At 42.8% G+C, this 124,007-nt stretch overlaps 182 non-coding genes across 182 annotated transcripts; all 182 read right to left on the bottom strand.

Annotated features, from left to right (window-relative positions):
- Positions 1–20,998: 20,998 nt before the first annotated feature.
- Positions 20,999–21,070, bottom strand: TRNAT-UGU (transfer RNA threonine (anticodon UGU)). Its single transcript has one exon. It is a non-coding gene; the product is annotated as a tRNA-Thr (tRNA).
- A 347-nt stretch (positions 21,071–21,417) lies between these two features.
- Positions 21,418–21,489, bottom strand: TRNAI-UAU (transfer RNA isoleucine (anticodon UAU)). The gene has a single exon. It is a non-coding gene; the product is annotated as a tRNA-Ile (tRNA).
- Positions 21,490–25,101: 3,612 nt separating this feature from the next.
- TRNAT-CGU (transfer RNA threonine (anticodon CGU)) lies at positions 25,102–25,173 on the bottom strand. Its single transcript has one exon. It is a non-coding gene; the product is annotated as a tRNA-Thr (tRNA).
- A 381-nt stretch (positions 25,174–25,554) lies between these two features.
- On the bottom strand, positions 25,555–25,626 carry TRNAT-UGU (transfer RNA threonine (anticodon UGU)). The gene has a single exon. It is a non-coding gene; the product is annotated as a tRNA-Thr (tRNA).
- A 622-nt stretch (positions 25,627–26,248) lies between these two features.
- Positions 26,249–26,320, bottom strand: TRNAT-UGU (transfer RNA threonine (anticodon UGU)). Its single transcript has one exon. It is a non-coding gene; the product is annotated as a tRNA-Thr (tRNA).
- Positions 26,321–26,389: 69 nt separating this feature from the next.
- Positions 26,390–26,461, bottom strand: TRNAT-CGU (transfer RNA threonine (anticodon CGU)). Its single transcript has one exon. It is a non-coding gene; the product is annotated as a tRNA-Thr (tRNA).
- A 69-nt stretch (positions 26,462–26,530) lies between these two features.
- TRNAT-UGU (transfer RNA threonine (anticodon UGU)) lies at positions 26,531–26,602 on the bottom strand. Its single transcript has one exon. It is a non-coding gene; the product is annotated as a tRNA-Thr (tRNA).
- A 3,570-nt stretch (positions 26,603–30,172) lies between these two features.
- TRNAT-CGU (transfer RNA threonine (anticodon CGU)) lies at positions 30,173–30,244 on the bottom strand. The gene has a single exon. It is a non-coding gene; the product is annotated as a tRNA-Thr (tRNA).
- A 2,001-nt stretch (positions 30,245–32,245) lies between these two features.
- Positions 32,246–32,317, bottom strand: TRNAT-CGU (transfer RNA threonine (anticodon CGU)). The gene has a single exon. It is a non-coding gene; the product is annotated as a tRNA-Thr (tRNA).
- A 68-nt stretch (positions 32,318–32,385) lies between these two features.
- TRNAT-CGU (transfer RNA threonine (anticodon CGU)) lies at positions 32,386–32,457 on the bottom strand. The gene has a single exon. It is a non-coding gene; the product is annotated as a tRNA-Thr (tRNA).
- Positions 32,458–33,351: 894 nt separating this feature from the next.
- Positions 33,352–33,423, bottom strand: TRNAT-CGU (transfer RNA threonine (anticodon CGU)). Its single transcript has one exon. It is a non-coding gene; the product is annotated as a tRNA-Thr (tRNA).
- A 209-nt stretch (positions 33,424–33,632) lies between these two features.
- TRNAT-UGU (transfer RNA threonine (anticodon UGU)) lies at positions 33,633–33,704 on the bottom strand. Its single transcript has one exon. It is a non-coding gene; the product is annotated as a tRNA-Thr (tRNA).
- Positions 33,705–34,328: 624 nt separating this feature from the next.
- TRNAR-CCU (transfer RNA threonine (anticodon UGU)) lies at positions 34,329–34,400 on the bottom strand. Its single transcript has one exon. It is a non-coding gene; the product is annotated as a tRNA-Arg (tRNA).
- A 69-nt stretch (positions 34,401–34,469) lies between these two features.
- Positions 34,470–34,541, bottom strand: TRNAT-CGU (transfer RNA threonine (anticodon CGU)). Its single transcript has one exon. It is a non-coding gene; the product is annotated as a tRNA-Thr (tRNA).
- Positions 34,542–34,890: 349 nt separating this feature from the next.
- TRNAT-CGU (transfer RNA threonine (anticodon CGU)) lies at positions 34,891–34,962 on the bottom strand. The gene has a single exon. It is a non-coding gene; the product is annotated as a tRNA-Thr (tRNA).
- A 742-nt stretch (positions 34,963–35,704) lies between these two features.
- On the bottom strand, positions 35,705–35,776 carry TRNAT-CGU (transfer RNA threonine (anticodon CGU)). Its single transcript has one exon. It is a non-coding gene; the product is annotated as a tRNA-Thr (tRNA).
- A 69-nt stretch (positions 35,777–35,845) lies between these two features.
- On the bottom strand, positions 35,846–35,917 carry TRNAT-UGU (transfer RNA threonine (anticodon UGU)). The gene has a single exon. It is a non-coding gene; the product is annotated as a tRNA-Thr (tRNA).
- Positions 35,918–37,376: 1,459 nt separating this feature from the next.
- Positions 37,377–37,448, bottom strand: TRNAT-CGU (transfer RNA threonine (anticodon CGU)). Its single transcript has one exon. It is a non-coding gene; the product is annotated as a tRNA-Thr (tRNA).
- Positions 37,449–37,517: 69 nt separating this feature from the next.
- Positions 37,518–37,589, bottom strand: TRNAT-UGU (transfer RNA threonine (anticodon UGU)). The gene has a single exon. It is a non-coding gene; the product is annotated as a tRNA-Thr (tRNA).
- Positions 37,590–38,081: 492 nt separating this feature from the next.
- TRNAT-CGU (transfer RNA threonine (anticodon CGU)) lies at positions 38,082–38,153 on the bottom strand. The gene has a single exon. It is a non-coding gene; the product is annotated as a tRNA-Thr (tRNA).
- A 630-nt stretch (positions 38,154–38,783) lies between these two features.
- On the bottom strand, positions 38,784–38,855 carry TRNAT-CGU (transfer RNA threonine (anticodon CGU)). The gene has a single exon. It is a non-coding gene; the product is annotated as a tRNA-Thr (tRNA).
- A 69-nt stretch (positions 38,856–38,924) lies between these two features.
- TRNAT-UGU (transfer RNA threonine (anticodon UGU)) lies at positions 38,925–38,996 on the bottom strand. The gene has a single exon. It is a non-coding gene; the product is annotated as a tRNA-Thr (tRNA).
- Positions 38,997–39,065: 69 nt separating this feature from the next.
- TRNAT-CGU (transfer RNA threonine (anticodon CGU)) lies at positions 39,066–39,137 on the bottom strand. The gene has a single exon. It is a non-coding gene; the product is annotated as a tRNA-Thr (tRNA).
- A 772-nt stretch (positions 39,138–39,909) lies between these two features.
- On the bottom strand, positions 39,910–39,981 carry TRNAT-CGU (transfer RNA threonine (anticodon CGU)). The gene has a single exon. It is a non-coding gene; the product is annotated as a tRNA-Thr (tRNA).
- A 350-nt stretch (positions 39,982–40,331) lies between these two features.
- Positions 40,332–40,403, bottom strand: TRNAT-UGU (transfer RNA threonine (anticodon UGU)). Its single transcript has one exon. It is a non-coding gene; the product is annotated as a tRNA-Thr (tRNA).
- A 773-nt stretch (positions 40,404–41,176) lies between these two features.
- Positions 41,177–41,248, bottom strand: TRNAT-UGU (transfer RNA threonine (anticodon UGU)). Its single transcript has one exon. It is a non-coding gene; the product is annotated as a tRNA-Thr (tRNA).
- A 351-nt stretch (positions 41,249–41,599) lies between these two features.
- On the bottom strand, positions 41,600–41,671 carry TRNAT-CGU (transfer RNA threonine (anticodon CGU)). The gene has a single exon. It is a non-coding gene; the product is annotated as a tRNA-Thr (tRNA).
- A 209-nt stretch (positions 41,672–41,880) lies between these two features.
- Positions 41,881–41,952, bottom strand: TRNAT-CGU (transfer RNA threonine (anticodon CGU)). Its single transcript has one exon. It is a non-coding gene; the product is annotated as a tRNA-Thr (tRNA).
- Positions 41,953–42,022: 70 nt separating this feature from the next.
- TRNAT-UGU (transfer RNA threonine (anticodon UGU)) lies at positions 42,023–42,094 on the bottom strand. The gene has a single exon. It is a non-coding gene; the product is annotated as a tRNA-Thr (tRNA).
- Positions 42,095–42,163: 69 nt separating this feature from the next.
- TRNAT-CGU (transfer RNA threonine (anticodon CGU)) lies at positions 42,164–42,235 on the bottom strand. Its single transcript has one exon. It is a non-coding gene; the product is annotated as a tRNA-Thr (tRNA).
- Positions 42,236–43,570: 1,335 nt separating this feature from the next.
- Positions 43,571–43,642, bottom strand: TRNAT-CGU (transfer RNA threonine (anticodon CGU)). The gene has a single exon. It is a non-coding gene; the product is annotated as a tRNA-Thr (tRNA).
- Positions 43,643–44,415: 773 nt separating this feature from the next.
- On the bottom strand, positions 44,416–44,487 carry TRNAT-UGU (transfer RNA threonine (anticodon UGU)). The gene has a single exon. It is a non-coding gene; the product is annotated as a tRNA-Thr (tRNA).
- Positions 44,488–45,118: 631 nt separating this feature from the next.
- On the bottom strand, positions 45,119–45,190 carry TRNAT-CGU (transfer RNA threonine (anticodon CGU)). Its single transcript has one exon. It is a non-coding gene; the product is annotated as a tRNA-Thr (tRNA).
- A 492-nt stretch (positions 45,191–45,682) lies between these two features.
- TRNAT-UGU (transfer RNA threonine (anticodon UGU)) lies at positions 45,683–45,754 on the bottom strand. Its single transcript has one exon. It is a non-coding gene; the product is annotated as a tRNA-Thr (tRNA).
- A 351-nt stretch (positions 45,755–46,105) lies between these two features.
- On the bottom strand, positions 46,106–46,177 carry TRNAT-CGU (transfer RNA threonine (anticodon CGU)). The gene has a single exon. It is a non-coding gene; the product is annotated as a tRNA-Thr (tRNA).
- Positions 46,178–46,386: 209 nt separating this feature from the next.
- TRNAT-CGU (transfer RNA threonine (anticodon CGU)) lies at positions 46,387–46,458 on the bottom strand. Its single transcript has one exon. It is a non-coding gene; the product is annotated as a tRNA-Thr (tRNA).
- Positions 46,459–46,528: 70 nt separating this feature from the next.
- Positions 46,529–46,600, bottom strand: TRNAT-UGU (transfer RNA threonine (anticodon UGU)). Its single transcript has one exon. It is a non-coding gene; the product is annotated as a tRNA-Thr (tRNA).
- A 69-nt stretch (positions 46,601–46,669) lies between these two features.
- Positions 46,670–46,741, bottom strand: TRNAT-CGU (transfer RNA threonine (anticodon CGU)). Its single transcript has one exon. It is a non-coding gene; the product is annotated as a tRNA-Thr (tRNA).
- Positions 46,742–47,373: 632 nt separating this feature from the next.
- On the bottom strand, positions 47,374–47,445 carry TRNAT-UGU (transfer RNA threonine (anticodon UGU)). The gene has a single exon. It is a non-coding gene; the product is annotated as a tRNA-Thr (tRNA).
- A 631-nt stretch (positions 47,446–48,076) lies between these two features.
- Positions 48,077–48,148, bottom strand: TRNAT-CGU (transfer RNA threonine (anticodon CGU)). Its single transcript has one exon. It is a non-coding gene; the product is annotated as a tRNA-Thr (tRNA).
- A 631-nt stretch (positions 48,149–48,779) lies between these two features.
- Positions 48,780–48,851, bottom strand: TRNAT-UGU (transfer RNA threonine (anticodon UGU)). The gene has a single exon. It is a non-coding gene; the product is annotated as a tRNA-Thr (tRNA).
- Positions 48,852–48,921: 70 nt separating this feature from the next.
- On the bottom strand, positions 48,922–48,993 carry TRNAT-UGU (transfer RNA threonine (anticodon UGU)). Its single transcript has one exon. It is a non-coding gene; the product is annotated as a tRNA-Thr (tRNA).
- Positions 48,994–49,624: 631 nt separating this feature from the next.
- On the bottom strand, positions 49,625–49,696 carry TRNAT-CGU (transfer RNA threonine (anticodon CGU)). Its single transcript has one exon. It is a non-coding gene; the product is annotated as a tRNA-Thr (tRNA).
- Positions 49,697–50,751: 1,055 nt separating this feature from the next.
- Positions 50,752–50,823, bottom strand: TRNAT-UGU (transfer RNA threonine (anticodon UGU)). The gene has a single exon. It is a non-coding gene; the product is annotated as a tRNA-Thr (tRNA).
- A 209-nt stretch (positions 50,824–51,032) lies between these two features.
- Positions 51,033–51,104, bottom strand: TRNAT-CGU (transfer RNA threonine (anticodon CGU)). Its single transcript has one exon. It is a non-coding gene; the product is annotated as a tRNA-Thr (tRNA).
- Positions 51,105–51,736: 632 nt separating this feature from the next.
- On the bottom strand, positions 51,737–51,808 carry TRNAT-UGU (transfer RNA threonine (anticodon UGU)). The gene has a single exon. It is a non-coding gene; the product is annotated as a tRNA-Thr (tRNA).
- A 209-nt stretch (positions 51,809–52,017) lies between these two features.
- TRNAT-UGU (transfer RNA threonine (anticodon UGU)) lies at positions 52,018–52,089 on the bottom strand. Its single transcript has one exon. It is a non-coding gene; the product is annotated as a tRNA-Thr (tRNA).
- Positions 52,090–52,439: 350 nt separating this feature from the next.
- TRNAT-CGU (transfer RNA threonine (anticodon CGU)) lies at positions 52,440–52,511 on the bottom strand. Its single transcript has one exon. It is a non-coding gene; the product is annotated as a tRNA-Thr (tRNA).
- Positions 52,512–52,722: 211 nt separating this feature from the next.
- On the bottom strand, positions 52,723–52,794 carry TRNAT-UGU (transfer RNA threonine (anticodon CGU)). The gene has a single exon. It is a non-coding gene; the product is annotated as a tRNA-Thr (tRNA).
- A 69-nt stretch (positions 52,795–52,863) lies between these two features.
- On the bottom strand, positions 52,864–52,935 carry TRNAT-CGU (transfer RNA threonine (anticodon CGU)). The gene has a single exon. It is a non-coding gene; the product is annotated as a tRNA-Thr (tRNA).
- Positions 52,936–53,568: 633 nt separating this feature from the next.
- On the bottom strand, positions 53,569–53,640 carry TRNAT-CGU (transfer RNA threonine (anticodon CGU)). The gene has a single exon. It is a non-coding gene; the product is annotated as a tRNA-Thr (tRNA).
- A 1,216-nt stretch (positions 53,641–54,856) lies between these two features.
- On the bottom strand, positions 54,857–54,928 carry TRNAT-UGU (transfer RNA threonine (anticodon UGU)). Its single transcript has one exon. It is a non-coding gene; the product is annotated as a tRNA-Thr (tRNA).
- A 633-nt stretch (positions 54,929–55,561) lies between these two features.
- Positions 55,562–55,633, bottom strand: TRNAT-CGU (transfer RNA threonine (anticodon CGU)). Its single transcript has one exon. It is a non-coding gene; the product is annotated as a tRNA-Thr (tRNA).
- A 68-nt stretch (positions 55,634–55,701) lies between these two features.
- TRNAT-UGU (transfer RNA threonine (anticodon UGU)) lies at positions 55,702–55,773 on the bottom strand. The gene has a single exon. It is a non-coding gene; the product is annotated as a tRNA-Thr (tRNA).
- A 69-nt stretch (positions 55,774–55,842) lies between these two features.
- Positions 55,843–55,914, bottom strand: TRNAT-UGU (transfer RNA threonine (anticodon UGU)). The gene has a single exon. It is a non-coding gene; the product is annotated as a tRNA-Thr (tRNA).
- Positions 55,915–56,122: 208 nt separating this feature from the next.
- On the bottom strand, positions 56,123–56,194 carry TRNAT-CGU (transfer RNA threonine (anticodon CGU)). The gene has a single exon. It is a non-coding gene; the product is annotated as a tRNA-Thr (tRNA).
- A 211-nt stretch (positions 56,195–56,405) lies between these two features.
- Positions 56,406–56,477, bottom strand: TRNAT-UGU (transfer RNA threonine (anticodon UGU)). The gene has a single exon. It is a non-coding gene; the product is annotated as a tRNA-Thr (tRNA).
- Positions 56,478–56,546: 69 nt separating this feature from the next.
- TRNAT-CGU (transfer RNA threonine (anticodon CGU)) lies at positions 56,547–56,618 on the bottom strand. The gene has a single exon. It is a non-coding gene; the product is annotated as a tRNA-Thr (tRNA).
- A 995-nt stretch (positions 56,619–57,613) lies between these two features.
- TRNAT-CGU (transfer RNA threonine (anticodon CGU)) lies at positions 57,614–57,685 on the bottom strand. Its single transcript has one exon. It is a non-coding gene; the product is annotated as a tRNA-Thr (tRNA).
- A 1,753-nt stretch (positions 57,686–59,438) lies between these two features.
- On the bottom strand, positions 59,439–59,510 carry TRNAT-CGU (transfer RNA threonine (anticodon CGU)). The gene has a single exon. It is a non-coding gene; the product is annotated as a tRNA-Thr (tRNA).
- Positions 59,511–59,578: 68 nt separating this feature from the next.
- TRNAT-UGU (transfer RNA threonine (anticodon UGU)) lies at positions 59,579–59,650 on the bottom strand. The gene has a single exon. It is a non-coding gene; the product is annotated as a tRNA-Thr (tRNA).
- Positions 59,651–59,999: 349 nt separating this feature from the next.
- On the bottom strand, positions 60,000–60,071 carry TRNAT-CGU (transfer RNA threonine (anticodon CGU)). The gene has a single exon. It is a non-coding gene; the product is annotated as a tRNA-Thr (tRNA).
- Positions 60,072–60,422: 351 nt separating this feature from the next.
- On the bottom strand, positions 60,423–60,494 carry TRNAT-UGU (transfer RNA threonine (anticodon UGU)). The gene has a single exon. It is a non-coding gene; the product is annotated as a tRNA-Thr (tRNA).
- A 491-nt stretch (positions 60,495–60,985) lies between these two features.
- TRNAT-CGU (transfer RNA threonine (anticodon CGU)) lies at positions 60,986–61,057 on the bottom strand. The gene has a single exon. It is a non-coding gene; the product is annotated as a tRNA-Thr (tRNA).
- A 69-nt stretch (positions 61,058–61,126) lies between these two features.
- TRNAT-UGU (transfer RNA threonine (anticodon UGU)) lies at positions 61,127–61,198 on the bottom strand. The gene has a single exon. It is a non-coding gene; the product is annotated as a tRNA-Thr (tRNA).
- Positions 61,199–61,407: 209 nt separating this feature from the next.
- Positions 61,408–61,479, bottom strand: TRNAT-CGU (transfer RNA threonine (anticodon UGU)). Its single transcript has one exon. It is a non-coding gene; the product is annotated as a tRNA-Thr (tRNA).
- Positions 61,480–61,970: 491 nt separating this feature from the next.
- TRNAT-UGU (transfer RNA threonine (anticodon UGU)) lies at positions 61,971–62,042 on the bottom strand. Its single transcript has one exon. It is a non-coding gene; the product is annotated as a tRNA-Thr (tRNA).
- Positions 62,043–62,250: 208 nt separating this feature from the next.
- Positions 62,251–62,322, bottom strand: TRNAT-CGU (transfer RNA threonine (anticodon CGU)). Its single transcript has one exon. It is a non-coding gene; the product is annotated as a tRNA-Thr (tRNA).
- A 351-nt stretch (positions 62,323–62,673) lies between these two features.
- On the bottom strand, positions 62,674–62,745 carry TRNAT-UGU (transfer RNA threonine (anticodon CGU)). The gene has a single exon. It is a non-coding gene; the product is annotated as a tRNA-Thr (tRNA).
- A 69-nt stretch (positions 62,746–62,814) lies between these two features.
- Positions 62,815–62,886, bottom strand: TRNAT-CGU (transfer RNA threonine (anticodon UGU)). The gene has a single exon. It is a non-coding gene; the product is annotated as a tRNA-Thr (tRNA).
- Positions 62,887–63,133: 247 nt separating this feature from the next.
- Positions 63,134–63,205, bottom strand: TRNAT-CGU (transfer RNA threonine (anticodon CGU)). Its single transcript has one exon. It is a non-coding gene; the product is annotated as a tRNA-Thr (tRNA).
- Positions 63,206–63,274: 69 nt separating this feature from the next.
- On the bottom strand, positions 63,275–63,346 carry TRNAT-UGU (transfer RNA threonine (anticodon UGU)). Its single transcript has one exon. It is a non-coding gene; the product is annotated as a tRNA-Thr (tRNA).
- Positions 63,347–63,416: 70 nt separating this feature from the next.
- On the bottom strand, positions 63,417–63,488 carry TRNAT-UGU (transfer RNA threonine (anticodon UGU)). Its single transcript has one exon. It is a non-coding gene; the product is annotated as a tRNA-Thr (tRNA).
- A 488-nt stretch (positions 63,489–63,976) lies between these two features.
- Positions 63,977–64,048, bottom strand: TRNAT-CGU (transfer RNA threonine (anticodon CGU)). Its single transcript has one exon. It is a non-coding gene; the product is annotated as a tRNA-Thr (tRNA).
- A 655-nt stretch (positions 64,049–64,703) lies between these two features.
- On the bottom strand, positions 64,704–64,775 carry TRNAT-CGU (transfer RNA threonine (anticodon CGU)). The gene has a single exon. It is a non-coding gene; the product is annotated as a tRNA-Thr (tRNA).
- Positions 64,776–64,844: 69 nt separating this feature from the next.
- TRNAT-UGU (transfer RNA threonine (anticodon CGU)) lies at positions 64,845–64,916 on the bottom strand. Its single transcript has one exon. It is a non-coding gene; the product is annotated as a tRNA-Thr (tRNA).
- Positions 64,917–66,234: 1,318 nt separating this feature from the next.
- Positions 66,235–66,306, bottom strand: TRNAT-UGU (transfer RNA threonine (anticodon UGU)). Its single transcript has one exon. It is a non-coding gene; the product is annotated as a tRNA-Thr (tRNA).
- Positions 66,307–66,375: 69 nt separating this feature from the next.
- On the bottom strand, positions 66,376–66,447 carry TRNAT-CGU (transfer RNA threonine (anticodon UGU)). The gene has a single exon. It is a non-coding gene; the product is annotated as a tRNA-Thr (tRNA).
- A 491-nt stretch (positions 66,448–66,938) lies between these two features.
- On the bottom strand, positions 66,939–67,010 carry TRNAT-CGU (transfer RNA threonine (anticodon CGU)). Its single transcript has one exon. It is a non-coding gene; the product is annotated as a tRNA-Thr (tRNA).
- Positions 67,011–67,079: 69 nt separating this feature from the next.
- Positions 67,080–67,151, bottom strand: TRNAT-UGU (transfer RNA threonine (anticodon UGU)). Its single transcript has one exon. It is a non-coding gene; the product is annotated as a tRNA-Thr (tRNA).
- A 492-nt stretch (positions 67,152–67,643) lies between these two features.
- On the bottom strand, positions 67,644–67,715 carry TRNAT-CGU (transfer RNA threonine (anticodon CGU)). Its single transcript has one exon. It is a non-coding gene; the product is annotated as a tRNA-Thr (tRNA).
- Positions 67,716–68,147: 432 nt separating this feature from the next.
- Positions 68,148–68,219, bottom strand: TRNAT-CGU (transfer RNA threonine (anticodon CGU)). The gene has a single exon. It is a non-coding gene; the product is annotated as a tRNA-Thr (tRNA).
- Positions 68,220–68,288: 69 nt separating this feature from the next.
- TRNAT-UGU (transfer RNA threonine (anticodon UGU)) lies at positions 68,289–68,360 on the bottom strand. The gene has a single exon. It is a non-coding gene; the product is annotated as a tRNA-Thr (tRNA).
- Positions 68,361–69,273: 913 nt separating this feature from the next.
- Positions 69,274–69,345, bottom strand: TRNAT-CGU (transfer RNA threonine (anticodon CGU)). The gene has a single exon. It is a non-coding gene; the product is annotated as a tRNA-Thr (tRNA).
- A 350-nt stretch (positions 69,346–69,695) lies between these two features.
- Positions 69,696–69,767, bottom strand: TRNAT-UGU (transfer RNA threonine (anticodon CGU)). Its single transcript has one exon. It is a non-coding gene; the product is annotated as a tRNA-Thr (tRNA).
- Positions 69,768–69,836: 69 nt separating this feature from the next.
- Positions 69,837–69,908, bottom strand: TRNAT-UGU (transfer RNA threonine (anticodon UGU)). The gene has a single exon. It is a non-coding gene; the product is annotated as a tRNA-Thr (tRNA).
- A 632-nt stretch (positions 69,909–70,540) lies between these two features.
- On the bottom strand, positions 70,541–70,612 carry TRNAT-UGU (transfer RNA threonine (anticodon UGU)). Its single transcript has one exon. It is a non-coding gene; the product is annotated as a tRNA-Thr (tRNA).
- A 351-nt stretch (positions 70,613–70,963) lies between these two features.
- Positions 70,964–71,035, bottom strand: TRNAT-CGU (transfer RNA threonine (anticodon CGU)). The gene has a single exon. It is a non-coding gene; the product is annotated as a tRNA-Thr (tRNA).
- A 209-nt stretch (positions 71,036–71,244) lies between these two features.
- On the bottom strand, positions 71,245–71,316 carry TRNAT-CGU (transfer RNA threonine (anticodon CGU)). Its single transcript has one exon. It is a non-coding gene; the product is annotated as a tRNA-Thr (tRNA).
- A 914-nt stretch (positions 71,317–72,230) lies between these two features.
- Positions 72,231–72,302, bottom strand: TRNAT-UGU (transfer RNA threonine (anticodon UGU)). Its single transcript has one exon. It is a non-coding gene; the product is annotated as a tRNA-Thr (tRNA).
- A 631-nt stretch (positions 72,303–72,933) lies between these two features.
- TRNAT-CGU (transfer RNA threonine (anticodon CGU)) lies at positions 72,934–73,005 on the bottom strand. Its single transcript has one exon. It is a non-coding gene; the product is annotated as a tRNA-Thr (tRNA).
- A 69-nt stretch (positions 73,006–73,074) lies between these two features.
- TRNAT-UGU (transfer RNA threonine (anticodon UGU)) lies at positions 73,075–73,146 on the bottom strand. Its single transcript has one exon. It is a non-coding gene; the product is annotated as a tRNA-Thr (tRNA).
- Positions 73,147–73,636: 490 nt separating this feature from the next.
- On the bottom strand, positions 73,637–73,708 carry TRNAT-UGU (transfer RNA threonine (anticodon UGU)). The gene has a single exon. It is a non-coding gene; the product is annotated as a tRNA-Thr (tRNA).
- Positions 73,709–73,778: 70 nt separating this feature from the next.
- Positions 73,779–73,850, bottom strand: TRNAT-UGU (transfer RNA threonine (anticodon UGU)). The gene has a single exon. It is a non-coding gene; the product is annotated as a tRNA-Thr (tRNA).
- Positions 73,851–74,481: 631 nt separating this feature from the next.
- TRNAT-CGU (transfer RNA threonine (anticodon CGU)) lies at positions 74,482–74,553 on the bottom strand. Its single transcript has one exon. It is a non-coding gene; the product is annotated as a tRNA-Thr (tRNA).
- A 69-nt stretch (positions 74,554–74,622) lies between these two features.
- Positions 74,623–74,694, bottom strand: TRNAP-UGG (transfer RNA threonine (anticodon CGU)). The gene has a single exon. It is a non-coding gene; the product is annotated as a tRNA-Pro (tRNA).
- A 914-nt stretch (positions 74,695–75,608) lies between these two features.
- Positions 75,609–75,680, bottom strand: TRNAT-UGU (transfer RNA threonine (anticodon UGU)). Its single transcript has one exon. It is a non-coding gene; the product is annotated as a tRNA-Thr (tRNA).
- Positions 75,681–75,889: 209 nt separating this feature from the next.
- TRNAT-CGU (transfer RNA threonine (anticodon CGU)) lies at positions 75,890–75,961 on the bottom strand. The gene has a single exon. It is a non-coding gene; the product is annotated as a tRNA-Thr (tRNA).
- Positions 75,962–76,825: 864 nt separating this feature from the next.
- Positions 76,826–76,899, bottom strand: TRNAT-CGU (transfer RNA threonine (anticodon CGU)). Its single transcript has one exon. It is a non-coding gene; the product is annotated as a tRNA-Thr (tRNA).
- A 211-nt stretch (positions 76,900–77,110) lies between these two features.
- On the bottom strand, positions 77,111–77,182 carry TRNAT-UGU (transfer RNA threonine (anticodon UGU)). The gene has a single exon. It is a non-coding gene; the product is annotated as a tRNA-Thr (tRNA).
- A 69-nt stretch (positions 77,183–77,251) lies between these two features.
- TRNAT-CGU (transfer RNA threonine (anticodon CGU)) lies at positions 77,252–77,323 on the bottom strand. The gene has a single exon. It is a non-coding gene; the product is annotated as a tRNA-Thr (tRNA).
- Positions 77,324–77,947: 624 nt separating this feature from the next.
- On the bottom strand, positions 77,948–78,019 carry TRNAT-CGU (transfer RNA threonine (anticodon CGU)). Its single transcript has one exon. It is a non-coding gene; the product is annotated as a tRNA-Thr (tRNA).
- A 1,189-nt stretch (positions 78,020–79,208) lies between these two features.
- Positions 79,209–79,280, bottom strand: TRNAT-UGU (transfer RNA threonine (anticodon UGU)). The gene has a single exon. It is a non-coding gene; the product is annotated as a tRNA-Thr (tRNA).
- A 632-nt stretch (positions 79,281–79,912) lies between these two features.
- Positions 79,913–79,984, bottom strand: TRNAT-CGU (transfer RNA threonine (anticodon CGU)). The gene has a single exon. It is a non-coding gene; the product is annotated as a tRNA-Thr (tRNA).
- Positions 79,985–80,052: 68 nt separating this feature from the next.
- On the bottom strand, positions 80,053–80,124 carry TRNAT-UGU (transfer RNA threonine (anticodon UGU)). Its single transcript has one exon. It is a non-coding gene; the product is annotated as a tRNA-Thr (tRNA).
- Positions 80,125–80,473: 349 nt separating this feature from the next.
- TRNAT-CGU (transfer RNA threonine (anticodon CGU)) lies at positions 80,474–80,545 on the bottom strand. Its single transcript has one exon. It is a non-coding gene; the product is annotated as a tRNA-Thr (tRNA).
- A 351-nt stretch (positions 80,546–80,896) lies between these two features.
- On the bottom strand, positions 80,897–80,968 carry TRNAT-UGU (transfer RNA threonine (anticodon UGU)). Its single transcript has one exon. It is a non-coding gene; the product is annotated as a tRNA-Thr (tRNA).
- Positions 80,969–81,037: 69 nt separating this feature from the next.
- On the bottom strand, positions 81,038–81,109 carry TRNAT-CGU (transfer RNA threonine (anticodon UGU)). Its single transcript has one exon. It is a non-coding gene; the product is annotated as a tRNA-Thr (tRNA).
- Positions 81,110–81,600: 491 nt separating this feature from the next.
- On the bottom strand, positions 81,601–81,672 carry TRNAT-UGU (transfer RNA serine (anticodon UGA)). Its single transcript has one exon. It is a non-coding gene; the product is annotated as a tRNA-Thr (tRNA).
- Positions 81,673–82,022: 350 nt separating this feature from the next.
- On the bottom strand, positions 82,023–82,094 carry TRNAT-CGU (transfer RNA threonine (anticodon CGU)). The gene has a single exon. It is a non-coding gene; the product is annotated as a tRNA-Thr (tRNA).
- A 69-nt stretch (positions 82,095–82,163) lies between these two features.
- TRNAT-UGU (transfer RNA threonine (anticodon UGU)) lies at positions 82,164–82,235 on the bottom strand. The gene has a single exon. It is a non-coding gene; the product is annotated as a tRNA-Thr (tRNA).
- A 350-nt stretch (positions 82,236–82,585) lies between these two features.
- Positions 82,586–82,657, bottom strand: TRNAT-CGU (transfer RNA threonine (anticodon CGU)). Its single transcript has one exon. It is a non-coding gene; the product is annotated as a tRNA-Thr (tRNA).
- Positions 82,658–82,727: 70 nt separating this feature from the next.
- On the bottom strand, positions 82,728–82,799 carry TRNAT-UGU (transfer RNA threonine (anticodon UGU)). Its single transcript has one exon. It is a non-coding gene; the product is annotated as a tRNA-Thr (tRNA).
- Positions 82,800–82,868: 69 nt separating this feature from the next.
- Positions 82,869–82,940, bottom strand: TRNAT-CGU (transfer RNA threonine (anticodon CGU)). The gene has a single exon. It is a non-coding gene; the product is annotated as a tRNA-Thr (tRNA).
- Positions 82,941–83,290: 350 nt separating this feature from the next.
- TRNAT-UGU (transfer RNA threonine (anticodon UGU)) lies at positions 83,291–83,362 on the bottom strand. Its single transcript has one exon. It is a non-coding gene; the product is annotated as a tRNA-Thr (tRNA).
- Positions 83,363–83,571: 209 nt separating this feature from the next.
- TRNAT-UGU (transfer RNA threonine (anticodon UGU)) lies at positions 83,572–83,643 on the bottom strand. Its single transcript has one exon. It is a non-coding gene; the product is annotated as a tRNA-Thr (tRNA).
- Positions 83,644–83,712: 69 nt separating this feature from the next.
- On the bottom strand, positions 83,713–83,784 carry TRNAT-CGU (transfer RNA threonine (anticodon CGU)). Its single transcript has one exon. It is a non-coding gene; the product is annotated as a tRNA-Thr (tRNA).
- Positions 83,785–84,415: 631 nt separating this feature from the next.
- On the bottom strand, positions 84,416–84,487 carry TRNAT-UGU (transfer RNA threonine (anticodon CGU)). Its single transcript has one exon. It is a non-coding gene; the product is annotated as a tRNA-Thr (tRNA).
- Positions 84,488–84,874: 387 nt separating this feature from the next.
- Positions 84,875–84,946, bottom strand: TRNAT-CGU (transfer RNA threonine (anticodon CGU)). The gene has a single exon. It is a non-coding gene; the product is annotated as a tRNA-Thr (tRNA).
- A 211-nt stretch (positions 84,947–85,157) lies between these two features.
- TRNAT-UGU (transfer RNA threonine (anticodon UGU)) lies at positions 85,158–85,229 on the bottom strand. Its single transcript has one exon. It is a non-coding gene; the product is annotated as a tRNA-Thr (tRNA).
- A 628-nt stretch (positions 85,230–85,857) lies between these two features.
- On the bottom strand, positions 85,858–85,929 carry TRNAT-UGU (transfer RNA threonine (anticodon UGU)). Its single transcript has one exon. It is a non-coding gene; the product is annotated as a tRNA-Thr (tRNA).
- A 633-nt stretch (positions 85,930–86,562) lies between these two features.
- Positions 86,563–86,634, bottom strand: TRNAT-UGU (transfer RNA threonine (anticodon CGU)). The gene has a single exon. It is a non-coding gene; the product is annotated as a tRNA-Thr (tRNA).
- Positions 86,635–86,703: 69 nt separating this feature from the next.
- TRNAT-UGU (transfer RNA threonine (anticodon UGU)) lies at positions 86,704–86,775 on the bottom strand. The gene has a single exon. It is a non-coding gene; the product is annotated as a tRNA-Thr (tRNA).
- Positions 86,776–86,844: 69 nt separating this feature from the next.
- On the bottom strand, positions 86,845–86,916 carry TRNAT-UGU (transfer RNA threonine (anticodon UGU)). The gene has a single exon. It is a non-coding gene; the product is annotated as a tRNA-Thr (tRNA).
- Positions 86,917–86,985: 69 nt separating this feature from the next.
- TRNAT-UGU (transfer RNA threonine (anticodon UGU)) lies at positions 86,986–87,057 on the bottom strand. Its single transcript has one exon. It is a non-coding gene; the product is annotated as a tRNA-Thr (tRNA).
- A 209-nt stretch (positions 87,058–87,266) lies between these two features.
- On the bottom strand, positions 87,267–87,338 carry TRNAT-CGU (transfer RNA threonine (anticodon CGU)). Its single transcript has one exon. It is a non-coding gene; the product is annotated as a tRNA-Thr (tRNA).
- A 69-nt stretch (positions 87,339–87,407) lies between these two features.
- On the bottom strand, positions 87,408–87,479 carry TRNAT-CGU (transfer RNA threonine (anticodon CGU)). Its single transcript has one exon. It is a non-coding gene; the product is annotated as a tRNA-Thr (tRNA).
- A 209-nt stretch (positions 87,480–87,688) lies between these two features.
- Positions 87,689–87,760, bottom strand: TRNAT-CGU (transfer RNA threonine (anticodon CGU)). The gene has a single exon. It is a non-coding gene; the product is annotated as a tRNA-Thr (tRNA).
- A 70-nt stretch (positions 87,761–87,830) lies between these two features.
- Positions 87,831–87,902, bottom strand: TRNAT-UGU (transfer RNA threonine (anticodon CGU)). Its single transcript has one exon. It is a non-coding gene; the product is annotated as a tRNA-Thr (tRNA).
- Positions 87,903–88,111: 209 nt separating this feature from the next.
- On the bottom strand, positions 88,112–88,183 carry TRNAT-UGU (transfer RNA threonine (anticodon UGU)). Its single transcript has one exon. It is a non-coding gene; the product is annotated as a tRNA-Thr (tRNA).
- A 69-nt stretch (positions 88,184–88,252) lies between these two features.
- On the bottom strand, positions 88,253–88,324 carry TRNAT-CGU (transfer RNA threonine (anticodon CGU)). Its single transcript has one exon. It is a non-coding gene; the product is annotated as a tRNA-Thr (tRNA).
- A 351-nt stretch (positions 88,325–88,675) lies between these two features.
- On the bottom strand, positions 88,676–88,747 carry TRNAT-UGU (transfer RNA threonine (anticodon UGU)). The gene has a single exon. It is a non-coding gene; the product is annotated as a tRNA-Thr (tRNA).
- A 69-nt stretch (positions 88,748–88,816) lies between these two features.
- On the bottom strand, positions 88,817–88,888 carry TRNAT-CGU (transfer RNA threonine (anticodon CGU)). Its single transcript has one exon. It is a non-coding gene; the product is annotated as a tRNA-Thr (tRNA).
- A 70-nt stretch (positions 88,889–88,958) lies between these two features.
- Positions 88,959–89,030, bottom strand: TRNAT-UGU (transfer RNA threonine (anticodon UGU)). Its single transcript has one exon. It is a non-coding gene; the product is annotated as a tRNA-Thr (tRNA).
- A 387-nt stretch (positions 89,031–89,417) lies between these two features.
- TRNAT-CGU (transfer RNA threonine (anticodon CGU)) lies at positions 89,418–89,489 on the bottom strand. The gene has a single exon. It is a non-coding gene; the product is annotated as a tRNA-Thr (tRNA).
- A 69-nt stretch (positions 89,490–89,558) lies between these two features.
- Positions 89,559–89,630, bottom strand: TRNAT-UGU (transfer RNA threonine (anticodon UGU)). Its single transcript has one exon. It is a non-coding gene; the product is annotated as a tRNA-Thr (tRNA).
- A 70-nt stretch (positions 89,631–89,700) lies between these two features.
- TRNAT-UGU (transfer RNA threonine (anticodon UGU)) lies at positions 89,701–89,772 on the bottom strand. Its single transcript has one exon. It is a non-coding gene; the product is annotated as a tRNA-Thr (tRNA).
- A 209-nt stretch (positions 89,773–89,981) lies between these two features.
- On the bottom strand, positions 89,982–90,053 carry TRNAT-UGU (transfer RNA threonine (anticodon UGU)). The gene has a single exon. It is a non-coding gene; the product is annotated as a tRNA-Thr (tRNA).
- A 632-nt stretch (positions 90,054–90,685) lies between these two features.
- On the bottom strand, positions 90,686–90,757 carry TRNAT-CGU (transfer RNA threonine (anticodon CGU)). The gene has a single exon. It is a non-coding gene; the product is annotated as a tRNA-Thr (tRNA).
- A 350-nt stretch (positions 90,758–91,107) lies between these two features.
- Positions 91,108–91,179, bottom strand: TRNAT-UGU (transfer RNA threonine (anticodon UGU)). The gene has a single exon. It is a non-coding gene; the product is annotated as a tRNA-Thr (tRNA).
- A 1,455-nt stretch (positions 91,180–92,634) lies between these two features.
- Positions 92,635–92,706, bottom strand: TRNAT-CGU (transfer RNA threonine (anticodon CGU)). Its single transcript has one exon. It is a non-coding gene; the product is annotated as a tRNA-Thr (tRNA).
- Positions 92,707–92,915: 209 nt separating this feature from the next.
- Positions 92,916–92,987, bottom strand: TRNAT-UGU (transfer RNA threonine (anticodon UGU)). Its single transcript has one exon. It is a non-coding gene; the product is annotated as a tRNA-Thr (tRNA).
- Positions 92,988–93,195: 208 nt separating this feature from the next.
- Positions 93,196–93,267, bottom strand: TRNAT-CGU (transfer RNA threonine (anticodon CGU)). The gene has a single exon. It is a non-coding gene; the product is annotated as a tRNA-Thr (tRNA).
- Positions 93,268–93,477: 210 nt separating this feature from the next.
- Positions 93,478–93,549, bottom strand: TRNAT-UGU (transfer RNA threonine (anticodon UGU)). The gene has a single exon. It is a non-coding gene; the product is annotated as a tRNA-Thr (tRNA).
- Positions 93,550–93,899: 350 nt separating this feature from the next.
- On the bottom strand, positions 93,900–93,971 carry TRNAT-CGU (transfer RNA threonine (anticodon CGU)). Its single transcript has one exon. It is a non-coding gene; the product is annotated as a tRNA-Thr (tRNA).
- Positions 93,972–94,040: 69 nt separating this feature from the next.
- Positions 94,041–94,112, bottom strand: TRNAT-UGU (transfer RNA threonine (anticodon UGU)). The gene has a single exon. It is a non-coding gene; the product is annotated as a tRNA-Thr (tRNA).
- Positions 94,113–94,181: 69 nt separating this feature from the next.
- Positions 94,182–94,253, bottom strand: TRNAT-CGU (transfer RNA threonine (anticodon CGU)). The gene has a single exon. It is a non-coding gene; the product is annotated as a tRNA-Thr (tRNA).
- Positions 94,254–94,322: 69 nt separating this feature from the next.
- On the bottom strand, positions 94,323–94,394 carry TRNAT-UGU (transfer RNA threonine (anticodon UGU)). The gene has a single exon. It is a non-coding gene; the product is annotated as a tRNA-Thr (tRNA).
- Positions 94,395–94,744: 350 nt separating this feature from the next.
- On the bottom strand, positions 94,745–94,816 carry TRNAT-CGU (transfer RNA threonine (anticodon CGU)). The gene has a single exon. It is a non-coding gene; the product is annotated as a tRNA-Thr (tRNA).
- A 70-nt stretch (positions 94,817–94,886) lies between these two features.
- Positions 94,887–94,958, bottom strand: TRNAT-UGU (transfer RNA threonine (anticodon UGU)). Its single transcript has one exon. It is a non-coding gene; the product is annotated as a tRNA-Thr (tRNA).
- A 209-nt stretch (positions 94,959–95,167) lies between these two features.
- Positions 95,168–95,239, bottom strand: TRNAK-UUU (transfer RNA lysine (anticodon UUU)). Its single transcript has one exon. It is a non-coding gene; the product is annotated as a tRNA-Lys (tRNA).
- A 2,372-nt stretch (positions 95,240–97,611) lies between these two features.
- TRNAT-CGU (transfer RNA threonine (anticodon CGU)) lies at positions 97,612–97,683 on the bottom strand. Its single transcript has one exon. It is a non-coding gene; the product is annotated as a tRNA-Thr (tRNA).
- Positions 97,684–98,070: 387 nt separating this feature from the next.
- On the bottom strand, positions 98,071–98,142 carry TRNAT-CGU (transfer RNA threonine (anticodon CGU)). The gene has a single exon. It is a non-coding gene; the product is annotated as a tRNA-Thr (tRNA).
- A 351-nt stretch (positions 98,143–98,493) lies between these two features.
- On the bottom strand, positions 98,494–98,565 carry TRNAT-CGU (transfer RNA threonine (anticodon CGU)). Its single transcript has one exon. It is a non-coding gene; the product is annotated as a tRNA-Thr (tRNA).
- A 69-nt stretch (positions 98,566–98,634) lies between these two features.
- On the bottom strand, positions 98,635–98,706 carry TRNAT-UGU (transfer RNA threonine (anticodon UGU)). Its single transcript has one exon. It is a non-coding gene; the product is annotated as a tRNA-Thr (tRNA).
- Positions 98,707–98,775: 69 nt separating this feature from the next.
- TRNAT-AGU (transfer RNA threonine (anticodon AGU)) lies at positions 98,776–98,847 on the bottom strand. Its single transcript has one exon. It is a non-coding gene; the product is annotated as a tRNA-Thr (tRNA).
- A 69-nt stretch (positions 98,848–98,916) lies between these two features.
- TRNAT-UGU (transfer RNA threonine (anticodon UGU)) lies at positions 98,917–98,988 on the bottom strand. The gene has a single exon. It is a non-coding gene; the product is annotated as a tRNA-Thr (tRNA).
- A 769-nt stretch (positions 98,989–99,757) lies between these two features.
- Positions 99,758–99,829, bottom strand: TRNAT-UGU (transfer RNA threonine (anticodon UGU)). The gene has a single exon. It is a non-coding gene; the product is annotated as a tRNA-Thr (tRNA).
- A 492-nt stretch (positions 99,830–100,321) lies between these two features.
- On the bottom strand, positions 100,322–100,393 carry TRNAT-CGU (transfer RNA threonine (anticodon CGU)). The gene has a single exon. It is a non-coding gene; the product is annotated as a tRNA-Thr (tRNA).
- A 209-nt stretch (positions 100,394–100,602) lies between these two features.
- TRNAT-CGU (transfer RNA threonine (anticodon UGU)) lies at positions 100,603–100,674 on the bottom strand. Its single transcript has one exon. It is a non-coding gene; the product is annotated as a tRNA-Thr (tRNA).
- A 350-nt stretch (positions 100,675–101,024) lies between these two features.
- Positions 101,025–101,096, bottom strand: TRNAT-CGU (transfer RNA threonine (anticodon CGU)). Its single transcript has one exon. It is a non-coding gene; the product is annotated as a tRNA-Thr (tRNA).
- A 490-nt stretch (positions 101,097–101,586) lies between these two features.
- On the bottom strand, positions 101,587–101,658 carry TRNAT-UGU (transfer RNA threonine (anticodon UGU)). Its single transcript has one exon. It is a non-coding gene; the product is annotated as a tRNA-Thr (tRNA).
- Positions 101,659–101,727: 69 nt separating this feature from the next.
- On the bottom strand, positions 101,728–101,799 carry TRNAT-UGU (transfer RNA threonine (anticodon UGU)). The gene has a single exon. It is a non-coding gene; the product is annotated as a tRNA-Thr (tRNA).
- Positions 101,800–101,868: 69 nt separating this feature from the next.
- TRNAT-UGU (transfer RNA threonine (anticodon UGU)) lies at positions 101,869–101,940 on the bottom strand. The gene has a single exon. It is a non-coding gene; the product is annotated as a tRNA-Thr (tRNA).
- A 209-nt stretch (positions 101,941–102,149) lies between these two features.
- On the bottom strand, positions 102,150–102,221 carry TRNAT-UGU (transfer RNA threonine (anticodon UGU)). Its single transcript has one exon. It is a non-coding gene; the product is annotated as a tRNA-Thr (tRNA).
- Positions 102,222–102,431: 210 nt separating this feature from the next.
- On the bottom strand, positions 102,432–102,503 carry TRNAT-UGU (transfer RNA threonine (anticodon UGU)). The gene has a single exon. It is a non-coding gene; the product is annotated as a tRNA-Thr (tRNA).
- A 350-nt stretch (positions 102,504–102,853) lies between these two features.
- On the bottom strand, positions 102,854–102,925 carry TRNAT-UGU (transfer RNA threonine (anticodon UGU)). The gene has a single exon. It is a non-coding gene; the product is annotated as a tRNA-Thr (tRNA).
- A 350-nt stretch (positions 102,926–103,275) lies between these two features.
- Positions 103,276–103,347, bottom strand: TRNAT-UGU (transfer RNA threonine (anticodon UGU)). Its single transcript has one exon. It is a non-coding gene; the product is annotated as a tRNA-Thr (tRNA).
- Positions 103,348–103,838: 491 nt separating this feature from the next.
- TRNAT-CGU (transfer RNA threonine (anticodon CGU)) lies at positions 103,839–103,910 on the bottom strand. Its single transcript has one exon. It is a non-coding gene; the product is annotated as a tRNA-Thr (tRNA).
- Positions 103,911–104,157: 247 nt separating this feature from the next.
- Positions 104,158–104,229, bottom strand: TRNAT-CGU (transfer RNA threonine (anticodon CGU)). Its single transcript has one exon. It is a non-coding gene; the product is annotated as a tRNA-Thr (tRNA).
- A 69-nt stretch (positions 104,230–104,298) lies between these two features.
- TRNAT-UGU (transfer RNA threonine (anticodon UGU)) lies at positions 104,299–104,370 on the bottom strand. The gene has a single exon. It is a non-coding gene; the product is annotated as a tRNA-Thr (tRNA).
- Positions 104,371–104,440: 70 nt separating this feature from the next.
- On the bottom strand, positions 104,441–104,512 carry TRNAT-UGU (transfer RNA threonine (anticodon UGU)). Its single transcript has one exon. It is a non-coding gene; the product is annotated as a tRNA-Thr (tRNA).
- A 208-nt stretch (positions 104,513–104,720) lies between these two features.
- On the bottom strand, positions 104,721–104,792 carry TRNAT-CGU (transfer RNA threonine (anticodon CGU)). The gene has a single exon. It is a non-coding gene; the product is annotated as a tRNA-Thr (tRNA).
- Positions 104,793–105,283: 491 nt separating this feature from the next.
- TRNAT-CGU (transfer RNA threonine (anticodon CGU)) lies at positions 105,284–105,355 on the bottom strand. The gene has a single exon. It is a non-coding gene; the product is annotated as a tRNA-Thr (tRNA).
- A 96-nt stretch (positions 105,356–105,451) lies between these two features.
- Positions 105,452–105,523, bottom strand: TRNAT-CGU (transfer RNA threonine (anticodon CGU)). Its single transcript has one exon. It is a non-coding gene; the product is annotated as a tRNA-Thr (tRNA).
- Positions 105,524–105,592: 69 nt separating this feature from the next.
- TRNAT-UGU (transfer RNA alanine (anticodon CGC)) lies at positions 105,593–105,664 on the bottom strand. The gene has a single exon. It is a non-coding gene; the product is annotated as a tRNA-Thr (tRNA).
- Positions 105,665–105,734: 70 nt separating this feature from the next.
- Positions 105,735–105,806, bottom strand: TRNAT-UGU (transfer RNA threonine (anticodon UGU)). Its single transcript has one exon. It is a non-coding gene; the product is annotated as a tRNA-Thr (tRNA).
- Positions 105,807–106,015: 209 nt separating this feature from the next.
- On the bottom strand, positions 106,016–106,087 carry TRNAT-UGU (transfer RNA threonine (anticodon UGU)). Its single transcript has one exon. It is a non-coding gene; the product is annotated as a tRNA-Thr (tRNA).
- A 351-nt stretch (positions 106,088–106,438) lies between these two features.
- Positions 106,439–106,510, bottom strand: TRNAT-CGU (transfer RNA threonine (anticodon CGU)). The gene has a single exon. It is a non-coding gene; the product is annotated as a tRNA-Thr (tRNA).
- A 209-nt stretch (positions 106,511–106,719) lies between these two features.
- On the bottom strand, positions 106,720–106,791 carry TRNAT-CGU (transfer RNA threonine (anticodon CGU)). Its single transcript has one exon. It is a non-coding gene; the product is annotated as a tRNA-Thr (tRNA).
- A 209-nt stretch (positions 106,792–107,000) lies between these two features.
- On the bottom strand, positions 107,001–107,072 carry TRNAT-UGU (transfer RNA threonine (anticodon UGU)). The gene has a single exon. It is a non-coding gene; the product is annotated as a tRNA-Thr (tRNA).
- Positions 107,073–107,422: 350 nt separating this feature from the next.
- TRNAT-UGU (transfer RNA threonine (anticodon UGU)) lies at positions 107,423–107,494 on the bottom strand. Its single transcript has one exon. It is a non-coding gene; the product is annotated as a tRNA-Thr (tRNA).
- Positions 107,495–124,007: the final 16,513 nt, after the last annotated feature.

The raw sequence follows: 124,007 nt of genomic DNA, 5'->3' as shown, positions 1-124,007 counted from the left end.
AAGTTTATCTTCAGAACTCAACTTCTACAAACATAAAGACTGTACTTCACCTGCAACAACAAAATTTTGAAACTGAATCAAACCAAATTAAGAAAGTCTTATAAATTTTTTTTTGGCAATTAATCTCCATATCTACATCAAACTTGGACCTTGTTTTCAAACAATTTTATGTGTCACCCCTGGAGGAACTTTTGGGGGGGGGGGGAGGTCTGTACCGGGCGGTACACCTCCACGCCGCTAATTTAAAAAGTGCGCCAGTTGAAACTCCTCTGCTGGAGGAAGTCTGAACTTTATCTACGCTATTAATTCTTTACCTTCTCAGAAGATGTCACCACGTGGAAAATTTTGAGTTTTTGAACTGTGTCATTTTTGATGTGTTTTTGTTTCGCTTGAAGTAAGAAGTGTGAACCTTCTCTTCTAGAGGACACTACTGAAGATCAACAATAGTGCACCCTAGTGCGGAGTCAAAGAACTATTTTGTTGGAGAAATTTTTATTTCAAATGTTTGTTTCTTGTTAAATTTCTTTCTGTTATTGTTTAAGTTGGCTGTATACCCCTCTTTTCCCCTTGTTTTAGATTTATCCAATCCCGAATTTCTTTTAGTAATTTCCGACCAATCCGATGTATCTTCCCCCAACTTGGATATGTTTCTGTACCCTAGCCAATAAAGTAATTGTGGGCGGGTGTTTTCATTCCCCTAACGCCTAGAACCTTCCGCGAGAGGATATAAACTGCTGATTTTTGGGTCTCTGCGCCACTTCTGTTCCATCTTTCAGTGTGTAAAGTACATAGCAGGGGGCGGGAAGCGCCTCTTTCCTCGGCAGCGGTCAACAACAAGGTAATGGCCGATTAATAACTTCTTTCTTTGCTAGCTCAGCAGTTTAACTCTCGGGGCGGGTTCGAAGCGTTCCACCATGTAACCTTTTCCTAAATGTAACTACTCTTTTCATATATTCTCTTTTAAAGCTACATACTGGGATAGAGAGTGCTAACCCTCTCGAGCTCCCACTCATATTGTTTTGAGGTGAACTTATTTTTCTCAACCTATTCTTCGTTAACGTAAAACAAATTATTCTCTTTTTAAGTCACCTCTTTAGTATGGGATTAGCCCTTGTATTAACGGCCTAGTGCCAAGTAGGTCTTAATCAAAGTGTATTAGGAGTGCAAGTTCGCCTCATCTCAAATTGTTATTTTAGAGGTCATTTAATTAACCTCCTTTTCATTTAGTAGACCTCAGTAGATTGGGTATTTTACCCCTGTGTTTACGTCCGTTGAGGACAGCTTGAAGGTGGAGTTTGGTGTGGCCTGGGAGAGGCTTAAATTTGAGAGCGAGTGGCTCTTTTGAAAATTGAGTGTTGTATGCCTCGTGGAGGCTTTTCTGTGTAAATTGGAGCAAGGGCTCCTAGGCATGAATGGGGTTTTCTGCCCCTCTGTTGAAGCTTGTGTTCGGGGTAAAACTGAGCTGATTGCCCTAGCAGTGTTAAGTCAGGGCGCGAAGCCCAAATCCTGTAAATATTGTAACTACCCTTTTGGACTTGCTACTTTGTACCTGCCATGCTTGTTATTTCTTTGTTTTTTGAAAAGAAAATATAACCTTGTTAAATTTTAAATTAATTTTACTTTAGTAGCTTGAGACCTGTTCACCACCCCGCACCTTCTTTCACGCATAACTACCACAAAAACTCGGTAACAATTATTATTATTATTATTATTATTATTATTATTATTATTATTATTATTATTATTATTATTATTATTATTATTATTGTCCGACTCGTTGGCTGAATGGTCAGCGTACTGGCCTTCGGTTCAGAGGGTCCCGGGTTCGATTCCCGGCCGGGTCGGGGATTTTAACCTTCATTGGTTAATTCCAGTGGCTCGGGGGCTGGGTGTTTGTGCTGTCCTGAACATCCCTGCAAGTCACACACCACACATAACACTATCCTCCATCACAATAACACGCAGTTACCTACACATTGCAGATGCCGCCCAACCTCATCGGAGGGTCTGCCTTACAAGGGCTGCACTCGGCTAGAAATATCCACACGAAATTCAAATTATTTATTATTATTATTATTATTATTATTATTATTATTATTATTATTATTATTTTGAAATCCCTTTGTCAAACGTAGACTCGCATTCAACAATCGTACATCTGTCTTGACAATCAGCTCGCTCAGCACACTCCAGCAATCTGGATTTCTTTGCCGGCGCGAAAGAGAACTACCCCAGCGAAATTCAAGAAATAAATGACGATGATGATGCTTGTTGTTTAAAGGGGCCTAACATCGAGGTCATTGGCCCCTTCAAGAAATAAAAGAGATAATACAATCGCTTGAAAATAACAAATCCCCTGGAAAGAATGGCATAACCGCGGGGATGTTGAAAATAGGAGGAGGTGACCTCATAAGAAGAATTCATGCACTCCTAACAGAAATATTGCAAATTGAAATGATTCCGAAGGATTGGAAGAGTGCAATTGTCCATCCGTTGCATAAGAAAGATGATAGCACAGACCCCAACAACTGTTGAAGCCTATCTCTTTTGCCAGTTATCTACAAGATTCTATCTAAAGCTCTCTTAAACAGAGTTGAACAACAAGACCATTTGAAGGTGAGTACCAAGCAGGCTTCAGAAAAGGCAGATCGTGTGCTGATCATATTTGAAGTCCGAAGACGACATTAAGAATATGCGGAAGTGTCAACACATTTTAGCTAATTTCGTGGACTTTAAGAAAGCGTACGACTCTATTAAGAGACGAACTGTTTTTGACACCTCATAAGAACTCAGAGTAGACAGGAAGACAAGAGCACTAATCTGGCAGACTTTCACAGACACAACATCTAAAATGAAGTTTCTTGGTGAAATATCAGAGCCGTTTGAAGAACGTACCGGAGTTCGACATAGGAGATGGCTTTTCCCGGTTCTTTTTAAGTTAGTGTTAGGCAAAGGTATAAGCTTAGGGACTTGCCTGGCTTTTGTTGATGATCTAGCTATCATTACTAAGACTAGTGAAGAAACCAAGTATGGCACAGAGTAGTAACATGAGACAGCATCCAAATATCGTATGAGAAAATGTTATCGAAAATGTACATAAAAATATCAGGAGATCCCCGCTACAGAAGAAATATTGGCCATTTAATATGTCTTCAATCAACCACTCATTCACTACCAATCTGCATTTAGGACAGTCACCCAGGTGGCAGATTCTCTATCTGTTGATTTCCTAGCCTTTTCTTAAATGATTCCAAAGAAATTGGAAATTTATTGAACATCTCTCTTGGTAAGTTATTTTAACCCCTAACTCCTCTTCCTATAAACGAATGTTTGCCCCAATTTGTCCTCTTGAATTCCAGCTTTATTTTCATATTTGGATCTTTCATACTTTTAAAGACACCACTCAAACTTATTCGTCTACTGATGTCATTCCACGCGATCTCTCCATTGACAGTTCGGAACATAACACTTAGTCGAGCAGCTCGTCTCCTTTCAATCCCACGTTTTCCAGGGCCAAAATCTGCAACATTTTTGTAACGCTACTCTTTTGTCGGAAATCACCCAGAACAAATCGAGCTGCTTTTCTTTGGATTATTTTCCAGTTCTTGAATCCAGTAACCTAATCCTGGTGAGGGTCGCATTCACTGGAACCATACTTTAGTTGGGGTTTTACCAGAGTCTTATATACCCTCTCCTTTACATCCGTACTACAACCCCTAAATACCCTCATAACCATGTGCAGAGATCTGTACCCTTTATTTACAATCATCTTTATGTGATTACTCCAATCTCGGAGGAATCGTACTACAATCTGGAATGACAGTGAAGCCAATTTAGAAAGAGCCCCAAACAGGGCAAAACCTCGTATCCCACAATGCTTTTCCTATCAATTTTCCCTTAAGACTGGTCGCCTCCCATCCAGATATAGATATGCAGTCCATCAGAACAATTTTCGTTGTATTCGTTTTCCTATGCTGACGGGTGAACGAAAATGAACTCTAAAAATATTATACTATAGGAGTGCATAACTATGTCATGCAAAGATACTTTTCTGTGGTCCCCCTTTGTGGTGTAGTGGTTAGCGTGATAAGAGTCCACCCCCTGAGGCCCGAGTTCGATTCCCGAGTCTGCCACAAAATTTGAAAAGTGGTACGAGGGCTGAAACGGGGTCCACTCAGTCTCGGGAGGTCAACTGAGTAGAGATAGGTTCGATTCCTACCACAGCCATCCTAGAAGTGGTTTTCCGTGGTTTCCCACTTCTCCTCGAGGCAAATACGGGGATGATACCTAACTTAAGGCCACGGCCGCTTCCTTCCCTCTTCCTTGTCTATCCTTCCGAATTTTCCCATCTCTCTTCAAGGTCCCTGTTCAGTGTGGCAGGCGAGGCCGCCTGGGAGGATAAACAGATTAAGAAAGAAAGAAAGAAAGAAAGAAAGAAAGAAAGAAAGAAAGAAAGAAAGAAACACTCCTAGAGTGCGGTACAGTAAGGTTCAATGTCCGTTACACACTGGCATAGGAAAATGAACACAGTGAAATTGTTCGGATGGACTCCATATCCAATGTGGTTGGGAGGCGTGACAAGTCTTGAGGGAAATAATGGGTGGGATGAACATTGGGAAATACGAGGTTTTATTTTTTCAACGACGATATGGTTCCATTCATGTGAATGCCAAAAGCGTATTGATTAAAAGAACGAAAGGCGTGCACACAGCAAAGATAAGTATACTGATGCCGTACGTAGAAGGAACTGAAATTCTATGGTCATATCTGTAGAATTACAATAATAGATTTACTAAAAATCTGTTTAACATTATCTATTCAAAGAAGGCCAAGATCAACTGGTTGGAAGACGTTAAGTACGATTTACAATAAAAGAACGATACAGACGTTACCATAGAAAGTCGTAAAGCCTTTGGAATTCTGGTTGCAAAACATACGTTCGTGGAGGAAGCTAAAAAGGGCCACAGAGAAACAGTGGACATTAGAACGCAAGAAACAACATAGCGAATACATGAAGAGATTTTGGAGGAAGAAGAAGAAGTTAACCAGTCCAAACGCGCTTCTTAATTGGGCACAACGAAGAAAGAGAAAGAAAAGAAAAAAAGAAGGAAAGAAGGAAAATTGTAGCCTGGATTGTTATTTACCGGTTACCCGTTTTGCATTAAAAATAAAATCGCAAATAAAATAAAAGATGCGGATAGGATACTTAAAACTTAAAGGTCTAAATGACAACTACAGACAGGAATAGTGTGGAAAGCGGACTTGGACCCTATGAGGCTGTAAGATCGTAGGATGTTGTAAGGAAAAGAACGTACTCGCCCATACCCTTCGTATAAAATATAATTAGAAAAACAAAGAAAAGAACAGAAACCTATAGAAAACAGTTCGTGAAAAAGGAACAGAAATACAACTGCAACTTGAATCTTGAACAATAAACCGGATAGGATATAACAAACAATCTTCTGGATAGTCCATCATAGGACGACTACAAATTTTTCTTGCAATTTCTTTATACAGAGCTACTGGAGGCAAACTGACGGAAAATTAACACATTGCAACATTAAGGATAAAAGAAATTTTAAAACAAGAAAACCTCCAGACAAAAGGTGGCCTCGTGTAACACAGAGGCATAAATGAAATAGCCCAAACTAAGATCCGAGGTGATTTCCTGGCAGGATAAGAACATTTACATTTCGCGAAATTTAAGAAGAAAGGCCGAAACACAGGAAAGTTAAATTTAGAAAGGAAAAACAAAATCACATATTACAACATTTTAAGATAATTAAACGTGCTTACCTTAGGGTAGGTTGGCCCCGTAGGCCCGGACCGCGCGCACCGCGTGCCGACCTCTTCGAAGATCGAAAACGAAAGACGACAAGAAAACGGTAGCACACGCGTACCTCACATCATACCGGAAATCGTTCGATATCAAACCGCCAATCGGAAAACACCTCCATGTTAAACCAATTACAACACTTCTAATTACAACCAATTACAAAAAAACACTAACCTTATATGGGCATCAAGCAAACGACAAGCCATGAAGAAATTGCTGACGCAACAATTGAACCATCAATTTCTTACACGTATCGGTACAGGGAGTTCATTTTTAACTGGACCAAAATTTTAAAACATAAAATCAGCAAGACGACCAAATTATACAATCTTCAAGTTTTCTAGTTATCACTGGAATAACTGAACAATCAAATAAATATCTTAAATATCTTGAGGCATTTTTAAAAGGTTCTTTAACAGTCTTATCCAATAATCTTTTGGCCTAGAAAAAAAATTTTCTTTCAAAATAATTTTCGGATAGTCTTTACCTAGAAAAAAAAACAATTTCTCAAGATGCACAAAACATTTTCACCGAGAAAACAAAATAAAATTACAATTTCTTGATGTATAGAAAACCCTCTCGAGATCACCGTCCAATAGTTCGATTCATCCAGAATAAAAAACTTAAACATTTTCTTGCAGCTCAGGTACCATGTCACCCACAACGGGTTGCAAAAATTATCTATGATAAGACGGACTGTGATTATTAACCCTTTATAGGGCGGTGGAGATTATTTTTTTGTCATTTCTGGGCGCTGGGAGTTTATTTCCAATGTAGTGATGTGTGCTGCACTCTTGGGAATATCTGTGGAACTATTCTGATCTCATTGGAATCTTTAGTTCTTTGGAAAACATCTGAATAACGATATTGTGCCTGTGCAATGCCTGTTGTGAACAAGATTTATGAAGTGAAAGTAGTCTAAGAAATCAACATTTTATAAGTCTATATACTATTTCTACGTGACCTTTGTCGACTTACAGAAAGCTTTTGATCGAGTAGACTGGGAACAACTTTTCCTTACCATAAAAAAAGCAGGAATTGATTGGAAGGATAGACGCCTCATACTAAATTTATACAGAATGCAGAACACTGATTTAAAAATCAGTGGGACAAAGAAAAATGCCAAAATAAGAAGAGGAGTTAGGCAAGGATGTCGACTGTCTCCTTATCTCTTCAATATGTTCATCGAAGAAGCCATCGCAGTCATGATGGAGAAAACAGCGGGGATCAAAATTAATGGCAAACAAGTACACTCTATAAGATTTGCTGATGATATTGCCATACTAGCAGAAACAGGTAAAAGTATGCAGAGAATGATCAACATATTAGCAGAAACTTTAGGCAAATGAACCTCAAAATTAATACAAGGAAAACAAAAACCATGACAATATGTAAAGACAAGAAGACACCTGTAACACACTTAAAAATTGGCCCTGATAAAATAGAACAAGTGAAACAGTTTTGCTACCTAGGAACCCTGATCGCGAGTGATAATCGGAGCATATCAGAAGTCACGAAGCGGATAGCCATGACAAAGAGAGCATTCCAAGATAAAACGCATCTGCTGGCCAACAAACATATAGATATTCAAACTCGGAAGGCCTTTGCAAATACCTTTGTATGGAGCGTGTTTCTGTACGGTTGCGAAAGCTGGACATTAGGAATGCAAGAAAAGAAAAACTAGAGGCAATTGAAATGTGGATCTGGAGAAGAATGCAGAGGCTAAGTTGGACGGAAATGAAAAGCAATACCGAAGTCCTCAGAGAGATAAGAGAAGAACGGAGTCTGATAACCGAAATTGAAAAACGGAAAATAAAATTTATTGGTCACATTCTGCGGCATGAGGAGTTTCTTTGTAATATCACTGAAGGAAAAATTGCTGGAAAAAGAGGAAGAGGAAGACCCAGAGTGTCGTACTTCAAGAACCAGCTTCTGAGGATGAAGTGCACGACCTACGCTGAGTTGAAAAGACTGGCTCAAGATAGACAACTGTGGCTGCAGCGACAAGCCTTAGCCTTTAGAATATGATGATGATGATGATATACTACTTACATGAATTTTCTTTGTTTATTGTGCATTTTTCTCATTTGTTAAATGGCAGTTTTATGTACATCTGGTATACGTTGGGAGCACTATGATGTTAGTGTTTTCTTTCTGGTTAGATCAGAGGTAATATTATTAGTGAAGTAATTAAAAGTTGAGTTGTTTGTACAATAAGTGTAAAAGAAAGCTGAGTGATACATTGTGCGATAGGCTAGAAAATGATGGTGGGGTTATCAGCGTGATGGATACTTTGATAAGATAGGCACGAAATGACAAGGACATTGCAATAATTACTAATGTTGGTCCCTCACCAGCTCTGCTCCATTACCACTCGAGTTACCCATTTACCAGTGGCATTCACTACGAAGAAGCAATTGAAGCACTGCTTCACTACGCCGAAACAGCATTCAAATTAACTTCAAAAATCCTTTCAATTGAAGTAAAGATTGCTATTTTATCGTGTCTAGACCCTCAGGTATCCTCATATTTTTTATATCCTTCTTTCTTAATATGTTTACCCTCCAGGGTTGGTTTTCCCCACCTCTATCGAATCAAGCAGTGAGACTTTTGGTCAGGGGATAAAACTGAAAAGGAGAACCAGTACCTACCCCAGGTGGCCTCACTTGCTATGCCGAATAGGGGCCTTGCGGGAGGATGGGAAGACTGGACGGGGTAGACAATTATTTTTTTGTTATTATTAACAAATATATTGCAAGTGGGAAATATCCCGGTGGTAATGGTCACTTACACTAATGTAATAATAAAGTAAAGTTAACATAATTACCCAACAACAAACAAACAAACAAACAAACAGCAAGAGTACAAGAAAATCCATGGAGAGAAAATATTACAAGAATTACTACTAGTTTGTCCGACTCGTTGGCTGAATGGTCAGCGTACTGGCCTTCGGTTCAGAGGGTCCCGGGTTCGATTCCCGGCCGGGTCGGGGATTTTAACCTTCATTGGTTAATTCCAATGGCTCAGGCGCTGGGTGTTTGTGCTGTCCCCAACATTCCTGCAACTCACACACCACACATAACACTATCCTCCACCACAATAACACGCAGTTACCTACACATGGCAGATGCCGCCCATCCTTATCGGAGGTTCTGCCTTACAAGGGCTGCACCCGGCTAGAAATAGCCACACGAAATTAAAAAAATAATTAAACTACTATTTGAACATTCGAAATCCAGCATCATCGTAAACAAATTCGCGCACAACTTAAGTATTTCCAGTACTTAACACTACGAATTACAATACTATAGGTTGAACTTATTACTAGCTTAACACTACAAGTGATAATAAAGTCAAGTTAAAAACATAACTACCCAACAACTACAACAATTCGAGTACAAAAAGCAATTCCATGAAAAAAGAAATATTACAAGAAATACTAGGCTTACTAGTTTAACATTCTTAATCCAGCATAATATACAGTTTCATACACAACTTAATTATTTCCAATACTTAACACTGTGGCTTACAAAGCCATAGGTTGAGCTTACTACTAGCTTAACATTACAAATTAAAATAAAGTAAGGTTAAAACATAATTACCCAACAACAACAACAACAACAACAACAACAACAACTGGAGTACAACAAGCAATTCCACGAGAAAAAAATATTATAAGAAATAACAATAGTTTAACATTCTAAATCCAGCATCATTTCCAGGGCCTAACACTACGGCTTGCAGTACTATAGGTTGAGCTTACTACTAGCTTAACATTACAATGTTAATAAAGTAATGTTAAAAACATAACTACCGGGCGAGTTGGCCGTGCGCGTAGAGGCGCGAGGCTGTGAGTTTGCATCCGGGAGATAGTAGATTCGAATTCCACTATCGGCAGCCCTGAAAATGGTTTTCCGTGGTTTCCCATTTTCACACCAGGCAAATGCTGGGGCTGTACCTTAATTAAGGCCACGGCCGCTTCCTTCCAACTCCTAGGCCTTTCCTATCCCATCGTCGCCATAAGACCTATCTGTGTCGGTGCGACGTAAAGCCCCTAGCAAAAAAAGAAAAAAAAACATAACTACCCTACAAGAACAACAACAGCACAACAAGCAAATTCCTGGAAAGGAAATATTACAAGAAATACTACTAGTTTAAGTCTAAAATTCGAAATCCATCATCATCGTAAACAAATTCACACAAAACTTAAATATTTCCCAGTGCTTAACTCTACAGATTACAATACTACTAGCTTAACATTACAAGTGATAATAAAGTAAAGTTAAAAAACATTGGTAATTACCCAACAACAATAACAACTACAACAACATGAGTACAACAAGCAATTCCCTGAAAAGAGAATACCACAAGAAGAAACTACTAGTTTCACGATGTAAACCAAGCAGAAAATCACAAATTCAGTGTTCGTAATTTTCAAATTTTACTTTTCACTTTACACTAGCACTAATGGTCTTAAATGACTTGATACCGGAAGGGAATCTATCATAGACTGCTGCAGGTAATTTATTCCAATCACTCATGGTCCTGTTAACGAAGGAAAGCTTACCCACGTCCGTATGCTGGTTTCTGGCCCTAATTTTATGCTCATGATCATTTCTCGGTAAGTATGAGGAAGGTTCCCACCTATTCCTAATGCTACTCCAAGCAGCTCTTCCCGTATAGCGTTTATAAAGACCACACAGGCGAGCTCTAGTTCTTCTAGATTCAAGACTTTCCCAATTAATGGTATTCCTCCTATTCTGGGTTACGAAACGCATCGCTCTTCTTTGAACTTTCTCTAAGGAATTTATTAAACCCACCCTGTACGGATCCCAGCTAGCAGATCCATAGTCGAGAATAGGTCTTACCAATCATTTATAAGCTTTACTTTTGACACCAGAATCAGCTTTCTTGAGTCCGCATAAAAAATATAACGATCTCCAGGATTTCTTAACTACATTTTTCACTTGCTCTGATCAGTTCTAATATTTTTAATAGTAAAACCAAAGTACTTGCAACTATCAACTTCAACAACACTTTCTCCTCCAAGTTCGTAATCCCTCTTTCCTGTGATTTTCTTTTTACTGAAACAATTTCTTGCTTTTTCTGCTGTGGATTTTCACTCGATTTTCACGCGCCCATTTTTCAATCTATGTAAATCCTGCTGAAGCAATAGTTAGTCCTCCTCTGTCTTTATCTCCCGATATATGACGCAATCATCGGTAAAGTGGCGCACTTCCGATTTTATCGAATCAGGCATATCATTCATGAAAAGTATGAAAATAATTGGGCCGATAATGCTACCCTTTAGCCACACCAGACGTAACACTTATTGGAGAAGATAGCGTTTCTCCCAAGCGCACCCTCTGAATTCTTCCAGCGAAGTTCTCGTATCCATTTCACAACTCTGATGTCATTACCCGCACGCGCTAACTTGTTAAGTAGGATGTCATGCGGCACAAGATCGAATGCCTTAGCAAAATCAATTACTATTGCGTCAATCCTTGACCCACTGTCGAGCTTATCCGATATATCTTGGCATACGGAACAGAGCTGACTTTCGCGGGAGAAGCCTTTCCTAAAACCATGCTGCCCCTTAAATAACATTCCAGAAGAATTCCATTTTAACCTCAAATAATCTATTATTAATTGCTCCATTTGTTTGCATACGATTGACGTCAAACTTATCGATATGTGGTTATTCAAGTCACTATTGCCACCCCCTTTTGTGAATAGAAACTACAATGGCCGATTTCCAATCTTCTGGAACCTTCGAACTGTTCAGTGATATATTAAATATTCTTATTAAATACGGTAGGATCGCTTCACCCCCGAGTTTAAGTGCCTCTCCGTAAACAGAATTTGACCAAAAGATTTACCTCTTCTGATTGTGAGTTTAGAAATACCTTTACGCAATAATGAAGCTTTAATTTGGAAATAATTATTAGTTTTCAGAAAATTGTTCTTGAATAACTGTGCTGCCGGATTAAAAACCTTTCCGTAGTGCTTCCGCTTTATCTATATATGTTGTCGCCAATAAATTGCCTCCTATACAAAGAGAAGGAACTGACTTGTTCTCTCCCTTCAATCTTCGTATATATTTAAAAAAGGGTTCCAGGAATTCCGATTTTCATTTAGGATATTGTCAAGATATTTCTCTTCAGCCATTTTCTTTTCTGTTAGTAAAAGCTTCACCAAACGTCTATACTCCGCTTTGCACGCATCGTTATTATTTCTTCTGTTGAACGCTCTCCTAGTCTTACGTTTAAGCTTCCCAATAGTCGCAGTGTAGTACGGCGGATCTGAATTTTCCCTAATTATCCTTTTGGGAAAGAAATTATTCAGACCAATATTAGAATGGTTTTGAAGTTCTCCCAAATGTCGTCCATCCCCTTGCCCTCCTTCAACCAATTAGTATAGCACAACCTCAGATAGTTTTGAAAACTTACGGAGTCTCCCCTCGCGTAGCACCAAATAGTCTTAGAAATTCCCACATGCCTCACATTACAAGTTTCCCGAGAGAGATCGAATACCACTGCACTGTGGTCACTAATTCCCTGAATCACGTCACAAGATATAACTATGTCATCTGGTCTGACTAGAAAAACATCTAACAGTGCTCGTTTATGTGTGTTTGTCGTAACGACTTGGAAAAAGCCATTCTTCGACACTAATAAGTTAACAGCTTCCTTAGTTGATCCAGCCCAGTTTACTGACGTTAGATTTAGATCTCCTCCAATTATAGTTCCTTTCCCTTAGCTTATATTTGCACATGTTAATTCTGAAAGACGAGTGATCGTGTTTAAACCTGATTTCGGCGGGCGATAAGCTCCAATAATGACTATATTTTGTTTATTGGATGCATTATTTACCTCCACCCCAATTATTTCGCAGTCATCGAGAACACATTTTAACGTACAGCTTCGCTCTGACCTAACACAAATGAAAATTCCCCCTCCTTTAGACCCTCTACCCCTTCTAAACGTTAGAAATTTTGACCTGAATATTTCTGTATTATATATATTATCCGTTAACCAACTTTCCGTTCCCACAATTATATCAGGGTCACTCGAATCAACTAAGTATTCGAATTTTGCGATTTTATTACCAATACTTCCGCAGTTTACGTGCAACAATTTAAGAAACATACCCGATACGGTATTACTGCCTCTCACAATGCCCTGTTGGTGGCCCCGATGTCGTTGTAGCTGCATCGAATCTGCTCCCGTCGTAGATCGTCATTCGGCTGCCCGTTTTTACGCAGTCATCCGTTAGAGTGGAAAAGGACTCGGTAACACTCGAGAAGAGCTCACCAAGTCTCGCCACTCCTCGCTGGTTCAGATGAAGTTCATCCCAGCTGAAGTCCCTGTCGTCGATCCAACTGTTGCCGTCTACAAAGTGATCCGGAACATTCGGCAACCCACTGAAGATCTTCGTTCAATCGGCCGATCTTCTTCCATGATACATCTGGTCTCCTTAGCATACCACTAATTACAACATTTGCCTTCGGGAAACTCTTTCTTAGTCGAGTTCACTAGATCATAAATGTCCCCCATTATATATTCAGCCCGTTGTCTTTAGAAGTCATTAGTTCCTACGTGGAGAATTACTACTTCCTCATTCCCGCCGCATTCGTCCTCTACTTTACGGCATGCACATCACTTTCACTGACCTATTTTCCTATCCTATATGCCGCACAATAGAATCACCTATCACCACACAATTTACAGGTTTCATATTCTCGACAGATGAATGAGTGCCTTCGTTTCTTATATACACTTCCTGTAACTTCTTTTGTAGCTCTGCTATCATGAGATTCGCTTCATTTAATTCCCGTTGTAGTTCGTCAACTAGTCACATTCTCATTCATGAAACACTTGCTACATGCCATCATTTCCTTGTCAGTGTCCAGGGCCTGTAGCCTACCACACTTGAAATGAGACCACATTCCACACGTATCACACTTAGCACCAGATCTTAAGTTCCTCTTGCACCCCATACACTTCACGTTCACGTTCACTGCCTCTTCTGAAGCTGGTCGAACAGGGCCCGGGTTTAACTCTAAGCCTCCTATAACAAGTAATGTGGTAATGAGTGCCAAGGATACAAAACTCCTCGGGTAACTGCCTGCTGCAGGTCCGCATTCCAGCATGCACTCTGCAGCCCACTGCCTGCTTGATCATGTACCGATTGCTGCTCGCCAAGCTGATACGGAAATACCCATCGCTGCACAAACACGTCTGCTCCCTTCATCAGTCAACAAGCGACTAGACAAGGAAAATGGAAGGAAGCGGCCGTGACCTTAAGTTAGGTACCATCCCGGCATTTGCCTGGAGGAGATGTGGGAAACCACGGAAAACCACTTCCAAGATGGCTGAGGTTGGAATCAAAACCACCTCTACTCATTTGACCTCCCGAGGCTGAGTAGACCCGTTCCAGCCCTCGTACAACTTTTCAAATTTCGTGGCAGAGCCTGGAATCGAATCGGACTTCCTGCGGTGGCAGCTGATCACACTAACCACTACACCACAGAGGCGGACTAATAAGTTATCATCAGTTGAAATATTAAAACACCTGCCTCCCATGAATATTGAACTCATGACCCCCTGGTTTACGAGACCAAAGCTCTACCACTCTACTAAGAAGGTTGGTTAAAGCACACGGTTGTAGGAATTTCTCACTTAATGTCATCAGCTAAACCTTTAAAAAAACTTCTGCCTTCTGTAAGAATTGAACTCACGATCCCCGGTTTACGACACCACAGCTCTGACACTGAACTAAGAAGTCGGGCTAATGCACGCTGTTGTAAGCATTTCTCACCTTACATGTCACCATGAGTTGTGAAATGGCGTATGGCTTTTAGTGCCGGGATGTGTCCGAAGGGCTTCGCCGTGGTGCCATAGGTTAAGTGCGGTGCTGTTAGGTGGGATTCGAATCCCACTTGAGCCGGTGAATTTGTTCGCCTCTATGTTGTACTGGTTAGTCCGATTAGCTGCCACCCCCGGAGGCACGGGTTCAATTCCCGTCCCTGTCACGAAATTTGTAAAGTGGTACGAGGGCTGGAACGGGGTCCACTCAGCCTCGGCGATCAGCTGAGTAAAGGTGGGTTCCATCCCCACCTCAACCATCCTGGAAGTAGTTTTTCGTGGTTTCCAACTTCTCCTCCTGGCAAATGCCGGGACGGTACCGAATTTAAGGCCACGGCCGCTTCCTTCGCTCTTTCTTGTATTGAACCCTTGACTTACCATTCCATCGTTGGTCGGCCACAGCTGCTACAGTAGAGCAATATTGAACTCTTAAATCTTGGGGTCGTTGCGGGAATGTTTCAGTCACAATCTTAACCAAACGATGGGGTTCAGAAGAGAGCCTAACTACTTGAAATGAGGAGCATATATGTGCTTACTAACTTTTATTGAATTCTTAATTGCACAAAAAAATTTCATTTGTATAAATCCTTGGTCAAAAATTAATTATTAATTATAAAATGTTTCAAACGCAGTCACATTGCATAGCATATGCCATTTTCTTTTACAATATCGAAGAATTTTCTTCGGAGAAAGTAGGAATCTCATAAATTACTGGACAGCAAGACTGAAAAAGTGAAAAGAAAACCTGAAAAATCGGGCACCTATTAATCCAAACGATAACTGAGAATTAATCCACATGATCCGTGGAAAATCTGACCTTCAACAAGTAGAACGCCTGATTTACTCTTAATTAAGTCGAATACCCTTTCGGATACAGAACACCGGCCGAATGGACCCTTAATCGAACCAAATTGACTATCAGTTGCTTTGGATAGGTTGCGAAATATTATTGGAAAGCATGGTGTTGACTACAAGTTAACAGCAGCATTCACAATTGAAAACAAAATTCCACCATGTATTTGTCATTTCATGACACCCTTAAGTGATAAAATAATCCCGATGCTAACACGTACATCACCCAAACAGCTGTTCAGAAGGAACCAACAACGACACGATCCGCGAGGATCTTACGTTACGTCGTTCTGAAGGAACAACACTGCGAAATGCAGGAAACACTTATTCATCACGCATTTAGAAGAAATGCCAAACATTGAAGTTAATTAAAAAGTGGTAAATCACTTGAAAAATATTATTATAAAACCGACTTTCAGGTTATGAATGGTTACGTTACGTTTAATAAAATTAAAAGTCCACATAGTAAAATAAAACAACATTATAGAATTCTTTCCTATTTAACAATGACTACCATCACAGATCCATCTACTTATTGTTTGTTCCTACACACTATCTACAAAGTTATCAATTGATCAAACTCAACTACGTATAAAAATGAAAGAACAACAAAGATTGAAAATAAAATATATTACCGGCTGGCGAATCGAAACCGCATTCCTAACTCAAGTCTCACACACATACGCTGAGTGTCAGCACGCACATTGCCAAAGCAAAAACGGACGTCAGAACGACAAAACAATTAAGTCCGTAAAATAAAATAAAATAAAATACTGAAGTTCATTGAACTCAAACTCGCATGGCGAACTGCAGTAAATAGTCAATCTCCGCTAGCTCAGTACCCAATGTTGGACAACCCTCACCATTAGTGATTCCATAATCTTAGGTAAACACCTTCCAGCTGGTAAAGGACTGCACGCAAGCCTGGCATCAAATTACTGAACTAACACTCTTCACATTGCGGATACTACTGCAGACACTACCATCGCTCAAGTCACTTCGCAAAAACATCTAATCTAAGACTTGAGTATGTACAGCTGACATCCCAGACCTATCGTCGGGCCTACTTAGTGTCTACACACCGTAACACTAACCTCTATGTACACATACCTTCCTAATTCTATCGTTGAGCGTGAACTAGGACGTCTCATCATCAGTATACTCCTAGGATAATATGTGACGTCCTAAATCTATTGTCGAGCGGAAATTGGGTCGTATACGCTTCCTCTAGCATATCAGGCGAAATCGTAACTTCAAACAAACTCTGATATTTTTATCTGTAAATCTGGTCGAAACTAATAACACACAACGAAACAAATCTTGAGACAGAAAGAACGCAAGTCTTGAAAATGCAACAAGTCCCTATCTTGTTACTAAAAGGTGAAATATAAATATCGCGTGGCGAACAATCCACAACTCAAACACGATCTCAGCATGCTCAATGAAGTTTAGAAAAGAATAATGACTCCCAACACACGTCTGAAACTACTTGACTATCGCCCAACAATAATCATCACCATCGCAAAAATCCACACTGCAATTTTAGGGTGAAGCCCTCAAATCGCCTACCGTCATTTTTAAAATATCCATATCCATGACTATCCAGTGAAACGAAACCCAATGAATCTACACAGCCAAACATATCGCTTTAAAACGTCCAATATCTCATCCCACAAACGTTTCCGATTTAATGATAAATTACAGCCTTGTAATTTATGAACTTTACTGATTGGAAACTTGTCATTACAGTCAAACAACACCAACCGTGTATTCAAAATGCTCTTCTATACTTGAGGTCATATTATTCTAATATGCATTATACTGACTTTACGTAACTAGTCACTTGAATTTTACTACCAAGATTTACAATCTTCACCAGAATCGTTTTTCACTTGGGAACTTACTTGAAATTTACTGTGCCTCACACGATAATCATCTCGAACCAACCTTCTCCAGGTCTCAGTTTTCGGATTGTTAGCGGAATATACTACAGCCTGCCACATAAATCACACATTTTATATACAGCCTGTCTCAAAAATTCTTCGCTCTCGACAAATATAGCCTGTCTCAAAAATTCATTCTCATCGCCTTTTCATGGCGGTATTATATGAAATATCCAGGCTTTCTCTGCCTTCAACATTTATACATCTTTTATCTCCGCATATATAAATTCTTCGCTCTCAATCCATTTTCTTATATTTCAAGAATTTTTCAAACCTCAATCCTCTCGTGACAAAAAACTTTTATAAAATACACCTTTTTATTTTACTGTTACTACAACTTTCGGACCTCGAGAATACAACAACACACCGTGATTTTCAATATCATCAACGTACACGATGTCACAAAATTTTACTTCCCATGAATAAAACATAACTTTATCGAATTTCACTGGAATTTTCTAGACACCCGCAAACCTTGTGGAACATACTTCTTAAATCCACTTTTAACATAGGAAAATTTTACCCCGCGGTAAACATTATTATTATTATTATTATTATTATTATTATTATTATTATTATTATTATTATTATTATTATTATTATTATTATTATTCTTATTCTCATTCTTCTTCTTCTTCTTCTTCTTATTATTATTTCGACAAAAATTTCCTGAATTCCAACGATATTCGAAATTAAGACATTCGCTACGACTACGTTATCGTTAGCACCTTCCTAAATTTTCTCAATTCGGACAATATCTCAAAGAATATTAACACAATAATTAAACTTCGCATTTTATAGTTTCTTGACGTGAATTTTACAACACTAAAGATTTTCACACGCTGACCAGAAATATAATACCTTCGCCTGAACATTACAAAATATCAACCCAACACATTCAATGAAATTTGGTAGGGACAAACAATAATCTAACTACAACATTGATACAAAAATATTCAAAGACCTGTGATCGTAGCCATTGTCCTGGATTCTGGCTGCATCATGCCAGCAGACCTCGTTTATTTAGCTTTCCATAGCTATATTTGCCATCATCTTCTCATACATACAACTTAAATTACACAACACTTTCCAACGCACTTTCAAACGTTTAGCAGGCGACGAACACTCTGCTCAAATGACCACATCTACTGCGTTCACAAGACCGCTGCTTTCTTTCACCCTACTTAAAAGTCCAGGTGTTCCAACAGATACGAAACCAGACCCTGTAGCTCACATCCAGACTCTAACAAATATTATACGCACACACTGAATACAAAGAGAAACTCAATTACTTATTCACCCAAATATCTAAACGTTCAAAGTTCCCATTAGCGGCAGCTCAGAAAATTTCTATCATTTTCCATTCTAACAGAATATTTGAACCATAGGCACGAACATGTAATAAGTTATTTGGAGACCAAATTTTCACACTTTTCAGCTGACGAGTGACGCGGGCTCCGCTGCTCCAGTAACCAGACAGAGACTGTGTAATGTTCGAAGGGAGATTTCTTTTATACCCTATGGGGTGACGCTACTCACACCATGAAGCTTGATTGCACAATCTGCTAATTCCGCATTCAATAGACCAATTTTTTTGAAATTTGTTCCATAACTTCGGACAGACTTATGATTTATTACGGTGTTAATTTCATATTTTTGCAATACTCGCAACAGTCGAAATAAATTATTTCTGCCCGGGCGTTTCGCGGCTTTTCTTCATCCATCGACCTTGGCACGTGTCGCTAGTTCGGGAGCCGGGCGCAAATACTTCTCTAGGCTTAACTGCATTTATATATTTACCCTGGGGGTTCTGTCTTCCCATAGGGTTAAAGAATAATTTAGATTCTTTATTTCTGGATTTTCTGTGTTGCCAAAATCTCTCGTTACGAAGAATTCCTTGAATTTGAAAAATTGTTGAATACTCGAATTCCACCGAAGTGTCCCGGCGTTTCACGAGTTAGCAGCTTGCTTGACGCGGGGAGCTCGCTCCCACGAAACAGAGAGGCTCTTGAAATGCAAACATGGCTGCTCTCAAAAAAGTAGTTTGTAGCTGAAATAAATATTGGGAAAATAAAAAATAATTTTCTCATAGTAGAATTATGGGTTCAGTATATCCTTTCCAATCTTCCCATACCCCACCAAGGCCCTTGTTCAACATAGCAGATGAGTACCCTTGGGTGAGGTACTGATCACCCTTCCCAATTGCATCCCTGGACTCAATGTCTCACGCTCCAGAACACTGCCCTAGAGGCGGTAGGGTTGGGATCCCTCGCTGAGTCCGAGGGAAAACCCAACCCTGGAGGGTAAACGGATTAAGAAAGAAAGATGTGTCCGAAGACCACGGCTCCTCAGCTGCAGGTCTTTTGAATTGACACCCGTAGGCGATCTCCGTGTCATGATGAGTATGACATGATGATGAAGACGACAAACAAGCCCAGTCCCTGTGCCTGGGAAATGAAACATTTATGGTTAAGATTCCCGATCCTGTCGGAAGTCGAACCCGGGATCCATCATGAGATGAAATATTAAAACACCTACCTTCTGCCAGGATTGAAATCACGAACTCTTGTTTAGAAGACCTGTGTTCCACCACTAATGATAATATCGTTTTTTACGTCCTACTAACTACTTTACGGATTTTTGGAGGCACCGAGGTGTCGAAATTTAGTACCACAAGAGATCTCATACGCGGCAGTAAATCTACCGACACGAGACTGGCGTACTTGAGCACCTTCGATTACTGCCGAACTGTGCCAGGATCGAACCTGCCAAGTTAGGGTTAGAAAGCCAGCGTCTCAACCGTCTGTGCCACTCAGTCCGGCACTGAGCTAAGAAAGCTGATTAACGCACACTGTTGTAAGAATTTTAAAACTAATATAATATCGTCACCTTCTTAATCTGTTTACCCATTACGCTCGGTTTTCTCCTCGGACTCAACGAGGTATCCCACCTCTACCGCCTCAAGGGCAGTGCCCTGCAGCTTCAGACCCTGAGCCGGAAGCTACAACTGGGGAGGAAGACCAATACCTCACCCTGACGGCCTCACCTGCTATGCTGTACAGGGGCCTTGTGGGGGGATGGGAAGATTGGAAGGGATAGACAAAGAAGAGAGAAGGAAGCGGCCGTGGCTTCAAGTTAGGTACCATCCCGGCATTTGCCTGGAGGAGAATTGGGAAACCACGTAAAACAACTTCCAGGATAGCTGACGTGGGAATTGAACACACCTCAAGTCAGTTGACATCCCCAGACAGACTGGACCCCTTTGCAGCACTCGTACCACTTTTCAAATTTCGCGACAGACCGGGAATCGAACGCGGGTCTCCGGCTATGGCAGCTAATCAAGCTTACCACTACACCATAGAGGCGGATGTGTATTGGACTCACCACACCAGATTTACATGACCAGTGCTCTACCACTGACCTAATACGGCTGATTAATGCACACTTTTGTAAGCATTTCTCAAGTAATAAGTTACCATCAGATGAAATATAAAAACACATGCCCTTTGTGAGAATTGAACTCATGACCCCTGGTTTACAAGACCAGTGCTCTACCACTGAGCTAAGAAAGCTGGTCAAAGCATACAGTTGCAAGAATTTATCAACTAATAAGTTAAGTTATCATCAGATGAAATACTGGCCCTCTGTGAGGATTGAAGTCACGACCCCTGGTTTAAGAGACCTGTGCTCTACCACTGCGCTAAGAAGGCTGGTTAACGCACACTGTTGCAAGCATTTATCAACTAATAAGTTATCATCAGATAAAATATTAAAAGACTTGCCTTTCGCGAGGATTGAACTCACACCCCAGGTTTACAGGACCAGCGCTCTTACACTGACCTAAGCAGGCTGGGTAACGGGTACTGTTGCAAGCGTTTATCAACTAATAAGTTATCATCAGATGAAATATTGAAAGAGTTGCCTTCTGTGAGGATTGAACTCACGACCTCTGGTTTATAAGACCAGTGCTCTGCCACTGAGCTAATAAGGCTAATTAACCCGCATCTTTGTAAGCATTTCTCAACTAACAAGTTATCATCAGATGTAATATTAACACACGTGCCTTCCGTGAAGATTGAACTCACGACCCACGGTTTACAAGACTAGTGCTCTGCCACTGAGCTACGAAGGCTGGTTAAAGCATACTGTTGCAAGCATTTATCAACTAATAAGTTATCATCAGATAGAACATGAGAACACTTGGCTTCTGTGAGGATTGAACTCACGACCCCCCTGTTTACCCTCCAGGGTCGGTTTTTCCCTCGGACACAGCGAGGGATCCCACCTCTACCGCCTCAAGGGCAGTGTCCTGGAGCTTCAGACACTCGGTCGGGGATACAACTGGGGAGAATGACCAGTACCTCGCCCAGGCGGCCTCACCTGCTATTCTGAACAGGGGCCTTGTGGAGGGATGGGTAGATTGGAAGGGATAGGCAAGGAAGAGGGAAGGAAGCGGCCGTGGCCTTATGTTAGGTACCATCCCGGCATTCGCCTGGAGGAGAAGTGGGAAACCACGGAAAACCACTTCCAGGATGGCTGAGGTGGGAATAGAACCCACCTCTACTTAGTTGACCTCCCGAGGCTGAGTGAACCCCGTTCCAGCCCTCATACCACTTTCCAAATTTCGTGGCAGAGCCGGGAATCGAACCCGGGCCTCCGGGGGTGGCAGCTAATCACGCTAACCACTACACCACAGAGGCGGACTCATGTGGTGTTTACCCGGCAAAATTCATTAACTCTCATGCAGAGACGCCCAAATGAGTTCTGTTTATTCAGGCTGCCATCTAGTGGGCCTAGAGTAAAACGGAACGTCGAAATGGACGAGCAGACAGCTAGATGCCGTCAAATTGAAATGTCTGCACACGGTAGCTGAGGCCATACGATGATGATGATGATGATAAGTTAATAAATAATAACCCTCCAGGTTCGGCTTTTCCCTCGGACCCAGCCTCAAGGGCAGTGTCCTGGAGCTTCAGACTCTTGGCCGGGGGATACAACTGGGGAGTATGACCAGTACCTCGCCCAGGCGGCCTCACCTGCTATGGTGAACAGGGGCCTTGTAGGGGGATGGGAAGATTGGAAGGGATAGGCAAGGATGAGGGAAGGAAGCGGCCGTGGCCTTAAGTTAGGTACCATCCCGGCATTCGCCTGGAGATGAAGTGGGAAACCACGGAAAACCACTTCGAGGATGGCTGAGGTGGGAATCGAACCCACCTCTACTCAGTTGACCTCCCGAGGCTGAGTGGACCCCGTTCCAGCCCTCATACCACTTTTCAAATTTCGCGGCAGAGCCGGGAATCGAACCCGGACCTCCGGGGGTGGCAGCTAATCACGCTAACCACTACACCACAGAGGCGGCTTATTAACTTATTAGTTGATAAATGCTTGCAATAGCACCACTGAGCTCAGACGGCTGGCCACGGCGTATTGTTTCAGCATTTATCAACTAATAAGTTATCATCAGAAGAAATATTAAAACACTTGCCTTCGGCGAGGTTTGAACTCACGACCCCTGGTTAACGAGACCAGTGCAATACCTCTGAGCTAGGAAGGCTCGTTGACGAGCACTGTTGCAGCATTTATCAAATAATAAGTTATCATCGCATGAAATATAAAAACAGTTGCCTTTTGTGAGGATTGAACTCAGACCCCTGGTTTACAAAACAAGTGCTCTACCACTGAGCTAAGAACGCTGGTTGACGCGCGCTGTTGCACGCATTTATCAACGAATAACATATCATCAAGTGGAATATAAAACACTTGCCTTATCTTAGGATTGAACTCACGACCCGTTGTTTACAACACGAGTGCTCCACCACTGAGCTAAGATGGCTGGTTAACTCGCACTGTTCGGAGCATTCCGCTATTTCCGCTATTTGCTTTACGTCGCTCCGACACAGATAGGTCAAATGGCGACGATGGGATAGGAAAGGCCTACGAATTGGAAGGAAGCGGCCGTGGCCTTAATTAAGGTACAGCCCCGGCATTTGCCTGGTGTGAAAATGGGAAACCACGGAAAACCATCTTCAGGGCTGCCGACAGCGGGGCTCGACTGGATTCTGGCCGCAGTTAAGCGACTGCAGCTATCGAGCTCGGTTCGGAGCTTTTACCGACTAAGAAGTTATCTTCAGATGAAACATCATACATTTGCCTTCTGTGAAGATTGAACTCACGACCCCTGGTTTACAACACCTGGGGTCTACCACTAAGCTAAGAAGGATGTTTAACTCAAATTCTTGCAAGAATTTATCAACTAATAAACTAATAAATAATAACAATAAAATAATAATAATGATCGTATGGCCTCAGCTACCGTGGGCAGACATTCCAATTCACGTCATCTGGCTGTCTGCACGTCAATTTTGACGTTCCGATTTACTCCAGGCCCGCTAGACTGCAGATTGTACGAATTTTGTCGTGTAAACACCAAATGTGTCACCAGAGATCTTGTTCATGCCGACATCGTACGATATGGAGTGTCGAATGGACTTTTCTCCACCCTTCAAAAATCTGGCTACTCGTGCCATGTTTGAACCCGCCGTCTTGTGCTCGTGAGGTCGACACTCTACCACCGATCCACAGAAACAGGTGGACGAAATATCATCACATGAAATATTTACACACTTGCCTTTTGTGAGGCTTGAACTCATCACCCCATACTGTTGCAAACATTTATCAACTAATGTGATATCAGATGGAATATTAGAACACTTGCCTCCTGTGAGGATTGAACTCACGACCCACGGTTTACGCGTCCAGTGCTCCACCACTGAGCTAAGACGGCTGGTTACGACGTACTGTTGCAAGCATCAACTAATAATTTATCATCCAATGAAATACTAAACCACTTTCCTTCTGTGGAGATTGAACTAACGACCCCTTTGATTACAAGACCAGTGCTCCAACACTGAGCTTAGAACGCCTGTTAACTCGTACTGTTGCGAGCATTTATCAAGTAATATGCTCTTCTTCTTCTTCTTCTTAATCTGTTTACCCTCCAGGTTCGGTTTTTCCCTCGGACTCAGCGAGGGATCCCACCTCTACCGCCGCAAGGGCAGTGTCCTGGAGCTTCAGACTTTTGGGTCGGGAGATACAACTGGGGAGAATGACCATTACCTCGCCCAGGCGGCCTCACCTGCTATGCTGAACAGGGGCCTTGTGCAGGGAAGGAAGAGGGAAGGAAGCGGCCGTGGCCTTAAGTTAGGTACCATCCCGGCATTTGCCTGGAAGAGAAGTGGGAAACCACGGAAAACCACTTCCAGGATGGCTGAGGAGGGAATCGAATCCACCTCTACTCAGTTGACCTCCCGAGGCTTAGTGGACCACGTTCCAGCCCTCGTACCACTTTCCAAATTTCGTGGCAGAGCCGGGAATCGAACCCGGACCTCCGGGGGTGGCAGCTAATCACGCTAACCACTACACCACAGAGGCGGACAATAATATGATATTATCAGATGAAACATTAAAACGCGTGCCTTCGGTGAGGATTGAACTCACGACCCCTGGTTTACAAGACAAGTGCTCTACGACTGAGCTAAGATGGCTTACTGTTGCAGGCATTTATCAAATAATATGTTATCATCAGAAGAAATATTAAAACACCTGCCTTCTGTAAGGCTTGAACTCACGACCCCTGGTTTACGAGACGAGTGCTCTACCACTGAGCTAAGAAGGCTGGTGACGGCTTACTGTTGCACGCATTTATCAACTAATAATTTATCACCCCATGAAATATGAAACCACTACACCACAGAGGCGGACATATTCGAACACTTGCCTTCCGTGTGAACTGAACCCACGACCCCTGGTTCACGAGACCGGTGCTTTAGCATTGAGCTAAGAACGCTGGTTAACGCGGGCTGTTACAAGCTTTTGTCAACTAATAAGTGGACATCAGATGAAATATTAAAAAGTGTGCTTTCAGTGACGATTGAACTGACGACCCCTAGTTTACGAGAACAGTGCTCTACCGCTGAGTTACGAAGGCCGGTTACTGCATACTGTTGCAAGCATTTATCAACTTATAAGTTATCATCGCAAGAAATATTAAATCACGTGCCTTCTGTGAGGAATGAACTCACGACCCCTGGTTTACAAGACCAGTGCTCTACCACTGAGCTAAGAAGGCTGAATAACGCGCACTGTTGCAAGCATTATCAACTAATAAGTTATCATCAGAAGAAATTTTAAAACAGTCTGTGAGGTTTGAACCCACGACCCCTGGTTTACGAGACCAGTGCTCTGCCTCTGAGCTAAGAAGGCTGGTTATGGGGTACTGTAGCAAGCATTTAGCAAATTATGTTATCATCGCATGAAATATTAAATCACGTGCATTCTGTGAGGTTTAAACTCACGTCCCCTGGTTTACGAGACCACTTCCCTACCACTGAGCTAAGAACGCTGATTGCGCTGTACTGTTTGAAGCATTTATCAACTAATAATTTATCATCCCGTGAAATATTGAACAACATGCCTTCTGTGGAGATTAAACTCAGACCCCTTATTTACAGACATGTGCCCCAGCACTGAGCTAAGAAGGCCTGCTAACAAGTGCAGTTGCGAGCATTTATCAAGAAATATGTTATCAACAGATGAAATATTGAAACGCTTGCCTTCTGTGAGGATTGAACTCACGACACCTGCTTAACAAGACCAGTGCTCTACCACTGAGCTAAGAAGTCTGCTTGACCCGGACTGTTGCTGGCACTTATCAACAAATAAGTTATCATCAGAAGAAATGTTAAATCACTTGCCTTCTGTGAGGTTTGAACCCACGACCCCTGGTTTACAAGACCAGTGCTCCACCACTGAGCGAAGAAGGCTGGTTACGGGTTACTGTTGCAGGCATTTATGAAATTATAAGTTATCATCGCATGAAATACTAAATCACGTGCCTTCTGTGAGGATTGAACTCACGACCCCTGGTTTACGATACCAGTGCTCTATCGCCGAGCTAAGAAGGCTGGTTACTGCATACTGTTGCAAGCATTTATCAACCTATAAGCTTTCATCTCATGAAATATTAAATCACGTGCCTTCTGTGAGAATTGAACTCACGACCCCGGGTTTACAACACCAGTGCTCTACCATTGAGCTAAGAAGGCTGGTTAACGCGCACTCTTGTAAGCATTTATCAAGAAATAAGTTATTATCATAAGAAATATTAAAACACTTGCTTTGTGTGAGGTTTGATCCAACGACCCCTGTTTTAGGAGAACAGTGCTCTACCTCTGAGCTAAGTACGCTGATTGCGGTGCACTGTTTGAAGCATTTATCAACTAATAATTTTTCATCCCATGAAATATTAAACAACTTGCCTTCTGTGAGGATTGAACTCACGACACCTGCTTAACAAGACCAGTGCTCTACCACTGAGCTAAGAAGTCTGCTTGACCCGGACTGTTGCTGGCACTTATCAACAAATAAGTTATCATCTGATGAAATATTGAAACAGTTGCCATCAGTGAGCATTGAACTCACGACCCTGGTTTACAAGACCAGTGCTCCACCACTCAGCTAAGAAGGCTGGTTGACGCGTATTGTTGCAAGCATGTATCAACTAATAAGTCATCAGAAGATATATTAAAACACGTGCCTTCTGTGACGATTGAACTCACGAATCCTGGTTTCCCAGTCCAGTGCTCTATGACTGGAGTACGAAGGTCGCTTAGCTCCGACTGTTGCGAGCATTTATCTTGTAAAATTCATCATCAGATGAAGTACTGAAACGCTTGCCTACTGTGAGGATCCAACTCACGACCCCTGTTTTACGAGACCAGTGCTCTATAGCTGAGCTAATAAAGCCGGTTACTGCATACTGTTGCAAGCATTTATCTACTTATAAGTTATCATCGCAAGAAATATTAAATCACGTGCCTTCTGTGAGGATTGAACTCACGACCCCTGGTTTACAACAGCAGTGCTCTACCACTGAGCTATGAAGGCTGGTTAACGCGCACTGTTGCAAGCATATATCAACTAATAAGTTATCATCAGAAGAAATATTAAAATACTTGCCTTCTGTGAGGTATGAACACACGACCCCTGGTTTACGACACCAGTGCTCTGCCTCTGAGCTAAGAAGGCTGGTTAAGGGTTACTGTAGCAAGCATTTAGCAAATTATGTTATCATCGCATGAAATATTAAATCACGTGCCTTCTGTGAGGTTTAAACTCACGTCCCCTGGTTTACGGGACCACTTCCATACCACTGAGCTAAGAACGCTGATTGCGCTGTACTGTTTGAAGCATTTTTCAACTAATTATTTATCATCCCGTGAAATATTGAACAACTTGCCTTCTGTGGAGATTGAACTCACGACCCCTTATTTACAAGACATGTGCCCCAGCACTGAGCTAAGAAGGCCTGCTAACAAGTGTAGTTGCGAGCATTTACCAAGAAATATGTTATCATCAGATGAAATATTGAAACGCTTGCCTTCTGTGAGGATTGAACTCACGACACCTGCTTAACAAGACCAGTGCTCTACCACTGAGCTAAGAAGTCTGCTTGACCCGGACTGTTGCTGGCACTTATCAACAAATTAGCTATTATCATAAGAAATATTAAAACACTTGCCATCTGTGAGGCTTGAACCCACGACCCCTGGTTTACGAGACCTGTGCTCTGCCTCTGAACTAAGAAGGCTGGTTATGGCTGCTGATGCAGCATTTATCAAATACTAAGTTATCATCACATGAAATATTAAAACAGATGCCTTATGTGAGGATTGAACTCAGGACCCCTTATTTACAAGACATGTGCCCCAGCACTGAGCTAAGAAGGCCTGCTAACACGTGCAGTTGCGAGCATTTATCAAAAAATATGTTATCATCGCATGAAATATTAAATCACGTGCCTTCTGTGAGCATTGAACTCACGACCCCGGGTTTACAACACCAGTGCTCTACCACTGTGCTAAGAAGGCTTGTTGACGCGCACCGTAGCTGCCACTTATCAACAAATAAGTTATTATCATAAGAAATATTAAAGCACTTGCTTTCTGTGAGGTTTGATCCTAAGACCCCTGTTTTACGAGACCAGTGCTCTACCTCTGAGCTAAGTACGCTGATTGCGCTGTACTGTTTGAAGCATTTATCAACCAATAATTTTTCATCCCATGAAATATTAAACAACTTGCTTTCGGTGGAGATTGAACTCACGACCCCTTATTTACAAGACCAGTGTTCCAGCACTGAGCTAAGAAGGCGTGCTAACTCGTGCAGTTGCCAGCATTTATCAAGTAATATGCTATCATCTGATGAAATATTGGAACAGTTGCCATCGGTGAGTATTGAACTCACGACCCTGGTTTACAAGACCAGTGCTCCACCACTCAGCAAAGAAGGCTGGTTGACGCGTATTGTTGCAAGCATGTATCAACTAATAAGTCATCAGATGATATATTAAAACACGTGCCTTCTGTCAGGATTGAACTCACGAATCCTGGTTTCCAAGACCAGTGCTCTATGACTGGAGTACGAAGGTCGCTTAGCTCCGACTGTTGCGAGCATTTATCTTGTAAAATTCATCATTAGATTAAGTACTGACACGCTTGCCTTCTGTGAGTATCCAACTCACGACCCCTGTTTTACGAGACCAGTGCTCTACCGCTGAGCTAAGGAAGCTGGTTACAGCATACTGTTGCAAGCATTTATCAACCTATAAGTTATCACCGCATGAAATATTAAATCACGTGCCTTCTGTGAGGATTGAACTCACGACACCTGGTTTACAAGAACAGTGCTCTACCACTCAGCTAAAAATGCCGGTCTACGCGTGCTGTTGGAAGCATTTATGAACTAGTAACTTATCAGATGGAATACTAATTCACTTACCTTCTCTGAGGATTGAACTCATGACCCTCTGTTTAGAAAACCAGTGCTCTACCACTCAGCTACGAAGGCTGATTGATGCGTATTGTTGCAAGCATGTATCAAATAATAAGTTATCATCGTATGAAATATTAAATCACGTGCCTTCTGTGAGGTTTGAATCTACGACCCCCGGTGTATGAGGCCAGTGCTCTGCCTCTGAGTTAAGAAAGCTGGTTACGGCTTGCTGTTGCAGCATTTATCTAATACTAAGTTATCATCGCATGAAATATTAGAAAAGATGCCTTAGGTGAGGATTGTACTCACGACCCCTGGTTTACAAGACCAGTGCTTCAACACTGAGCTAAGAAGGCCTGCTAACTCGTGCAGTTGCGAGCATTTATCAAGTAATATGTTATCATCAGATGAAATATTGAAACAGTTGCCATTTTTGAGTATTGAACTCACGACCCCTGTTTTATAAGACCAGTGCTCCACCACTCAGCTAAAAAGGCTGGTTAACGCGTGCTGTTGGAAGCATTTATGAACCAATAACTTATCAGATGGAATACTAATTCACTTACTTTCTCTGAGGATTGAACTCATGATCCACTGTTTAGAACACCAGTGCTCTACCACTCAGCTACGAAGGCTGGTTGAAGCGTATTGTTGCAAGCATGTATCAGCTAATAAGTTATCAGATGATATATTAAAACACGTGCCTTCTGTGAGGATTGAACTCACGAATCCTGGTTTCCAAGACCAGTGCTCTATGACTGAAGTACGAAGGGTTCTTAGTACCGACTGTTGCGAGCATTTATCATGTAAAAAGCTTTCATCAGATGAAGTATTGAAACGTTTGCCTTCTGTGAGGATTGAACTTATGACCCCTGGTTTACGTGACCAGTGCTCTACCGCTGAGCTAAGAAGGCTGGGTGACGCGCACTGTTGCAAGCATTTATCAAATAATAAATTATCATCGCATGAAATATTAAATCACGTGCCTTCTGTGAGGTTTGAATCTACGACCCCGGTGTATGAGGCCTGTGCTCTGCCTCTGAGTTAAGAAGGCTGGTTATGGCTTGCTGTTGTAGCATTTATCTAATACTAAGTTATCATCATCATCATCTGTTTACCCTCCAGGTTCGGCTTTTCCCTCGGACCTCTACCGCCGCAAGGGCAGTGTCCTGGAGCTTCAGACTCTTGGTCGGGGGATACAACTGGGGAGAATGACCAGTACCTCGCCCAGGCGGCCTCACCTGCTATGCTGAACAGGGGCCTTGTGGAGGGATGGGAAGATTGGAAGGGATAGGCAAGAGAGAGGGAAGGAAGCGGGCGTGGCCTTAAGTTAGGTACCATCCCGGCATTCGCCTGGAGGAGAAGTGGGAAACCACGGAAAACCACTTCGAGGATGGCTGAGGTGGGAATCGAACCCACCTCTACTCAGTTGACCTCCCGAGGCTGAGTGGACCCCGTTCCAGCCCTCGTACCACTTTTCAAATTTTCGTGGCAGAGCCGGGAATCGAACCCGGACCTCCGGGGTTGGCAGCAAATCACGCTAACCACTACACCACAGAGGCGGACTAACTAATATGTTACCGGATGATATATTAAAACACGTGCCTTCTATGAGGATTGAACTCACGACCCGCAATTTTCAAGACCAGTGCTCTACCACTGAAGTTCGAAGAGTGCTTAACTCGGACTGTTGCAAGCATTTATCAACTAACGATATATCATCAGAAGAAAGATTAATACACTTGATTTCTGTGTGGTTTGAACACCTGACCCCCGGTTTACGAGACCAGAGCTATACCGCTTAGCTAAGAAGGCTGGTTACCGTATACTGTTGCAAGTATTTATCAAGTAAGATGATATTATCAGGTGGAATATTAGAACACTTGCCTTCGGTGGTGATTGAAATCACGACCCCTTATTTACAATACCAGTGTTCCAGCACTGAGCTAAGAAGGCCTGCTAACTCGTGCTGTTGCGAGCATTTAACAAGTAATATGTTATCATCATCATCATCATCATCAGTTTACCCTCCAGGTTCGGTTTTTCCCTCGGACTTAGCGAGGGATCCCACCTCTACCGCCTCAAGGGCAGTGTCCTGGAGCTTCAGACTTTTGGGTCGGGAGATACAACTGGGGAGAATGACCATTACCTCGCCCAGGCGGCCTCACCTGCTATGCTGAACAGGGGCCTTGTGCAGGGAAGGAAGAGGGAAGGAAGCGGCCGTGGCCTTAAGTTAGGTACCATCCCGGCATTTGCCTGGAGGAGAAGTGGGAAACCACGGAAAACCACTTCCAGGATGGCTGAGGGGGGAATCGAACCCACCTCTACTCAGTTGACCTCCCGAGGCTGAGTGGACCCCGTTCCAGCCCTCGTACCACTTTTCAAATTTCGTGGCAGAGCCGGGAATCGAACCCGGGCGTTGCAGCTAATCACGCTAACCACTACACCACAGAGGCGGACTAATATGTTATCATCAGATGAATTACTGAAACATTTGCCATCTGTGCGTATTGAACTCACGACCCTGGTTTACAAGACCAGTGCTCTAACACTGAGCTAATGAGGCTTTTTAACACGTACTGTTACGAGCATTTATCTACATAGAAGTTATTATCAGAAGAAATATTAGAACACTTGCCTTCTGTATGGTTTGAACTCACGACCCCAGGTTTACTAACCCAGTGCTCCACCACTGAGCGCAGACGGATGGCCGCAGCGTACTCTTTCAGCATTTATCAAATACTAAGTTATCATCGCATGAATTATTAAAACAGATACCTTGTGTGAGGATTGAACTCACGACCCGTGGTTTACAGGACCAGTGCTCTACCACTGAGCTACGAAGGCTGGTTGGCGGGCACTTTTGCTAGTACTTATCTACAAAGGAGTTATTATCAGAAGAAATATTAATACACTGCCTTCTGTGAGGTTTGAACCCACGACCCCTGGTTTACGAGACCACTGCTCTACCTCTGAGCTAGGAAGGCTGGTTGACCCGCACTGTTGCTGGCACTTATCAACAAATAAGTTATGATCATGAGAAATATTAATACACTGCCTTCTGTGAGTTTTGCACCCACGACCGCTGGTTTACGAAACCAGTGCTCTACCACCGAGCTAAGAAGGCTGCTTGACCCGGACTGTTGCTGGCACTTATCAACAAATAAGTTATCTTCAGAAGAAATATTAACACACTTGCCTTCTGTGAGGTTTGAAGTCTCGACCACTGGTTTACGAAACCAGTGCTCCGCCACTGAGCTAAGAACGCAGGTTGACGCGCTCTGTTGCAAGCATTTATCAACTAATGATTTATCATGAGAAGGGATATTAAATCACTTGCCTTCTGTGAGGACTGAACTTACGACCCCTGGTTTACAAGACCAGTGCTCTACCTCTGAGATAAGAAGACTGGTTGCGGCTTGCTGTTGTAGCATTTATCAAATTCTAGGTTATCATCGCATGAAATATTGAAACACTCGCCTTTTGTGAGGACTGCAATCACGACGGTCCGCCTCTGTGGTGTAGTGGTTAGCGTGATTAGCTGCCACCCCCGGAGGTCCGGGTTCGATTCCCGGCTCTGCCACGAAATTTCAAAAGTGGTACGAGGGCTGGAACGGCGTCCACTCAGCCTCGGGAGGTCAACTGAGTAGAGGTGGGTTCGATTCCCACCTCAGCCATCCTGGAAGTGGTTTTCCGTAGATTCCCACTTCTCCTCAAGGCGAATGCCGGGATGGTACCTAACTTAAGGCCACGGCCGCTTCCTTTCCTCTTCCTTGCTTATCCCCTCCAATCTTCCCATCCATCCACAAGGCCCCTGTTCAGCATAGCAGGTGAGGTACTGGTCATACTCCCCAATTATATCCCCCGACCAAGAGTCTGAAGCTCCAGGACACTGCCTTTGAGGCGGTAGAGGTGGGATCCCTCGCTATGTCCGAGGAAAAAACCGAACCTGGAGGGTAAACAGATGATGATGATGATTTATCAACTAATAAGTTTTCATTAGAACAAATATTAACACACTTGCCTTCTGTGAGGTTTGAACTCACGACCACTGGTTTACGAGACCGGTGCTCTGCCTCTGAACTAAGAAGGCTGGTTACGGCTTGCTGATGCAGCATTTATCAAATACTAAGTTATCTTCGCATGAAAAATTAAAACATGTGCCTTATGTGAGGATTGAACTCACGACCCCTGGTTTACGAGACCAGGGCCCTACCGCTGAGTTTAGAAGGCTGCTTACCGTATGCTGTTGCAATCTTTTATCAACTAATATGATATTATCATATGGAATATTAGAAATCTTGCCTTCTGTGGGGATTGAACTAACGACCCCTTGTTTACAAGACCAGTGCTCTACCACTGAGCTAAGAAGGCTGGTCGGCGCGCACTCTTCCAAGCATTTATCTACAAAGTAGTTATTATCAGAAGATATATTAATACACGGCCTTCTGTGAGGTTTGAAACCACGACCCCTGGTTTCCGAGACCAGTGCTCTACCTCTGAGCTAGTTACGCTGATTGCGGTGCACTGTTTGAAGCATTTATCAACTAATAATTTTTCACCCCATGAAATATTAAACAACTTGCCTTCGGTTGAGATTGAACTCACGACCACTTATTTACAAGACCAGTGTTCCAGCACTGAGCTAAGAAGGCGTGCTAACTCGTGCAGTTGCCAGCATTTATCAAGTAATAGATATGCTATCATCTGATGAAATATTGAAACAGTTGCCATCAGTGAGCATTGAACTTACGACCCTGGTTTACAAGACCAGTGCTCCACCACTCAGCTAAGAAGGCTGGTTACTGCATACTGTTGCAAGCATTTATCAAATTATAAGTTATCATCGCATGAAATATTAAATCACGTGCCTTCTGTGAGGATTGAACTCACGACCCAGGGATTACAAGACCACTGTGCTAAGAAGGCTGCTTGAGCCGGAATGTTGCAAGCATTTATCAACAAATAAGTTATTATCATAAGAAATATTAAAGCCCTTGCTTTCTGTGAGGTTTGAACCCACGACCCCTGGTTTAGGAGACCAGTGCTCTACCACTGAGCTAAGAAGGCTGGTTAACGCGCACTGTTGCAAGCATTTATCGACTAATAAGTTATCATCAGAAGAAATATTAAAACACTTGCCTTCTGTGAGGTTTGAACCCACGACCCCTGGTTTACGAGACCAGTGCTCTGCCTCTGAGCTAAGAAGGCTGGTTACGGGTTGCTGTAGCAAGCATTTAGCAAATTATGTTTTCATCGTATGAAATATTAAATCACGTGCCTTCTGTGAGGTTTAAACTCACGTCGCCTGGTTTACGAAACCACTTCCCTACCACTGGGCTAAGAACGCTGATTACGCAGTACTGTTTGAAGCATTTATCAACTCTTAATTTATCATCCCGTGAAATATTGAACAACTTGCCTTCTGTGGATATTGAACTCATGACCCCTTATTTACAAAACATGTGCCCCAGCACAGAGCTAAGAAGGCCAGCTAACACGTGCAGTTGCGAGCATTTATCAAAAAATGTGTTATCATCAGATGAAATATTGAAACGCTTGCCTTCTGTGAGGATTGAACTCACGACCACTGGTTGACGAGACCAGTGCTCTACCGCTGAGCTAAGAAGACTGGTTACTGCATACTGTTGCAAGCATTTATCAACTTATAAGTTATCTTCGCATGAAATATTAAATCGTGTGCCTGCTGTGAGGATTGAACTCGCGACCCCTGGTTTACAAGACCAGTGATCTACCACTGAGCTAAGAAGGCTTGTTGGCGCGTACTGTAGCTGGCACTTATCAACAAATAAGTTATTATCATAAGAAATATTAAAGGAGTTGCTTTCTGTGAGGTTTGATCCAACGACTCTACCTCTGAGCTAAGTACGCTGATTGCGGTGCACTGTTTGAAGCATTTATCAACTAATAATTTTTCATCCCATGAAATATTAAACAACTTGCCTTCGGTGGAGATTGAACTCACGACCCCTTATTTACAAGACCAGTGTTCCAGCACTAAGAAGGCGTGCTAACTCGTGCAGTTGCGAGCATTTATCAAGTAATATGCTATCATCTGATGAAATATTGGAACAGTTGCCATCGGTGAGTATTGAACTCACGACCCTGGTTTACAAGACCAGTGCTCCTCCACTCAGCTAAGAAGGCTTGTTGACGCGTATTGTTGCAAGCATGTATCAACTAATAAGTCATCAGATGATATATTAAAACACGTGCCTTCTGTGAGGATTGAACTCACGAATCCTGGTTTCCAAAACCAGTGCTCTATGACTGGAGTACGAAGGTCGCTTAGCTCCGGCTGTTGCGAGCATTTATCTTGTAAAATTCATCATCAGATGAAGTACTGAAACGCTTGCCTTCTGTGAGGATCCAACTCACGACCCCTGGTTTACGAGACCAGTGCTCTATCGCTGAGCTAAGAAGGCCGGCTACTGCATACTGTTGCAAGCATTTATCAACTTATAAGTTATCATCGCATGAAATATTAAATCACGTGCCTTCTGTGAGGATTGAACTCACGACACCTGGTATACAAGACCAGTGCTCTACCACTGAGCTAAGAAGGCTGGTTAACGCGCAATGTTGCAAGCATTTATCAACTAATAAGTTATCATCAGAAGAAATATTAAAACACTTGCCTTCTGAGAGGTTTGTCCCCACGACCCCTGGTTTACGAGACCAGTGCTCTGCCTCTGAGCTAAGAAGGCTGGTTACGGGTTACTGTTGCAAGCATTTATCAAATTATAAGTTATCATCGCATTAAATATTAAATAACCTGCCTTCTGTAAGGATAGAACACACGACCCGTGTTTTAGGAGACCAGTGCTCTACCGCTGAGCTAAGAAGGCTGGTTACAGCACACTGTTGCAAGCATTTATCAAAAAATAAGTTATCATCGTATGAAATATTAAAACAGTTGCCTCACGACCCCTGGTTTACAGGACCAGTGCTTTACCACTGAACTAAGAAGGCTGGTTGGCGGGCAATTTTGCTAGTATTTATCAACCAATAAGTTATTATCAGAAGAAATATTAAAACACTTACCTTCTCTGCGGTTTAAACTCACGTCCCCTGGTTTACGAGACCACTTCCCTACCACTGAGCTAAGAACGCTGATTGCACTGTACTGTTTGAAGCATTTATCACCTAATAATTTATCATCACATGAAATATTGAACAACTTGCCTTTCGTGGAGATTGAACTCACGACCCCTTATTTACAAGACATGTGCCCCAGCACTGAGCTAAGAAGGCCTTCTAACAAAAGCAGTTGCGAGCATTTATCAAGAAATATGTTATCATCAGATGAAATATTGGAACAGTTGCCATCGGTGAGTATTGAACTCACGACCCTGGTTTACAAAACCAGTGCTCTACCCCTGAGCTAAGAAGACTGATTGCGGTTTACTGTTGTAGCATTTATCAAATTCGAGGTTATCATCGCATGAAATATTGAAACACTCGCCTTTCGTGAGGATTGTACTCACGACCCCTGATTTACAACACGAGTGCTCTGCCTCTGAGCTAAGAAGGCTGGTTACTGGTTACTGTTGCAAGCATTTATCAAATTATAAGTTATCATCGCATTAAATATTAAATAACCTGCCTTCTGTGAGGATTGAACACACGACCCGTGTTTTAGGAGACCAGTGCTCTACCGCTGAGCTAAGGAGGCTGGTTAAGGCGCACTGTTGCAAGCATTTATCAACTAATAAGTTATCATCAGAAGAAATATTAAAACATTTGCTTTCTGTGAGGTTTGAACACACGACCCGTGGTTTACAGGACTAGTGCTCTACCATTGAGCTAAGAGCGCTGATTACCAGTACTGTCTGAAGCATTTATCAACTAATAATTTATCATCCCGTGAAATATTGAACAACTTTCCTTCTGTGGAGATTGAACATACGACCCCTTATTTACAATACATGTGCCCCAGCACTGAGCTAGGAAGGCCTGCTAACACGTGCAGTTGCGAGCATTTATCAAAAAATATGTTATCATCAGATGAAATACTGAAACTCAGGCCTTCTGTGAGGATTGAACTCACGACCCCTGTTTTACGAGACCAGTGCTCTACCGCTGAGCTAAGAAGGCTGGTTACTGCAGTCTGTTGCAAGCATTTATCAACTTATAAGTTATCATCTCATGAAATATTAAATCACGTGCCTTCTGTGAGGATTGAACTCACGACCCCTGGTTTACAAGACCAGTGCACTACCACTGAGCTAAGAAGGCTGGTTAACCCGCACTGTTGCAAGCATTTATCAACTAATAAGTTATCATCAGAAGAAATATTAAAACACTTGCCTGCTGTGATGTTTGAACTCACGACCCCTGGTTTACAGGACCGGTGCTTTACCACTAAACTAAGAAGGCTGGTTAACGCGCACCTTTGCTAGTATTTATCAACAAATAAGTTATTATCAGAAGAAATATTAAAACAGTTACCTCCTCTGCGGTTTAAACTCACGTCCCCTGGTTTACAGGACCAGTGCTTTACCACTGAGCTAAGAACGCTGATCGCGCTGTACTGTTTGAAGCATTTATCACCTAATAATTTATCATCACGTGAAATATTAAACAACTTGCCTTTCGTGGAGATTGAACTCACGACCCCTTATTTACAAGACATGTGCCCCAGCACTGACCTAAGAAGGCCTTCTATCTTGAGCAGTTGCGAGCATTTATCAAGAAATATGTTATCATCAGATGAAGTATTGAAACATTTGCCATCTGTGAGTATTGAACTCACTACCCCTGGTTTACGAGACCAGTGCTCTGCCTCTGAGCTAAGAAGGCTGGTTGACCCGGTCTGTTGCTGGCACTTATCAACAAATAAGTTATCATCAGAAGAAATATTAACACACTTGCCTTCTGTGAGGTTGAACTCACGATCCCTAGTTTACAAGACCAGTGCTCTACCACTGAGCTAAGAAGGCTGCTTGACCCGGACTGTTGCTTGCTCTTATCAACAAATAAGTTATCATCAGAAGAAACATCAACACACTAGCCTTCTGTGAGATTTGAACTCACGACCCCCGGTTTACAAGACCAGTGCTCTACCCCCGAGCTAAGAAGACTGGTTGCGGTTTTCTGTTGTAGCATTTATCAAATTCGAGGTTATCATCGCATGAAATATTGAAACACTCGCCTTTTGTGAGGATTGAACTCACGGACCCTGATTTACAACACGATTGCTCTGCCTCTGAGCTAAGAAGGCTGGTTACGGGTTACTGTTGCAAGCATTTATGGAATTATAAGTTATCATCTCATGAAATATTAAATCGCGTGCCTTCTGTGCGGATTGAACTCACGAATCCTGGTTTACAAGACCAGTGCCCTATGACTGTAGTACGAAGGTCGCTTAGCTCCGACTGTTGCGAGCATTTATCTTGTAAAATTCATCATCAGATGAAGTACTGAAACGCTTGCCTTCTGTGAGGATCCAACGCACGACCCCTGGTTTACGAGACCAGTGCTCTATCGCTGAGCTAAGAAGGCCGGTTGCTGCGTACTGTTGCAAGCATTTATCAGCTTATCAGTTATCATCGCAAGAAATATAAAATCACGTGCTTTCTGTGAGGATTGAACTCACGACCCCTGGTTTACAAGACCAGTGCTGTACCACTGAGCTAAGAAGGCTGGTTAACGCGCACTGTTGCAAGCATTTATCAACTAATAAGTTATCATCAGAAGAAATATTAAAACACTTGCCTTCTGTGAGGTTTGAACCCACGACCCCTGGTTTACGAGACCAGTGCTCTGCCTCTTAGCTAAGAAGGCTGGTTAACGCGCACTGTTGCAAGCTTTTACCAACTTATCAGTAATCATCGCAAGCAATATAAAATCACGTGTCTTCTGTGCGGATTGAACTCACGACCCCTGGTTTACAAGACCACTTCCCTACCACTGATCTAAGAACGCTGATTGCGCTGTCCTGTTTGAAGCGTTTATAAACTAATAATTTATCAACCCGTGAAATATTGAACAACTTGCCTTCTGTGGAGATTGAACTCACAACACCTTATTTACAAGACCAGTGCTCTACCACTGAGCTAAGAAGGCTGCTTGACCCGGTCTGTTGCTGGCACTTATCAACAAATAAGTTATCATCAGAAGAAATATTAACACACTTGCCTTCTGCGATGTTTGAATTCACGACCCCTGGTTTACAAGACCAGTGCTCTACCCCTGAGCTAAGAGGACTGGTTGCGGTATACTGTTGTAGCATTCATCAAATTGGAGGTCATCATCGCATGAAATATTAAATAACGTGCCTTCTGTGAGGATTGAACTCACGACCCCTGGATTAAGAGACCAGTGCTCTCCCTCTGAACTAAGAAGGCTGGTTACGGCTTGCTGATGCAGCATTTATCAAATACTAAGTTATCATCACATGAAATATTAAAACAGATGCCTTATGTGAGGATTGAACTCACGATCCCTAGCTTACAAAACCAGTGCTCTACCACTGAGATAAGAAGGCTGCTTGACCCGGACTGTTGCTGGCACTTATCAACAAATAAGTTATCATCAGAAGAAATATTAAAACACTTGCCTTCTGTGAGGTTTGAACCCACGACCCCTGGTTTACGAGACCAGTGCTCTGCCTCTGAGCTAAGAAGGCTGTTTACGGGTAACCGTTGCAAGCATTTATCAAATTATAAGGTATCATCGCATGAAATATTAAATCACTTGCCTTCTGTGACGTTTGAACCCACGACCCCTGGTTTACAAGACCAGTGCTTTACCACTGAGCTAAGAAAACTGGTTAACGCGCACTGTTGCAAGCATTTATCATCTAATAAGTTATCATCAGAAGAAATATTAAAACACTTGCCTTCTGTGAGGTTTGAACCCCCGACCCCTGTTTTACGAGACCGGTGCTCTGCCTCTGAACTAAGAAGGCTGGTTACGGCTTGCTGATGCAGCATTTATCAAATACTAAGTTATCATCACATGAAATTTTAAAACAAATGCCTTATGTGAGGATTGAACTCACGATCCCTAGCTTACAAGACCAGTGCTCTACCACTGAGCTAAGAAGGCTGCTTGACCCGGACTGTTGCTGGCACTTATCAACAAATAAGTTATCATCAGAAGTAATATCAACACACTAGCCTTCCGTGAGATTTGAACTCACGACCCCTGGTTTACAAGACCAGTGCGCTACCCCTGAGCTAAGAAGACTGGTTGCGGTTTACTGTTGTAGCATTTATCAAATTCGAGGTTATCATCGCATGAAATATTGAAACACTGGCCTTTTGTGAGGATTGAACTCACGACCCCTGATTTACAACACGAGTGCTCTGCCTCTGAGCAAAGAAGGCTGGTTACGGGTTACTGTTGCAAGCATTTATGGAATTATAAGTTATCATCGCATGAAATATTAAATCCCGTGCCTTCTGTGAGGATTGAACTCTCGACCCCTGGTATACGAGCCCAGTGCTCTACCGCTGAGCAAAGGAGGCTGGTTACAGCGCGCTGTTGCAAGCATTTATTAAATAATAAGTTATCATCGTATGAAATATTAAAAGAGTTGCCTTCTGTGATGTTTGAACTCACGACCCCTGGTTTACAGGACCAGTGCTCTACCACTGACCTAAGAAGGCTGGTTACTGCACACTTGTTGCAAGCATTTATCAACTTATAAGTTATCATCAGAAGAAATATTAAAACACTTGCCTTCTGTGAGGTTTGAACCCACGACCCTTGGTTTACAGGACCAGTGCTCTACCATTGAGCTAAGAACGCTAATTACAAGTGCTGTCGGAAGCATTTATCAACTAATAATTTATCATCCCGTGAAATATTCAAGAACTTGCCTTCTGTGGAGATTGAACTCACGACCCCTGGTTTACAAGACCAGTGCTCTACCACTGAGCTAAGAAGGCTGGTTAACGCGCACTGTTGCAAGCATTTATCAACTAATAAGTTATCATCAGAAGAAATATTAAAACACTTGCCTTCTGTGATGTTTGAACTCACGACCCCTGGTTTACAGGACCAGTGCTTTACCACTGAGCTAAGAACGCTGATTGCGCTGTACTGTTTGAAGCATTTATCACCTAATAATTTATCATCACGTGAAATATTGAACAACTTGCCTTTCGTGGAGATTGAACTCACGACCCCTTATTTGCAAGACATGTGCCCCAGCACTGACCTAAGAAGGCCTTCTAACTTGACGAGTTGCGAGCATTTATCAAGAAATACGTTATCATCAGATGAAGTATTGAAACATTTGCCATCTGTGAGTATTGAACTCACTACCCCTGGTTTACGAGACCAGTGCTCTGCCTCTGAGCTAAGAAGGCTGTTTACGGGTTACTGTTGCAAGCATTTATCAAACTATAAGTTATCATCTCATGAAATATTAAATCACGTGCCTTCTGTGAGGATTGAACTCACGAATCCTGGTTTCCAAGACCAGTGCTCTATGACTGGAGTACGAAGGTCGCTTAGCTCCGACTGTTGCGAGCATTTATCTTGTAAAATTCATCATCAGATGAAGTACTGAAACGCTTGCCTTCTGTGAGGATCCAACGCACGACCCCTGGTTTACGAGACCAGTGCTCTATCGCTGAGCTAAGAAGGCTGGTTACTGCGTACTGTTGCAAGCATTTATCAACTTATCAGTTATCATCGCAAGAAAAAACCAAATCACGTGCCTTCTGTGAGGATTGAACTCACGACACCTGGTTTACAAGACCAGTGCTCTACCACTGAGCTAAGAAGGCTGGTTAACGCGCGCTGTTGCAAGCATTTGTCAACTAATAAGTTATCATCAGAAGAAATATTAAAACACTTGCCTTCTGTGAGGTTTGAACCCACGACCCCTGGTTTACGAGACCAGTGCTCTGCCTCTGAGCTAAGAAGTCTGGTTAACGCGCACTGTTGCAAGCATTTATCAACTTATCAGTAATCATCGCAAGCAATATAAAATCACGTGCCTTCTGTGCGGATTGAACTCACGACCCCTGGTTTACAAGACCACTTCCCTACCACTGATCTAAGAACGCTGATTGCGCTGTGCTGTTTGAAGCGTTTATCAACTAATAATGTATCATCCCGTGAAATATTGAACAACTTGCCTTCTGTGGAGATTGAACTCACGACCCCTTATTTACAAGACCAGTGCTCTACCACTGAGCTAAGAAGGCTGCTTGACCCGGTCTGTTGCTGGCACTTATCAACAAATAAGTTATCATCAGAAGAAATATTAACACACTTGCCTTCTGTGAGGTTTGAATTCACGACCCCTGGTTTACAAGACCAGTGCTCTACACCTGAGCTAAGAAGACTGGTTGCGGTATACTGTTGTAGCATTCATCAAATTGGAGGTTATCATCGCATGAAATATTAAATCACGTGCCTTCTGTGAGGATTGAACTCACTACCCCTGGTTTTCGAGACCAGTGATCTACCGCTGAGCTAAGGAGGCTGGTTGCAGCGTACTGTTGCAAGCATTTATCAAATAATAAGTTATCATCGTATGAAATATTGAAACACTTGCCTTCTGTGAGGTTTGAACCCACGACCCTTGGTTTACAAGACCAGTGCTTTATCACTGAGCTAAGAAAGGTGGTTAACGCGTACTGTTGCAAGCTTTTATCAACTAATAAGTTATCATCAGAAGAAATATTAAAACACTTGCCTTCTGTGAGGTTTGAACGCACGACCCCTGGTTTACGAGACCGGTGCTCTGCCTCTGAAATAAGAAGGCTGGTTATGGCTTGCTGATGCAGCATTTATCAAATACTAAGTTATCATCACATGAAATATTAAAACAGATGCCTTATGTGCGGATTAAACTCACGATCCCTTGTTTACAAGACCAGTGCTCTACCACTGAGCTAAGAAGTCTGCTTGACCCGGACTGTTGTTGGCACTTATCAACATATAAGCTATTATCGTAAGAAATATTAAAACACTTGCCATCTGTGAGGCTTGAACCCACGACCCCTGATTTAGGAGACCGGTGCTCTGCCTCTGAACTAAGAAGGCTGGTTATGGCTTGCTGATGCAGCATTTATCAAATACTAAGTTATCATCACATGAAATATTAAATCAGATTCCTTATGTGAGGATTGAACTCACGACCTCTTATTTACAAGACATGTGCCCCAGCACTGAGCTAAGAAGGCCTGCTAACACGTGCAGTTGCGAGCATTTATCAAAAAATATGTTATCATCAGATGAAATATTGAAACGCTTGCCTTCTGTGAGGATTGAACTCACGACCACTGGTTTACGAGACCAGTGCTCTACCGCTGAGCTAAGAAGGCTGGTTACTGCGAACATTTGCAAGCATTTATCAACTTATAAGTTATCATCTCATGAAATATTAAATCACGTGACTTCTGTTAGGATTGAAATCACGACCCCCGGTTTACAAGACCAGCGCTCTACCACTGAGCTAAGAAGGCTGCCTGACCCGGACTGTTGCTGGCACTTATCAACAAATAAGTTATCATCAGAAGAAATATTAAAACACTTGCCTTCTGTGAGGTTTGAACCCTCGACCCCTGGTTTACGAGACCGGTGCGCTGCCTCTGAACTAAGAAGGCTGGTTGTGGTTTGATGATGCAGCATTTATCAAATACTAAGTTATCATCACATGAAATATTAAAACAGATGCCTTATGTGAGATTTGAACTCACGACCCCTGGTTTACAATACCAGTGCTCTACCCCTGAGCTAAGAAGACTGGTTGCGGTATACTGTTGTAGCATTTATCAAAGTCGAGGTTATCATCGCATGAAATAATGAAACAGTCGCCTTTTTTGAGGATTGAACTCACGACCCCTGATTTACAACACGAGTGCTCTGCCTCTGAGGTAAGAAGGCTGGTTACGGGTTACTGTTGCAAGCATTTACGGAATTATAAGTTATCATCGCATGAAATATTAAATCACGTGCGTTCTGTGGGGATTGAAATCACGACCCCTGGTTTACAGGACCAGTGCTCTACCACTGAGCTAAGAAGGCTGGTTACTGCACACTTGTTGCAAGCATTTATCAACTTATAAATTATCATCGCAAGAAATATTAAATCACGTGCCTTCTGTGAGGATTGAACTCACGACCCCTGGTTTACAAGACCAGTGCTCTACCACTGAGCTAAGATGGCTGCTTAACGCGCACTGTTGCAAGCATTTATCAACTAATAAGTTATCATCAGAAGAAATATTAAAACACTTGCCTTCTGTGAGGTTTGAACCTACGATCCGTGGTTTACGAGACCAGTGCTCTGCCTCTGAGCTAAGTAGGCTTGTTAAGGCGCACTGTTGCAAGCATTTATCAACTGATAAGTTATCATCAGAAGAAATATTAAAACACTTGCTTTCTGTGAGGTTTGAACCCACGACCCCTGGTTTACAGGAGCAGTGCTCTACCATTGAGCTAAGAACGCTGATTACCAGTACTGTCGGAAGCATTTATCAACTAATAATTTATCATCCCGTGAAATATTGAAGAAATTGCCTTCTGTGGAGATTGAACATACGACCCCTTATTTACAATACATGTGCCCCAGCAATGAGCTAAGAATGCCTGCTAACACGTGCAGTTGCGAGCATTTATCAAAAAATATGTTATCATCAGATGAAATATTGAAACGCAGGCCTTCTGTGAGGATAGAATCACGACCCCTGTTTTACGAGACCAGTGCTCTACCGCTGAGCTAAGAAGGCTGGTTATTGCATACTGTTGCAAGCATTTATCAACTTATAAGTTATCATCTCATGAAATATTAAATCACGTGCCTTCTGTGAGGATTGAACTCACGACCCCTGGTTTACGAGACCAGTGCTCTGCCTCTGAGCTAAGAAGGCTGTTTACGTGTTCCTGTTGCAAGCATTTATCAAATTATAAGTTATCATCTCATGAAATATTAAATCGCGTGCCTTCTGTGAGGATTGAATTCACGAGTCCTGGTTTCCAAGACCAGTGCTCTAGCACTGAGCTAAGAAGGCTGGTTAACGCGCACTGTTGCAAGCATTTATCAACTAATAAGTTATCATCAGAAGAAATATTAAAACACTTGCCTTCTCTGATGTTTGAACTCACGACCCCTGGTTTACAGGACCAGTGCTCTACCACTGACCTAAGAAGGCTGGTTACTGCACACTTGTTGCAAGCATTTATCAACTTATAAGTTATCATCAGAAGAAATATTAAAACACTTGCCTTCTGTGAGGTTTGAACCCACGACCCTTGGTTTACAGGACCAGTGCTCTACCATTGAGCTAAGAACGCTAATTACAAGTGCTGTCGGAAGCATTTATCAACTAATAATTTATCATCCCGTGAAATATTCAAGAACTTGCCTTCTGTGGAGATTGAACTCACGACCCCTGGTTTACAAGACCAGTGCTCTACCACTGAGCTAAGAAGGCTGGATAACGCGCACTGTTGCAAGCATTTATCAACTAATAAGTTATCATCAGAAGAAATATTAAAACACTTGCCTTCTGTGATGTTTGAACTCACGACCCCTGGTTTACAGGACCAGTGCTTTACCACTGAGCTAAGAACGCTGATTGCGCTGTACTGTTTGAAGCATTTATCACCTAATAATTTATCATCACGTGAAATATTGAACAACTTGCCTTTCGTGGAGATTGAACTCACGACCCCTTATTTGCAAGACATGTGCCCCAGCACTGACCTAAGAAGGCCTTCTAACTTGACGAGTTGCGAGCATTTATCAAGAAATACGTTATCATCAGATGAAGTATTGAAACATTTGCCATCTGTGAGTATTGAACTCACTACCCCTGGTTTACGAGACCAGTGCTCTGCCTCTGAGCTAAGAAGGCTGTTTACCGGTTACTGTTGCAAGCATTTATCAAACTATAAGTTATCATCTCATGAAATATTAAATCGCGTGCCTTCTGTGAGGATTGAACTCACGAATCCTGGTTTCCAAGACCAGTGCTCTATGACTGGAGTACGAAGGTCGCTTAGCTCCGGCTGTTGCGAGCATTTATCTTGTAAAATTCATCATCAGATGAAGTACTGAAACGCTTGCCTTCTGTGAGGATCCAACGCACGACCCCTGGTTTACGAGACCAGTGCTCTATCGCTGAGCTAAGAAGGCCGGTTACTGCGTACTGTTGCAAGCATTTATCAACTTATCAGTTATCATCGCAAGAAAAAACTAAATCACGTGCCTTCTGTGAGGATTGAACTCACGACACCTGGTTTACAAGACCAGTGCTCTACCACTGAGCTAAGAAGGCTGGTTAACGCGCACTGTTGCAAGCATTTATCAACTAATAAGTTATCATCAGAAGAAATATTAAAACACTTGCCTTCTGTGAGGTTTGAACCCACGACCCCTGGTTTACGAGACCAGTGCTCTGCCTCTGAGCTAAGAAGTCTGGTTAAAGCGCACTGTTGCAAGCATTTATCAACTTATCAGTAATCATCGCAAGCAATATAAAATCACGTGCCTTCTGTGCGGATTGAACTCACGACCCCTGGTTTACAAGACCACTTCCCTACCACTGATCTAAGAACGCTGATTGCGCTGTGCTGTTTGAAGCGTTTATCAACTAATAATGTATCATCCCGTGAAATATTGAACAACTTGCCTTCTGTGGAGATTGAACTCACGACCCCTTATTTACAAGACCAGTGCTCTACCACTGAGCTAAGAAGGCTGCTTGACCCGGTCTGTTGCTGGCACTTATCAACAAATAAGTTATCATCAGAAGAAATATTAACACACTTGCCTTCTGTGAGGTTTGAATTCACGACCCCTGGTTTACAAGACCAGTGCTCTACACCTGAGCTAAGAAGACTGGTTGCGGTATACTGTTGTAGCATTCATCAAATTGGAGGTTATCATCGCATGAAATATTAAATCACGTGCCTTCTGTGAGGATTGAACTCACTACCCCTGGTTGTCGAGACCAGTGATCTACCGCTGAGCTAAGGAGTCTGGTTGCAGCGTACTGTTGCAAGCATTTATCAAATAATAAGTTATCATCGTATGAAATATTGAAACACTTGCCTTCTGTGAGGTTTGAACCCACGACCCCTGGTTTACAAGACCAGTGCTTTATCACTGAGCTAAGAAAGCTGGTTAACGCGCACTGTTGCAAGCTTTTATCAACTAATAAGTTATCATCAGAAGAAATATTAAAACACTTGCCTTCTGTGAGGTTTGAACGCACGACCCCTGGTTTACGAGACCGGTGCTCTGCCTCTGAACTAAGAAGGCTGGTTATGGCTTGCTGATGCAGCATTTATCAAATACTAAGTTATCATCACATGAAATATTAAAACAGATGCCTTATGTGAGGATTAAACTCACGATCCCTTGTTTACAAGACCAGTGCTCTACCACTGAGCTAAGAAGTCTGCTTGACCCGGACTGTTGTTGGCACTTATCAACATATAAGCTATTATCATAAGAAATATTAAAACACTTGCCATCTGTGAGGCTTGAACCCACGACCCCTGATTTAGGAGACCGGTGCTCTGCCTCTGAACTAAGAAGGCTGGTTATGGCTTGCTGATGCAGCATTTATCAAATACTAAGTTATCATCACATGAAATATTAAATCAGATTCCTTATGTGAGGATTGAACTCACGACCTCTTATTTACAAGAAATGTGCCCCAGCACTGAGCTAAGAAGGCCTGCTAACACGTGCAGTTGCGAGCATTTATCAAAAAATATGTTATCATCAGATGAAATATTGAAACGCTTGCCTTCTGTGAGGATTGAACTCACGACCACTGGTTTACGAGACCAGTGCTCTACCGCTGAGCTAAGAAGGCTGGTTACTGCGAACATTTGCAAGCATTTATCAACTTATAAGTTATCATCTCATGAAATATTAAATCACGTGACTTCTGTTAGGATTGAAATCACGACCCCCGGTTTACAAGACCAGCGCTCTACCACTGAGCTAAGAAGGCTGCTTGACCCGGACTGTTGCTGGCACTTATCAACAAATAAGTTATCATCAGAAGAAATATTAAAACACTTGCCTTCTGTGAGGTTTGAACCCTCGACCCCTGGTTTACGAGACCGGTGCGCTGCCTCTGAACTAAGAAGGCTGGTTGTGGTTTGATGATGCAGCATTTATCAAATACTAAGTTATCATCACATGAAATATTAAAACAGATGCCTTATGTGAGATTTGAACTCACGACCCCTGGTTTACAATACCAGTGCTCTACCCCTGAGCTAAGAAGACTGGTTGCGGTATACTGTTGTAGCATTTATCAAATTCGAGGTTATCATCGCATGAAATAATGAAACAGTCGCCTTTTTTGAGGATTGAACTCACGACCCCTGATTTACAACACGAGTGCTCTGCCTCTGAGCTAAGAAGGCTGGTTACGGGTTACTGTTGCAAGCATTTACGGAATTATAAGTTATCATCGCATGAAATATTAAATCACGTGCCTTCTGTGAGGATTGAAATCACGACCCCTGGTTTACAGGACCAGTGCTCTACCACTGAGCTAAGAAGGCTGGTTACTGCACACTTGTTGCAAGCATTTATCAACTTATAAATTATCATCGCAAGAAATATTAAATCACGTGCCTTCTGTGAGGATTGAACTCACGACCCCTGGTTTACAAGACCAGTGCTCTACCACTGAGCTAAGAAGGCTGGTTAACGCGCACTGTTGCAAGCATTTATCAACTAATAAGTTATCATCAGAAGAAATATTAAAACACTTGCCTTCTGTGAGGTTTGAACCTACGACCCGTGGTTTACGAGACCAGTGCTCTGCCTCTGAGCTAAGTAGGCTTGTAAAGGCGCACTGTTGCAAGCATTTATCAACTAATAAGTTATCATCAGAAGAAATATTAAAACACTTGCTTTCTGTGAGGTTTGAACCCACGACCCCTGGTTTACAGGAGCAGTGCTCTACCATTGAGCTAAGAACGCTGATTACCAGTACTGTCGGAAGCATTTATCAACTAATAATTTATCATCCCGTGAAATATTGAAGAAATTGCCTTCTGTGGAGATTGAACATACGACCCCTTATTTACAATACATGTGCCCCAGCAATGAGCTAAGAATGCCTGCTAACACGTGCAGTTGCGAGCATTTATCAAAAAATATGTTATCATCAGATGAAATATTGAAACGCAGGCCTTCTGTGAGGATAGAATCACGACCCCTGTTTTACGAGACCAGTGCTCTACCGCTGAGCTAAGAAGCCTGGTTATTGCATACTGTTGCAAGCATTTATCAACTTATAAGTTATCATCTCATGAAATATTAAATCACGTGCCTTCTGTGAGGATTGAACTCACGACCCCTGGTTTACGAGACCAGAGCTCTGCATCTGAGCTAAGAAGGCTGTTTACGTGTTCCTGTTGCAAGCATTTATCAAATTATAAGTTATCATCTCATGAAATATTAAATCGCGTGCCTTCTGTGAGGATTGAATTCACGAGTCCTGGTTTCCAAGACCAGTGCTCTAGCACTGAGCTAAGAAGGCTGGTTAACGCGCACTGTTGCAAGCATTTATCAACTAATAAGTTATCATCAGAAGAAATATTAAAACACTTGCCTTCTCTGATGTTTGAACTCACGACCCCTGGTTTACAGGACCAGTGCTTTACCACTGAACTAAGAAGGCTGGTTGGCGGGCACTTTTGCTAGTATTTATCAACAAATAAGTTATTATCAGAAGAAATATTTAAACACTTACCTTCTCTGAGGTTTAAACTCACGTCCCCTGGTTTACAGGACCAGTGCCTTACCACTGAGCTAAGAACGCTGATCGCGCTGTACTGTTTGAAGCATTTATCACCTAATAATGTATCATCACGTGGAATATTGAACAACTTGCCTTTCGTGGAGATTGAACTCACGACCCCTTATTTACAAGTCATGTGCCCCAGCACTGACCTAAGAAGGCCTTCTAACTTGAGCAGTTGCGGGCATTTATCAAGAAATATGTTATCATCAGATGAAGTATTGAATCATTTGCCATTTGTGAGTATTGAACACACTACCCCTGGTTTACGAGACCAGTGCTCTGCCTCTGAGCTAAGAAGGCTGGTTACGGGTTACTGTTGCAAGCATTTATCAAATTATAAGTTATCATCTCATGAAATATTAAATCGCGTGCCTTCTGTGAGGATTGAACTCACGAATCCTGGTTTCCAAGACCAGTGCTCTATGACCGGAGTACGAAGGTCGCTTAGCTCCGGCTGTTGCGAGCATTTATCTTGTAAAATTCATCATCAGATGAAGTACTGAAACGCTTGCCTTCTGTGAGGATCCAACGCACGACCCCTGGTTTACGAGACCAGTGCTCTATCGCTGAGCTGAGAAGGCCGGTTACTGCGTACTGTTGCAAGCATTTATCAACTTATCAGTTATCATCGCAACAAATATTAAATCACGTGCCTTCTGTGAGGATTGAACTCACGACCCCTTATTTACAAGACCAGTGCTCTATCACTGAGCTAAGAAGGCTGCTTGACCCGGTCTGTTGCTGGCACTTGTCAACAAATAAATTATCATCAGAAGAAATATTAACACACTTGCCTTCTGTGAGGTTTGAATTCACGACCCCTGGTTTACAAGACCAGTGCTCTACACCTGAGCTAAGAAGACTGGTTGCGGTATACTGTTGTAGCATTCATCAAATTCGAGGTTATCATCGCATGAAATATTAAATCACGTGCCTTCTGTGAGAATTGAACTCACGACCCCTGGTTTACGAGACCAGTGCTCTACCGCTGAGCTAAAGAGGCTGGTTGCTGCGTACTGTTGCAAGCATTTATCGAATAATAAGTTATCATCGTATGAAATATTGAAACACTTGCCTTCTGTGAGGTTTGAACCCACGACCCCTGGTTTAAAAGACCAGTGCTTTATCACTGAGCTAAGAAAGCTGGTTAACGCGCACTGTTGCAAGCATTTATCAACTAATAAGTTATCATCAGAAGAAGTATTAAAACACTTGCCTTCTGTGAGGTTTCAACGCACGACCCCTGGTTTACGAGACCGGTGCTCTGCCTCTGAACTAAGAAGGCTGGTTATGGCTTGCTGATGCAGCATTTATCAAATACTAAGTTATCATCACATGAAATATTAAAACAGATGCCTTATGTGAGGATTGAACTCACGATGCCTAGTTTACAAGACCAGTGCTCTACCACTCAGCTAGGAAGTCTGCTTGACCCGGACTGTTGCTGGCACTTATCAACAAATAATTTATCATCACGTGAAATATTGAACAACTTGCCTTTCGTGGAGATTGAACTCACGACCCCTTATTTGCAAGACATGTGCCCCAGCACTGACCTAAGAAGGCCTTCTAACTTGACGAGTTGCGAGCATTTATCAAGAAATACGTTATCATCAGATGAAGTATTGAAACATTTGCCATCTGTGAGTATTGAACTCACTACCCCTGGTTTACAAGACCAGTGCTCTACCCCTGAGCCAAGAAGGCTGATTACGGGTTACCGTTGCAAGCATTTATCAAATTATAAGATATCATCGCATTAAATATTAGATCACGTGCCTTCTGTGAGGATTGAACTCACGACCCCTGGTTTACGAGACCGGTGCGCTGCCTCTGAACTAAGAAGGCTGGTTGTGGTTTGATGATGCAGCATTTATCAAATACTAAGTTATCATCACATGAAATATTAAAACAAATGCCTTATGTGAGGATTGAACTCACGATCCCTAGTTTACAAGACCAGTGCTCTACCACTGAGCTAAGAAGGCTGCTTGACCCGGACTGTTGCTGGCACTTATCAACAAATAAGTTATCATCAGAAGAAACACTAACACACTACCCTTCTGTGAGATTTGAACTCACGACCCCTGGTTTACAATACCAGTGCTCTACCCCTGAGCTAAGAAGACTGGTTGCGGTTTACGGTTGTAGCATTTATCAAATTCGAGGTTATCATCGCATGAAATATTGAAACACTCGCCTTTTTTGAGAATTGAACTCACGACCCCTGATTTACAACACGAGTGCTCTGCCTCTGAGCTAAGAAGGCTGTTTACGGGTTACTGTTGCAAGCATTTATGGAATTATAAGTTATCATCGCATGAAATATTAAATAACCTTCCTTCTGTGAGGATTGAACTCACGACCCCTGGGTTACGAGCCCAGTGCTCTAGCGCTGAGCTAAGGAGGCTGGATACAGCGTACTGTTGCAAGCATTTATCAAATAATAAGTTATCATCGTATGAAATATTAAAACAGTTGCCTTCTGTGATGTTTGAACTCAAGACCCCTGGTTTACAGGACCAGTGCTCTACCACTGAGCTAAGAAGGCTGGTTACTGCACACTTGTTGCAAGCATTTATCAACTTATAAGTTATCATCGCGAGAAATATTAAATCACGTGCCTTCTGTGAGGATTGAACTCACGACCCCTGGTTTACAAGACCAGTGCTCTACCACTGAGTTAAGAAGGCTGGTTAACGCGCACTGTTGCAAGCATTTATCAACTAATAAGTTATCATCAGAAGAAATATTAAAACACTTGCCTTCTGTGAGGTTTGAACCCACGACCCCTGGTTTACGAGACCAGTGCTCTGCCTCTGAGCTAAGAAGGCTGGTTAACGCGCACTTATGCTAGTATTTATCAACAAATAAGTTATTATCAAAAAAAAATATTAAAACACTTACCTTCTCTGAGGTTTAAACGCACGTCCCCTGGTTTACAGGACCAGTGCTTTACCACTGACCTAAGAACGCTTATTGCGCTGTACTGTTTGAAGCATTTATCACCTAATAATTTATCATCACGTGAAATATTGAACAACTTGCCTTTCGTGGAGATTGAACTCACGACCCCTTATTTGCAAGACATGTGCCCCAGCACTGACCTAAGAAGGCCTTCTAACTTGCGCAGTTGCGAGCATTTATCAAGAAATATGTTATCATCAGATGCAATATTGAAACGCTTGCAATCTGTGAGGCTTGAACCCACCACCCCTGGTTTAGGAGACCGGTGCTCTGCCTCTGAACTAAGAAGGCTGGTTATGGCTTGCTGATGCAGCATTTATCAAATACTGAGTTATCATCACATGAAATATTAAAACAGATGCCTTATGTGAGGATTGAACTCACGACCCCTTATTTACAAGACATGTGCCCAAGCACTGAGCTAAGAAGGCCTGCTAACACGTGCAGTTGCGAGCATGTATCAAAAAATATGTTATCATCAGATGAAATATTGAAACGCATGCCTTCTGTGAGGATTGAACTCACGACCCCTGGTTTACGAGACCAGTGCTCTACCGCTGAGCTAAGAAGGCTGGTTACTGCGTACTGTTGCAAGTATTTATCAACTTATAAGTTATCATCTCATGAAATATTAAATCACGTGCCTTCTCTGAGGATTGAACTCACGACCCCTGGTTTACAAGACCAGTGCTCTACCACTGAGAAAAGAAGGCTGGTTAACGCCCACTGTTGCAAGCATTTATCAACTAATAAGTTATCATCAGAAGAAATAATAAATCAATGTATTCTGTGAGGTTTGAACCCACGACCCCTGGTTTACGAGACTGGTGCGCTATCGCTGAGCTAGGAAGGGTGGTTACTGCATACTGTTGCAAGCTTTTATCAAATTATAAGTTATCATCTCATGAAATATAAAATCACGTGCCTTCTGTGAGGATTGAACTTACGACCCCTGGTTTAAAGACCAGTGCTCTACCACTGAGCGAAGAAGGCTCGTTGACGCGCACCGTAGCTGCCACTTATCAACAAATAAGTTATCATCATAAGAAATATTAAGACACTTGCTTTCTGTGGGGTTTGATCCAACGACCCCTGGTTTACGAGACCACTGCTCTACCACTGAACTAAGAAGGCTGGTTAACGCGCACTGTTGCAAGCATTTATCAACTGATAAGTTATCATCAGAAGAAATATTAAATCAATGTATTCTGTGAGCTGCCAGAAATCACGTGCCTTCTGTGAGGTTTGAACCCACAACCCCTGGTTTACACGACCAGTGTTCCAGCACTGAGCTAAGAAGGCGTGCTAACACGTGCAGTTGCTAGCATTTATCAAGTAATATGCTATCATCTGATGAAATATTGGAATAGTTGCCATCGGTGAGTATTGAACTCTCGACCCTGGTTTACAAGACCAGTCCTCCACCACTCAGCTAAGAAGGCTGGTTGACGCGTATTGTTGCAAGCATGTATCAACTAATAAGTCATCTGATGATATGTTAAAACACGTGCCTTCTGTGAGGATTGAACTCACGAATCCTGGTTTCAAGTCCAGTGCTCTATGACTGGAGTTCGAAGGTCGCTTAGCTCCGACTGTTGCGAGCATTTATCTTGTAAAATTCATCATCAGGTAAAGTACTGAAACGCTTGCCTTCTGTGAGGATCCAACTCACGACCCCTGGATTACGTGACCAGTGCCCTATCGCTGAGCTAAGAAGGCTGGCTACTGCCTACTGTTGCAAGCATTTATCAACTTATAAGTTATCATCGCATTAAAAATTAAATCACGTGCCTTCTGTGAGGATTGAACTCACGACCCCTGGTATACAAGATCAGTGCTCTACCACTCAGCTAAGAAGGCTGGTTAACGCGCGCTGTTGCAAGCATTTATCAACTAATAAGTTATCATCAGAAGAAATATTAAAACACTTGCCTTCTGTGATGTTTGAACTCACGACCCCTGGTTTACAGGACCAGTGCTTTACCACTGAACTAAGAAGGCTGGTTGGCGGGCACTTTTGCTAGTATTTATCAACTAATAAGTTATCATCAGAAGAAATATTAAAACACTTGCCTTCTGTGATGTTTGAACTCACGACCCCTGGTTTACAGGACCAGTGCTTTACCACTGAGCTAAGAACGCTGATTGCGCTGTACTGTTTGAAGCATTTATCACCCAATAATTTATCATCAAGTGAAATATTGAACAACTTGCCTTTCGTGGAGATTGACCTCACGACCCCTTATTTACAAGACATGTGCCCCAGCACTGACCTAAGAAGGCCTTCTAACTTGAGCAGTTGTGAGCATTTATCAAGAAATATGTTATCATCAGATGAAGTATTGAAACATTTGCTATCTGTGAGTATTGAACTCACTAACCCTGGTTTTCGAAACTAGTGCTCTGCCTCTGAGCTAAGAAGGCTGGTTAACGCGCACTGTTGCAAGCATTTATCAACTAATAAGTTATCATCCGAAGAAATATTAAAACACTTGCCTTCTGTGAGGTTTGAACCCACGACCCCTGGTTTACGATACCAGTGCTCTGCCTCTGAGCTAAGAAGGCTGGTTATGGCTTGCTGAATCAGCATTTATCAAATACTAAGTTATCATCACATGAAATATAAAAACAGATGCCTTATGTGAGGATTGAACTCACGATCCCTAGTTTACAAGACCAGTGCTCTACCACTGAGCTAAGAAGGCTGCTTGACCCGGACTGTTGCTGGCACTTATCAACAAATAAGTTATCATCAGAAGATATATTAACACACTAGCCTTCTGTGAGGTTTGAACTCACGACCCCCGGTTTACAAAACCAGTGCTCTACCCCTGAGCTAAGAAGACTGGTTGCGGTTCATTGTTGTAGCATTTATCAAATTCGAGGTTATCATCGCATGAAATATCGCAACACTCGCCTTTTGTGACGATTGAACTCACGACCCCTGATTTACCACACGAGTGCTCTGCTCTGAGCTAAGAAGGCTGGTTACGGGTTACTGTTGCAAGCATTTATGGAATTATAAGTTATCATCGCATGAAATATTAAATCACGTGCCTTCTGTGAGGATTGAACTCACGACCCCTGGGTTACGAGCCCAGTGCTCTACCGCTGAGCTAAGGAGGCTGGATACAGCGTACTGTTGCAAGCATTTATCAAATAATAAGTTATCATCGTATGAAATATTAAAACAGTTGGCTTCTGTGATGTTTGAACTCACGACCCCTGGTTTACAGGACCAGTGCTCTACCACTGAGCTAAGAAGGCTGGTTCCTGCACACTTGTTGCAAGCATTTATCAACTTATAAGTTATCATCGCAAGAAATATTAAATCACGTGCCTTCTGTGAGGATTGAACTCACGACCCCTGGTTTACAAGACCAGTGCTCTACCACTGAGTTAAGAAGGCTGGTTAACGCGCACTGTTGCAAGCATTTATCAACTAATAAGTTATCATCAGAAGAAATATTAAAACACTTGCCTTCTGTGAGGTTTGAACCCACGACCCCTGGTTTACGAGACCAGTGCTTTACCACTGAGCTAAGAACGCTGATTGCGCTGTACTGTTTGAAGCATTTATCACCTAATAATTTATCATCACGTGAAATATTGAACAACTTGCCTTTCGTGGAGATTGAACTCACGACCCCTTATTTGTCCGCCTCTGTGGTGTAGTGGTTAGCGTGATTAGCTGCCACCCCCGGAGGTCCGGGTTCGATTCCCGGCTCTGCCACGAAATTTGAAAAGTGGTACGAGGGCTGGAACGGGGTCCACTCAGCCTCGGGAGGTCAACTGAGTAGAGGTGGGTTCGATTCCCTCCTCAGCCATCCTGGAAGTAGTTTTCCGTGGTTTCCCACTTCTCCTCCAGGCAAATGCCGGGATGGTACCTAACTTAAGGCCACGGCCGCTTCCTTCCCTCTTCCTTGCCTATCCCTTCCAATCTTCCCATCCCTCCACAAGGCCCCTGTTCAGCATAGCAGGTGAGGCCGCCTGGGCGATGTACTGGTCATACTCCCCAGTTGTATCCCCCGACCAAGAGTCTGAAGCTCCAGGACACTGCCCTTGAGGCGGTAGAGGTGGGATCCCTCGCTAAGTCCGAGGGAAAAACCGACCCTGGAGGGTAAACAGATGATGATGATGATGATGATGACCCCTTATTTGCAAGACATGTGCCCCAGCACTGACCTAAGAAGGCCTTCTAACTTGCGCAGTTGCGAGCATTTATCAAGAAATATGTTATCATCAGATGAAATATTGAAACGCTTGCAATCTGTGAGGCTTGAACCCACGACCCCTGGTTTAGGAGACCGGTGCTCTGCCTCTGAACTAAGAAGGCTGGTTATGGCTTGCTGATGCAGCATTTATCAAATACTGAGTTATCATCACATGAAATATTAAAACAGATGCCTTATGTGAGGATTGAACTCACGACCCCTTATTTACAAGACATGTGCCCCAGCACTGAGCTAAGAAGGCCTGCTAACACGTGCAGTTGCGAGCATTTATCAAAAAATATGTTATCATCAGATGAAATATTGAAACGCATGCCTTCTGTGAGGATTGAACTCACGACCCCTGGTTTACGAGACCAGTGCTCTACCGCTGAGCTAAGAAGGCTGGTTACTGCGTACTGTTGCAAGTATTTATCAACTTATAAGTTATCATCTCATGAAATATTAAATCACGTGCCTTCTCTGAGGATTGAACTCACGACCCCAGGTTTACAAGACCAGTGCTCTACCACTGAGAAAAGAAGGCTGGTTAACGCCCACTGTTGCAAGCATTTATCAACTAATAAGTTATCATCAGAAGAAATATTAAATCAATGTATTCTGTGAGGTTTGAACCCACGACCCCTGGTTTACGAGACTGGTGCGCTATCGCTGAGCTAGGAAGGGTGGTTACTGCATACTGTTGCAAGCTTTTATCAAATTATAAGTTATCATCTCATGAAATATAAAATCACGTGCCTTCTGTGAGGATTGAACTTACGACCCCTGGTTTACAAGACCAGTGCTCTACCACTGAGAAAAGAAGGCTGGTTAACGCCCACTGTTGCAAGCATTTATCAACTAATAAGTTATCATCAGATGAAATATTAAATCAATGTATTCTGTGAGGTTTGATCCAACGACCCCTGGTTTACGAGACCAGTGCTCTACCACTGAACTAAGAAGGCTGGTTAACGCGCACTGTTGCAAGCATTTATCAACTAATAAGTTATCATCAGAAGAAATATTAAATCACTTGCCTTCTGTGAGGTTTGAACCCACAACCCCTGGTTTACAAGACCAGTGTTCCAGCACTGAGCTAAGAAGGCGTGCTAACACGTGCAGTTGCTAGCATTTATCAAGTAATATGCTATCATCTGATGAAATATTGGAATAGTTGCCATCGGTGAGTATTGAACTCTCGACCCTGGTTTACAAGACCAGTCCTCCACCACTCAGCTAAGAAGGCTGGTTGACGCGTATTGTTGCAAGCATGTATCAACTAATAAGTCATCTGATGATATGTTAAAACACGTGCCTTCTGTGAGGATTGAACTCACGAATCCTGGTTTCAAGTCCAGTGCTCTATGACTGCAGTTCGAAGGTCGCTTAGCTCCGACTGTTGCGAGCATTTATCTTGTAAAATTCATCATCAGGTAAAGTACTGAAACGCTTGCCTTCTGTGAGGATCCAACTCACGACCCCTGGATTACGTGACCAGTGCCCTATCGCTGAGCTAAGAAGGCTGGCTACTGCCTACTGTTGCAAGCATTTATCAACTAATAAGTTATCATCAGAAGAAATATTAAAACACTTGCCTTCTGTGATGTTTGAACTCACGACCCCTGGTTTACAGGACCAGTGCTTTACCACTGAACTAAGAAGGCTGGTTGGCGGGCACTTTTGCTAGTATTTATCAACTAATAAGTTATCATCAGAAGAAATATTAAAACACTTGCCTTCTGTGATGTTTGAACTCACGACCCCTGGTTTACAGGACCAGTGCTTTACCACTGAGCTAAGAACGCTGATTGCGCTGTACTGTTTGAAGCATTTTTCACCCAATAATTTATCATCAAGTGAAACATTGAACAACTTGCCTTTCGTGGAGATTGAACTCACGACCCCTTATTTACAAGACATGTGCCCCAGCACTGACCTAAGAAGGCCTTCTAACTTGAGCAGTTGTGAGCATTTATCAAGAAATATGTTATCATCAGATGAAGTATTGAAACATTTGCCATCTGTGAGTATTGAACTCACTAACCCTGGTTTACGAAACCAGTGCTCTGCCTCCGAGCTAAGAAGGCTGGTTAACGCGCACTGTTGCAAGCATTTATCAACTAATAAGTTATCATCCGAAGAAATATTAAAACACTTGCCTTCTGTGAGGTTTGAACCCACGACCCCTGGTTTACGAGACCAGTGCTCTGCCTCTGAGCTAAGAAGGCTGGTTATGGCTTGCTGAATCAGCATTTATCAAATACTAAGTTATCATCACATGAAATATAAAAACAGATGCCTCATGTGAGGATTGAACTCACGATCCCTAGTTTACAAGACCAGTGCTCTACCACTGAGCTAAGAAGGCTGCTTGCCCCAGACTGTTGCTGGCACTTATCAACAAATAAGTTATCATCAGAAGATATATTAACACACTAGCCTTCTGTGAGGTTTGAACTCACGACCCCCGGTTTACAAAACCAGTGCTCTACCCCTGAGCTAATAAGACTAGTTGCGGTTCATTGTTGTAGCATTTATCAAATTCGAGGTTATCATCGCATGAAATATCGCAACACTCGCCTTTTGTGACGATTGAACTCACGACCCCTGATTTACCACACGAGTGCTCTGCTCTGAGCTAAGAAGGCTGGTTACGGGTTACTGTTGCAAGCGTTTATGGAATTATAAGTTATCATCGCATGAAATATTAAATCACGTGCCTTCTGTGAGGATTGAACTCACGACCCCTGGTTTACGAGACCAGTGCTCTACCGCTGAGCTGAGGAGGCTGGTTGCGGCGTACTGTTGCAAGCATTTATCAAATGATAAGTTATCATCGTATTAAATATTAAAACAGTTGCCTTCTGTGATGTTTGAACTCACGACCCCTGGTTTACAGGACCAGTGCTCTACCACTGAGCTAAGAAGTCTGGTTACTGTATACTTGTTGCAAGCTTTTAACAACTTATAAGTTATCATCGCAAGAAATATTAATCACGTGCCTTCTGTGAGGATTGAACTGACGACCCCTTGTTTACAAGACCAGCGCTCTACCACTGAACTAAGAAGGCTGGCTAACGCGCACTGTTGCAAGCATTTATCAACTAATAAGTTATCATCAGAAGAAATATTAAATCACTTGCCTTCAGTGAGGTTTGAACCCACGACCCCTGGTGTACAAGACCAGTGTTCTACCACTGAGCTAAGAAGGCCGGTTAACGCGCACTGTTGCAAGCATTTATCAACTAACAAGTTATCATCAGAAGAAATATTAAAACACTTGCCTTCTGTGAGGTTTGAACCCACGACCCCTGCTTTACGAGACCAGTGCCTTGCCTCTGAGATAAGAAGGCTGGTTAACGCGCACTGTTGCAAGCATTTATCAACTAATAAGTTATCATCAGAAGAAATATTAAAACACTTGCTTTCTGTGAGGTTTGAACACGCGACCCCGGGTTTACAGGACCAGTGCTCTACCATTGAGCTAAGAACGCTGATTACCAGTACTGTTTGAAGCATTTATCAACTAATAATTTATCATCACGTGAAATATTGCACAACTTGCCTTTCGTGGAAATTGAACTCACGAACCCTTATTTACAAGACATGTGCCCCAGCACTGACCGAACAAGGCCTTCTAACATGAGCAGTTGCGAGCATTTATCAAGAAATATGTTATCATCAGCTGATATATTGAAACATTTGCCATCTGTGAGTATTGAACTCACTACCCCTGGTTTACGAGACCAGTGCTCTGCCTCTGAGCTAAGAAGGCTGGTTACGGATTACTGTTGCAAGCATTTATCAACTTATCAGTTATCATCGCAAGAAATATTAAATCACGTGCCTTCTGTGAGGATTGCACTCACGACCCCTGGTTTACAAGACCAGTGCTCTACCACTGAGCTAAGAAGGCTGGTTAACGCGCACTGTTGCAAGCATTTATCAACTAATAAGTTATCATCAGAAGAAATATTAAAACACTTGCCTTCTGTGAGGTTGAACCCACGACCCGTGGTTTACGAGACCAGTGCTCTGCCTCTGAGCTAAGAAGGCTGGTTAACGCGCACTGTTGCAAGCATTTATCAACTTATCAGTTATCATCGCATGAAATATTAAATCACGTGCCTTCTGTGAGGATTGAACTCACGACCCTTGGTTTACGAGACCAGTGCTCTACCGCTGAGCTAAGGAGGCTGGTTGCAGCGTACTGTTGCAAGCATTTATCAAATAATAGGTTATCATCGTATGAAATATTAAAACAGTTGCCTTCTGTGATGTTTGAACTCACGACCCCTGGTTTACAGGACCAGTGCTCTACCACGGAACTAAGAAGGCTGCTTGGCGGGCACTTTTGCTGGTATTTATCAACAAATGAGTTATTATCAGAAGAAATATTAAAACACTTAACTTCTCTGAGGTTTCAACTCACGTCCCCTGGTTTACGAGACCACTTCCCTACCACTGAGCTAAGAAGACTGGTTGCGGTTTGCTGTAGTAGCATTTATAAAATTGCAGGTTATCATCGCAAGAAATATTGAATCACGTGCCTTCTGTGAGGATTGAAATCACGACCTCCGGTTTACAAGACCAGTGCTCTACCACTGGCCTAAGAAGGCTGCTTGACCCGGACTGTTGCTGGCACTTATCAACAAATAAGTTATCATCAGAAGATATATTAACACACTAGCCTTCTGTGAGGTTTGAACTCACGACCCCCGGTTTACAAAACCAGTGCTCTACCCCTGAGCTAAGAAGACTGGTTGCGGTTCATTGTTGTAGCATTTATCAAATTCGAGGTTATCATCGCATGAAATACCGCAACACTCGCCTTTTGTGACGATTGAACTCACGACCCCTGATTTACCACACGAGTGCTCTGCTCCGAGCTAAGAAGGCTGGTTACGGGTTACTGTTGCAAGCGTTTATGGAATTATAAGTTATCATCGCATGAAATATTAAATCACGTGCCTTCTGTGAGGATTGAACTCACGACCCCTGGTTTACGAGACCAGTGCTCTACCGCTGAGCTGAGGAGGCTGGTTGCGGCGTACTGTTGCAAGCATTTATCAAGTGATAAGTTATCATCGTTTGAAATATTAAAACAGTTGCCTTCTGTGATGTTTGAACTCACGACCCCTGGTTTACAGGACCAGTGCTCTACCACTGAGCTAAGAAGTCTGGTTACTGCATACTTGTTGCAAGCTTTTAACAACTTATAAGTTATCATCGCAAGAAATATTAATCAGGTGCCTTCTGTGAGGATTGAACTGACGACCCCTTGTTTACAAGACCAGCGCTCTACCACTGAACTAAGAAGGCTGGTTAACGCGCACTGTTGCAAGCATTTATCAACTAATAAGTTATCATCAGAAGAAATATTAAATCACTTGCCTTCAGTGAGGTTTGAACCCACGACCCCTGGTGTACAAGACCAGTGTTCTACCACTGAGCTAAGAAGGCCGGTTAACGCGCACTGTTGCAAGCATTTATCAACTAACAAGTTACCATCAGAAGAAATATTAAAACACTTGCCTTCTGTGAGGTTTGAACCCACGACCCCTGGTTTACGAGACCAGTGCTCTGCCTCTGAGCTAAGAAGGCTGGTTAACGCGCACTGCTGCAAGCATTTATCAACTAATAAGTTGCGGTTTACTGTTGTAGCATTTATCAAATTCGAGGTTATCATCGCATGAAATATTGAAACACTCGCCTTTTGTGAGGATTGAACTCACGACCCCTGATTTACAACACGAGTGCTCTGCCTCTGAGCTAAGAAGGCTGGTTACGGGTTACTGTTGCAAGCATTTATGGAATTATAAGTTATCATCGCATGAAATATTAAATCACGTGCCTTCTGTGAGGATTGAACTCACGACCCCTGGTTTACGAGCCCAGTGCTCTACCGCTGAGCTTAGGAGGCTGGTCACAGCGCCTTGTTGCAAGCATTTATCAAATAATAAGTTATCATGGTATGAAATATTAAAACAGTTGCCCTCTGTGATGTTTGAACTCACGACCCCTGGTTTACAGGACCAGTGCTCTACCACTGAGCTAAGAAGGCTGGTTACTGCACGCTTGTTGCAAGCATTTATCAACTTATAAGTTATCATCGCAAGAAATATAAAATCACGTGCCTTCTGTGAGGATTGAACTCACGACCCCTGGTTTACAAGACCAGTGCTCTACCACTGAGCTAAGAAGGCTTGTTCACGCGCACCGTAGCTGCCACTTATCAACAAATAAGTTATTATCATAAGAAATATTAAGACACTTGCTTTCTGTGAGGTTTGATCCAACGACCCCTGGTTTACGAGACCAGTGTTCCAGCACTGAGCTAAGAAGGCGTGCTAACACGTGCAGTTGCTAGCATTTATCAAGTAATATGCTATCATCTGATGAAATATTGGAACAGTTGCCATCGGTGAGTATTGAACTCACGACCCTGGTTTACAAGACCAGTGCTCCACCACTCAGCTAAGAAGGCTGGTTGACGCGTATTGTTGCAAGCATGTATCAACTAATAAATCATCAGATGATATGTTAAAACACGTGCCTTCTGTGAGGATTGAACTCACGACCCCTTATTTACAAAACATGTGCCCCAGCACAGAGCTAAGAAGGCCAGCTAACACGTGCAGTTGCGAGCATTTATCAAAAAATATGTTATCATCAGATGAAATATTGAAACGCTTGCCTTCTGTGAGGATTGAACTCACGACCACTGGCTGACGAGACCAGTGCTCTACCGCTGAGCTAAGAAGACTGGTTACTGCATACTGTTGCAAGCATTTATCAACTTATAAGTTATCATCGCATGAAATATTAAACAACTTGCCTTCGGTGGAGATTGAACTCACGACCCCTTATTTACAAGACCAGTGCTCTACCACTGAGCTAAGAAGGCTGCTTGACCCGGTCTGTTGCTGGCACTTACGCTGATTGCGGTGCACTGTTTGAAGCATTTATCAACTAATAATTTTTCATCCCATGAAATATTAAACAACTTGCCTTCGGTGGAGATTGAACTCACGACCCCTTATTTACAAGACCAGTGTTCCAGCACTAAGAAGGCGTGCTAACTCGTGCAGTTGCGAGCATATATCACGTAATATGCTATCATCTGATGAAATATTGGAACAGTTGCCATCGGTGAGTATTGAACTCACGACCCTGGTTTACAAGACCAGTGCTCCTCCACTCAGCTAAGAAGGCTTGTTGACGCGTATTGTTGCAAGCATGTATCAACTAATAAGTCATCAGATGATATATTAAAACACGTGCCTTCTGTGAGGATTGAACTCACGAATCCTGGTTTCCCAGTCCAGTGCTCTATGACTGGAGTACGAAGGTCGCTTAGCTCCGGCTGTTGCGAGCATTTATCTTGTAAAATTCATCATCAGATGAAGTACTGAAACGCTTGCCTTCTGTGAGGATCCAACTCACGACCCCTGGTTTACGAGACCAGTGCTCTATCGCTGAGCTAAGAAGGCCGGCTACTGCATACTGTTGCAAGCATTTATCAACTTATAAGTTATCATCGCATGAAATATTAAATCACGTGCCTTCTGTGAGGATTGAACTCACGACACCTGGTATACAAGACCAGTGCTCTACCACTGAGCTAAGAAGGCTGGTTAACGCGCAATGTTGCAAGCATTTATCAACTAATAAGTTATCATCAGAAGAAATATTAAAACACTTGCCTTCTGAGAGGTTTGTCCCCACGACCCCTGGTTTACGAGACCAGTGCTCTGCCTCTGAGCTAAGAAGGCTGGTTACGGGTTACTGTTGCAAGCATTTATCAAATTATAAGTTATCATCGCATTAAATATTAAATAACCTGCCTTCTGTAAGGATAGAACACACGACCCGTGTTTTAGGAGACCAGTGCTCTACCGCTGAGCTAAGAAGGCTGGTTACAGCACACTGTTGCAAGCATTTATCAAAAAATAAGTTATCATCGTATGAAATATTAAAACAGTTGCCTCACGACACCTGGTTTACAGGACCAGTGCTTTACCACTGAACTAAGAAGGCTGGTTGGCGGGCAATTTTGCTAGTATTTATCAACCAATAAGTTATTATCAGAAGAAATATTAAAACACATACCTTCTCTGCGGTTTAAACTCACGTCCCCTGGTTTACGAGACCACTTCCCTACCAATGAGCTAAGAACGCTGATTGCGCTGTACTGTTTGAAGCATTTATCACCTAATAATTTATCATCACATGAAATATTGAACAACTTGCCTTTCGTGGAGATTGAACTCACGACCCCTTATTTACAAGACATGTGCCCCAGCACTGAGCTAAGAAGGCCTTCTAACAAAAGCAGTTGCGAGCATTTATCAAGAAATATGTTATCATCAGATGAAATATTGGAACAGTTGCCATCGGTGAGTATTGAACTCACGACCCTGGTTTACAAAACCAGTGCTCTACCCCTGAGCTAAGAAGACTGATTGCGGTTTACTGTTGTAGCATTTATCAAATTCGAGGTTATCATCGCATGAAATATTGAAACACTCGCCTTTCGTGAGGATTGTACTCACGACCCCTGATTTACAACACGAGTGCTCTGCCTCTGAGCTAAGAAGGCTGGTTACGGGTTACTGTTGCAAGCATTTATCAAATTATAAGTTATCATCGCATTAAATATTAAATAACCTGCCTTCTGTGAGGATTGAACGCACGACCCGTGTTTTAGGAGACCAGTGCTCTACCGCTGAGCTAAGAAGGCTGGCTGCAGCACACTGTTGCAAGCATTTATCAAAAAATAAGTTATCATCGTATGAAATATTAAAACAGGTGCCTTCTGTGAGGTTTGACACCACGATCCCTGGTTTACGAGACCGGTGCTCTGCCTCTGAACGAAGAAGGCTGGTTACGGCTTGCTGATGCAGCATTTATCAAATACTAAGTTATCATCACATGAAATATTAAAACAGATGCCTTATGTGAGGATTGAACTCACGATCCCTAGTTTACAAGACCAGTGCTCTACCACTGAGCTAAGAAGGCTGGTTACGGGTTACTGTTGCAAGCATTTATGGAATTATAAGTTATCATCGCATGAAATATTAAAGCACGTGCCTTCTGTGAGGATTGAACTCACGACCCCTGGTTTACGAGCCCAGTGCTCTACCGCTGAGCTAAGGAGGCTGGTTACAGCGCACTGTTGCAAGCATTTATCAAATAATAAGTTATCATCAGAAAAAATATTAAAACACTTGATTTCTGTGAGGTGTGATCCCACGACCCTTGGTTTACGAGACCAGTGCTCAGCCTCTGAGCTAAGAAGGCTGGTTAAGGCGCACTGTTGCAAGCATTTATCAACTAATAAGTTATCATCAGAAGAAATATTAAAACATTTGCTTTCTGTGAGGTTTGAACACACGACCCCTGGTTTACAGGACTAGTGCTCTACCATTGAGCTAAGAACGCTGATTACCAGTACTGTCTGAAGCATTTATCAACTAATAATTTATCATCCCGTGAAATATTGAACAACTTTCCTTCTGTGGAGATTGAACATACGACCCCTTATTTACAATACATGTGCCCCAGCACTGAGCTAGGAAGGCCTGCTAACACGTGCAGTTGCGAGCATTTATCAAAAAATATGTTATCATCAGATGAAATACTGAAACTCAGGCCTTCTGTGAGGATTGAACTCACGAACCCTGTTTTACGAGACCAGTGCTCTACCGCTGAGCTAAGAAGGCTGGCTACTGCATTCTGTTGCAAGCATTTATCAACTTATAAGTTATCATCTCATGAAATATTAAATCACGTGCCTTCTGTGAGGATTGAACTCACGACCCCTGGTTTACAAGACCAGTGCACTACCACTGAGCTAAGAAGGCTGGTTAACCCGCACTGTTGCAAGCATTTATCAACTAATAAGTTATCATCAGAAGAAATATTAAAACACTTGCCTGCTGTGATGTTTGAACTCACGACCCCTGGTTTACAGGACCGGTGCTTTACCACTAAACTAAGAAGGCTGGTTAACGCGCACTTTTGCTAGTATTTATCAACAAATAAGTTATTATCAGAAGAAATATTAAAACACTTACCTTCTCTGCGGTTTAAACTCACGTCCCCTGGTTTACAGGACCAGTGCTTTACCACTGAGCTAAGAACGCTGATCGCGCTGTACTGTTTGAAGCATTAATCACCTAATAATTTATCATCACGTGAAATATTGAACAACTTGCCTTTCGTGGAGATTGAACTCACGACCCCTTATTTACAAGACATGTGCCCCAGCACTGACCTAAGAAGGCCTTCTAACTTGAGCAGTTGCGAGCATTTATCAAGAAATATGTTATCATCAGATGAAGTATTGAAACATTTGCCATCTGTGAGTATTGAACTCACTACCCCTGGTTTACGAGACCAGTGCTCTGCCTCTGAGCTAAGAAGGCTGGTTGACCCGGTCTGTTGCTGGCACTTATCAACAAATAAGTTATCATCAGAAGAAATATTAACACACTTGCCTTCTGTGAGGTTGAACTCACGATCCCTAGTTTACAAGACCAGTGCTCTACCACTGAGCTAAGAAGACTGGTTGCGGTTTTCTGTTGTAGCATTTATCAAATTCGAGGTTATCATCGCATGAAATATTGAAACACTCGCCTTTTGTGAGGCTGGTTACGGGTTACTGTTGCAAGCATTTATGGAATTATAAGTTATCATCTCATGAAATATTAAATCGCGTGCCTTCTGTGCGGATTGAACTCACGAATCCTGGTTTACAAGACCAGTGCCCTATGACTGTAGTACGAAGGTCGCTTAGCTCCGACTGTTGCGAGCATTTATCTTGTAAAATTCATCATCAGATGAAGTACTGAAACGCTTGCCTTCTGTGAGGATCCAACGCACGACCCCTGGTTTACGAGACCAGTGCTCTATCGCTGAGCTAAGAAGGCCGGTTGCTGCGTACTGTTGCAAGCATTTATCAACTTATCAGTTATCATCGCAAGAAATATAAAATCACGTGCTTTCTGTGAGGATTGAACTCACGACCCTTGGTTTACAAGACCAGTGCTCCACCACTGAGCTAAGAAGGCTGGTTAACGCGCACTGTTGCAAGCATTTATCAACTAATAAGTTATCATCAGAAGAAATATTAAAACACTTGCCTTCTGTGAGGTTTGAACCCACGACCCCTGGTTTACGAGACCAGTGCTCTGCCTCATAGCTAAGAAGGCTGGATAACGCGCACTGTTGCAAGCTTTTACCAACTTATCAGTAATCATCGCAAGCAATATAAAATCACGTGTCTTCTGTGCGGATTGAACTCACGACCCCTGGTTTACAAGACCACTTCCCTACCACTGATCTAAGAACGCTGATTGCGCTGTCCTGTTTGAAGCGTTTATAAACTAATAATTTATCAACCCGTGAAATATTGAACAACTTGCCTTCTGTGGAGATTGAACTCACGACACCTTATTTACAAGACCAGTGCTCTACCACTGAGCTAAGAAGGCTGCTTGACCCGGTCTGTTGCTGGCACTTATCAACAAATAAGTTATCATCAGAAGAAATATTAACACACTTGCCTTCTGTGATGTTTGAATTCACGACCCCTGGTTTACAAGACCGGTGCTCTACCCCTGAGCTAAGAGGACTGGTTGCGGTATACTGTTGTAGCATTCATCAAATTGGAGGTCATCATCGCATGAAATATTAAATAACGTGCCTTCTGTGAGGATTGAACTCACGACCCCTGGTTTAAGAGACCAGTGCTCTGCCTCTGAACTAAGAAGGCTGGTTACGGCTTGCTGATGCAGCATTTATCAAATACTAAGTTATCATCACATGAAATATTAAAACAGATGCCTTATGTGGTGATTGAACTCACGATCCCTAGCTTACAAAACCAGTGCTCTACCACTGAGATAAGAAGGCTACTTGACCCGAACTGTGGCTGGCACTTATCAACAAATAAGTTATCATCAGAAGAAATATTAAAACACTTGCCTTCTGTGAGGTTTGAACCCACGACCCCTGGTTTACGAGACCAGTGCTCTGCCTCTGAGCCAAGAAGGCTGTTTACGGGTAACCGTTGCAAGCATTTATCAAATTATAAGGTATCATCGCATGAAATATTAAATCACTTTCCTTCTGTGAGGTTTGAACCCACGACCCCTGGTTTACAAGACCAGTGCTTTACCACTGAGCTAAGAAAACTGGTTAACTTGCACTGTTGCAAGCATTTATCAACTAATAAGTTATCATCAGAAGAAATATTAAAACACTTGCCTTCTATGAGGTTTGAACCCCCGACCCCTGGTTTACGACACCGGTGCTCTGCCTCTGAACTAAGAAGGCTGGTTACGGCTTGCTGATGCAGCATTTATCAAATACTAAGTTATCATCACATGAAATTTTAAAACAGGTGCCTTATGTGAGGATTGAACTCACGATCCCTAGCTTACAAGACCAGTGCTCTACCACTGAGCTAAGAAGGCTGCTTGACCCGGACTGTTGCTGGCACTTATCAACAAATAAGTTATCATCAGAAGTAATATCAACACACTAGCCTTCCGTGAGATTTGAACTCACGACCCCTGGTTTACAAGACCAGTGCTCTACCCCTGAGCTAAGAAGACTGGTTGCGGTTTACTGTTGTAGCATTTATCAAATTCGAGGTTATCATCGCATGAAATATTGTAACACTCGCCTTTTGTGAGGATTGAACCTACGACCCCTGATTTACAACACGAGTGCTCTGCCTCTGAGCAAAGAAGGCTGGTTACGGGTTACTGTTGCAAGCATTTATGGAATTATAAGTTATCATCGCATGAAATATTAAATCCCGTGCCTTCTGTGAGGATTGAACTCTCGACCCCTGGTTTACGAGCCCAGTGCTCTACCGCTGAGCAAAGGAGGCTGGTTACAGCGCGCTGTTGCAAGCATTTATTAAATAATAAGTTATCATCGTATGAAATATTAAAACAGTTGCCTTCTGTGATGTTTGAACTCACGACCCCTGGTTTACAGGACCAGTGCTCTACCACTGACCTAAGAAGGCTGGTCACTGCACACTTGTTGCAAGCATTTATCAACTTATAAGTTATCATCAGAAGAAATATTAAAACACTTGCCTTCTGTGAGGTTTGAAACCACGACCCTTGGTTTACAGGACCAGTGCTCTACCATTGAGCTAAGAACGCTAATTACAAGTGCTGTCGGAAGCATTTATCAACTAATAATTTATCATCCCGTGAAATATTCTAGAACTTGCCTTCTGTGGAGATTGAACTCACGACCCCTGGTTTACAAGACCAGTGCTCTACCACTGAGCTAAGAAGGCTGGTTAACGCGCACTGTTGCAAGCATTTATCAACTAATAAGTTATCATCAGAAGAAATATTAAAACACTTGCCTTCTGTGATGTTTGAACTCACGACCCCTGGTTTACAGGACCAGTGCTTTACCACTGAGCTAAGAACGCTGATTGCGCTGTACTGTTTGAAGCATTTATCACCTAATAATTTATCATCACGTGAAATATTGAACAACTTGCCTTTCGTGGAGATTGAACTCACGACCCCTTATTTGCAAGACATGTGCCCCAGCACTGACCTAAGAAGGCCTTCTAACTTGACGAGTTGCGAGCATTTATCAAGAAATACGTTATCATCAGATGAAGTATTGAAACATTTGCCATCTGTGAGTATTGAACTCACTACCCCTGGTTTACGAGACCAGTGCTCTGCCTCTGAGCTAAGAAGGCTGTTTACGGGTTACTGTTGCAAGCATTTATCAAACTATAAGTTATCATCTCATGAAATATTAAATCGCGTGCCTTCTGTGAGGATTGAACTCACGAATCCTGGTTTCCAAGACCAGTGCTCTATGACTGGAGTACGAAGGTCGCTTAGCTCCGACTGTTGCGAGCATTTATCTTGTAAAATTCATCATCAGATGAAGTACTGAAACGCTTGCCCTCTGTGAGGATCCAACGCACGACCCCTGGTTTACGAGACCAGTGCTCTATCGCTGAGCTAAGAAGGCCGGTTACTGCGTACTGTTGCAAGCATTTATCAACTTATCAGTTATCATCGCAAGAAAAAACTAAATCACGTGCCTTCTGTGAGGACTGAACTCACGACACCTGGTTTACAAGACCAGTGCTCTACCACTGACCTAAGAAGGCTGGTTAACGCGCACTGTTGCAAGCATTTATCAACTAATAAGTTATCATCAGAAGAAATATTAAAACACTTGCCGTCTGTGAGGTTTGAACCCACGACCCCTGGTTTACGAGACCAGTGCTCTGCCTCTGAGCTAAGAAGTCTGGTTAACGCGCACTGTTGCAAGCATTTATCAACTTATCAGTAATCATCGCAAGCAATATAAAATCACGTGCCTTCTGTGCGGATTGAACTCACGACCCCTGGTTTACAAGACCACTTCCCTACCACTGATCTAAGAACGCTGATTGCGCTGTGCTGTTTGAAGCGTTTATCAACTAATAATGTATCATCCCGTGAAATATTGAACAACTTGCCTTCTGTGGAGATTGAACTCACGACCCCTTATTTACAAGACCAGTGCTCTACCACTGACCTAAGAAGGCTGCTTGACCCGGTCTGTTGCTGGCACTTATCAACAAATAAGTTATCATCAGAAGAAATTTTAACATACTTGCCTTCTGTGAGGTTTGAATTCACGACCCCTGGTTACAAGACCAGTGCTCTACACCTGAGCTAAGAAGACTGGTTGCGGTATACTGTTGTAGCATTCATCAAATTGGAGGTTATCATCGCATGAAATATTAAATCACGTGCCTTCTGTGAGGATTGAACTCACTACCCCTGGTTTTCGAGACCAGTGATCTACCGCTGAGCTAAGGAGGCTGGTTGCAGCGTACTGTTGCAAGCATTTATCAAATAATAAGTTATCATCGTATGAAATATTGAAACACTTGCCTTCTGTGAGGTTTGAACCCACGACCCCTGGTTTACAAGACCAGTGCTTTATCACTGAGCTAAGAAAGCTGGTTAACGCGCACTGTTGCAAGCTTTTATCAACTAATAAGTTATCATCAGAAGAAATATTAAAACACTTGCCTTCTGTGAGGTTTGAACGCACGACCCCTGGTTTACGAGACCGGTGCTCTGCCTCTGAACTAAGAAGGCTGGTTATGGCTTGCTGATGCAGCATTTATCAAATACTAAGTTATCATCACATGAAATATTAAAACAGATGCCTTATGTGAGGATTAAACTCACGATCCCTAGTTTACAAGACCAGTGCTCTACCACTGAGCTAAGAAGTCTGCTTGACCCGGACTGTTGTTGGCACTTATCAACAAATAAGCTATTATCATAAGAAATATTAAAACACTTGCCATCTGTGAGGCTTGAACCCACGACCCCTGGTTTAGGAGACCGGTGCTCTGCCTCTGAACTAAGAAGGCTGGTTATGGCTTGCTGATGCAGCATTTATCAAATACTAAGTTATCATCACATGAAATATTAAATCAGATTCCTTATGTGAGGATTGAACTCACGACCTCTTATTTACAAGACATGTGCCCCAGCACTGAGCTAAGAAGGCCTGCTAACACGTGCAGTTGCGAGCATTTATCAAAAAATATGTTATCATCAGATGAAATATTGAAACGCTTGCCTTCTGTGAGGATTGAACTCACGACCACTGGTTTACGAGACCAGTGCTCTACCGCTGAGCTAAGAAGGCTGGTTACTGCGAACTGTTGCAAGCATTTATCAACTTATAAGTTATCATCTCATGAAATATTAAATCACGTGCCTTCTGTTAGGATTGAAATCACGACCCCCGGTTTACAAGACCAGCGCTCTACCACTGAGCTAAGAAGGCTGCTTGACCCGGACTGTTGCTGGCACTTATCAACAAATAAGTTATCATCAGAAGAAATATTAAAACACTTGCCTTCTGTGAGGTTTGAACCCTCGACCCCTGGTTTACGAGACCGGTGCGCTGCCTCTGAACTAAGAAGGCTGGTTGCGGTTTGATGATGCAGCATTTATCAAATACTAAGTTATCATCACATGAAATATTAAAACAGATGCCTTATGTGAGATTTGAACTCACGACCCCTGGTTTACAATACCAGTGCTCTACCCCTGAGCTAAGAAGACTGGTTGCGGTATACTGTTGTAGCATTTATCAAATTCGAGGTTATCATCGCATGAAATATTGAAACAGTCGCCTTTTTTGAGGATTGAACTCACGACCCCTGATTTACAACACGAGTGCTCTGCCTCTGAGCTAAGAAGGCTGGTTACGGGTTACTGTCGCAAGCATTTATGGAATTATAAGTTATCATCGCATGAAATATTAAATCACGTGCCTTCTGTGAGGATTGAAATCACGACCCCTGGTTTACAGGACCAGTGCTCTACCACTGAGCTAAGAAGGCTGGTTACTGCACACTTGTTGCAAGCATTTATCAACTTATAAGTTATCATCGCAAGAAATATTAAATCACGTGCCTTCTGTGAGGATTGAACTCACGACCCCTGGTTTACAAGACCAGTGCTCTACCACTGAGCTAAGAAGGCTGGTTAACGCGCACTGTTGCAAGCATTTATCAACTAATAAGTTATCATCAGAAGAAATATTAAAACACTTGCCTTCTGTGAGGTTTGAAACTACGACCCGTGGTTTACGAGACCAGTGCTCTGCCTCTGAGTTAAGTAGGCTTGTTAAGGCGCACTGTTGCAAGCATTTATCAACTGATAAGTTATCATCAGAAGAAATATTAAAACACTTGCTTTCTGTGAGGTTTGAACCCACGACCCCTGGTTTACAGGAGCAGTGCTCTACCATTGAGCTAAGAACGCTGATTACCAGTACTGTCGGAAGCATTTATCAACTAATAATTTATCATCCCGTGAAATATTGAAGAAATTGCCTTCTGTGGAGATTGAACATACGACCCCTTATTTACAATACATGTGCCCCAGCAATGAGCTAAGAATGCCTGCTAACACGTGCAGTTGCGAGCATTTATCAAAAAATATGTTATCATCAGATGAAATATTGAAACGCAGGCCTTCTGTGAGGATAGAATCACGACCCCTGTTTTACGAGACCAGTGCTCTACCGCTGAGCTAAGAAGGCTGGTTATTGCATACTGTTGCAAGCATTTATCAACTTATAAGTTATCATCTCATGAAATATTAAATCACGTGCCTTCTGTGAGGATTGAACTCACGACCCCTGGTTTACGAGACCAGTGCTCTGCCTCTGAGCTAAGAAGGCTGTTTACGTGTTCCTGTTGCAAGCATTTATCAAATTATAAGTTAACATCTCATGAAATATTAAATCGCGTGCCTTCTGTGAGGATTGAATTCACGAGTCCTGGTTTCCAAGACCAGTGCTCTACCACTGAGCTAAGAAGGCTGGTTAACGCGCACTGTTGCAAGCATTTATCAACTAATAAGTTATCATCAGAAGAAATATTAAAACACTTGCCTTCTCTGATGTTTGAACTCACGACCCCTGGTTTACAGGACCAGTGCTTTACCACTGAACTAAGAAGGCTGGTTGGCGGGCACTTTTGCTAGTATTTATCAACAAATAAGTTATTATCAGAAGAAATATTTAAACACTTACCTTCTCTGAGGTTTAAACTCACGTCCCCTGGTTTACAGGACCAGTGCCTTACCACTGAGCTAAGAACGCTGATCGCGCTGTACTGTTTGAAGCATTTATCACCTAATAATGTATCATCACGTGGAATATAGAACAACTTGCCTTTCGTGGAGATTGAACTCACGACCCCTTATTTACAAGACATGTGCCCCAGCACTGACCTAAGAAGGCCTTCTAACTTGAGCAGTTGCGGGCATTTATCAAGAAATATGTTATCATCAGATGAAGTATTGAATCATTTGCCATCTGTGAGTATTGAACACACTACCCCTGGTTTACGAGACCAGTGCTCTGCCTCTGAGCTAAGAAGGCTGGTTACGGGTTACTGTTGCAAGCATTTATCAAATTATAAGTTATCATCTCATGAAATATTAAATCGCGTGCCTTCTGTGAGGATTGAACTCACGAATCCTGGTTTCCAAGACCAGTGCTCTATGACTGGAGTACGAAGGTCGCTTAGCTCCGACTGTTGCGAGCATTTATCTTGTAAAATTCATCATCAGATGAAGTACTGAAACGCTTGCCTTCTGTGAGGATCCAACGCACGACCCCTGGTTTACGAGACCAGTGCTCTATCGCTGAGCTGAGAAGGCCGGTTACTGCGTACTGTTGCAAGCATTTATCAACTTATCAGTTATCATCGCAACAAATATTAAATCACGTGCCTTCTGTGAGGATTGAACTCACGACCCCTTATTTACAAGACCAGTGCTCTATCACTGAGCTAAGAAGGCTGCTTGACCCGGTCTGTTGCTGGCACTTATCAACAAATAAGTTATCATCAGAAGAAATATTAACACACTTGCCTTCTGTGAGGTTTGAATTCACGACCCCTGGTTTACAAGACCAGTGCTCTACACCTGAGCTAAGAAGACTGGTTGCGGTATACTGTTGTAGCATTCATCAAATTCGAGGTTATCATCGCATGAAATATTAAATCACGTGCCTTCTGTGAGAATTGAACTCACGACCCCTGGTTTACGAGACCAGTGCTCTACCGCTGAGCTAAGGAGGCTGGTTGCTGCGTACTGTTGCAAGCATTTATCGAATAATAAGTTATCATCGTATGAAATATTGAAACACTTGCCTTCTGTGAGGTTTGAACTCACGACCCCTGGTTTAAAAGACCAGTGCTTTATCACTGAGCTAAGAAAGCTGGTTAACGCGCACTGTTGCAAGCATTTATCAACTAATAAGTTATCATCAGAAGAAATATTAAAACACTTGCCTTCTGTGAGGTTTGAACGCACGACCCCTGGTTTACGAGACCGGTGCTCTGCCTCTGAACTAAGAAGGCTGGTTATGGCTTGCTGATGCAGCATTTATCAAACACTAAGTTATCATCACATGAAATATTAAAACAGATGCCTTATGTGAGGATTGAACTCACGATCCCTAGTTTACAAGACCAGTGCTCTACCACTCAGCTAGGAAGTCTGCTTGACCCGGACTGTTGCTGGCACTTATCAACAAATAAGTTATCATCAGAAGAAATAATAAAACACTTGCCATCTGTGAGGCTTGAACCCACGAACCCTGGTTTAGGAGACCGGTGCTCTGCCTCTGAACTAAGAAGGCTGGTTATGGCTTGCTGATGCAGCATTTATCAAATACTAAGTTATCATCACATGAAATATTAAAACAGATTCCTTATGTGAGGATTGAACCCACGACCTCTTATTTAAAAGACATGTGCCCCAGCACTGAGCTAAGAAGGCCTGCTAACACGTGCAGTTGCGAGCATTTATCAAAAAATATGTTACCTGACCCCTGATTTACAACACGAGTGCTCTGCCTCTGAGCTAAGAAGGCTGGTTACGGGTTACTGTTGCAAGCATTTATGGAATTATAAGTTATCATCGCATGAAATATTAAATCACGCTCCTTCTGTGAGGATTGAACTCACGACCCCTGGGTTACGAGCCCAGTGCTCTACCGCTGAGCTAAGGAGGCTGGATACAGCGTACTGTTGCAAGCATTTATCAAATAATAAGTTATCATCGTATGAAATATTAAAACAGTTGCCTTTCGTGGTGTTTGAACTCACGACCCCTGGTTTACAGGACCAGTGCTCTACCACTGAGCTAAGAAGGCTGGTTACTGCACACTTGTTGCAAGCATTTATCAACTTATAAGTTATCATCGCGAGAAATATTAAATCACGTGCCTTCTGTGAGGATTGAACTCACGACCCCTGGTTTACAAGACCAGTGCTCTACCACTGAGTTAAGAAGGCTGGTTACCGCGCACTGTTGCAAGCATTTATCAACTAATAAGTTATCATCAGAAGAAATATTAAAACACTTGCCTTCTGTGAGGTTTGAACCCACGACCCCTGGTTTACGAGACCAGTGCTCTGCCTCTGAGCTAAGAAGGCTGGTTAACGCGCACTTTTGCTAGTATTTATCAACAAATAAGTTATTATCAGAAAAAATATTAAAACACTTACCTTCTCTGAGGTTTAAACGCACGTCCCCTGGTTTACAGGACCAGTGCTTTACCACTGAGCTAAGAACGCTGATTGCGCTGTACTGTTTGAAGCATTTATCACCTAATAATTTATCATCACGTGAAATATTGAACAACTTGCCTTTCGTGGAGATTGAACTCACATTTGCAAGACATGTGCCCCAGCACTGACCTAAGAAGGCCTTCTAACTTGCGCAGTTGCGAGCATTTATCAAGAGATATGTTATCATCAGATGAAATATTGAAACGCTTGCAATCTGTGAGGCTTGAACCCACGACCCCTGGTTTAGGAGACCGGTGCTCTGCCTCTGAACTAAGAAGGCTGGTTATGGCTTGCTGATGCAGCATTTATCAAATACTGAGTTATCATTACATGAAATATTAAAACAGATGCCTTATGTGAGGATTGAACTCACGACCCCTTATTTACAAGACATGTGCCCCAGCACTGAGCTAAGAAGGCCTGCTAACACGTGCAGTTGCGAGCATTTATCAAAAAATATGTTATCATCAGATGAAATATTGAAACGCATGCCTTCTGTGAGGATTGAAATCAAGACCCCTGGTTTACGAGACCAGTGCTCTACCGCTGAGCTAAGAAGGCTGGTTACTGCGTACTGTTGCAAGTATTTATCAACTTATAAGTTATCATCTCATGAAATATTAAATCACGTGCCTTCTCTGAGGATTGAACTCACGACCCCTGGTTTACAAGACCAGTGCTCTACCACTGAGAAAAGAAGGCTGGTTAACGCCCACTGTTGCAAGCATTTATCAACTAATAAGTTATCATCAGAAGAAATATTAAATCAATGTATTCTGTGAGGTTTGAACCCACGACCCCTGGTTTACGAGACTGGTGCGCTATCGCTGAGCTAGGAAGGGTGGTTACTGCATACTGTTGCAAGCTTTTATCAAATTATAAGTTATCATCTCATGAAATATAAAATCACGTGCCTTCTGTGAGGATTGAACTTACGACCCCTGGTTTAAAGACCAGTGCTCTACCACTGAGCGAAGAAGGCTTGTTGACGCGCACCGTAGCTGCCACTTATCAACAAATAAGTTATTATCATAAGAAATATTAAAACACTTGCTTTCTGTGAGGTTTGATCCAACGACCCCTGGTTTACGAGACCAGTGCTCTACCACTGAACTAAGAAGGCTGGTTAACGCGCACTGTTGCAAGCATTCATCAACTAATAAGTTATCATCAGAAGAAATATTAAATCACTTGCCTTCTGTGAGGTTTGAACCCACAACCCCTGGTTTACAAGACCAGTGTTCCAGCACTGAGCTAAGAAGGCGTGCTAACACGTGCAGTTGCTAGCATTTATCAAGTAATATGCTATCATCTGATGAAATATTGGAATAGTTGCCATCGGTGAGTATTGAACTCTCGACCCTGGTTTACAAGACCAGTCCTCCACCACTCAGCTAAGAAGGCTGGTTGACGCGTATTGTTGCAAGCATGTATCAACTAATAAGTCATCTGATGATATGTTAAAACACGTGCCTTCTGTGAGGATTGAACTCACGAATCCCTGTTTCAAGTCCAGTGCTCTATGACTGGAGTTCGAAGGTCGCTTAGCTCCGACTGTTGCGAGCATTTATCTTGTAAAATTCATCATCAGGTAAAGTACTGAAACGCTTGCCATCTGTGAGGATCCAACTCACGACCCCTGGATTACGTGACCAGTACCCTATCGCTGAGCTAAGAAGGCTGGCTACTGCCTACTGTTGCAAGCATTTATCAACTTATAAGTTATCATCGCATTAAAAATTAAATCACGTGCCTTCTGTGAGGATTGAACTCACGACCCCTGGTATACAAGATCAGTGCTCTACCACTCAGCTAAGAAGGCTGGTTAACGCGCGCTGTTGCAAGCATTTATCAACTAATGAGTTATCATCAGAAGAAATTTTAAAACACTTGCCTTCTGTGATGTTTGAACTCACGACCCCTGGTTTACAGGACCAGTGCTTTACCACTGAACTAAGAAGGCTGGTTGGCGGGCACTTTTGCTAGTATTTATCAACTAATAAGTTATCATCAGAAGAAATATTAAAACACTTGCCTTCTGTGATGTTTGACCTCACGACCCCTGGTTTACAGGACCAGTGCTTTACCACTGAGCTACGAACGCTGATTGCGCTGTACTGTTTGAAGCATTTATCACCCAATAATTTATCATCAAGTGAAATATTGAACAACTTGCCTTTCGTGGAGATTGAACTCACGACCCCTTATTTACAAGACATGTGCCTCAGCACTGACCTAAGAAGGCCTTCTAACTTGAACAGTTGTGAGCATTTATCAAGAAATATGTTATCATCAGATGAAGTATTGAAACATTTGCCATCTGTGAGTATTGAACTCACTAACCCTGGTTTACGAAACCAGTGCTCTGCCTCTGAGCTAAGAAGGCTGGTTAACGCGCACTGTTGCAAGCATTTATCACTAATAAGTTATCATCCGAAGAAATATTAAAACACTTGCCTTCTGTGAGGTTTGAACCCACGACCCCTGGTTTACGAGACCAGTGCTCTGCCTCTGAGCTAAGAAGGCTGGTTATGGCTTGCTGAATCAGCATTTATCAAATACTAAGTTATCATCACATGAAATATAAAAGCAGCTGCCTTATGTGAGGATTGAACTCACGATCCCTAGTTTACAAGACCAGTGCTCTACCACTGAGCTAAGAAGGCTGCTTGACCCGGACTGTTGCTGGCACTTATCAACAAATAAGTTATCATCAGAAGATATATTAACACACTAGCCTTCTGTGACGTTTGAACTCACGACCCACGGTTTATAAAACCAGTGCTCTACCCCTGAGCTAAGAAGACTGGTTGCGGTTCATTGTTGTAGCATTTATCAAATTCGAGGTTATCATCGCATGAAATATCGCAACACTCGCCTTTTGTGACGATTGAACTCACGACCCCTGATTTACCACACGAGTGCTCTGCTCTGAGCTAAGAAAGCTGGTTACGGGTTACTGTTGCAAGCGTTTATGGAATTATAAGTTATCAACGCATGAAATATTAAATCACGTGCCTTCTGTGAGGATTGAACTCCCGACCCCTGGTTTACGAGACCAGTGCTCTACCGCTGAGCTGAGGAGGCTGGTTGCGGCGTACTGTTGCAAGCATTTATCAAATGATAAGTTATCATCGTATGAAATATTAAAACAGTTGCCTTCTGTGACGTTTGAACTCACGACCCCTGGTTTACAGGACCAGTGCTCTACCACTGAGCTAAGAAGTCTGGTTACTGCATACTTGTTGCAAGCTTTTAACAACTTATAAGTTATCATCGCAAGAAATATTAATCACGTGCCTTCTGTGAGGATTGAACTGACGACCCCTTGTTTACAAGACCAGCGCTCTACCACTGAACTAAGAAGGCTGGTTAACGCGCACTGTTGCTAGCATTTATCAACTAATAAGTTATCATCAGAAGAAATATTAAATCACTTGCCTTCAGTGAGGTTTGAACCCACGACCCCTGGTGTACAAGACCAGTGTTCTACCACTGAGCTAAGAAGGCCGGTTAACGCGCACTGTTGCAAGCATTTATCAACTAACAAGTTATCATCAGAAGAAATATTAAAACACTTGCCTTCTGTGAGGTTTGAACCCACGACCCCTGGTTTACGAGACCAGTGCTCTGCCTCTGAGCTAAGAAGGCTGGTTAACGCGCACTGTTGCAAGCATTTATCAACTAATAAGTTATCATCAGAAGAAATATTAAAACACTTGCTTTCTGTGAGGTTTGAACCCGCGACCCCGGGTTTACAGGACCAGTGCTCTACCATTGAGCTAAGAACGCTGATTACCAGTACTGTTTGAAGCATTTAACAACTAATAATTTATCATCACGTGAAATATTTAACAACTTGCCTTTCGTGGAAATTGAACTCACGACCCCTTATTTACAAGACATGTGCCCCAGCACTGACCTAACAAGGCCTTCTAACTTGAGCAGTTGCGAGCATTTATCAAGAAATATGTTATCATCAGCTGATATATTGATACATTTGCCATCTGTGAGTATTGAACCTACTACCCCTGGTTTACGAGACCAGTGCTCTGCCTCTGAGCTAAGAAGGCTGGTTACGGGTTACTGTTGCAAGCATTTATCAACTTATCAGTTATCATCGCAAGAAATATTAAATCACGTGCCTTCTGTGAGGATTGAACTCACGACCCCTGGTTTACAAGACCAGTGCTCTACCACTGAGCTAAGAAGGCTGGTTAACGCGCACTGTTGCAAGCATTTATCAACTAATAAGTTATCATCAGAAGAAATATTAAAACACTTGCCTTCTGTGAGGTTTGAACCCACGATCCGTGGTTTACGAGACCAGTGCTCTGTCTCTGAGCTAAGAAGGCTGGTTAACGCGCACTGTTGCAAGCATTTATCAACTAATAAGTTATCATCAGAAGAAATATTAAAACACTTGCCTTCTGTGAGGTTTGAACCCACGATCTGTGGTTTACAAGACAAGTGCTCTACCCCGGAGCTAAGAAGACTGGTTGTGGTATACTGTTGTAGCATTCATCAAATTGGAGGTTATCATCGCATGAAATATTAAATCACGTGCCTTCTGTGAGGATTGAACTCACGACCCCTGGTTTACGAGACCAGTGCTCTACCGCTGAGCTTAGGAGGCTGGTTGCAGCGTACTGTTGCAAGCATTTATCAAATAATAGGTTATCATCGTATGAAATATTAAAACAGTTGCCTTCTGTGATGTTTGAACTCACGACCCCTGGTTTACAGGACCAGTGCTCTACCACTGAACTAAGAAGGCTGCTTGGCGGGCACTTTTGCTGGTATTTATCAACAAATGAGTTATTATCAGAAGAAATATTAAAACACTTAACTTCTCTGAGGTTTCAACTCACGTCCCCTGGTTTACGAGACCACTTCCCTACCACTGGGCTAAGAAGACTGGTTGCGGTTTACTGTTGTAGCATTTATCAAATTGCAGGTTATCATCGCAAGAAATATTGAATCACGTGCCTTCTGTGAGGATTGAAATCACGACCTCCGGTTTACAAGACCAGTGCTCTACCACTGGCCTAAGAAGGCTGCTTGACCCGGACTGTTGCTGGCACTTATCAACAAATAAGTTATCATCAGTAGAAATATTAAATCACTTGCCATCTGTGAGGTTTGAACCCACGACCCCTGGTTTACGAGACCAGTGCTCTGCCTCTAAGCTAAGAAGGCTGATTGCGGGGATACTGTTGCAAGCATTTATCAAATTATAAGATATCATCGCATGAAATATTAAATCACTTGCCTTCTGTGAGGTTTGAACCCACGACCCCTGGTTTACAAGACCAGTGCACTACCACTGAGCTAAGAAGGCTGGTTAACGCGCACTGTTGCAAGCATTTATCAACTAATAACTTATCATCAGCAGAAATATTAAAACACTTGCCTTCTGTGAGGTTTGAACCCTCGACCCCTGGTTTACGAGACCGGTGCTCTACCACTGAGCTAAGAATGCTGGTTAACGCGCACTGTTGCAAGCATTTATCAACTAATAAGTTATCATCAGAAGAAATATTAAATCACTTGCCTTCTGTGAGGTTTGAACTCACGAATCCTGGTTTCCAAGACCAGTGCTCTATGACTGGAGTACGAAGGTCGATTAGCTCCGACTGTTGCGAGCATTTATCTTGTAAAATTCATCATCAGATGAAGTACTGAAACGCTTGCCCTCTGTGAGGATCCAACGCACGACCCCTGGTTTACGAGACCAGTGCTCTGCCTCTGTGCTAAGAAGGCTGGTTAACGCGCACTGTTGCAAGCATTTATCAACCTATCAGTTATCATCGCATGAAATATTAAATCACATGCCTTCTGTGAGGATTGAACTCACGACCCCTGGTTTACAAGACCAGTGCTTTACCACTGAGCTAAGAAGGCCGGTTAACGCGCACTGTTGCAAGCATTTATCAACTAATAAGTTATGATCAGAAGAAATATTAAAACAGTTGCCATCTGCGAGGCTTGAACCCACGACCCCTGGTTTAGGAGACCGGTGCTCTGCCGCTGAACTAAGAAGGCTGGTTATGGCTTGCTGATGCAGCATTTATCAAATAGTAAGTTATCATCAGAAGAAATATTAAATCACGTGCGTTCTGAGAGGTTTGAACTCACGACCCCTGGTTTACAAGACCAGTGCTCTACCACTGAGCTAAGAAGGCTGGTTAACGCGCACTGTTGCAAGCATTTATCAACTAATAAGTTATCATCAGTAGCAATATTAAATCACTTGCCTTCTGTGAGGTTTGAACCCACGACCCCTGGTTTACGAGACCAGTGCACTGCCTCTGAGCTAAGAAGGCTGATTACGGGTTACCGTTGCAAGCATTTATCAAATTATAAGATATCATCGCATGAAATATTAAATCACGTGCCTTCTGAGAGGATTGAACTCACGACCCCTGGTTTACAAGACCGGTGCTCTACCACTGAACTAAGAACGCTGGTTGACCCGCACTGTTGCAAGCATTTATCAACTAATAATTTATCATCAGAAGAAATATTAAAACACTTGCCTTCTGAGAGGTTTGAACCCACGACCCCTGGTTTACGAGACCGGTGCTCTGCCTCTGAACTAAGAAGGCTGCTTATGGCTTGCTGATGCAAAATTTATCAAATACCAAGTTATCATCACATGAAATATTGAAACAGATGCCTTATGTGAGGATTGAACTCACGATCCCTAGTTTACAAGACCAGTGCTCTACCACTGAGCTAAGAAGTCTGCTTGACCCGGACTGTTGTTGGCACTTATCAACATATAAGCTATTATCATAAGAAATATTAAAACACTTGCCATCTGTGAGGCTTGAACCCACGACCCCTGGTTTAGGAGACCGGTGCTCTGCCTCTGAACTAAGAAGGCTGGTTATGGCTTGCTGATGCAGCATTTATCAAATACTAAGTTATCATCAGAAGAAATATTAAATCACGTGCCTTCTGTGAGGATTGAACTCACGACCACTGGTTTACAAGACCAGTGCTCTACCACTGAGCTAAGAAGGCTGGTTAACGCGCACTGTTGCAAGCATTTATCAACTAATAAGTTATCATCAGAAGAAATATTAAATCACTTGCCTTCTGTGAGGTTTGAACCCACGACCCATTGTTTACGAGACCAGTGTCCTATCGCTGAGCTAAGAAGGCTGGTTAACGCGCACTGCTGCAAGCATTTATCAACTAATAAGTTGCGGTTTACTGTTGTAGCATTTATCAAATTCGAGGTTATCATCGCATGAAATATTGAAACACTCGCCTTTTGTGAGGATTGAACTCACGACCCCTGATTTACAACACGAGTGCTCTGCCTCTGAGCTAAGAAGGCTGGTTACGGGTTACTGTTGCAAGCATTTATGGAATTAAAGTTATCATCGCATGAAATATTAAATCACGTGCCTTCTGTGAGGATTGAACTCACGACCCCTGGTTTACGAGCCCAGTGCTATACCGCTGAGCTAAGGAGGCTGGTCACAGCGCCTTGTTGCAAGCGTTTATCAAATAATAAGTTATCATGGTATGAAATATTAAAACAGTTGCCCTCTGTGATGTTTGAACTTACGACCCCTGGTTTACAGGACCAGTGCTCTACCACTGAGCTAAGAAGGCTGGTTACTGCACGCTTGTTGCAAGCATTTATCAACTTATAAGTTATCATCGCAAGAAATATAAAATCACGTGCCTTCTGTGAGGATTGAACTCACGACCCCTGGTTTACAAGACCAGTGCTCTACCACTGAGCTAAGAAGGCTTGTTCACGCGCACCGTAGCTGCCACTTATCAACAAATAAGTTATTATCATAAGAAATATTAAGACACTTGCTTTCTGTGAGGTTTGATCCAACGACCCCTGGTTTACGAGACCAGTGTTCCAGCGCTGAGCTAAGAAGGCGTGCTAACACGTGCAGTTGCTAGCATTTATCAAGTAATATGCTATCATCTGATGAAATATTGGAACAGTTGCCATCGGTGAGTATTGAACTCACGACCATGGTTTACAAGACCAGTGCTCCACCACTCAGCTAAGAAGGCTGGTTGACGCGTATTGTTGCAAGCATGTATCAACTAATAAATCATCAGATGATATGTTACAACACGTGCCTTCTGTGAGGATTGAACTCACGAATCCTGGTTTCCAAGTCCAGTGCTCTATGACTGGAGTACGAAGGTCGCTTAGCTCCGACTGTTGCGAGCATTTATCTTGTAAAATTCATCATCAGGTAAAGTACTGAAACGCTTGCCTTCTGTGAGGATCCAATTCACGACCCCTGGATTACGAGACCAGTGCCCTATCGCTGAGCTAAGAAGGCTGGCTACTGCATACTGTTGCAAGCATTTATCAACTTATAAGTTATCATCGCATGAAATATTAAATCACGTGCCTTCTGTGAGGATTCAACTCACGACACCTGGTATACAAGACCAGTGCTCTACCACTGAGCTAAGAAGGCTGGTTAACGCGCACTGTTGCAAGCATTTATCAACTAATAAGTTATCATCAGAAGAAATATTAAAACACCTGCCTTCTGTGATGTTTGAACTCACGACGCCTGGTTTACAGGACCGGTGCTTTACCACTGAACTAAGAAGGCTGGTTGGCGGGCACATTTGCTAGTATTTATCAACAAATAACTTATTATCAGAAGAAATATTAAAACACTTACCTTCTCTGATGTTTAAACTCACGTCCCCTGGTTTACAGGACCAGTGCTTTACCAGTGAGCTAAGAACGCTGATTGCGCTGTACTGTTTGAAGCATTTATCACCTAATAATTTATCATCACGTGAAATATTGAACAACTTGCCTTTCGTGGAGATTGAACTCACGACCCCTTATTTACAAGACATGTGCCCCAGCACTGACCTAAGAAGGCCTTCTAACTTGAGCAGTTGCGAGCATTTATCAAGAAATATGTTATCATCAGATGAAGTACTGAAACGCTTGCCCTCTGTGAGGATCCAACGCACGACCCCTGGTTTACGAGACCAGTGCTCTGCCTCTGTGCTAAGAAGGCTGCTTGGCGGGCACTTTTGCTGGTATTTATCAACAAATGAGTTATTATCAGAAGAAATATTAAAACAGTTGCCTTCTGTGATGTTTGAACTCACGACCCCTGGTTTACAGGACCAGTGCTCTACCACTGAACTAAGAAGGCTGCTTGGCGGGCACTTTTGCTGGTATTTATCAACAAATGAGTTATTATCAGAAGAAATATTAAAACAGTTGCCTTCTGTGATGTTTGAACTCACGACCCCTGGTTTACAGGACCAGTGCTCTACCACTGAACTAAGAAGGCTGCTTGGCGGGCACTTTTGCTGGTATTTATCAACAAATGAGTTATTATCAGAAGAAATATTAAAACAGTTGCCTTCTGTGATGTTTGAACTCACGACCCCTGGTTTACAGGACCAGTGCTCTACCACTGAACTAAGAAGGCTGCTTGGCGGGCACTTTTGCTGGTATTTATCAACAAATGAGTTATTATCAGAAGAAATATTAAAACAGTTGCCTTCTGTGATGTTTGAACTCACGACCCCTGGTTTACAGGACCAGTGCTCTACCACTGAGCTAAGAAGGCTGGTTAACGCGCACTGTTGCAAGCATTTATCAACTAATAAGTTATCATCAGAAGAAGTATTAAAACACTTGCCTTCTGTCAGGTTTGAATTCACGACCCCTGGTTTACAAGACAAGTGCTCTACCCCTGAGCTAAAAAGACTGGTTGCGGTATACTGTTGTAGCATTCATCAAACTGGAGGTTATCATCGCATGAAATATTAAATCACGTGCCTTCTGTGAGGATTGAACTCACGACCCCTGGTTTACGAGACCAGTGCTCTACCGCTGAGCTAAGGAGGCTGGTTGCAGCGTACTGTTGCAAGCATTTATCAAATAATAGGTTATCATCGTATGAAATATTAAAACAGTTGCCTTCTGTGATGTTTGAACTCACGACCCCTGGTTTACGAGACCAGTGCTCTACCGCTGAGCTAAGGAGGCTGGTTGCAGCGTACTGTTGCAAGCATTTATCAAATAATAGGTTATCATCGTATGAAATATTAAAACACTTAACTTCTCTGAGGTTTCAACTCACGTCCCCTGGTTTACGAGACCACTTCCCTACCACTGAGCTAAGAAGACTGGTTGCGGTTTACTGTTGTAGCATTTATCAAATTGCAAGTTATCATCGCAAGAAATATTAAATCACTTGCCTTCTGTGAGGTTTGAACCCACGACCCCTGGTTTACGAGACCAGTGCTCTGCCTCTGAGCTAAGAAGGCTGATTACGAGGATACTGTTGCAAGCATTTATCAAATTATAAGATATCATCAGAAGCAATATTAAATCACTTGCCTTCTGTGAGGTTTGAACCCACGACCCCTGGTTTACAAGACCAGTGTTCTACCACTGAGGTAAGAAGGCTGGTTAACGCGCACTGTTGCAAGCATTTATCAACTAATAAGTTATGATCAGAAGAAATATTAAAACAGTTGCCATCTGCGAGGCTTGAACCCACGACCCCTGGTTTAGGAGACCGGTGCTCTGCCTCTGAACTAAGAAGGCTGGTTATGGCTTGCTGATGCAGCATTTATCAAATACTAAGTTATCATCAGAAGAAATATTAAATCACGTGCGTTCTGAGAGGTTTGAACTCACGACCCCTGGTTTACAAGACCAGTGCTCTACCACTGAGCTAAGAAGGCTGGTTAACGCGCACTGTTGCAAGCATTTATCAACTAATAAGTTATCATCAGAAGCAATATTAAATCACTTGCCTTCTGTGAGGTTTGTACCCACGACCCCTGGTTTACGAGACCAGTGCTCTGCCTCTGAGCTAAGAAGGCTGATTACGAGGATACCGTTGCAAGCATTTATCAAATTATAAGATATCATCGCATGAAATATTAAATCACGTGCCTTCTGTGAGGATTGAACTCACGACCCCTGGTTTACAAGACCAGTGCTATACCACTGAAGTAAGAACGCTGGTTGACCCGCACTGTTGCAAGCATTTATCAACTAATAATTTATCATCAGAAGAAATATTAAATCACTTGCTTCTGTGAGGTTTGAACCTACGACCCCTGGTTTACAAGACCAGTGCTCTACCACTGAGCTAAGAAGGCTGGTTAACGCGCACTGTTGCAAGCATTTATCAACTAATAAGTTATCATCAGAAGCAATATTAAATCACTTGCCTTCTGTGAGGTTTGAACTCACGACCACTGGTTTACAAGACCAGTGCTCTACCACTGAGCTAAGAAGGCTGGTTAACGCGCACTGTTGCAAGCATTTATCAACTAATAAGTTATCATCAGAAGCAATATTAAATCACTTGCCTTCTGTGAGGTTTGTACCCACGACCCCTGGTTTACGAGACCAGTGCTCTGCCTCTGAGCTAAGAAGGCTGATTACGAGGATACCGTTGCAAGCATTTATCAAATTATAAGATATCATCGCATGAAATATTAAATCACGTGCCTTCTGTGAGGATTGAACTCACGACCCCTGGTTTACAAGACCAGTGCTCTACCACTGAACTAAGAACGCTGGTTGACCCGCACTGTTGCAAGCATTTATCAACTAATAATTTATCATCAGAAGAAATATTAAATCACTTGCTTCTGTGAGGTTTGAACCTACGACCCCTGGTTTACAAGACCAGTGCTCTACCACTGAGCTAAGAAGGCTGGTTAACGCGCACTGTTTCAAGCATTTATCAACTAATAAGTTGCGGTTTACTGTTGTAGCATTTATCAAATTCGAGGTTATCATCGCTTGAAATATTGAAACACTCGCCTTTTGTGAGGATTGAACTCACGACCCCTGATTTACAACACGAGTGCTCTGCCTCTGAAATAAGAAGGCTAGTTACGGGTTACTGTTGCAAGCATTTATGGAATTATAAGTTATCATCGCATGAAATATTAAATCACGTGCCTTCTGTGAGGATTGAACTCACGACCCCTGGTTTACGAGCCCAGTGCTCTACCGCTGAGCTAAGGAGGCTGGTCACAGCGTCTTGTTGCAAGCATTTATGAAATAATAAGTTATCATGGTATGAAATATTAAAACAGTTGCCTTCTGTGATGTTTGAACTCACGACCCCTGGTTTACAGGACCAGTGCTCTACCACTGAGCTATGAAGGCTGGTTACTGCACGCCTGTTGCAAGCATTTATCAACTTATAAGTTATCATCGCAAGAAATATTAACTCTCGTGCCTTCTGTGAGGATTGAACTCACGACCCCTGGTTTACAAGACCAGTGCTCTACCACTGAGCTAAGAAGGCTGCTTGATCCGGTCTGTTGCTGGCACTTATCAACAAATAAGTTATCATCAGAAGAAATATTAACACACTTGCCTTCTGTGAGGTTTGAATTCACGACCCCTGGTTTACAAGACCAGTGCTCTACACCTGAGCTAAGAAGACTGGTTGCGGTATACGGTTGTAGCATTCATCAAATTGGAGGTTATCATCGCATGAAATATTAAATCACGTGCCTTCTGTGAGGATTGAAATCACGACCCCTGGTTTACAAGACCAGTGCTCTACCACTGAGCTAAGAAGGCTGGTTAACGCGCACTGTTTCAAGCATTTATCAACTAATAAGTTATCATCAGAAGAAATATGAAAACACTTGCCTTCTGTGATGTTTGAACTCACGACCCCTGGTTTACAGGACCAGTGCTTTACCACTGAACTAAGAACGCTGATTGCCTTGTACTGTTTGAAGCATTTATCACCCAATAATTTATCATCGCGTGAAATATTGAGCAACTTGCCTTTCGTGGGGATTGAACTGACGACCTCTTATTTACAAGACATGTGCCCCAGCACTGACCTGGGAAAGCCTTCTAACTTGAGCAGTTGCGAGCATTTATCAAGAAATATGTTATCATCGTATGAAATATTGAAACGCTTGCAATCTGTGAGGCTTTAACCCACGACCCCTGGTTTAGGAGACCGGTGCTCTGCCTCTGAACTAAGAAGGCTGGTTATGGCTTGCTGATGCAGCATTTATCAAATACTTAGTTATCATCACATGAAATATTAAAACAGATTCCTTATGTGAGGATTGAACTCACGACCCCTTATTTACAAGACATGTGCCCCAGCACTGAGCTAAGAAGGCCTGCTAACACGTGCAGTTGCGAGCATTTATCAAAAAATATGTTATCATCAGATGAAATATTGAAACGCATGCCTTCTGTGAGGATTGAACTCACGACCCCTGGTTTACGAGACCAGTGCTCTACCGCTGAGCTAAGAAGGCTGGTTACTGCGTACTGTTGCAAGTATTTATCAACTTATAAGTTATCATCTCATGAAATATTAAATCACGTGCCTTCTATGAGGATAGAACTCACGACCCCTGGTTTACAAGACCAGTGCTCTACCACTGAGAAAAGAAGGCTGTTTAACGCCCACTGTTGCAAGCATTTATCAACTAATAAGTTATCATCAGAAGAAATATTAAATCAATGCATTCTGTGAGGTTTGAACCCACGACCCCTGGTTTACGAGACTGGTGCGCTATCGCTGAGCTAAGAAGGGTGGTTACTGCATACTGTTGCAAGCTTTTATCAAATTATAAGTTATCATCGCATGAAATATAAAATCACGTGCCTTCTATGAGGATTGAACTTACGACCCCTGGTTTACAAGACCAGTGCTCTACCACTGAGCGAAGAAGGCTTGTTGACGCGCACCGTAGCTGCCACTTATCAACAAATAAGTTATTATCATAAGAAATATTAAGACACTTGCTTTCTGTGAGGTTTGATCCAACGACCCCTTGTTTACGAGACCAGTGCTCTACCACTGAACTAAGAAGGCTGGTTAACGCGCACTGTTGCAAGCATTTATCAGCTAATAAGTTATCATCAGAAGAAATATTAAATCACTTGCCTTCTGTGAGGTTTGAACCCACGACCCCTGGTTTACAAGACCAGTGTTCCAGCACTGAGCTAAGAAGGCGTGCTAACACGTGCAGTTGCTAGCATTTATCAAGTAATATGCTATCATCTGATGAACTATTGGAATAGTTGTCATCGGTGAGTATTGAACTCACGACCCTGGTTTACAAGACCAGTGCTCCACCACTCAGCTAAGAAGGCTGGTTGACGCGTATTGTTGCAAGCATGTATCAACTAATTTTTGCTAGGGGCTTTACGTCGCACCGACACAGATAGGTCTTATGGCGACAATAGGATAGGAAAGGCCTAGGAGTTGGAAGGAAGCGGCCGTGGCCTTAATTAAGGTACAGCCCCAGCATTTGCCTGGTGTGAAAATGGGAAACCACGGAAAACCATCTTCAGGGCTGCCGATAGTGGGATTCGAACCTACTATCTCCCGGATGCAAGCTCACAGCCGCGCGCCTCTACGCGCACGGCCAACTCGCCCGGTGTATCAACTAATAAGTCATCTGATGATATGTTAAAACACGTGCCTTCTGTGAGGATTGAACTCACGAATCCTGGTTTCAAGTCCAGTGCTCTATGACTGGAGTTCGAAGGTCGCTTAGCTCCGACTGTTGCGAGCATTTATCAACTAATAAGTTATCATCAGAAGAAATATTAAAACACTTGCCTTCTGTGATGTTTGAACTCACGACCCCTGGTTTACAGGACCAGTGCTTTACCACTGAACTAAGAAGGCTGGTTGGCGGGCACTTTTGCTAGTATTTATCAACAAATAACTTATTATCAGAAGAAATATTAAAACACTTACCTTCTCTGAGGTTTAAACTCACGTCCCCTGGTTTACAGGACCAGTGCTTTACCACTGAGCTAAGAACGCTGATTGCGCTGTACTGTTTGAAGCATTTATCACCCAATAATTTATCATCAAGTGAAATATTGAACAACTTGCCTTTCGTGGAGATTGAACTCACGACCCCTTATTTACAAGACATGTGCCCCAGCACTGACCTAAGATGGCCTTCTAACTTGAGCAGTTGCGAGCATTTATCAAGAAATATGTTATCATCAGATGAAGTATTGAAACATTTGCCATCTGTGAGTATTGAACTCACTAACCCTGGTTTACGAAACCAGTGCTCTGCCTCTGAGCTAAGAAGGCTGGTTAACGCGCACTGTTGCAAGCATTTATCAACTAATAAGTTATCATCAGAAGAAATATTAAAACACTTGCCTTCTGTGAGGTTTGAACCCACGACCCCTGGTTTACGAGACCAGTGCTCTGCCTCTGAGCTAAGAAGGCTGGTTATGGCTTGCTGAATCAGCATTTATCAAATACTAAGTTATCATCACATGAAATATAAAAACAGATGCCTTATGTGAGGATTGAAATCACGATCCCTAGTTTACAAGACCAGTGCTCTACCACTGAGCTAAGAAGGCTGCTTGACGCGGACTGTTGCTGGCACTTATCAACAAATAAGTTATGATCAGAAGATATATTAACACACTAGCCTTCTGTGAGGTTTGAACTCACGACCCCCGGTTTACAAAACCAGTGCTCTACCCCTGAGCTAAGAAGACTGGTTGCGGTTCATTGTTGTAGCATTTATGAAATTCGAGGTTATCATCGCATGAAATATCGCAACACTCGCCTTTTGTGACGATTGAACTCACGACCCCTGATTTACCACATGAGTGCTCTGCTCTGAGCTAAGAAGGCTGGTAACGGGTTACTGTTGCAAGCGTTTATGGAATTATAAGTTATCATCGCATGAAATATTAAATCACGTGCCTTCTGTGAGGATTGAACTCACGACCCCTGGTTTACGAGACCAGTGCTCTACCGCTGAGCTGCGGAGGCTGGTTGCGGCGTAGTGTCGCAAGCATTTATCAAATGATAAGTTATCATCGTATGAAATATTAAAACAGTTGCCTTCTGTGATGTTTGAACTCACGACCCCTGGTTTACAGGACCAGTGCTCTACCACTGAGCTAAGAAGTCTGGTTACTGCATACTTGTTGCAAGCTTTTAACAACTTATAAGTTATCATCGCAAGAAATATTAATCACGTGCCTTCTGTGAGGATTGAACTGACGACCACTGGTTTACAAGACCAGCGCTCTACCACTGAACTAAGAAGGCTGGTTAACGCGCACTGTTGCAAGCATTTATCAACTAACAAGTTATCATCAGAAGAAATATTAAAACACTTGCCTTCTGTGAGGTTTGAACCCACGACCCGGGGTTTACAGGACCAGTGCTCTACCATTGAGCTACGAACGCTGATTACCAGTACTGTTTGAAGCATTTATCAACTAATAATTTATCATCACGTGAAATATTGAACAACTTGCCTTTCGTGGAAATTGAACTCACGACCCGTTATTTACAAGACATGTGCCCCAGCACTGACCTAACAAGGCCTTCTAACTTGAGCAGTTGCGAGCATTTATCAAGAAATATGTTATCATCAGATGATATATTGAAACATTTGCCATCTGTGAGTATTGAACTCACTACCCCTGGTTTACGAGACCAGTGCTCTGCCTCTGAGCTAAGAAGGCTGGTTACTGGTTACTGTTGCAAGCATTTATCAAATTATAAGATATCATCGCATGAAATATTAAATCACTTGCCTTCTGTGAGGTTTGAACCCACGACCCCTGGTTTACAAGACCAGTGCTCTACCACTGACCTAAGAAGGCTGGTTAACGCGCACTGTTGCATGTATTTATCAACTTATCAGTTATCATCGCATGAAATATTAAATCACGTGCCTTCTGTGAGGATTGAACTCACGACCCCTGGTTTACGAGACCAGTGCTCTACCGCTGAGCTAAGGAGGCTGGTCACAGCGTCTTGTTGCAAGCATTTATGAAATAATAAGTTATCATGGTATGAAATATTAAAACAGTTGCCTTCTGTGATGTTTGAACTCACGACCCCTGGTTTACAGGACCAGTGCTCTACCACTGAACTAAGAAGGCTGCTTGGCGGGCACTTTTGCTGGTATTTATCAACAAATGAGTTATTATCAGAAGAAATATTAAAACACTTAACTTCTCTGAGGTTTCAACTCACGTCCCCTGGTTTACGAGACCACTTCCCTACCACTGAGCTAAGAAGACTGGTTGCGGTTTATTGTTGTAGCATTTATCAAATTGCAGGTTATCATCGCAAGAAATATTAAATCACGTGCCTTCTGTGAGGATTGAAATCACGACCTCCGGTTTACAAGACCAGTGCTGTACCACTGGCCTAAGAAGGCTGCTTGACGCGGACTGTTGCTGGCACTTATCAACAAATAAGTTATCATCAGAAGAAATATTAACTCACTTGCCTTCTGTGAGGTTTGAACACACGACCCCTGGTTTACGAGACCAGTGCTCTGCCTCTGAGCTAAGAAGGCTGATTACGGGGATACTGTTGCAAGCATTTATCAAATTATAAGATATCATCGCATGAAATATTAAATCACTTGCCTTCTGTGAGGTTTGAACCCACGACCCCTGGTTTACAAGACCAGTGCTCTACCACTGAGCTAAGAAGTCTGCTTGACCCGGACTGTTGTTGGCACTTATCAACATATAAGCTATTATCATAAGAAATATTAAAACACATCCCATCTGTGAGGCTTGAACCCACGACCCCTGGTTTAAGAGACCGGTGCTCTGCCTCTGAACTAAGAAGGCTGGTTATGGCTTGCTGATGCAGCATTTATCAAATACTAAGTTATCAACACATGAAATATTAACTCACGTGCCTTCTGTGAGGATTGAACTCACGACCCCTGGTTTAAAAGACCAGTGCTCTACCACTGAGCTAAGAAGGCTGGTTAACGCGCACTGTTGCAAGCATTTATCAACTAATAAGTTATCATCAGAAGAAATATTAAATCACTTGCTTTCTGTGAGGTTTTATCCAACGGCCCCTGGTTTACGAGACCAGTGTTCCAGCACTGAGCTAAGAAGGCGTGCTAACACGTGCAGTTGCTATACTGCTAATAAGAAGAGATGGCGTCTGACAGGTAAGGTTGGAGGGAGGAGCACTGCACGTGGCATTTCACGATGTTGCCACATTCCAGCATTCCTTTCTACATGCTCTTACCCCTCGCTTCCGGCTCACTTGTTCTCTCCGTCATTCTGACCACTGTGATCTGTTGTAGACTGCCTGGCCAGGTGGTGTCGTCCCATTTGCGATCACTCTTATACAATCAGGTTCTTATCAGTGACATACAAACAGTCAGGTTGCTGTGAGGGAAATCCTTACGGAAGGATTAGTACAGGAAGACATCCCTCAAGTAACTGGCGAAACTGGGAATCTTACGAATCGTATGTTGAAAGTCATTAAATTACTTATATTTACCGTTTGAGACTGATGCGTTTATATCGGGGTTGACAGGGAATAAACAGGACTCAAATAAACCTTTTATTTACCGAGCTGGATAGCTGCAGTCGCTTAAGTGCGGCCAGTATTCAGTATTCGGGAGATAGTGGGTTCGAACCCCACTGTCGGCAGCCCTGAAGATGGTTTTCCGTGGTTTCCTAATTAATTTACACAGCATGTTTCTACTGCCGGATGCCCTTCCTGGCACCAACCTCAGTTGAGGAGCTAATGAAGACGAAATGTGTTATGGTGAATAAAATTGGGTAAGGGGTGCCTATGGATAGGAACTGTACCGGCATTTGCCTGGAAGTGAAGATATTAAGCCACAGAAAACTATTCTGAGAAGAGCCGACGGTGGGATTCGAACGCACGCGTTTCCCGAATGCAGAGCTTGGCTCCATAGCCACAGAGCGTTAAAACGCGCGGCCACTCGGTCTACTTTCATCTATATAAATAAAATTATAATTTTTGTCTGTACGCTTCGATTAGATGTACAAGATTCCAGAACTTAATGTTAAGAAAATGTTTAGATTACAATAAGTTGAAAAAATGACGATTCTATAATGATAGCGCGAAGAGAATATATTGCGTTCGGAAAATAGTGGGTTCGAATCCCATTGTCGGTAGGCCTGTAGATGGTTTTCCGTGGTTTCCTATTTTCACAACAAACACAACAAGCCAGGGTCGTTTCCTTCCCACTCCAAGGCCTTTCCTATCCCATTGTCGCCGTAAGACCTATCTGTGTCGCTGCGACGTAAATCCAGCGGTAAAACAAACCCTTGTCACCAAACATCCTCACTTTTCCGTAAATTTCTGTAAGAGTATGCATTATATAAAGCTACGCCTTAATTAGCAGTCCCCTTGCTGCGTTAAAGTTGGGAAACCCTGACAGGCTGCTGAAAATTTTACAGTGATCGCAAATGAGACAAGAACTGGTCTTTCTTCACATTCTTGTTTTCCACTGTAATGGAACTCGTCGCAAATAGAACAAATTTTGCTCTGGAATGGAATTAAGGGAAGATTCCTTTCCGATAAACTCGTAGCCTCCTCTTCAAAGAATTCTCTTGCAGCACATATCATTTCTCTTCCTTGGTGATGAATTGTCACACCATGGCCGGCGGTATATTTTTCACGAGGTGGACGAGTCCTGGGCCTCCCTCTCCCTCAAGGAGTATTCATCGTACTCAAAATATAAATACAATGATTGCACGTGCGTACGCACGTAAATAGTATTTAAAATACAATTAGAAACTTACTAACGGCCACTCACACTGAACTGCTTGCAACAAGATCTAGCTCACAAGTGAAGTGAGAGGTTTGGCAACTCCCAGCAAGACGAGCCTCCCAGAAGTTTTATTTCCATGGCAACCGCAGTCGCCCCACCCTCGTTTCCATGGCAACCACACGGCCACTCCCTTTATCCCGCCTCGGCAGGCAGTAAACGGACCTCCCTCTACGAAATGTCACAAGCCATCTCTTATTATTAGCAGTATAGCATTTATCAAGTAATACGCTATCATCTGATGAAATATTGGAACAGTTGCCATCGGTGAGTATTGAACTCACGACCCTGGTTTACAAGACCAGTGCTCCACCACTCAGCTAAGAAGGCTGGTTGACGCGTATTGTTGCAAGCATGTATCAACTAATAAATCATCACATGATATGTTAAAACACGTGCCTTCTGTGAGGATTGAACTCACGAATCCTGGTTTCCCAGTCCAGTGCTCTATGACTGGAGTACGAAGGTCGCTTAGCTCCGACTGTTGCGAGCATTTATCTTGTAAAATTCATCATCAGATGAAGTACTGAAACGCTTGCCTTCTGTGAGGATCCAACGCACGACCCCTGGTTTACGAGACCAGTGCTCTATCGCTGAGCTAAGAAGGCTGGTTAACGCGCACTGTTGCAAGCATTTATCAACTAATAATTTATCATCAGAAGAAATATTAAATCACTTGCTTCTGTGAGGTTTGAACCTACGACCCCTGGTTTACAAGACCAGTGCTCTACCACTGAGCTAAGAAGGCTGGTCAACGCGCACTGTTTCAAGCATTTATCAACTAATAAGTTGCGGTTTACTGTTGTAGCATTTGTCAAATTCGAAGTTATCATCGCTTGAAATATTGAAACACTCGCCTTTTGTGAGGATTGAACTCACGACCCCTGATTTACAACACGAGTGCTCTGCCTCTGAGCTAAGAAGGCTGGTTACGGGTTACTGTTGCAAGCATTTATGGAATTATAAGTTATCATCGCATGAAATATTAAACCACGTGACTTCTGTGAGGATTGAACTCACGACCCCTGGTTTACGAGCCCAGTGCTCTACCGCTGAGCTAAGGAGGCTGGTCACAGCGTCTTGTTGCAAGCATTTATCAAATAATAAGTTATCATGGTATGAAATATTAAAACACTTGTCTTCTGTGATGTTTGAACTCACGACCCCTGGTTTACAGGACCAGTGCTCTACCACTGAAATAAGAACGCTGATTGCCTTGTACTGTTTGAAGCATTTATCACCCAATAATTTATCATCGCGTGAAATATTGAACAACTCGCCTTTCGTGGGGATTGAACTGACGACCTCTTATTTACAAGACATGTGCCTCAGCACTGACCTAAGAAAGCCTTCTAACTTGAGCAGTTGCGAGCATTTATCAAAAAATATGTTATCATCAGATGAAATATTGAAACGCTTGCCTTCTGTGAGGATTGAACTCACGACCCCTGGTTTACGAGACCAGTGCTCTACCGCTGAGCTAAGAAGGCTGGTTACTGCACGCTGTTGCAAGCATTTATCAACTTATAAGTTATCATCTCATGAAATATTAAATCACGTGCCTTCTGTGAGGATTGAACTCACGACCCCTGGTTTACAAGACCACTGCTCTACCACTGAGCTACGAAGGCTGGTTAACGCGCACTGTTGCAAGCATTTATCAACTAATAAGTTATCATCAAGAGAAATATTAAATCACTTGCCTTCTGTGAGGTTTGAACCCACGACCACTGGTTTACTAGACTAGTGCCCTACCGCTGAGCTAAGAAGGCTGGTTACTGCATACTGTTGCAAGCTTTTATCAAATTATAAGTTATCATCGCATGAAATATTAAATCACGTGCCTTCTGTGAGGATTGAACTCACGACCCCTGGTTTACAAGACCAGCGCTCTACCACTGAGCTCAGAAGGCTTGTTGACGCGCACCGTAGCTGCCACTTATCAACAAATAAGTTATTATCATAAGAAATATTAAGACGCTTGCTTTCTGTGAGATTTGATCCAACGACCCCTGGTTTACGAGACCAGTGCTCTACCTCTGAGCTAAGTACGCTGATTGCGCTGTACTGTTTGAAGCATTTATCAACTAATAATTTTTCATCCCATGAAATATTAAACAACTTGCCTTCGGTGGAGATTGAACTCACGACCCCTTATTTACAAGACCAGTGTTCCAGCACTGAGCTAAGAAGGCGTGCTAACACGTGCAGTTGCTAGCATTTATCAAGTAATATGCTATCATCTGATGAAATATTGGAACAGTTGCCATCGGTGAGTATTGAACTCACGACCCTGGTTTACAAGACCAGTGCTCCACCACTCAGCTAAGAAGGCTGGTTGACGCGTATTGTTGCAAGCATGTATCAACTAATAAGTCATCAGATGATATGTTAAAACACGTGCCTTCTGTGAGGATTGAACTCACGAATCCTGGTTTCCAAGTCCAGTGCTCTATGACTGGAGTACGAAGGTCGCTTAGCTCCGACTGTTGCGAGCATTTATCTTGTAAAATTCATCATCAGATGAAGTACTGAAACGCTTGCCTTCTGTGAGGATCCAAATCACGACCCCTGGATTACGAGATCAGTGCCCTATCGCTGAGCTAAGAAGGCCGGCTACTGCATACTGTTGCAAGCATTTATCAACTTATAAGTTATCATCGCATGAAATATTAAATCACGTGCCTTCTGTGAGGATTGAACTTACGACCCCTGGTATACAAGACCAGTGCTCTACCACTGAGCTAAGAAGGCTGGTTAACGCGCACTGTTGCAAGCATTTATCAACTAATAATTTATCATCAGAAGAAATATTAAAACACTTGCCTTCTGTGATGTTTGAACTCACGACGCCTGGTTTACAGGACCGGTGCTTTACCACTGAACTAAGAAGGCTGGTTGGCGGGCACTTTTGCTAGTATTTATCAACAAATAACTTATTATCAGAAGAAATATTAAAACACTTACCTTCTCTGAGGTTTAAACTCACGTCCCCTGGTTTACAGGACCAGTGCTTTACCACTGAGCTAAGAACGCTGATTGCGTTGTACTGTTTGAAGCATTTATCACCTAATAATTTATCATCACGTGAAATATTGAACAACTTGCCTTTCGTGGAGATTGAACTCACGACCCCTTATTTACAAGACATGTGCCCTAGCACTGACCTAACAAGGCCTTCTAACTTGAGCAGTTGCGAGCATTTATCAAGAAATATGTTATCATCAGATGAAGTATTGAAACATATGCCATCTGTGAGTATTGAACTCACTACCCCTGGTTTACGAGACCAGTGCTCTGCCTCTGAGCTAAGAAGGCTGGTTACGGGTTACTGTTGCAAGCATTTATCAAATTATAAGTTATCATCTCATGAAATATTAAATCGCGTGCCTTCTGTGAGGATTGAACTGACGAATCCTGGTTTCCAAAACCAGTGCTCTATGACTGGAGTACGAAGGTCGCTTAGCTCCGACTGTTGCGAGCATTTATCTTGTAAAATTCATCATCAGATGAAGTACTGAAACGCTTGCCCTCTGTGAGGATCCAACGCACGACCCCTGGTTTACGAGACCAGTGCTCTACCACTGAGCTAAGAAGGCTGGTTAACGCGCACTGTTGCAAGGATTTTTCAACCTATCAGTTATCATCAAATGAAACATTAAAACAGTTGTCTTCTGTGATGTTGGAACTCACGACCCCTGGTTTACAGGACCAGTGCTCTACCACTGAACTAAGAAGGCTGCTTGGCGGGCACTTTTGCTGGTATTTATCAACAAATGAGTTATTATCAGAAGAAATATTAAAACACTTAACTTCTCTGAGGTTTCAACTCACGTCCCCTGGTTCACGAGACCACTTCCCTACCACTGAGCTAAGAAGACTGGTTGCGGTTTACTGTTGTAGCATTTATCAAATTGCAGGTTATCATCGCAAGAAATATTAAATCACTTGCCTTCTGTGAGGTTTGAACCCACGACCCCTGGTTTACGAAACCAGTGCTCAGCCTCTGAGCTAAGAAGGCTGATTACGGGGATACTGTTGCAAGCATTTATCAAGTTATAAGATATCATCGCATGAAATATTAAATCACTTGCTTCTGTGAGGTTTGAACCCACGACCCATGGTTTACGAGACCGGTGCTCTGCCTCTGAACTAAGAAGGCTGGTTATGGCTTGCTGATGCAGCATTTATCAAATACTAAGTTATCATCACATGAAATATTAAAACAGATGCCTTATGTGAGGATTGGACTCACGATCCCTAGTTTACAAGACCAGTGCTCTACCACTGAGCTAAGAAGTCTGCTTGATCCGGACTGTTGTTGGCACTTATCAACAAATAAGCTATTATCATAAGAAATATTAAAACACTTGCCATCTGTGAGGCTTGAACCCACGACCCCTGGTTTAGGAGACCGGTGCTCTGCCTCTGAACTAAGAAGGCTGGTTATGGCTTGCTGATGCAGCATTTATCAAATACTAAGTTATCATCAGAAGAAATATTAAATCACGTGCCTTCTGTGAGGATTGAACTCACGACCCCTGGTTTACAAGACCAGTGCTCTACCACTGAGCTAAGACGGCTGCTTGACCCGGTCTGTTTCTGGCACTTATCAACAAATAAGTTATCATCAGAAGAAATATTAACACACTTGCCTTCTGTGAGGTTTGAATTCACGACCCCTGGTTTACAAGACCAGTGCTCTACCACTGAGCTAAGAAAGCTGGTTAATGCGCACTGTTGCAAGCATTTATCAACTAATAAGTTATCATCCCATGAATTATTAAATCACGTGCCTTCTGTGAGGATTGAACTCACGACCCCTGGTTTACAAGACCAGTGCTCTACCACTGAGCTAGGAAGGCTGTTTAACGCGCACTGTTGCAAGCAATTATCAACTAATAAGTTATCATCAGAAGAAATATTAAAACACTTGCCTTCTGTGAGGTTTGAATTCACGACCCCTTGTTTATAAGGCAAGTGCTCTACACCTGAGTTAAGAAGACTGGTTGCGGTGTACTGTTGTAGCATTCATGAAAGTGGAGGTTATCATCGCATGAAATATTAAATCACGTGCCTTCTGTGAGGATTGAACTCACGACCCCTGGTTTACAAGACCAGTGCTCTACCACTGAGCTAAGAAGGCTGTTTAACGCGCACTGTTGCAAGCATTTATCAACTAATAAGTTATCATCAGAAGAAATATTAAAACACTTGCCTTTTGTGAGGTTTGAAACCACGACCCCTGGTTTACGAGACCAGTGCTCTGCCTCTGAGCTAAGAAGGCTGGTTAACGCGCACTGTTGCAAGCATTTATCAACTTATCAGTTATCATCGCATGAAATATTAAATCACGTGCCTTCTGTGAGGATTGAACTCACGACCCCTGGTTTACAAGACCAGTGCTCTACCACTGAGCTAGGAAGGCTGCTTAACGCGCACTGTTGCAAGCAATTATCAACTAATAAGTTATCATCAGAAGAAATATTAAAACACTTGCCTTCTGTGAGGTATGAATTCACGACCCCTTGTTTACAAGACAAGTGCTCTACCCATGAACTAAGAAGACTGGTTGCGGTGTACTGTTGTAGCATTCATCAAACTGGAGGTTATCATCGCATGAAATATTAAATCACGTGCCTTCTGTGAGGATTGAACTCACGACCCCTGGTTTACGGGACCAGTGCTCTACAGCTCAGCTAAGGAGGCTGGTTGCAGCGTACTGTTGCAAGCATTTATCAAATAATAGGTTATCATCGTATGAAATATTAAAACAGTTGCCTTCTGTGATGTTTGAACTCACGACCCCTGGTTTACAGGACCAGTGCTCTACCACTGAACTAAGAAGGCTGCTTGGCGGTCACTTTTGCTGGTATTTATCATCAAATGAGTTATTATCAGAAGAAATATTAAAACACATAACTTCTCTGAGGTTTCAACTCACGTCCCCCGGTTTACGAGACCACTTCCCTACCACTGAGCTAAGAAGACTGGTTGCGGTTTACTGTTGTAGCATTTATCAAATTGCAGGTTATCATCGCAAGAAATATTATTCACTTGCCTTTTCTGAGGTTTGAACGCACGACCCCTGGTTTACGAGACCAGTGCTCTGCCTCTGAGCTAAGAAGGCTGGTTCCGGGGATACTGTTGCAAGCATTTATCAAATGATAAGATATCATCGCATGAAATAATAAATCACTTGCCTTCTGTGAGGTTTGAACCCACGACTCCTGGTTTACAAGACCAGTGCTCTACCACTGAGCTAAGAAAGCTGGTTAATGCGCACTGTTGCAAGCATTTATCAACTAATAAGTTATCATCAGAAGAAATATTAAAACACTTGCCTTCTGAGAGGTTTGAACCCACGACCCCTGGTTTACGAGACCGGTGCTCTGCCTCTGAACTAAGAAGGCTGGTTGTGGCTTGCTGATGCAGCATTTATCAAATACTAAATTATCATCACATAAAATATTAAAACAGATGCCTTATGTGAGGATTGAACTTACGATCCCTAGTTTACAAGACCAGTGCTCTACCACTGAGCTAAGAAGGCTGCTTTACCCGGACTGTTGCTGGCACTTATCAACAAATAAGTTATCATCAGAAGAAATATTAACACACTAGCCTTCTGTGAGATTTGAACTCACGACCCCTGTTTTAAAAGACCAGTGCTCTACCCCTGAGCTAAGAAGTCTGGTTAACGCGCACTGTCGCAAGTATTTATCAACTAATAAGTTATCATCAGAAGAAATATTAAATCACTTGCCTTCTGTGAGGTTTGAACCCACGACCCCTGGTTTACGAGACCAGTGCCCTATCGCTGAGCTAAGAAGGCTGGTTAACGCGCACTGTTGCATGCACTTATCAACTAATAAGTTGCGGTTTACTGTTGTAGCATTTATCAAATTCGAGGTTATCATCGCTTGAAACGTTGAAACACTCGCCGTTTCTGAGGATTGAACTCACGACCCCTGATTTACAACACGAGTGCTCTGCCTCTGAGCTAAGAAGGCTGGTTACGGGTTACTGTTGCAAGCATTTATGAAATTATAAGTTATCATCGCATGAAATATTAAATCGAATGCCTACTGTGAGGATTGAACTCACGACCCCTGGTTTACGAGCCCAGTGCTCTACCGCTGAGCTAAGGAGGCTGGTCACAGCGTCTTGTTGCAAGCATTTATCAAATAATAAGTTATCATGGTATGAAATATTAAAACAGTTGCCTTCTGTGATGTTTGAACTCACGAGCCCTGGTTTACAGGACCAGTGCTCTACCACTGAGCTAAGAAGGCTGGTTACTGCACGCTTGTTGCAAGCATTTATCAACTTATAAGTTATCATCGCAGGAAATATTAAATCACGTGCCTTCTGTGAGGATTGAACTCACGACCCCTGGTTTACAAGACCAGTGCTCTACCACTGAGCTAAGAAGGCTGCTTGACCCGGTCTGTTGCTGGCACTTATCAACAAATAAGTTATCATCAGAAGAAATATTAACACACTTGCCTTCTGTGAGGTTTAATTCACGACCCCTGGTTTACAAGACCAGTGCTCTACACCTGAGCTAAGAAGAGTGGTTGCGGTATACTGTTGTAGCATTCATCAAATAGGAGGTTATCATCGCATGAAATATTAAATCACGTGCCTTCTGTGAGGATTGAACTCACTACCCCTGGTTTACGAGACCAGTGCCCTACCGCTGAGCTAAGGAGGCTGGTTGCAGCGTACTGTTGCAAGCATTTATCAAATAATAAGTTATCATCGTATGAAATATTGAAACACTTGCCTTCTGTGAGGTTTGAACCTACGACCCCTGGTTTACAAGATCAGTTCTCTACCACTGAGCTAAGAAGGCTGATTAACGCGCACTGTTGCAAGCATTTATCAACTAATAACTTATCATCAGCAGAAATATTAAAACACTTGCCTTCTGTGAGGTTTGAACCCTCGACCCCTGGTTTACGAGACCGGTGCTCTGCCTCTGAACTAAGAAGGCTGGTTATGGCTTGCTGATGCAGCATTTATCAAATACTAAATTATCATCACATGAAATAATAAAACAGATGCCTTACGTGCGGATTGAACTCACGATCCCGAGTTTACAAGACCAGTGCTCTACCACTGAGCTAAGAAGGCTGCCTGACCCGGACTGTTGTTGGCACTTATCAACAAATAAGTTATCATCAGAAGAAATATTAACACACTAGCCTTCTGTGAGATTTGAACTCACGACCCCTGGTTTACGAGACCAGGGCCCTATCGCTGAGCTAAGAAGGCTGGTTAACGCGCACTGTTGCAAGCATTCATCAACTAATAAGTTGCGGTTGCATTTATCAAATTCGAGGTTATCATCGCATGAAATATTAAATCACGTGCCTTCTGTGAGGATTGAACTCACGACCCCTGGTTTACGAGCCCAGTGCTCTACCGCTGAGCTAAGGAGGCTGCTCACAGCGTCTTGTTGCAAGCATTTATCAAATAATAAGTTATCATGGTATGAAATATGAAAACAGTTGCTTTCTGTGATGTTTGAACTCACGACCCCTGGTTTACAGGACCAGTGCTCTACCACTGAGCTAAGAAGGCTGGTTACTGCACGCTTGTTGCAAGCATTTATCAACTTATAAGTTATCATCGCAAGAAATATTAAATCACGTGCCTTCTGTGAGGATTGAACTCACGACCCCTGGTTTACAAACCCAGTGCTCTACCACTGAGCTAAGAAGGCTGCTTGACCCGGTCTGTTGCTGGCACTTATCAACAAATAGGTTATCATCAGAAGAAATATTAACACACTTGCCTTCTGTGAGGTTTGAATTCACGACCCCTGGTTTACAAGACCAGTGCCCTACACCTGAGCTAAGAAGACTGGTTGCAGTATACTGTTGTAGCATTCATCAAATTGGAGGTTATCATCGCATGAAATATTAAATCACGTGCCTTCTGTGCGGATTGAACTCACGACCCCTGGTTTACAAGACCAGTGCTCTACCACTGAGCTAAGAAGGCTGGTTAACGCGCACTGTTGCAAGCATTTATCAACTAATAAGTTATCATCAGAAGAAATATTAAAACACTTGCCTTCTGTGATGTTTGAACTCACGACCCCAGGTTTACAGGACCAGTGCTTTACCACTGAACTAAGAACGCTGATTGCGCTGTACTGTTTGAAGCATTTATCAACTAATAATTTATCATCACGTGAAATATTGAACAACTTGCCTTTCGTGGAGATTGAACTCACGACCCCTTATTTACAAGACATGTGCCCCAGCACTGACCTAAGAAGGCCTTCTAACTTGAGCAGTTGCGAGCATTTATCAAGAAATATGTTATCATCAGATGAAGTATTGAAACATTTGCCATCTGTGAGTATTGAACTCACTACCCCTGGTTTACGAGACCAGTGCTCTGCCTCTGAGCTAAGAAGGCTGGCTACGGGTTACTGTTGCAAGCATTTATCAAATTATAAGTTATCATCTCATGAAATATTAAATCGCGTGCCTTCTGTGAGGATTGAACTCACGAATCCTGGTTTCCAAGACCAGTGCTCTATGACTGGAGTACGAAGGTCGCTTAACTCCGACTGTTGCGAGCATCTATCTTGTAAAATTCATCATCAGATGAAGTACTGAAACGCTTGCCTTCTGTGAGGATCCAACGCACGACCCCTGGTTTACGAGACCAGTGCTCTATCGCTGAGCTAAGAAGGCCGGTTACTGCGTACTGTTGCAAGCATTTATCAACTAATAAGTTATCGTCAGAAGAAATATTAAAACACTTGCTTTCTCTGAGGTTTGAACCCACGACCCCCGGTTTACAGGACCAGTGCTCTACCATTGAGCTTAGAACGCTGATTACCAGTACTGTTTGAAGCATTTATCAACTTATAAGTTATCATCTCATGAAATATTAAATCACGTGCCTTCTGTGAGGATTGAACTCACGACCCCGGGTTTACAAGACCAGTGCTCTACCACTGAGCTAAGAAGGCTGGTTAACGCGCACTGTTGCAAGCATTTATCAACTAATAAGTTATCATCAGAAGAAATGTTAAAACACGTGCCTTCTGTGAGGATTGAACTCACGAATCCTGGTTTCCCAGTCCAGTGCTCTATGACTGGAGTACGAAGGTCGCTTACCTCCGACTGTTGCGAGCATTTATCTTGTAAAATTCATCTTCAGGTAAAGTACTGAAACGCTTGCCTTCTGTGAGGATCCAATTCACGACCCCTGGATTACGAGACCAGTGCCCTATCGCTGAGCTAAGAAGGCTGGCTACTGCATACTGTTGCAAGCATTTATCAACTTATAAGTTATCATCGCATGAAATATTAAATCACGTGCCTTCTGTGAGGATTGAACTCACGACCCCTGGTATACAAGACCAGTGCTCTACCACTGAGCTAAGAAGGCTGGTTAACGCGCACTGTTGCAAGTATTTATCAACTAATAAGTTATCATCAGAAGAAATATTAAAACACTTGCCTTCTGTGATGTTTGAACTCACGACCCCTGGTTTACAGGACCAGTGCTTTACCACTGAACTAAGAACGCTGATTGCGCTGTACTGTTTGAAGCATTTATCACCCAATAATTTATCATCATCATCATCATCATCATCTGTTTACCCTCCAGGTTCGGTTTTTCCCTCGGACTTAGCGAGGGATCCCACCTCTACCGCCTCAAGGGCAGTGTCCTGGAGCTTCAGACTCTTGGTCGGGGGATACAACTGGGGAGTATGACCAGTACCTCGCCCAGGCGGCCTCACCTGCTATGCTGAACAGGGGCCTTGTGGGGGGATGGGAAGATTGGAAGGGATAGGCAAGGAAGAGGGAAGGAAGCGGCCGTGGCCTTAAGTTAGGTACCATCCCGGCATTCGCCTGGAGGAGAAGTGGGAAACCACGGAAAACCACTTCCAGGATGGCTGAGGTGGGAATCGAACCCACCTCTACTCAGTTGACCTCCCGAGGCTGAGTGGACCCCGTTCCAGCCCTCGTACCACTTTTCAAATTTCGTGGCAGAGCCGGGAATCGAACCCGGGCCTCCGGGGGTGGCAGCTAATCACGCTAACCACTACACCACAGAGGCGGACAATAATAATAATAATAATAATGATAATGTCCGCCTCTGTGGTGTAGTGGTTAATGTTATTAGCTGCCACCCCCGGAGCCCTGGGTTCGATTCCCGGCTCTGCCTCGAAATTTAAAAGTGGTACGAGGGCTGTAACCGTGTACACTCAGCCTTGGGAGGTCAACTGAATAGAGGTGGGCTTCGATTCCCACCTCTGCCATCCTGGAAGTGTTTTTCCGTGGTTTCCCACGTCTCCTCCAGGCAAATTCCGGGATGGTACCTAACTTAAGGCCACGGCCGCTTCCTTCCCTAATTCTTGTCTATCCCTTCCGATCTTCCCATCCCCCACCAAGGCCCCTGTTCAGTATAGCAGGTGGGGCCGCCTGGGCGAGGTACTGATCATTCTCCCCAGTTGTATCCCCCGGTCCGATGTCTGAAGCTCCAGGACACTGCCCTTTAGGCGGTAGAGTGAGATCCCTCGCTGAGTCCGAGGGAAAAACCGAACCTGGAGTGTAAACTGATGATAATAATAATAATAATAATAACTAAAATAATAACAGTTATGTGTGGCAGTCACCGACTCATGGATCCAGCAAACTCATCATGTGTCCTTATGCGCTTAGCAACTTGCGTCACATTCATTGTTTCCTGATCAATACCAAAACAACGACAGTCAGCAATTACATTCCAACCAGCCATATCACAAACAAAAATTCCCTACCTTTATGAAATCACATATCATTTACCCAACTGCACCTACTTAACTATGTACTCAACACAATACTCCCCTTCCCATTAATTTTATCATACTATCTCCATCCATTGCATATCATCCGATTATTAAACACGCTTCCCATAGACATACATCACTATTCCAAACACGTACCCCCTTGTCCACCCTCTAACTTTACCTCTTTCATTCTGCTCTCACAGGACTTTTTTACCGCACGTAAATACCTGTTCAACTCGCCCCCGCTTTACCACTGTTTTATAATCCATCTTAAAATAGACTACTCATCCCCTCTTCCCAATAGTTTCCGCTGCTCAGCACTCAGTAATCTATCTTTTATCTTACTCGTTTCTACACAGTCACTTAATAAGTGAAAATCGCCATTCACTGCCCCGCAAACTATACACATTGTCCTGTCCCTCCCTTGTAACTATCCTTTATTCCTATGCAATCCCATAAACCACCACATCATCCCATACCATTTTGACCTGTCAACGTATCTAATATTTATCCCTGCTACCTCCTCTATTTTAATAAAAACAGTCAGCGAATTTCTCAGTCTACTTTCCCCCAATAATTTCTGCCTATGAATGTCTCTAATCCTCCTCACAAGCATCCTCGTCCCTCTAACTTCTGTCTTCGTCCAAATCTCCCCCCACAGATGCCCTAATCCTATCACCCTCCCACATTCCTGTCTTTTCAAAATCATCCAGTACCTAACTATTCTTTTCACACCCTCCGATTCCAAATCCTCCCCACACATTCATTCCGCCCCTGCATTTGCTGTGCACCCCGGCAGACCCATTACTATCTTACCAAAACTACTAATAATACGTCTTAATTCCCCTCTTTTCTCATCCAACCCCCAAACTTCTGCGCCATACAATACCCTCCCGAAAATCACCGATCTTAACACTAGCTTCAAGGCTTTATAACTAATACCCGGGTATTTAGCTATCAAGTTTCTGACTGAGGCAAGGGCTGCTAATCCTTTTTTTTTACCCTACTAATCTGATCGTTCCAGGTTCCTTTACTGTGAATAATAACTCCTAAATATTCCAACTTCCTTACTTGTTCCAACCTTTCTCCCTGCAGGACCCATTTCCCTTCTATCTTTTTCCTTTGTTTACCAGGGCTACTAATATTTTAGATTTATTCCCATTAATCCTCAATCCTCATTTCCTCGCAAATAGCGACACTGCATTTAACTCTCTCTGCATCCCTCCTGGAGTTAGAGTCATCAATATCACGTCATTAGCAAATATCAGTCCCGGTACCTTCAGGCCATTAATTACCGGCACGGCCCAATTGCTTGCCCCGTGCCCCTCCAAAATATCGTTAATAAATCAAATAAACAATATTGGCGATAACTTGCATCCTTGCTTTAAACCCACCTTGGATCTAAGGGTCTACTCAGTCTCCCGTCTCCCAATTTTACACAAAACCTGACTACCCTATATATTCCCTCTACTGCCCTCACCATCTTTTCCGAAACCCCCAGCCTGCCTAATTTCTCTAATAGAGCCTCTCTATTCACCTTATCAGACGCTTTTTCAAAATCTATTGCTGCCACATAAACTGTACTTCTAGCCAGGCTCTTATACTTTTCTAAAACAGTCTTTACTATCATTATATTATCCACTGTTCTTTTCTTTTTCCTAAATCCCCCTTGGAAATCTGTCAATATTTCATTTTCTTCAGCCCACTCGCTTAACCTGTTCACCAACACCCCAGTGTATATTTTACTTAAGGAGTCTAACAGTGATATTCCTCTATAATTGTTCAAACTGTTCCTACTACCCTTACCCTTATATATTGGGCATACAATTCTTATTTCCCTTTCCTTCGGGTACTTACCTCCCTCATTGATCTTATTGAATAGTTTAACTATGCTCTCTATCATTGTCTCATTTTTGCTAATTTCTTTCCAAAACTTATTATTTATCCCATTACATCCGCCGGCCGACTTTCCCCTAACTCTGCTTATCACACTCTAGATTTCTTCCCTTGTAATATCCTTGTCCAGTTCATAAATTGCCACTCTCCTATTCCTCCAAATTACTTCTTCCCCCGTCCCTATCCATCCTTCTTCCCCCTTCTCCCCTAGTAATTCACCAAAGTACCTCACCCATTGAACTTCCTCAATGCTCGTTCCCTCTATATTCCTTCCACCCTTAATTATTCTATTAATCTTTTCCCATACTTTTTCAATGCCGTTAGTCTTACAATCCTTATTTATAGCTTCAGTTTGTTCCTCTAACCACGCCTTTTTTACCTCACAAATTTTCTTTTGATACTCCTTCCTCAATTTCCAGAAAATCTCCCTTTCTGCGCTCCCACCTTTCTTTCTGTACTCTCCTAACGCACCCAGCACCCTCCTCCGCACTCCTTCATACTCTCTATTAAACCATTCTTCACCCTCTTTCTTATTTCTCTTTCTACATTCTGCCTTCTGCGCTATCATCTTTATTGTATGTAGCAGCAATCCCAAGGCTTTATCAATATTATTCTACTCTATCGCATCTTCCCACCCATATTTCAGAAGTTGTACTTCCTCTTTTGCTACCCTATTCCAATCCCGTCCCACTTTATCTGACCATTTATACTTATTATATCCACTCCCTTGTTTATCCTTCGTCTCAGCTTCCTTCCTTATACATTTCTCTTCACCCCTTTTCAACATAACCAAAGCTGGGAAATGGTGTGATTCAATCCAGTCTCCTATTTCCATTCTTACAATATCCTCCATCACTCCTTCCGAGCTTAAAACCATATCTATCACACTACCTCCCTCCTCAGTAACATATGTCAATTTCCCCGTACTGTCACCCTCGATCCATCCATTCAGAATATTCAAATTCCCCTCAGCGCAAATCTCTAGGAGCTTCTCCCCATAACTGTTTATAATTTTATCCTCACTACTTCTACAACATACACATTCCATTCTCCCTCCTATATACTGGGCTCTGTTCCCCTATTCTCGCGTTCCAATCTCCGAATAACAACATATCTTCTTCTCCTGCAATCTTTCCTCTTATCCTACGAATATCCACCAATAATTCTTCAAAAAATTACTTATTTACATATGATGAACTACTAGGATGGCAATAAACGAACGCTAGATTTATTTTCTTCCTCCTTCCTTCCACACCTCCCATATTCAATCTCAACCATATAGTTTATTTCATATCTGTCTCTATATCCTCTACCATTTCACTAATTTCTTCCCTAATTAATACTATCATCCATCCTGGTGCACGTCCCTTATTCCTCTCCTTTCTTCTATATTTATATTTTATCACAAACCCCTTCCATGAGATCTCCCTCCCTGTTTCCAGCCACGTCTCCAAGAGTGCCACAACAACGAAACTTTCTATTACTTCCTAAACTTTCTTATTTCCTAATATTGGTTCAATAGTCCCTCAATATTCACACATCCTATTTTCCAATATAGTTATAACTTTCCCTCCCTCCCTCCCTTCTAAGTCTCCCCTTCTATTCTTGCTCCTTGTAGTTATCGACCTCTCATCCCTTGTCTCCATTCCTCCTTTTTTAACCAACCTATACCGTTCCATGTTCTCCGTATCCTCTATCCCTTTACGTACATTTCCCCAGAGGTCTTTTAAACTCCTACTTCTTGCTTTACTCATAATTGCTTTACTTTCCTGTCGATCAGTATTCTCGTGTGCTTTCTTGCTCACTGAACCACTACACTCTGCTTTCACCGTTTCTTGCTGCTCACCCTCACTCACCCCTTCACTATCTTGATCTTCTGTATCCACACTACGCTGTCCGTTCTCTTCTGAGATGATCTCCTCTCCTTCCGCGTCTCCCCTCTCCTTCGTTACTTCTTTCTTCCTTCCATCTTGCCTTGTCATCTCTCCTCCCTCGGAAATAACGCATTCGACCATCTCCTTTAGCTTCGTCACTGAGTGCTCCCTAACCCATCGTCCGTTCGTCACCACCAAACTCTGACCTCTTATTCGTGCTTTTAGCCCCTGATTTCTCGCTCTCCATAGGTGTCTGCTCAAGATCTTCATATTTTCACTTCATTCTTTTCCCATGTCTCTTTTCACCCCTACTTTCTGTCCCTGTAAATTATTACTGTTACCTAACACAATTTCTGCCATTAGGGTAGAGAAAATTTTTAACTTAATCGGCCTCCGTCCTTTACTTTTTTAAACTCTCTCTACATCGTCTATGTCTATTTCACTGAAGTTTATCTTCATCCTATCCCGTATGACTTCTACCACCTTGGATGTCAGGTCCATCTTGCCCACCCTCTCACATTACTCCACACCATATATAAATAGGGCTTTCTTCAATCTCTCACGCCTGTACCCCTCCGCTTCTCCCTTCACCTTCATCACCTCCTCTTCCAGATGTTTCACTCTCCCTCTTAATAACTCGATTTCCCTCTCATTCTTGTTCACTCTCCTGCTCGATTCTTCCGTCTTCGTTTCTAGCTATTTCAAGAAGGCTTGTTAACTCGTACTGTTGCCAGCATTTATCAAGTTATAAGTTATCATCAGATGAAATACTAAAATACTAGCCTTCCGTGAGGTTTGAACTCACGACCCCTGGTTTAAAACACCAGTGCTCTACCACTGAGATAATAAGGCTGCTAAACGAGTGCTGTTCGAAGCATTTATCAACTAATAACTTATCATCAGGTGGAATATTAAAACACTTGCCTTCTCTGAGGATTGAACTCACGACCCCTTGTTTACAAGACTAGTGGTCCACCACTGAGCTAAGATGGCTGGTTAACTCGTACTGTTGGTTTCATTTATCGACTAATAAGTTATCATCAGATGAAATATTATGCATTTGCCTTCTGTGACCACTGGTTTACAACACCTGAGCCCTACCACTGAGCTAAGAAGGTTGTTTAACGCGTAATCTTGCAAGCATTTATCAATTAATAAATTAAAAATAATAACAAAAAAATAATAATAACGATCGTATGGCCTCATCTACCGTGTGCAGACATTTCAATTCGACGCTATCTGGCTGTCTGCTCATCAATTTCGACGTTCCGATTTACTCCAGGCCCACTAGATTGCAGACTGAATAAACAGAACGTATCTTCGGCGTCTCTGACAGAGATTTTAATTAATTATGTCGTGTAAACACCAAACGTGTCACTAGAGATCTTTTACATGCCGACATCGTACGACATGGAGTGTCGAATGGACTTTTCTCCGCCCTTCAAGAATCTGACTACCCCTGCCATGTTTGAACCCGCCATCTTCTACTCGTGAGGTCGACACTCTACCACTTATCCACAGAGGCAGGTAAAGATTAACGTATCATCACATGAAATATTAAAACACTTGCCTTTTGTGAGGCTTGAACTCACCACCCCTGCTTGTGAAGATAAGTGCTCTGCCACTGAGATAATAAGGATGATTTACGCACGCTTTTGTAAGCATTTCTCAAATAATAAATTATCATCAGATGAGATATGAGAACACTTGCCTTCTGTGAGGTTTGAACTCACGACCCCTTGTTGACGAGATCAGTGCTCCACCACTCAGCTGAGAAAGCTGGTTAACGCGTGCTGTTGGAAACATTTCATCATCATCATCATCATCTGTTTAACCTCCAGGGTCGGCTTTTCCCTCGGACACAGCGAGGGATCCCACCTTTACCGCCTCAAGGGCAGTGTCCTGGAGCTTCAGACTCTTGGTCGTGGATACAACTGGGGAGAATGACCAGTACCTCACCCAGGTGGCCTCACCTGCTATGCTGAACAGGGGCCTTGTGGAGGGATGGGAAGATTGGAAGGGATAGGCAAGGAAGAGGGAAGGAAGCGACCGTGGCCTTATGTTAGGTACCATCCCGGCATTTGCCTGGAGGAGAAGTGGGAAACCACGGAATACCACTTCCAGGATGGCTGAGGTGGGAATCGAACCCACCTCTACTCAGTTGACCTCCCGAGGCTGAGTGGACCCCGTTCCAGCCCTCATACCACTTTTCAAATTTCGTGGCAGAGCCGGGAATCGAACCCGGGCCTCCGGGGGTGGCAGCTAATCACGCTAACCACTACACCACAGAGGCGGACTTGGAAACATTTATCAACTAATAACATATCATCAGATGGAATACTAATACACGGTGAGAAACGAACTCATGCCCCCTGTTTACAACACCAGTGTTCTACCACTCAGCTACGAAGGCTGGTTCGTGCGTATTGTTGCAAGCATGTATCAACTAATAAGTTACCAGATCATATATTAAAACACTTGCCTTCTGTAAAGATTGAACTGACCACACCTGGTTTACAAGACCAGTGCTGTACCACTGAGCTAGGAAGGCTGGTTACGAAGTACTGTTGCAAGCATTTATCAACTAATAATTTATCATCCCATGAAATAATATACCACTTTCCTCCTGTGGAGATTGAACTCACGACCCCTTGTTAACAAGACCTGTGCTCTAACACTGAGCTAACCAGGGCGGTTAGCGCGTGGTGTTGCATGCATTTACCAACTAATAATTTATCATCACGTGAATTAATAAAATACTTGCCTTCCCTGACGATTGAACTCACGACACCTTCTTTACAAGATTAGTGCCCTACCACTGAGCTATGTAGGCTTGTTAGCGCGTACTTTAACAAGCACTTGTCAACTAATAAGTGGGCATCAGATGAGATTAAAACGCGTGCCTTCTGTGAGCATTGAACTCAGCGAGGGATCCCACCTCTACCGCCTCAAGGGCAGTGTCCTGGAGCTTCAGACTCTTGGTCGGGGGATACAACTGGGGAGTATGACCAGTACCTCGCCCAGGCGGCCTCACCTGCTATGCTGAACAGGGGCCTTGTGGAGGGATGGGAAGATATAGGCAAGGAAGAGGGAAGGAAGCGGCCGTGGCCTTAAGTTAGGTACCATCCCGGCATTCGCCTGGAGGAGAAGTGGGAAACCACGGAAAACCACTTCGAGGATGGCTGAGGTGGGAATCGAACCCACCTCTACTCAGTTGACCTCCCGATGCTGAGTGGACCCCGTTCCAGCCCTCGTACCACTTTTCAAATTTTGTGGCAGAGCCGGGAATCGAACCCGGGCCTCCGGGGGTGGCAGCTAATCACGCTAACCACTACACCACAGAGGTGGACAGCATTGAACTCACGACCCCTAATTTACAAGACCAGTGCTCTACCACCGAAGTACGAAGGGTGCTTAACTCGTACTGTTGCGAGCATTTATCAACTAATACGATATTATCAGATGGAATATTAGAACACTTGCCTTCTGTGAGGATTGAACTCACGGCCCATGCTTTACGCGTCCAGTGCTCCACCACTGATCTAAGACGGCTGGTTACGGCGTACTGTTGCAGTATTTATCAAATAAGAAGTTATCATCGCATGAAATATTAAAACGGATGCCTTCTGTTAGGATTGAACTCACGACCCCTGGTTTACAACACCTGAGCTCTACCACTGAGTTAACGAGGATGTTTAACGCGTACTGTTGCAAGCATTTATCAACTATTTAATTAATAAATAATAATAATAATAATAATAATAATAATAATAATAATAATAATAATAATAATAATAATAATAATTCTAGTCTTTTGTTTTGGATGAAAAGGGATCTTCTGATTCCAGAGAAGAAATCTGGTCTTCCTTGCATCTGCACTAGCGGGAGATGAGGAGTGCATAAAACTCTTCCTGGACTTCACTCGAGTTGGTGATAATTTATGTCCATTTATGGGGTGGGCTGAGCTGGTAGAAGCCCTTAACCTCTCCATATTTGCAGCTACTTCGCGTCTGATCTCAGGAGGGGCTATTCCTGCAAAGGAGTACAATTTGTCTGTTGTTGTTGGTTTCAGACATCCTTTAATATGTCTGCATGTTTCACTCAGGGCGACATCGACCTTTCTGCCATGTGTGGATTTATACCAAACGCGTCTAGCATACTCCCCTGATGCGTAACAAAGTGCTAAGGCTGTCTGTCCTTACCGTATGAGGGTGGGCGCCCCACTTAGAACCTGTCACTTTACGGAGCAGGGAGTTCCGACAGGAGACCTTTGTCTTGATGTTTTAACAGTGCTCCCTGTATGTTAGAGAACGATCCAAATTAACACCCAAATATTTCGGTGTGTAATTATGTTCTAGAACTTTGTCCTTCCACTTCACTTGCAGCTTCCTTGAGGCTTGTTTGTTCTTCAGATGGAAAGCACATACTTGAGTTTTTATGTGTTTGGTTTGAAATTATTGGCTCAACATAAATGCCTTTGATTGATTTTAATAATCTACCATTAATTCCATAGTCCCCCAGTATGGTGAACATATTTTCCCTCGGTACACTGCCATATGCTTTCTCTAGATCTACGAAACATATACACAACTGCCTATTCCTCTCGTAGCATTTCTCAATTACCTGGCGCATACTGAAAGTCTGATCCTGGCAGCCCCTCTGTGGTCTGAAACCACACTGGTTTTCATCCAACTTCCTCTCAACTACTGATCGCACCCTCCCTTCCAAGATGCCAGTAAATACTTTGCCTGGTATACTAATCAATGGTGTACCTCGATAGTTGTTGCAATCCTTCCTGTTTTCTCTTTTATATATAAGTGCAATTACTGCTTTTGTCCAATCTGAAGATGCCTTACCAACACTCCATGCTAATTTTACTACTCTATGAAGCCATTTCATCCCTGCCTTCCCACTATACTTCACCATTTCATTCTAATTTCATCTATTCCTGCTGCTTTATGACAATGGACTTTATTTACCATCCTTTCCATTTCCTCAAGCGTAATTTCACCAACATCATTTTCCTCCTCCCCATGAGCTTTGCTGTTCGCAACACCACCAGGATGAATTCCTTTTACGTTGCAAAGATGTTCAAAATATTCCCTCCACCTCTCCAGTGATTTCCTGGGATCTATTATGAGTTCACCTGAATTACTCAAAACAATGTTCATTTCTTTTTTCCCTCCCTTCCTAAGATCCTTTATTACAGTCTGTTACCGTGTTTTGGTGGTAGTTATGCATGAAAGAAGGTGCGGGGGTGGTGAACGGGTCTCAAGCTACTAAAGTGAAATTAATTTTAAAATTTAACAAGGTTATATTTTCTTTTCAAAATTAGGTAACAACAAATAGAACAGGTACTTAGTAGCCGAAACACGATTGACAAATACATTTACATAGGTACCCCATTTGGGGCTTCAAAAGTCAGAAACATAATTCTTGAGCAATGAGCCCAACCTTACAATGAACACCATACAACAAAGGGGCCGAAAACCCCCAAACATGCCAGAAACATCTGCTTCCAATTACATCCAAAAGCCTCCTTGAGGCAGAAACACAATTTTCAAGAAAGGGTAACTTCCCCCTAAAATACAAGCCTATCATAGGCCACTCCGAACTCCACCTTTAAGCTGTCCTCAAAGGACATATACACAGGGGTAAAATACCCAACCTACTGAGGTCTGTTAAATAACAAGAAGATTAATACATGACCTCTAAAATACAATTTGAGAGGAGGCGAACTTGCACTCCCAATACACTTTACTTAAGACCTACTTGGCACTAGGCCGTTAATACAAGGGCTAATCCCATACTACAGAGGTGACTTAATAGCAATTTACATTATATTACGGAAGAATTGGTTGAGAAAAATAAGTTCACCTCAAGACGATGTGAGTGGGAGCTCGAGAGGGTTAAGCACTCTCTATCCCGATATGTCGTTTGAAAATAGAATAGATACCAGTTGTTTTTACATTTTAGGAAAAGGTTACATGGTTGAACGCTTAGAACCCGCCCCGAAAGTTAAACTGCTGAGCTAGCAAAGAAAGAAGTTATTAATCGGCCATTACCTTGTTGTTGACCGCTGCCGAAGAAAGAGGCGCTTCCCGCCCCCTGCTATGTACTTAACACACTGAAAGATGGAACAAAAGTGGCCCGGAGACCCAAAAATCAGCAGTTTATAACCTCTCGTGGAAGGTTCTAGGCGTTAGGGGAATGAAAACACCCGCCCACAATTATTTTATTGGCTAGGACCCCGCAATCGATACAAGTTGGGGGAAGATACTCCAGATTGGTCAGAAATTAATAGAAGAATTCCGGGATTGGATACATTCATAACAAGGGGAAGAAAGGGGTAAATATTGCCAACTTAAACAAAGACAGAAAGAAATTTAACAAAGAACAAACTCTTGAAATTAAATTTTCTCCAACAAAATAGTTCTTTGACTCCGCACTAGGTTGCACTATTGTAGATCTTCAGTAGTGACCTCTAGAAGAGAAAGTTCACACTTCTTACTTCAAGCGAAACAAAAACACATCAAAAATGACACAGTTCTAAAACTCCAAAATTTACAGGTAGTGACATCTTCTGAGAAGGTAGAAAATTAATACCGTCAATAAAGTTCAGACTTCCTCCAGCAGAGGAGTTTCAACAGGCGCACATTTTAAATTAGCGGAGTGGAGGTGTACCGCCCGGTACAGACCTCCCCCCCCCCCAAAAGTTCCTCCAGGGATTTCACATGAAGTCAGTTTGAAACAAGTTCCAAGTTATGATGTGAATATGAAGATAGATTGCAGAAGCATTCATGAGATTTTCTTAATTTGGTTTTTTTTTTTTCAAAATTTTGTTGTTGCAAGTGAAGTAAAGTCTTTAAGTTTGTAGAATTTGAGTTCTGAAGATTAACTTTTAATACTTAAAAGTGATGAAAAATTTGCAATGTCCACCAAATATTGCTGTTGAATTCCCAAGTGTAGTCGATGCTTATAGTAACTGTTCATGTAGTTGATGGTGATGAAGTGGGACGGCCAGACCGGCCGTTGCGGCTTGCGTCCAAAGGAGGCCGCTCGGACCCCTCAAGTACCCTGAGATACCGCTCGCCCGCACTATGAGGGGAGCAGAGGTGTTGAAGCACGCCGCGCCCGCGGTGAACATATACAGGCTGCGGGCAAGTAGCAGGTCGTGCGCCGCACATCAGCCTTGGCCGGGAGGAGAGCTCCGGCTGGCCGTGCACACGTCGTCCTCGCTGGGGCCGAGGGGGCCCGTCCTCAGCTCCAGTTTTTGCACGGCGCCGCGCGGCTGCGGGGGCACTGAAACATTAAAGCTTGGCGGCAGAATAGTGTTGGACTATCATCTTCTTTGAGGGTACAGGCTTGTGGAGAGGTTGAGGGGCCAGCGGCGTGCAAATATCCATGGCATAAGTTAAGCCACTGTGTAAGGTGGAGCAGGAGACGGGAGCGTGGTAATGGCCGTGGCAAGGACAGGATGGCAGTTTAACGGATCGGGGCAGGTTTTACAAAAGGCTTACATCTAAAACCAAAATATTACAGAAGGGGCAGAATGCCTTAAAAGTTGAACTCAAAAAAAATATATATATATAACCTTCATATTCCTTTCAAATTATATGAAGCAAGTTAACACAAAATTTACACTGGTTTCACCTGTGACAGGTGAACCCTAAATATCCTCTCGGTGGCTGGATTGCTTAATAACAACGTAACCGGGGTGAGGAAATCGAGAATAACACATGGCCCATGGAATCTGGGGGCAAGCTTGCCCGCGGGAACAAAATTCTTGACCATTACCTGGTCACCTACATTTAAAGGGGTGGGTCTCCGTCCACGATCATACCTTTCCCTAACCTTTTCATGAGATACCATAAGATTGGCTTTAGCCTTCTTCCAAAGATCTTTGATATTATCCGGATCTATTGTCTCGGGTAGAATGTCACTCAGAGACCAGAGGTTAGAGAGCGGCGTGTTGGGAACAAACTTGAACATCAAGGAAGCTGGAGTGAACTTATGAGATTCATGAACCGCCGAATTCAAAGCAAAAGCTAACCAATGCAGGGACGTGTCCCACCTGGAAGGATCTTCATGATGATAGGCGATAAGTGCGGACCTGAGATTACGATTAACCCGTTCAGCCAGAGATGGTTGAGGGTAATAAGCAGAAGTAGTTACATGAGAGATGGACAAGTCAAAACAGAATTTACGAAAAAGATTAGATGTAAAAGCCTTAGCATTATCAGATACAATATATTGGCACGGACCAAAAGAAGCAAAAATAGAATTTAAGCAAGTAATTGTAGACTGAGCGGTAGCCAGCTTAGTCGGAAATAACCAAGAAAATCTGGTAAAACCATCTACACATACAAAGATGAATTTGTTGGCATTTCCCTTCGACTGGGGGAAGGGTCCTACATAATCAATATACAGGCGTTCCATGGGGCGCGACGCTTGATGAGAAGACAAAAGGCCTACTTTAGTGGACATGGTGGGTTTACTGAGCAAACAAGATTTACAAGTTTTTACAAGTTCCCGAATTTCACCGTCCATACCTTTCCAGATGAACCTTTCACGAATCTTTTCACGGGTTTTAAAGATTCCAAAATGCCCCCCCAATGGGGTCTCATGATAGTATTTGAAGATCATAGGCACCAGAACAGCTGGAACGACAACTTTCATCATCTTGTCATGCCTCGAAGGGCAACATAAAACACCATTCCTCAGAACATAAGGGACAACATGTTCCCCAGAAGAAAGGGTTTCCATTATCGGAGCCAGCGTCGGATCTTCCCGTTGGTATTTCTCAATATCCCTAAACAGCATGGGAGCATCTGTTAAGATGGCATTAACACCAGATAGTATGGACTCGGAAGGTGATGAACTGTCGACCGGTTCGTGGGCCTCGACGTCGTTATGAAACATACGGCTGAGTCCATCAGCAACAACATTTTCAGTACCTCTGATATGTCTAACATCAAATTGGAAGGCGGAAATACGAATAGCCCAGCGGGCTATACGACCAGTACGACGCGGCCTACCTAAGACCCAGCTTAAGGCTTGATTATCTGTCTCCAGGTCGAATTTGACATGTTCCAGATAGAGACGGAACTTTTCTAAGGCAAATAAGACTGCCAACCCTTCAAGCTCATAGATGGAATACTTGGCTTCTTGAGCCGACAAGGTCCTAGATGCATAGGCGATGGGTCGCCTCCCTAATTCAGTCTCTTGAAGAAGGACTGCAGCTACCGCCGACGACGACGCGTCGGTTTGTACGATGAATTTCTTCGAGAAATCAGGCATAACAAGAACAGGGGCATTACAGAGAGCTAATTTAAGGTCTTCAAAAGCGGCTTGTTGAGAAGGTCCCCACTCGAATTTGATGCCTTTCCTACGAAGAAGATTTAAGGGCGCCGCTCTATTAGCGAAGTTAGGAATAAACTTCCTGAAGAAATTCACCATACCAATGAACCTGGCGATACCTTTAATGTCCTTGGGAGGTTTAAAATCACGGATGGCCTGTGTTCTAGAATGATCGACTGCTACACCATCGGGTGACACAATATGCCCTAGGAATGACATAGAGGGCTTAGCAAAGGCAACCTTGGACAACTTAACAGTTAACCCAGCCTTACGAAGGCGATCGAGAACTTCTCGCAGATGATCTAGATGTTCTTCAAAAGTCTCTGAAAATACGACGACATCATCCAAGTAGTGATATAAGTACTCAAATTTGATGTCGGAGAAGACCCTATCTAGTAGCCTAGTGAGTACAGCTGCTCCGGTGGGGAGCCCGAAAGGCACGCGGTTGTATTCGTATAAATTCCAGTCCGTGGCAAACGCTGTAAGGTGTTTAGACTCTTCAGCAAGGGGAATTTGATTATAGGCCTGATTTAAGTCCAAGATGGTGAAGAACTTGGCCTTACGAAACCATGAAAAACAAGAATGAAGGTCAGGAAGGGGCACAGATTGCAACACCACCTTCCGATTGAGAGCCCTGTAATCAATGACAGGCCTGAAGCCTCCTTGGGGTTTCGGGACTAGAAAAATAGGCGATGAATACGCCGACTTAGAGGGCCTAATAATACCATCCTTCAACATCTGATCGATAATTTCTTTCAGAGCCTTCATTTTAGGTGGAGATAGCCTATAAGGTGGAAAACGGACAGGAATCGAATCCGTGACCTCAATTTTGTATTCAATAAGGTCAGTAACACCAAGAGTATCAGAGAACACCTCGGGAAACGACTGACACAGTTTGCGAATACTATCAGCCTGCTCCTCAGGTAGATGTCTAAGGTCTAACAACATCTCATCCTGGGTAGGCGAAATAGAAGAACATGACACAGAATTACACTTTAATAGTGGTATTTTACAACTAGAAGCAAATTTGAATGTGCACGACCTAGACTGGAGATCGAGCACAAGACCAGTGTGAGAAATAAAGTCAGCTCCCAATATAATGGGGCAAGACAATTGCTTGGCCACAAACAATTTAATTTTCCATGTAAACTTAAAAATACGAATCTTGACCAGTAAGGAACCTAGAATTTCTAATGGAGATGAATTAGCCGAAACGTATTGAACAGGAGAAGAGACATAGTCAGGAAGTTTACAAACCGATTTCAATTTAGAATACCATTCAGCCGAAATAATCGAACAAACACTGCCTGAATCTAAGAGAGCTGTTATAGGCTCGTTATTTAACTCAATCTTAAGAAAAGGAACAGGTGCGGGGGTATCCGCCGCAATCCTAAGACATTCTTTAGGGCATTCAAAAGATGAATTTGAAGGCTGATCGTTCTCTGCATTTACAACCTGTTTACTAGGGGCTGAGTCTCGGGAAGATGGATTAGTCGACTCAGCCGAAGCCACTAGTCACTTTTTATTATTGGCATAGATGGAATTTGCACCAGAAGTTGAGCAGGAGGGGGTGCTATTTGAGTTCGGACAATTCTTGGCAATATGTGAGAAAGCCCCACATTTAAAACAGCCTTGTGATGACCCGGCTCCATTCCTTGTCCCACTTGACTTGATCAGCGGACACTTGTTGCGCAGATGGTCAGGCGACCCGCAAGCATAACATTTACGGGGATTGACTGGTCGGCGAGGTGGCGGCCGAGTGTTACTAAAGGAAGGCGGGGGTTCTTTCGCGACACGCAAAGAATCGGCGTATCTAACTCCTTCCGCTGAGACGGCCAATGCTTCAAGTTCAGAGAAGGTTTGCGGGCACGCCGCGAAACACAAGTATGATCTATAAGATGGTGAAATGCCTTCTACAATAGCCTGTACAATCTGATCTTCAGGAAAATGAAGGGCAAACACCCTAGTGTAAAACTTAATGTCCTGTATGAAATCA

The sequence above is a fragment of the Anabrus simplex genome, chromosome 3, assembly GCF_040414725.1.
Source record: "Anabrus simplex isolate iqAnaSimp1 chromosome 3, ASM4041472v1, whole genome shotgun sequence".
Lineage (NCBI taxonomy): Eukaryota > Metazoa > Arthropoda > Insecta > Orthoptera > Tettigoniidae > Anabrus > Anabrus simplex.
This window is presented reverse-complemented; position numbering and strand designations above follow the sequence as displayed.